This window comes from Caretta caretta, chromosome 1, assembly GCF_965140235.1.
Source record: "Caretta caretta isolate rCarCar2 chromosome 1, rCarCar1.hap1, whole genome shotgun sequence".
Classification (NCBI taxonomy): Eukaryota; Metazoa; Chordata; order Testudines; family Cheloniidae; genus Caretta; species Caretta caretta.
This window is the reverse complement of record NC_134206.1, coordinates 14352766-14496229: the sequence shown is the minus strand read 5'-3', so window position 1 is coordinate 14496229 and position 143464 is coordinate 14352766. Positions and strand designations below refer to the sequence as shown.

General features: G+C 47.2%; 2 protein-coding genes and 2 long non-coding RNA genes across 8 annotated transcripts in view; 2 read left to right on the top strand and 2 right to left on the bottom strand.

The window, feature by feature from the left end:
* The window catches only part of MOGAT2 (monoacylglycerol O-acyltransferase 2), a 47234-nt gene extending 6339 nt beyond the window's left edge, over positions 1–40895 (bottom strand). Inside the window, exons 1-3 of one of the 2 annotated variants that reach the window (XM_048840032.2) lie at positions 40613–40895; positions 30762–30940; positions 5003–5207 (exon numbers count right to left, since the gene is read on the bottom strand). In XM_048840032.2, the coding sequence (XP_048695989.2) occupies positions 5003–5207; positions 30762–30940; positions 40613–40706 (478 nt within the window). In that variant the 5' untranslated portion in view covers positions 40707–40895. Of the gene's footprint in view, positions 1–5002; positions 5208–30761; positions 30941–31009; positions 31204–40612 lie in introns of those variants that run through there. The other variant, XM_075126144.1, reaches the window with a different exon arrangement.
* An 18092-nt stretch (positions 40896–58987) lies between these two features.
* Positions 58988–138367, top strand: MAP6 (microtubule associated protein 6). Of its 4 annotated transcripts, XR_007355222.2 has the most exons (6): positions 58988–59147; positions 59646–60463; positions 120037–120250; positions 122193–122352; positions 134094–134254; positions 138159–138367. XR_007355222.2 is itself a non-coding variant. In XM_048839980.2 (5 exons), exons 2-5 carry the CDS (start codon positions 59700–59702, stop codon positions 138226–138228), a joined length of 1245 nt encoding a protein of 414 aa, XP_048695937.1. In that variant the 5' UTR covers positions 58988–59147; positions 59646–59699; the 3' UTR covers positions 138229–138367. The 4 variants fall into 4 exon arrangements, 3 of the variants coding, with proteins under 3 accessions (XP_048695937.1, XP_048695946.1, XP_048695944.1); XM_048839980.2 differs by lacking the exon at positions 134094–134254 and having other exon boundaries at positions 122193–122389; XM_048839989.2 differs by lacking the exon at positions 134094–134254 and having other exon boundaries at positions 58989–59147.
* LOC125632241 (uncharacterized) lies at positions 111939–142754 on the bottom strand. Its single transcript, XR_012667333.1, has 3 exons — positions 142669–142754; positions 116244–116395; positions 111939–112074 (listed from the first exon to the last, which is right to left on the bottom strand). It is a non-coding gene; the product is annotated as an uncharacterized LOC125632241 (long non-coding RNA).
* LOC142071242 (uncharacterized) lies at positions 126500–129688 on the top strand. The gene is made up of 2 exons (XR_012667332.1): positions 126500–129207; positions 129407–129688. It is a non-coding gene; the product is annotated as an uncharacterized LOC142071242 (long non-coding RNA).
* Positions 142755–143464: the final 710 nt, after the last annotated feature.

Below are 143464 nucleotides of genomic sequence, written 5' to 3'. Positions count from 1 at the left end.
TCCACTGAATCTTACTGGGATTTGAGTATCTAACTCTCATTGGCTCAGGTGGAAATCGTACCTATTAGCTCCCTGACTCAGTTTCCCCATCTATTCAATAACACTTAACCTTCTTCGAAAAGTGCTGGGGGTGCTCAGATGGAAAGTGCGATGTATTATTTTCATCGGCTTATTTTTTCTCACTGCCTGTTTCTTCTCCAGTCTCCAGGATTCTATCTCTGTCTGTGGGTACGTCTACACTGCCAAACAAGCCAGTGAGTCTCAGAGCCCAGTTTAACTGATGGGCTTGCAAGGGTCATGCTGCAAGGCTAAAAACAGACACTCCCCCCCCCCCAGGTTTCAGAGCCATGCTCCAGCCCAAGTGGGAACATCTACACTGCTATTTTTTTGCCCTGTAGTGAGCACCGGAGTCAGATGAGACTTGCTGTTGCAGGGTGTTTTTTGCAGGGTAGATGTACCCTGTGTGACCTGTGGACTGGCAGCTCCATCTGTAGCACAATGGTTTGTTATTTGCATCGTGTTTCCCTGCAACAGCAGCAGGGTCTAAGTCCAGAGGACATTTTTTCTCCCTCTTCCATAGTAAGAGCAAGTTCTCGCCTGGATGCGATTTGAACATGAAATAATTGAATTCTCCACCCAGCATGTGGGGGATTTAGCTCTGCCAGTGAGCAGCACTCGCCCTTTGAAATCAGCGGCGGCGGTGAAGCTATGTCCTCAGCTTTGAGCGTGTTTGGGGTTGCATCAGGGCGTGTTGGCTTTTCTTTAACCATTTCATGTAACGAGCAATGCATGAACAGAGGCAGGGTGGTCTCGTAGCTGAGACACTAGGCCAGGACCCAACAGATGGGGGTTCAAATCCTTGTTCTGCCACAGATTCCCTGTGTGACCGTGGGCGAGTCACTTAGCCTGGCTGTTCTTCTGCTCCCCATCTGCAAAATGAGGGTCTTTTTGTCTTGTCTGTTTAGACCAATGGTCTCCAAACTTTTTTGATCACGCACCCCATCAGTAAAAAATTTTTGAGCATGCACCCCCAATATATGTATACTTATTTATGTATAAATTATATACATGTACTACTGTACTAATATACTGTGTAAATTATAAAACATACACAAAAATAGAAATTAAAAAATGATGAGATAAAGATGAAATAAACAATATTTTTAAAATATTTTTTTATTTTATTTATTAACAGTACAAAAACTTTTTTTGCTCTCACTAAAATCTTATTAATAATAATTTTTGTTTTAGTGAGAGCAATGTGATGGAATATGCTTTATTATTTTTGAAAATCTTGGTTTAACACTTTGTGATACAGCGGGTGCTCAGGGTGGGGTGGGGGGTCTAGGAGGGAGTTAGGGTGCGGGAGGCCGCTCAGGGTGGGGGTGCGGGAGGAGGCTCAGGGCTGGGGCAGGCAGGAGGTGCAGAGCACTGACCTGGGGCAGCTCCTGTTTGGTGCAGGGGGTGTGCAGGTGGCTCTGGTAAGGGCAGCACCACCCCCATGGCCACGATTCTGGGAGCTGCCCCCCCAGCAGGCAGGGCCACCCGGAACGCAGGGGCTTTAGGGGCTTAAGGCCCTGGGCTAAGGGGGCCCCGGGGCCCTGGCCTGCAGCTCTAAAGCCCTTTTTGGAATGCGGCCCTGAGAGCACAGGCCGGAGGACTCAGGAGGAGCAGGGGCAGCCGCGCAGCCAGTGGCTGGAGAGAAGCAGAGAGTAGCACTGTATGTAAGGGAGCAGTATGACTGCTCAGAGCTCCGGTACGAAACTGCAGAAAAACCTGAGTGTCTCTGGATTAAGTTTGGAAGTGTGAGCAACAAGAGTGATGTAGTGGTGGGAGTCTGCTATAGACCACTGGACCAGGGGGATGAGGTGGATGAGGCTTTCTTCCGGCAACTCGCAGAAGCTACTAGATCGCACGCCCTGGTTCTCATGGGTGACTTTAATTTTCCTGATATCTGCTGGGAGAGCAATACAGCGGTGCATAGACAATCCAGGAAAGCGTAGGGGCCAATTTGGAAAGCATAGGGGACAATTTCCTGGTGCAAGTGCTAGACGAGCCAACTAGGGGGAGAGCTTTTCTTGACCTGCTGCTCACAAACCGGGAAGAATTAGTCGGGGAAGCAAAAGTGGATGGGAATCTGGGAGGCAGTGACCATGAGTTGGTTGAGTTCAGGATCCTGACACAGGGAAGAAAGGTAAGCAGCAGGATACGGACCCTGGACTTCAGGAAAGCAGACTTCGACTCCCTCAGGGAACGGATGGGTAGGATCCCCTGGGGGACTAACATGAAGGGGAAAGGAGTCCAGGAGAGCTGGCTGTATTTCAAGGAATCCCTGTTGAGGTTACAGGGACAAACCATCCCGATGTGTCGAAAGAATAGTAAATATGGCAGGCGACGAGCTTGGCTTAACGGTGAAATCCTAGCGGATCTTAAACATAAAAAAGAAGCTTACAAGAAGTGGAAGGTTGGACATATGACCAGGGAAGAGTATAAAAATATTGCTCGGGCATGTAGGAATGAAATCAGGAGGACCAAATCACACCTGGAGCTGCAGCTAGCGAGAGATGTCAAGAGTAACAAGAAGGGTTTCTTCAGGTATGTTGGCAACAAGAAGAAAGCCAAGGAAAGTGTGGGCCCCTTAATGAATGAGGGAGGCAACCTAGTGACAGAGGATGTAGAAAAAGCTAATTTACTCAATACTTTTTTTGCCTCTGTCTTCACGAACAAGGTCAGCTCCCAGACTGCTGCGCTGGGCATCACAACATGGGGAATAGATGGCCAGCCCTCTGTGGAGAAAGAGGTGGTTAGGCACTATTTAGAAAAGCTGGATGTGCACAAGTCCATGGGGCCGGACGAGTTGCATCCGAGAGTGCTAAAGGAATTGGCGGCTGTGATTGCAGAGCCATTGGCCATTATCTTTGAAAACTCGTGGCGAACGGGGGAAGTCCCGAATGACTGGAAAAAGGCTAATGTAGTGCCAATCTTTAAAAAAGGGAAGAAGGAGGATCCTGGGAACTACAGGCCAGTCAGCCTCACCTCAGTCCCTGGAAAAATAATGGAGCAAGTCCTCAAAGAATCAATCCTGAAGCACTTACATGAGAGGAAAGTGATTAGGAACAGTCAGCATGGATTCACCAAGGGAAGGTCATGCCTGACTAATCTAATCGCCTTCTATGATGAGATTACTGGTTCTGTGGATGAAGGGAAAGCAGTGGATGTATTGTTTCTTGACTTTAGCAAAGCTTTTGACACGGTCTCCCACAGTATTCTTGTCAGCAAGTTAAAGAAGTATGGGCTGGATGAATGCACTATAAGGTGGGTAGAAAGTTGGCTAGATTGTCGGGCTCAACGGGTAGTGATCAATGGCTCCATGTCTAGTTGGCAGCCGGTGTCAAGTGGAGTGCCCCAGGGGTCGGTCCTGGGGCCGGTTTTGTTCAATATCTTCATAAATGATCTGGAGGATGGTGTGGATTGCACTCTCAGCAAATTTGCGGATGATACTAAACTGGGAGGAGTGGTAGATATGCTGGAGGGCAGGGATAGGATACAGAGGGACCTAGACAAATTGGAGGATTGGGCCAAAAGAAATCTGATGAGGTTCAATAAGGATAAGTGCAAGGTCCTGCACTTAGGACGGAAGAACCCAATGCACAGCTACAGACTAGGGACCGAATGGCTAGGCAGCAGTTCTGCGGAAAAGGACCTAGGGGTGACAGTGGACGAGAAGCTGGATATGAGTCAGCAGTGTGCCCTTGTTGCCAAGAAGGCCAATGGCATTTTGGGATGTATAAGTAGGGGCATAGCGAGCAGATCGAGGGACGTGATCGTTCCCCTCTATTCGACATTGGTGAGGCCTCATCTGGAGTACTGTGTCCAGTTTTGGGCCCCACACTTCAAGAAGGATGTGGATAAATTGGAGAGAGTCCAGCGAAGAGCAACAAAAATGATTAGGGGTCTGGAACACATGAGTTATGAGGAGAGGCTGAGGGAACTGGGATTGTTTAGTCTGCAGAAGAGAAGAATGAGGGGGGATTTGATAGCTGCTTTCAACTACCTGAGAGGTGGTTCCAGAGAGGATGGTTCTAGACTATTCTCAGTGGTAGAAGAGGACAGGACAAGGAGTAATGGTCTCAAGTTGCAGTGGGAGAGGTTTAGGTTGGATATTAGGAAAAACTTTTTCACTAGGAGGGTGGTGAAACACTGGAATGCGTTACCTAGGGAGGTGGTAGAATCTCCTTCCTTAGAAGTTTTTAAGGTCAGGCTTGACAAAGCCCTGGCTGGAATGATTTAATTGGGGATTGGTCCTGCTTTGAGCAGGGGGTTGGACTAGATGACCTCCTGAGGTCCCTTCCAACCCTGATATTCTATGATTCTATGATTTCCCCTTCAAAGTGCCGCTTCTTTCCGGTCGCTGGCTGTGCAGCTGCCCCTACTCCTCCACGGGCCGGAGGACTCAGGGCCGCCCCCCCTTTTTTCCCCTCGGGCGGTGCTCCTCCTGCCACGCCGCCCTTTTGCTCCAGTGGCGCTCCTCCTGCTGCGCCCCGCCATCGATCATCTTGTGCACCCTCTGGGGTGCGTGCACCCCACTTTGGAGACCACTGGTTTAGACTGTAAGCTCCGCAGAGCAGGGACCGTCTTGCATGATGTGGTTGTACAGCACCCAACACAATGGGGCCCTGATCTTGACTGAGGCCTCTCAGTGCTTCTACAACCGCGGTAATACATAAGGATGAAAATTTAAACTGAGAAAATAGGGAGAGGAGAGAAGGAAGGACAGAGCATTTAAAGGGCGGATTGTACCTGTTCAAAGCTTTTCTTCTGGGTCCCCTCCACTCCTTGACTGCGTCCATGCTTATGGCAAAGAACATATGAACCCAAACAACTAATAGGCTCCCCAGTGTGACTCTTTCAAAATCTCCAGCTTTTCACATGGTCCCAGAGGGCCGAGGTCCTACCTGTGATTACCACTGCCACTCATACTCTGCCCCATGCTACTGCTTACCTCCACTCAGCAGGATGTCCCTGAAGAAGGGGACTCTGAACCAGAGTGTCAGCATCATCATGTGAGGGGTCATCCCTGGGAACAGCTGCGAAAACCCCGTTGCCTCGGTGCAGAAATTGAGGAAGGCACCAGCCACCAGGACCCCGTGAGGATGGAAGCCAACCACGTAGTTCTCACTTGGATCCAGCTCTGCCGTCTTCACCAGCTGGAGACACAATCACCAATGAGGAGATATAACACAGACGGAGCTGGGAGTTTGTAATGCATCCTAGAGCTGCCGCCAAAGCATGGCTGGGCATTCGCCTGAGAGAAAAGTCATGATTTTTCTGTGTGTGCAGCTGTCTCCCTCCCTCTTGGGGGCGCTACTAGTGAGCAGCCCTTACCCTCCGACACTCACAGAGACTAAAGATGTTCAAAAATATCGTGTGTCCCCCAGTTTATTTTTTTTTTTTAACTTTTCATGGCAAATGCCCTTTGAACCAAAATGGGAGATTTCCACCCACCGTTTTCATTTTGGTCACTATTTTTCAATTTCTGACAAAAATGTCAAGCCAAAACCTTTTGAAGTTTTTGGAAACATTTCATTTGGCTGTATGTGGCCCGGTGTGTGTGTGTGTGTGGGGGGGGAACCCTCTCTCCTGTCTCTCTCTCTCTCTTTTTAAACATCCCCTTCCTTTTCTAGTGGGAAAGTTTAAAAATTGAGAGACTGTTTCTCCCTCCCCCCACTCATTTTTTCACCCAGCACTAACAGGGACTGCAGCTGTGCCTAGCTCCCGTGGTGCAAACAAAGCATGCAGGGAAGGCTCCTTGGCCCAGATCCTCAAAGGGAATTTGTGCACAATAGGCCTATAGCCTCAGAAGTATGTCAGCACTCACTCCCATTGAAATCAGTGGGTGCTAGGCACCTAAATACCTTTGAGGAGCTGGGTCCTCGTGTCCTACCCCAGCGGTGTGACGCTCCTGCTCTGCTTTAAGGCAAAGGCCCTCTGGGGTAAGGCGATGAGAGGACAAAGGCTTGTGGGTACAATTTGAATTCCTAGCAACACAGCCTGCCTGACTTTGAGGGTGGGGGAGCGCTCACATTTGAGGAGGAGGAAAATGGTGGCAGAAGGCTGGAAAAGAGCCACTGCCACCAGCAGGTGGCGCTCAGCGGCGTCTGGGCTAAAAGCACATTCCCTGGAGCCTCATCTGCAGTGAGAAGGGGAAGGAATTCTCCCGCTGGTGGTATAGCACCAGCCCAAGCCACTTTTCGAGGGGGAGTGACTGTGGGAGAAGCGGGGCAGACCAGGTGCAAGGGTAACCCCTGTCTCCTTGGTGGGGCGCTCTGCCCCCCTCTAGGAGTGGCTACACCATCAGAGATTGGTGAGCCTGCTACGGGCTTGGCTAAGAGTCACGTGTCTTGTGGCTCATGCATTAAGCTCCAGAGGTCCCAGGTTTGATCCCAGCTGATAACAACCAGGGTCCCTTGGTGTTACACAGGCGTAGCTTATCATCGTATTCTTTGCAGACTCTGGAAAGTGCTTCCCCCTTTGCTGGGCTGGCTTAGGGGTAAATGTCACACACAGCTCCCTTGAGTGTCTGACTTTAGGAGGCAGATCCGGAGTCCCCCCGTCCTTTCACCTGCTGGGACAGTTTCAGGGACAGGGGCATCTGCCCCTTTAAGGGGCATCCCTGTCCCACTTCATTGATGTGATCATCAGCAGGTGTGGACAGGAGCCACTGGACTAGTTTGGTTACAGCCCAACTCAGATATTCAGTCCCTACCAGCTGGGACAGCTTTTGGGGACTGCGGGTCTGCCCCTTTAACGACATTCTCCCCCACCCTCCCTATCATTGCTAGAGCCCCCAACTATCTGGAGCTGGCCTGGATTTCATAGCCATTTGGATGTGCTGCAAGGGCTGCTTTTCTCCCAGGCTTTACAGGAGGAGGGTGTGTCAGGGAACAATGGCTGCTACTCTGAAACCTGTGTTTATCTGGAGAATTGTGGGTGGGGGTATGTTTTTATCTGGATACTGCAGGAGAAGCAGATTCATTTGATAGGACATGAGACACGATAGTGCAGTTCAGGGTGCCTGGACTGTGCCTGGGACCCTAGACTGACTTGCCTGACCCATTTGAGAACGTGGACACTTCCAGCCTGAGTTAGACTTGACCAAGGGTCTGTCTACACTGCAATTAGACACAGCGGCTGACCCATGCCAACTGACTCGGATTTGTGGAGTTTAGGGGCAGTTTAACTGCAGTGTATATATACAGGATCCTAGAGCCTGGGCTCCAGCACGAGCCCAAATGTCTACACCACAGTTAAACAGTCCCTTAGTCTGTGCCCGCAATCCCGGGTCAGCCGCCACGTGGGTTTTTAATTGCAGTGTAGACAAACCCTCAGTGACCTGGAAACAAAAGTTCCTGCCGACCTGCTCCCAGTTCCCTGAGTCATCCAGTCCCACCGCCACTGGCTATACAGTTAGCTTTACTTACTGTCCAGCTTCATGAGTGAAGAAGCGTGTTGAGAGCAGTCTGTGCGTGTCTGGCTGCAGCACTATTAGGAGGGGAATAAAATCTACCAGGGAAAGCCCCCAGGGAAAGAAACTCCTCAAGAACATACACACGCCCTGCTGGCAGCGCAGCAGGCAGAGTGAGGCTGTAATCGGCACTCAAGGCAGGGTGGAGGCCTTGTCAATGAGCTCAGGGAGACTGGGAGCAGGGTTGGTGCACAGCAGCTCTGCACCAGCTGGGCAAGCTCACTGCACAGGGGTCCATTCAGGGGTCCATTTCCACTCAGCATAAAGCCCTTTTCACCTCCAGAGCAGCTTAAAGGGCCCTTTGCCTAAGAGAGAATCAGGCCCCACAAGCATTATCCACTCTGCTGCCTCCAAGTACATCAATCCGCTCCGTGGAGCTATTCTAATGGCAGGGCAGCTAATTAATTCCCCTGGAGAAAGCCAGAAACAGCAGCGACAGCAGGTAGGTCATAAGAGGTATTTTTTATGCTGTGGCTAATTTTCCATCTGTCCCGGAGCATTATTGACAATGCACATGTACCCAGTCATGCGCCATCTCCTAATGAGGTGAGGTTGTGAACAAAAAGCCCCTTTGCTACCGGGCCCAGGCGCTGAGCAAGCAAAGGGGTCCGACTGCTGATTTTACTCCGTAGCCAGGGACCTTTCCATGAGTCTCTCAGCCTCAGGCAGCCTAGTTTTGTTTGCTAGTTTTGTTCCTCCTCCCCAAGTAGTTCATAAACGGGAAGGCAAACTAGATCTAAGGGTTTGGGGCATCACTGAAATGTCATTGCCCCTGGGGCAGAGGGATTCTCAGGAGCTGTTTAATGGGCCACAGCAACACTCAAGAACAGCTTAGGAGAGGAAGTGAAGACCAGTTCCACTGGCCCGAAGGGGAAGTAGGTAAGTTGTAGCCAAGGGAGGTAGTTTGGTCTAGTAGTTAGAACAGAGGACTGGGAGATCTGGTTTGTAATCCTAGCTTTACCACATACTTTCAGAAGACTTCAGCATGGGGATGGCCATAGGCATCACAATAAGAGCTGAGTTTTTGAAAATTTGTCCTTTTATCTAGGTGCTAAGGCGGATGCTGAGCTCTTAAAAACCTGACCCTTTGTGGGTGCTGAGCACTTGCAAATCTGGTCCTGTGTGACCTTGGTCTGCCCCTCTAAAAATGAGAGATGACTCCAAATCAAAATCTCAACGCCACACACTCCTGGAATGGACTTCAGCTGCTCACAATCTGAATATTGCAACCTACATCCAACACTAATAACACTGGCCGAGCTCACAGGGGTGAGACATGGGTCCAGACCTCCTTGACAACCAGGAACAAGTGTCTCAAATTATGCACCCAAAAATGGAGGCATACCAAGTTAGGGAGCATATCTGAAAAGTTGGCTGGAAGCAATTTGTCCATGGCCACGCAGAGCGTCCATAGCCTAGCTAGGATTTGAACCCAGCTCTCCTGAGGTGAGTCCAGTCCCTTAACTAACACCCTATTCTTACAAGCACTACTGCCTCTGTTTGCATGGGCTCCTCATTAACCTGTATGCTACAAAATGAACATTTTTGAAAATGTCATGCAGGGAGAACTGATTTTTATCACAGACCATAAGGGAAGGAAGGACAGTGAGACACAGGGCACAGTTCCTGGAAGGAGATCCAATTTAGACAAGCCGAGGATGGGGAATGCAAATCTCAAAGAGAACTATTCAATAGGAAGCAGACACCTGGGAAGCAGGAATGCTGAAAAATAAACCTAGATGTGACAGTGGAAATCATAATTTTGGATGCTGTTAGGCTTTAGGAGACCACGTTTGATTCCCAGCTCTGCCAAAGGCTCCCTGTGTGTCCATGGGCAAGTCATTTAACCTCTCTGTGCCTCAGTTCCCCATCTGTAAAATGGGCAGACAACCCCCCCACACTTTGTCTCTCTTGTCTATTTAGAGAGTAAACTCTTCAGAGCAAGGGCTGTGCGTGCGTGCGTGCGTGCGTGTGTGCAAAGAGGCCCTGACCTGCTTGGGGCCTTGAGGTGCTATTGATACACAAATCATAATATAGACATGTTACAGCTGAAGGAAAGTCCTGCTCCTGTCATCCTTGGGGAAACCATGCCTTGGACAGTACATTCAGTACTAGGTACCACCACAGCAAAAGGACACTGGCAAATAAAGATATAATTAGGGGGCTGGAGGGATTAATAAGGAAAGATGTGGTTGATGGGTAAGGGGCTGGAGGAGGCAGCGAGGACCGGGGCTGATGCATGAGGGGCTGGGGGCCAGAGCCCACCACCGCATGGTTGGAGCCTGCCACTCCAGGGCTATACTTGGAAGCCTGAGCCCCACCACCCCAGGGAAGGTGCACACCAGCTGTCTGCTCCTCTGGCGTTTGTGGCTCCAGGGGAGGGCCACTGGTTCGCCTGCCCCCAGTCACCACCCAGAAGGCTGTGTCCGCAAGAAAAGCCCCTGATGGCCACATTTGAGAAACGCTGCATTAGACTGGAACAGTCGAGTGGTTCTCAACCTTTTCCATTCTGGGATACCCTCCTGTCATAAACCTACAGCTAAGGATAGCATAAAATCCCTCCTTTACCTGTAAAGGGTTAAGAAACTCAGATAACCTGGTTGGCACGTGACCACAAGGACCAATAAGGGGAGAAGATACTTTCAAATCTGTGAGGGAAGGTTTTTGTTTTGGGCTTGGGTGTTCTATCCGGAGACAAAGAGAGAGACCAAGCAAGTAATCTAGCTCCTACTGAATGATACATCTAAACTTACAGAAATAGTAAGTAATAGCAAGGAAATGTGTTAGAGTATCTTTTGTTTTAGCTTGTGAATTTTCCCTGTGCTAAGAGGGAGGTTTATCCCATTTTTGTAACTTTGAAGTTTTGCCTAGAGGGGAATCCTCTATGTGTCAAATCTTATTACCCTGTAAAATTTCCTTCCATCCTGATTTTACAGAGGCGTTTCTTTTACTTTTTTTTTCTTTATAATAAAGTTCTGTTTTTTAAGAATCTGACTGGTTTTTAGTATCCTAAAAACCCAAGGGGCTGGTCTGTGCTCACCTGGTTTACCTATTTAGTTGGTAGATTATTCTCAAGCCTCCCCAGGAAGGGGAGTGAAGGGGCTTGGGGGGATATTTTAGGGAAGCAGGAACTCCAAGTGGTCCTTTTCCTGAATCTTTGTCTAACTCACTTGGTGGTGGTGGCATAACCCATCCAAGGACAAGGAAGGATTTGTGCCTTGGGGAAGTTTTATCCTAAACTGGTAGAAATAAGCTCAGGGGGTCTTTCATGCGGATCCCCACTTCTATACCCCAGAGTTCAGAGTGGGGAGGGAACCCTGACACCTCCCCTGCAATAAGAGCAATCAGAACCCCAAGAATAGTCCATCTGTGCCTCCTAAGACTGGACACAACACAAATAGACACTAGAGGGAACAAACCTGCAGCAGCCTCAAAGGCATGGACTACATAAAACCGAACAGTCCTTTTCCATCCCTGATTTCCATGAATCCTGATTCCTGTGCAGTTAATTTATCACTGGTTGCACAGTGTTCTCATTATTGCTGGCTGCTTATTGCTCTCCTGCAATGCTTTCCTTTTAGGTTTCCCCGTGATTTATTATACTTTTATAGCATGCCTGTGTTTAGCCACCGCATTTAGAATTGCGCTATCTGTTGCCGTATCATTTGTTTTCTTTGCAGGTTCCTTCTGGCAGGAGCTGAGCCAGAATGAAAATCCTGGTGTTTTATAATCCTATCAGCTGGAACATCTGTTCCCAATATAGGTTGGGCCAGATCCAAAGGCCACTGAAGTCAGTGGAAAGGCGCCCATTATCCTCAGTGGGCTGTGGATTGGGCCCATACAGATGATGTTTCCCTAAGATAAATATGTACCCTCACATGTTCAGCTGTCCCATGAGTGGCAGCAAGACTAAAGTTACCCTTCCGTCATTCAGGGTTATAAACAGGGCCCAGTCAAAGTTCCCCTCTTCTTGGGGTACACTGTCAACCCAGCATCCACTCATTGTGGGTGCCTTCCATGCTGGTTGTCCAATCTGAGGGACACAGGGCCATGTTGCTCAGAAGCACTGAGCACCTACAACTCCAGCTGAGGCTAGTGGCAGATGCAGGTGCTCAGCACCCTTTGAAAATCAGGCATCTCTAGTGGGTGATCCAAAAGCAGTGGACATGTTAGGAACTGTAGGCCAAAATCCCTGCTCAAGCTGGGTCCACTTCTTCCCGCCATACTCTTGGCTTCTCCTTTCCTCTCTCTCTGCCCACCAGCTCACCCGGCAGCATCATGAGTCCCATCGGCATCCACTCCCCAGTGCGTTAGCCTCTCCCGATCTGGTTCCATAATTCCGCAGACCCACCAGGTAACGCAGACGTGCAGATCTTGGTTCTGCCAGGGCAGTCCGGGCCAGGCTGCCTCAGCATGTCCAGGGCCCTGAGTAAGCAGCACACCCTGACCTGTGTACACAGTACCAACTTTAGGCCGCTGTGGTGGCAAAAGGACCATGCTTCCACAGAGCTGATATTGCATGTCCTGACCCACAGCTGCACATTCACTAGTGCCTGGGTAAACCTTCCTCCCCTCTGCCCCATCTACTACTCTGCCAGCCCAGAGAATTCCAGATCAGCCTCCCTGTTATGGTTGCACATAGATTTGTATGTCCCAGCAGCCTCAGCAGCGGCTAATGGGTATGAGTGCAAAGGCTGCTAGGACATAAATGTTGGCAACTGGCTGACCCACCAGAAGGATGGTAACGTGGAGTCAGCTGACCAGAGAAGCCAAGAGGACCCCACATTCTGCATGGGTCAGTTCTGCAGTCCCACGAAAATTGTTTCATGGGCTGTTCCCTTGTTCATGTGTTGTTTGCAAGCATAGTGAAACAGGCATTTCAGCACGGAGCAGCGGTTCTCAACCTGCAGGCCACATGCGGCCCAATTAGTACACAGCTGTGGTCCAGCTCAGCAGTGTGCTAAAGGCCGGCCCGCGTGCTGGGGTCTGCCAGGTTCCCAGCTGCCCAGCATGGAGGTGTCCAGGTTGCCCTGCTGCCAAGGGCAGTGGGGTTGGGACTGCTGGCCTGCCCTATGGGGTCAGGGGCCTGGGGCCTGGGGCAGCCGCATGGCAGGGGTCTGGGGTCGGGACAGCCAGCCCCCACCACAGGGTCTGGGGTCGGGGCTGCCGGCTGACCCCATGAGCTTCAGGGTCTGGGGCGGATAGCCGGCCGGCCCCGCGTGGCAGGGGGCAGGGGCAGCTACTGCCCTGCCACCCAGCCCCTACGGCCCAGGTAACACATTGTGGGCAGCATATGCGGCCCACAATGTGTAATAAGTTGAGAGCCACTGGCATAGAGATTGGGGAGGGAGGGTGCTTTGGTGTTAGGTCACTGGCCTGAGACTCAGGAGATGTGTGTTCAATTCCTCACTCTGTCATGGACTAATTGTGTCACCTTGGTCACATCAGTGCCTCTGTTCCCAAACTTCCATTGATATGTTGTGGGTGAAAGGGAAATTCCTGTCTTGCCTATTTAGATTATAAGCACTGGGGGCAGGGATGTTCCTTACTATGTGTGTGTACAGCACCTAGCACACTGGGGTGCTGACGTTGGTTCAGCGTCTGGGCATTGCTGTAATAACAACAAGCAATTCTGCACACAGTGGACGTGTGAGCAACTTTTTCATGGGCAGCTCAAGTATCCACAGCTGGAACTTGCACCTAGATCAATGAATAAGACGGCTGCTCACATTCACAGCACCTCTGCCCCTTTCAGGCTGGACTGAATAGTGATGTGCATATAGCAAGCTCGGGTAAGGGCAACCATGCTTTCTCAATATCTTAGGTACATATTTGACCCCTATTACCACAGTATCTAAGCATCTCACTGTCTTTAACAGAATTAGCTTCACAACACCCCTGTGAGGTAGGGCAGTACATTATCCCCATTGTACAGATGGGGAATTGAGGCACAGAGACTTGCCTGAGGTAACACAGGATGTCTGTGGCAGAACATGGACTTGAACTGAGGTCTCCCAGGTGCTATGCTTACCACTGGACAATCCTTCTACTCTAGCCTTCCTCTCATTAAGGGAACTCCTAGACACAATAACTAGCTCCTTGGTGCCTGAATGTTTTCTTTCTAACATTTAGACATTCCCATTTTCCCTCTTTGTCAAAGTTCAATCTCTTACCGGACTAGTGGTCAAATTTGGGTCATGGTCACAATATTCACATACTGGGAAGGGAGCTAATCTCTTACATTGTGCGGCCTAATTGTTATGCAATACAGACTTGTCCTATAGGCCCTTTGGGATAGGAGAAAGGTGTGGACCTCTTCTCTTGCTGATTGGCTGGCTTGTTTGTTTGCTTTTAAAGTGGGGTGGGATTTGCTCTTGATCTGTTCTTTTTGGATGAGTTGTGCCTTTAATAATTGTCAGAGCACCCAGAGTCTGGGGCAGGTGTATCCATGTAGATAAATCTAAATAAAGTGAGCTCCTGTCCTGCAGTGCATCCCAAGGTATTTCCCATTCCAGAAAAACAACAACCTGCAAAAGAAAATGGTAAACAAGAAACAATCCTGTGTGGATGTGCCTTCCTCTTGCATCCAACAGATCTGAGGGATGCCGAGCCAATGGCAGGAGATCCAGATGCCTAAGAACCCACCTCGGCTGTGATTGTGTTAGATTTTCCAAGCTGAGCAGAGTTGGGTCTCAGATTAACATTGCTGCCAGCTATATTTGCAGAACTGTAGGAATTCAAGGTCAAAGGACAGGCTAGTTCATCTTCTGACAACGAGAGATTGTTCCCTACAAAAGTATTCCCCGGTGCTTTTTTCAGTGCAATTTTAAATTACTCTGTTTACTGGGCTTTATCCTCTTTCCTCGGAAGACTATTCCACAGCCCAGTGGACCTTGCTGTTAAATTATGAGTTAATCTTACACTTTCCTGGGCTAAATTTCATCCTATTACATTACTCCATTTTAGATCCACTCCCTTTTGCTTTTTCCCAAATATTACTATAAGCCAGTGGGTAGAGCAGTGGTTCTCAACCCATGGCCTGCGGGCTGCTTGCAGCCCACACAGCCATGGCCCATGTGACGCCCTCAGGGCCATACAGGTAGTATATATATTGTGAAGTGGACCAGACCTCTATTACCCAGTGTTGTGTGTCCCACATAACACATGGGGAGCTGCATATGTGGCCCACAGTGGTAAATAGGTTGAGAACCACTGGGGGAAAGTCATCTGTCACAGTAGTCAAAATAAAGCCCAAACCCTCCAGTTCAAGTCCATGTCTCTTTCTTCAGGGCTGGTTTTCTTAATAAACAGAAGATGCAAAATCCTTTACATGACACACAACACTGGGTAACAGAGGCCTGGTCCACTTCCACAAGCTGGGAAGGGACAGGATACAGCTCATCCAAGTCACATTGGCTTGTCCACTCTGCTAATCTGCTGTCTTCTCCTTAGCCGATACATAAGTATTGAGATAGAATCCCCCTCCCCTCCATGCAGGGGCACAGGCCAGCGAGGTAAGAGCACTGACCCTGGTATTGTCCGCACCAGCCGGCAGAGTGCAGTGGGATACACACACTGTGCCCTATCAAAAGGCACAGCAAGGGTTTCCTGAGTGCACGCATGCCCAGAAACCTTGCACTGGCCTTGTTACAATGCTCTTAGGAGTGGCCACGCTGTTGTAGTAGCCAGGCAAGTTACAAGCAACATCTAAACACCACACATGCCTCACCCTTTGTGGTTCTCAAATACAAGCTCATTAGCTCTTGTTTTGTTCTCCTGAGCCTGAGATGGAGGAGCTGGTGTTTGCCAGGCAATCATTGCCCTTTACACCACTACACCTTTTAATCTTCAGTCCTAGGCAGAAAGGCCCTGGAGCCTAAGCTAAAGCCATGTTTTCTCTCTGGCTAGCACATCCACAGGGAGAAGGAGGACTGTTAATATTTCATGCAGTCCAAGCAGCGTTTGTGTTATGTTTCCATTATTCAAATGGAGATCAGGCTGTGGGCCACAGTCCTTCTTCCTGCTCTGCTCCAGTAAACAACTAGACAACAGCAAACCTTCTCTCCTCCCCATCCCCTTCCTCCCACCCTGGGCCACTGCTTTCTGCTGCTTTGTGATCCCGTGTGGAGTCCCCTCAGGCCCACACACCCCTCATTCCAGGGCAGCTCTAGAACACAACTGGAGCTGCAAAGTTCCCCTTCCCCTGAGGCCGGGGCAGCCTGTCTTGTGATCAGAGCAAGGCACCAGGAGTCAGGAGTCTGTTCCCCAATCGGAGGCTGATTGATCCGGGATAAATCTTTTAGGCCAAAGTGTTCCTACTTGTGTGTCTTGAGCTGGTCTCCTAAATCCACATTGAGGCTCCTAAGCAGAGCTGGCCTGATGTTCCCAGGTGCCGAGCACACGCACCTCCCAGCGACTTCCTGGCTTCCTTGCTTAGCCTACCTGGGAGTCCAGTTTGGTGTGGAATGCAGGCCTTGCTCTCGGGATATTAACCCCTATGTGCAAGTGGGTGGGCAAGGGGAGGAGCTGTGTCTCTCTCCCGCCCATGCACTGGCCAGGTTATTTGCCAGGTAAACATGGAGAAGTGTTATTATTTGTTTTGTGGTAGCACCTCAGAGCCTGAGTTATGGACCTGGAGGACTCCACTGTGCCAGGCATGGTACAAACACAAAACAAAAAACCCCTGCCTCAAAGATTTCAAGCAGCACCCTTTCAAAGGCTGTAGTAACTTGCTTCCAACCCACCTGAGCAAGAGGGAGATGGGAGGAATTGTGACTTGTCATAATGGCTTCCTGGGGCTGAGCGATTACACACTGCCCCTTACTCAGGGCAGAGCTTAAAGGCTCAAGCTAGCCCTTCGCTTATATCTCACAGATGTGTCATTGACTTGCCAAGACTGCTCCCATGTTGTTGCATCTGACACTTATGCTCCTATGGTGTATGTATCCATACGCACAGGAAGCTCAAAGAAGGACAGAGTTGCTGACCAGGGTGAGATAAATCTGATGTGCTTCCATCCAGTCGGAACAATGCTGGGCTTTTCAAGATCATGGTTTGGAGGTTTCACTGCCATTGGGACTTCCTGGCATTTGAGTGAACTAGCAGGGGCAGCTGCAGTATCAGACAATAATGAAGCAAGATTGAATTCCAGATTGGTTTGTCTCATTTCAATCTCCCTGAGTTATCTCGTAGGTTATTGAAGGAAATGTGGGGTGGGCGGGGGAGAACATATGACCTATGTGTAAGCAGTGTCAGGATGAGCTCCACCCTGACATCTGGTGGTGAGGTGTGGCAAGTTGTGGAAAAGAACTTCAGGGGCCGATCTCATTTGCATAGGCACACCCACCCCGCCTAGAATGAGACCATAGCTGCCCAAATGGTCACTTTGGCTGCTGTGGGATCCCCAGTGTCTCTGTTATTGGGGCAGGAAGAATAAATTGTTATTACCCTGATTATGGGAACTGTGCTTGGAACTGTATGTGGCCTTTTGTTATGATGGAGGGATTCACCATCAACTAAGTAGCACTCGCTAGGCAAGGGTCATGGGTTCCAAAAGTGTGTGAATGGAGAGAGGCTGGGGACAAGTATTAATACTTGGTGGCATGGGCCCCTTGGTGAGGGTCTTACATGCTAATTGCACTGCCTCCTCTCTCCACTGTGGAATATCAGAGCTAATTTTGATTTCATTAGAAGTCTAGTTATAGGCTGCTGAGCTCACTTTGGGCTGACAGTGTACCAGCACTGGGGCTTCCCTACTACAAGCTGAATTCACCTAAGAGCTGAAATCACTGAGTGTTGTGTTAAGTAGTGGGGGAGCCTGAAGATATATTGTGGAGCAGTTTGCGGGACGGCTGGTGAAGCAGTTCGACGCGGAGCAGTGTGTGGATGGCAGGAGCGGCTTGTGGGCCGTGGAGCTGAGCAAAGGAGTTCGTGGGGCAGCTGGCGGAGCAGAGCGCAGCTGAGTGAAGGAGTTCGTGGGGCGGCTGGCGGAGTGGAGCGGAGCGAAGGAGTTCGTGGGGCGGCTGGCGGAGCGGAGTGCAGCTGAGCGAAGGAGTTTGTGGGGCGGCTGGCGGAGCGGAGTGCCGCTATGGAGCTATGGGGCAGTCAGCTTCAGATCACGTAAGGTGCCTCTTACCCCCGTCCCATTTCCACCCAGGTTGGGAGGTAAAGCTCCGCAGATAAACTTTCGAACTCTGGGGCTGCCCTGACCAGGGACAGAGACTTTTGGGGCATTGGACTTTTGGGACTTTGGGTGATTTGGGGTTGCTGGACTCAAGAACCAAAGGGAAAAGGGCATGCCCCAATTTGCCTGGGGTGGGTTCTTTTTTTTTGCTCATGGGTTGTGTTATGAATCCTGTTGGTGGTGTTTCCCCAACATAATGCCACATTGTTTCTCTCTGTTATTAAAAGGCTTTTGCTACACTCAGACTATGTGCTTGCAAGAGGGGAAGTATTGCCTCTTGGAGGCGCCCAGCGGGGGTGGTATATATTTGTCCCAGGTCACTGGGTGGGGGCTCGAGCCGGTTTGCATTGTGTTATTGGAATGGAACCCCTAGATATTGAACCCGGCCCTTGTTGCTGCCAACTCTGACGGGCAGAAGGGTTACATATGTACAGCATGAAAAGTTACATAAAAGGTGGTTTCAAAACAAGCAGGAATCACTTAGCAGTATCAGCATCAGCGTTCTTGCTGCACCATCAGGTGCATAAAGCTTAAGTCAGTAGCCAACAAATAAATGCAAGAACCGTGTGCCACATACAGTACGGTATGATAAATGGGCATATAAATCAATACACATCAAGTCACACGCCTTCGAATCCGGGCACAGGATTGAAGTTGCCGTACAATGAGGCTCATCTTGATATTTCACTTCTCTATTCTATTCTGGTAGTACCGAGATGCCTTGGTCCTGGACCGATGATTACAGTCAAATGATCACAACATGGGAAACCAGGCTGATCAGACATGTGCAGGGAAGCAAAAGCTACATTTTGCAGTGAAAAAACAGAGCTGGTTGAAATACTGAATTTCTGTTCCATGGCAAATGCCGACCCTAAAAAAACATTTTTGGTTTGAGATTGGAACAAAAAGTTGACAATTCAAAATGTCCCCAAACGTGTAATTTCAGAATAAAAAATTTGTTTCAGGTCAGCTGTAACATTTCACTTCCATAGAATTGAATATTGACTTTGACTCTTTTTGTCCATTATAGTTTTATTTTATATAAATTTTTACTTTATTTTTCTTTTTTTATATAATTTGAAATGAGGGTTTAATTATTTTAAAATTATAATATGAACATAAAATAATAATTTGTGTTTGGTAATCCAACTGGTAATTAGCTTAGTAACTGATACTGTAATTTGCATAACATAAAATGGTATAATAAAATAATATAAATATGAAATAAAAATATAAAATAAAACACATTTCTAAATGAGAAGTCAATTTCAAAATGAAAAATTGAAATGCTCTGATAAGGTTGAAATGGACCGTCTCAACCACATTGAACTGTTTCATTATTTATTTTTTTTCAAAACGAAATGTTATTGAAATTGACATGTTCCCATGGAACCTTTAGGTTTTTTTAATTGGACTTTTTGATTGAAAAATGTTCCATTAGCAATGTTTGATCATCTCTGTGTCAAAGTGAGCTTTGTTTGGTATTTTAATGGCAAGGCACGTCAGTGATATGGTAACCGGGGGAGCTAGCTGAATTAGAAAGACTGGGCAGGCAGGGCGCTAAACTGTAACTGGGAGAAGACCTGGGTTCAAGACCCTGCTTTACCACAGACTACCTGGGTGATCTTGGGCAAGTCACTTAGTCTTACTCTGCCTTAGTTTCCCTCTTTATACAATGGGGATAATAGCTGTGCCCTACCTCACAGGGGTGCTATGGGGATAACTATGTTAAAAGAGCAGGGGCCACCTTGGTACTATAGCAAGGGGGGCCGTAGACACATTTATTAACAATAGGCAGTTTATAGGCTGAGGTCAGTGAATTATCTGCAAACAGGCTTCAGTGTCAATACATTCTGCTCATTATTCGTGCATATAGGGGGCTAATTGAGGGGGTCAGGAGGGAAGTTCCTCTCTGGGCTGTTTATTCCACAGTTGTACATTCCTCTGAGGCAGCTTGTGCTGGCTGCTGTTGGAGCTAGGATCCTGGCCTGGAAAAGGCACTGATCTGAGCCAGTGTAGGCAGGAAGGAATGGTTTGCATGAACACGTCTCCGTTTGTGGGCTATTCAAGATCCATTCTCCCAGACTACTGCTTCAAGTATTTGTGTAGTCTCCCAGATTGGATGGCTCCCAAAGAGGCTTCAAGCTGGCCACATAACTCCTACCAGTAAATATGAGTTTACGTAGGGTGACCAGATAGCAACTGTGAAAAAATGGGACATGGGGTGGGGGGTAATAGGCGACTATATAAGAAAAAGTCCAAAAAAACAGGACTGTCCCTATAAAAATTTGGTCACCCTAAGTTTACATGAGTATTCAGTCAGGATCAGGCTTCCTGCACCCTCCTCCCTGCGCAGGAGAGGAATGGTGACTCTGAGCTGTCTGTAGTTCTGTGGTCTCCTTCTGGAGTGATATGGCGATGCACTGCCCCTAAATTAGGGCAGATTTCAAATGGCCTAGAGAGATTGGGGCCTATGCCAGTGACACAGAAAGAGCTAAGAGAGAGATGACTTTGCGCCACTTGACTTTGTGTAACCCCATACTCCCTTCTTTCTTCTCCTACCAATAAATGAAAAACGAAGTGACTGGCCAAGGCTGTTAGAAATTTAAAAGTTCATGGTTAATTTCACGGGCAGCTGTATAAATTGCCTCAATTACGAATAATGCCGCCCTTTTATACAGCTCATGACGAAGGGTCCTCACTGACGTAAAGAATTCCTGGGTGCGTTTGTTTTCAATCAAAGTAGTTTGTGCATGGGTCAGAGCCTGAAAAATCCAGCAGTGCCTCAGGACCACAGTTCTGTTAAGTTAAGTCATGGTTTCTGCATAACCAATGGAATGAGCAAGATGCAGGCCGGAAAGTCCTGAATGGCAGCTTTACAGCATTACACTGTGCTATCTGAAGACACATGGGCCAGATTTTGCTCACAGTTACACCAGTGACAATCCAGCGTGACGCCACTTACAGTGGTGGCCTTTCAAAGTTTGCCAGTTGCCTTAGATAAGTAGATTCCATTAGATAACCTCAGTATTTGCAGTACTTGAGATATTTCCTCTTGTAAGCAGCGGGAAAGAGAAAGGGATGCTGTATATACTGAGGTAAACTTTTCTACCTGTCCCGAGTACTAGAGTGGTACTCTAGTACCTGATACCAGAACCGGAAGACAAGAATTTAAGGGTGGATTTGCTCTTCATACAGTAGATGATTACAAAAGAGCCCATGCTTCCTGTGATTTGCATCAGTTCTGCTCTGGTTCTGACAGGGTTTCCATTTTCTCCCCTTGCTTTCTGGGCTTAACGACTGGTTCTTGTCAAATTGCGTCAGGATGAAACCAGGTAACAGTCAATTTGGAGGTGGGTTGTGTTTGTTTGTTTACAAGAAATTGCTGTATGAGGGCAAGGTTCAGGCTGGTAGGCTTCAAGTTAAATCTCACCGGGCTTGACTGAGCCCTGGGACGTTCTGGCTTCTGCAGTTTGACAGGGCCTTTCCCCATAAGATCTCAAAGCATTAATTTTGCAAGACAGGTAAGCATTATCACCCCTGCATTTACAGAGGGGCTGCAGAACAAGAGGTGAAGTGACGTGGCTTCCCAGCAAGCCAGTGCCAGAGCTGGGTATAGAACCCAGGGCTCCTGACATCTAGTCTCTCACTGAAACCCCCAGACAACAGCGCTTTCTGATAGATGGCCCGCAGCGTGAGTGGGGCAGGTGCATGGGGGATGCAAGTGGATGTGTGTGGAAGGGAAGGGACTGTGTGAAGGGACAGGAGAGGAACACTGAGTGGGGGATGGCCAGTGGTAGTTAGCAAGTGCCCATTAAACCCACTGGTTCATTAGCAAAGAGTGAAGCCGAATGCAGGTTAAGCTGAACAAGTGCAACTTTATTAAACCCTGTGCCCTGCTCTAGTCTGTCCATCTGGCTGAGGTGCTTCCAGACCTGTTCCCCTGGTCCTAACAGCCCTTCTGGGGAACGCGTGCCCTCTGACTCCAGTTCCCCTGGCCCTGATCATGATACACGCATCAGGGCCTCGCCCAGTTCCTCAGTGGCCCATTGCTGCAACCTCCCTCATTCAAAACCTGCCAGCCCCACCCCCTACAGACTGCTGCAACTGCACATAAGGGGTCTGGGTTGCCGTGCAAGAGTTTTCTGTGCACCCTGCTGAATTTCAGGTTTATTTTTCTCTGCTTCCTTCTCTCCCCACTCTAAGAAGTTCTCCTAAACTCACCAGGACGGGCATCCGGCCTGCTGGCCTGTTCACAGGGGCCTGGCAGCCCTCGCTTACAGAATTGTCCCTGTTTTTAAAAAAAAGTCACACCATGGTAACTCTGCTAGCATGATACCAGCAGCGGGGAGCTCTGACAGTGATAGATCTGCGACAAGCCCACGTTCACATGCCTGAAGCTTGCAATGGCAAAACTGCACAGCCAGTTAGTTACCTGCAGGCAAGTAGCTGCATATGATGAGTTAATTTCACTCAGACTCCAAGAAAATGGATGCACGAACCAGCCCTCTCCTCCTTTCTCCTGCAGCAATGGTGCTCCGAGATCAGAGCTCAGCTGTAGGGGACATTTAAAATAGCTTCCTAAAATAACAGAGGTCAGAGCAAATCGGCAGCTCTTTTTCACCTTCTTACCCACAGAAACGGAAGGTTTGCCATGTCAGGTTTGCTGCTGGGATAGGGGAGGATTAGAAGCCATGTTTAATCCTCCAGGAGCAACTGATCCTTTTGTGTTAAATGAACTGATCGTACACAAACACTGCAGCCTGAGCTGCTTTTCTGGGGCTCGACTGAGGAGCAAAGACCAGATCCATTTGTTTTAGTAAATTAGATTGGTAATGCTCAAGCTTGCTAGCTATTTGGGTATCCATCACCTAGCCAACCGCACGGCAATAATACTCAGCCCTTATGCCGTATGGTGCGGGCCCTCCAGAGATTGCAGAGCTCTTTGCAGAGCAAAGGAAGGCTCAGTCTCCCTGCACCGTATCGATGGAGGGACAGAGAGACCTGCGAAGGCTAGGCAGCAAGTCAATGGCAGGTGCGGAAATAGCAGCCAGCTCTCCTGAAGTCAAGGCCCAGACCCTCTCTTGATCTGCCTTGCCCCTACTAGATGTTGCAAGTAAAGAAGCCCGTTGTACCGTGGTGTAACGTTACTGCTCTACAATACCGTGAAGCACCGGAACGCTTTCCTTCCAAGCCCTGCCCGGCGGAATGGTTCCGGCTGCCTTCGCTCCCAGAGCCCAGTGGTTCTCTTTCGATATTTGTGTGCTGTTCAGGTTGTCTTCTCTTTGACACGCAACACCTTGTGTTTCTAAAGAGACCCCTCCCTGGGCCCAGGCCAACATTTTCAGCAGTGCCTAGTGATCGATTTCAGATGCCTTAAACAGGAGCCTGATTTCCAAATGCTCCATGCTTTGCGAAACCTTTACACAGAGAAACCACGTGTCACTCCTGATAATCTTGGCCTCAGGCTCTGCAAAAACCTGCCTGTATCACTTGGAGTCTGTGCTCCCCTCCCTTTGCTTGTCTCGCCTGCCTGCTGTCAGACTGTGAGCTCTTTGGGGCAGGGGACTCTCGCTTAATATTTTCATGCCCATTGCCCAGCAAAATGAGGCCCCAGTCAGGGGCTCCCATCGTATAAATAATAAAAGCCTCTCATTCCAGTTCTGAGTCTTCCTGTGACCTGGGCGAGTCTCCGGGCCTTTAGGCCTTGGTTATCTCCATCAGGATAATAACACTGCCCTGCTTCAAGCGGGAGTCATGATCCATGTTTCCAAAGGGCTTTCAAGCCATAAGGCCTTAATTGTTGTTTTTCCTATTGACAGCAGAGTGCTAAGCGTCTGTGTGACTGAGGAGCATGGTCCTGAAGCAAGGTTGTGTGGAGCAGGAAGGTTTTGGGGGAGTCCACTGTTTTCCCAGCTCTTCCTCTGCTCAGCAGAGTGAGCTGTATTGCATGGGCTTTGTTGCTTTGCAGCACCACCCAGTGGCGGTCTAGAGAACAGCAGCATTGCCTTGGAGGAGACTCTCGGGTCCTGATTCTGATCTCTCATTCACTGGTGTAAATCAGTGACTGATCTCCTCAGTCCAGGGCAGTTACACCTGTGTGAATGTAACTGCGGTGCGTGGCCTTCTGGCCTTGCAGTTACTACTGCAATGGAGTGACGTCTGGAGGTGAGCAGGGGCTTAAGGTGGAAAATGGTGGCTCAGACAACGTGGAAATCCCATTGGGCCCATGGGGTAAGCACTAGCTCAGAGTCCGTGCTTGCATGCAGAAGAGGGAAGGGCTCCTTTGTCATACTCCCTGATTTGGTGCAGGTACAAGGGCTGCCTGAACTTTGACATTGGGGTCCTCATGAAGCAATACAAGGACGTGTGGGAGCTGGCTGTCTTCAGGCGCCTGTGGGTTGATCTGCTGGAAGGCACCATTGGGGAGGTATCAGGAAGGCTTCCAGCAGAGGGGAAGTGAGATCTCCTTGTGGGAGGTCAGGATTCTTCCTCGGGGTGTGTCCTACTCTGGCCTGCTGCTGCTGGAATTCCTCCCTGGCATCCCCCTGGTACACTCCACATACCAGACAGCCAGTCTCTCCACACCGCTGGTTTCTGACCCGACCCTCCTGTTTGGGGTGGGACACAGTGTGCCCCATTTCAGCCAATCTCCAGCCCCCTCTCCCAGCAGGAAATCTGGATCCAGGAGAGGCCCCGGAAGGTGAGAGTTGGGTGGGGGGCTGATGCCATGAAGTGGCTGAGTCCCTCATCCACATGTGAGTGGGGAGTTCCAGATCTCACGGGGACGATCCAGGCCTCATTGCTGGCACAGATAGAAAACAGTGCCCCAAATGATTGTGGAAACAGAAGCTTGCACCCAGTTTGCCCTGGTGTAAATGCAGTGTTGCCAACTCTCCTGGGGTATGTGGTGCTTTTATTAAAGCCCCAGGGATCCTGTCATTAGGTGACAGGTTTCAGAGCGGTAGCCGTGTTAGTCTGTATCAGCAAAAAGAATGAGAAGTACTTGTGGTGCCTTAGAGACTAACAAATTTATTTGGGCATAAGCTTTTGTGGGCTACAGCCCACTTCATCAGATGCATGCAGAGGAAAGTACAGTAGGAAGATAGATATATGTACACAGAGAACATGAAACAATGGGTGTTGCCATGCACACTACAAGGAGAGTGATCAATTAAGGTTTAGTGTGCATGGTAACACCCATTGTTTCATGTTCTCTGTGTATATATATCTCTCTTCCTAATGTATTTTCCACTGCATGGATCCGATGAAGTGGGTTTTAGCCCACGAAAGCTTATGCTCAAATAAATTTGTTAGTCTCTGAGGTGCCAAAGGTACTTCTGTCTGATGCTTGCTGACTGTGTGTCAACAGGTGAAGCAGAAATCAAATGCAGCAAGCCTAACCCATCTTAGCACAGTGTGTGTCCCACTCTCTACTCGTTGCTGGCTCACTAGAGGATAACAGCCTATTGCTGCTACCAGCTAATGGAGTTAGCCCCTTAGCTCAAGTGGTAGAGGCCTGTGCAGAAGGTCTTGGGTTCAGATTCAGCTGATGACCTGTACAGCAAGTCATGATGCTTTGGAATTATATGGCATCTTCCAGATTAGTTAATTTAATCATTACAAGTCCTTAGTGTGGGAAGTAGTTATCTCCATGTAGAGATGGGTAACTTGTGCCACAGTGCCTTACAGAAAAATCCTGTAGAACTTAATAGGCTTTTTTAAGCCATGTAATAGGATTTAATATAACTGTGTTTCTCTGCTGTAGGATTCTATAGGATAGTGTCACAGAGTGAGCTGGCCCTTAAAGAGGGGTTCAAGGTCAAGCACTGTTCCTGTTCCTGATTCTGCTCAGAGCCAAGGCATTCTGGGACTTGTAGTTCAGAAGGACTATGGGAGTTTTAGTCTGGGCAGTGATGCATCCTTGGAAAAGGGGGCAGGGATATATAAGAGCTGTCTTTAAATTGGGGCGAGACATTAGTCAAAGAAGAGACAAGATTTATTTTGGGATCTCCTACCTGAAGGGAGTGGGACTGACTGCTGAATTTCTCTATGCAAGGAGCCTGGGAAGAGGCCTAAGTAGACAGTCAAAGGGGCTCTGGAAGATGAGTGGTGTCTTGCTCTAGAAAACTAGAGAGACCTGGAGTGAATGGGAGCTCCTTGTGGTTCTCCACCAAAAGGCTGTGGACCAAAGTCCAGTGTCAAAGCACTCCTAAAATGGGAGTGGTGCGCCTCTGCACTGGGCTTGGATTCTTACTTATTTTGGAAGAGGAATTGTTGGGCTTGGCTGGAGCGCTAACCTTCCCAGCCTCGAAAGGGAAACTGAAGTAGCAACTGTGTTATAGTGAAGAAAAGGTAAGTTGCTGCTACAGCGCTGTCTTAAAAACACTTTATAGACAAGTTAGCATGTCCTGTTGTCTGTAAGGATTGAGAGATCCAATTTCTGTGGAACTCCATTGGTAATCCCTGTTAAACTCTGGCCGTATGTACACTAACCATACTTACAGGATGGTGGCCTCCTTCCTAGAAGCAATAACTCCGAAAAAAAGATTTGGGGAGGGAAGAGGGGGGAGAGAAAGGGGTTATGGTAGATGATAAGGTGAACATGAGCTCCCAGTGCGATGCTGTGGCCAAAAGGGCTAATGTGATCCTTGGCGGTATACATAGGGAATCTCATGTAGGAATAGGGAGGTTATATTACTTCTGTGTTGGCACTGATGAGACCCGCTACTGGAATGCCGTGCTCCATTCTGGTGTCTGTACAACAGCATTTATGTAGCCGTGCTCAAGTATTATTGTTGACAATATTAATCCTTCCCAGTCCAGAGCTCTGCAGCAGTGACTGTTCCTTGTCCACAGCATAAATATCTCTCTTGCAGCCTCTGCTCCTTCCTTATCACAGAGGGATCCCTAACGTCTACAGTGCCACTGGGCACTCAGATTCAAAGGCATTGTTAGTTTTGATAACTGCACCCAGGAGAAATGTAAAGTACAATGGGCATGAGGAGAGCAATTTCAGAAAGGCTTAAAATGTTATGTCTTAAAGATTAGTATGGCTGCTGTAGTCCAGCAGCATGCAGGGGAGATCCAGTAGCCCTTTGCAATGGGGACTCTTAAAAACTCTCTGGTCTAGTGTTTAGAGCCAGATGCGGCTCTGCTGGAATGGGGCTCAAGGAGACTGGCTGCTCTCCAAAGCAGAGATTGTCTTTTTATTCTTGTTTATACCAGGCCTAGCACAATGGGGCCCTGATCCCTGGCTAGGGCCCCTAGATATTACTGAAGTGCAAATAATAAGTAATTCTCTTACCACTTTAGTCATGTTGATAGGACTTAACGAGGAGTGGAGGTTGGTCTGTTAAAGAATTGTTGGGAAAAATGATACAAGCTCACAGGAAAGTGTCCAGTAGTTAGAGCAGGGGACTGTAAATTGAGACTTGAAGAACTTATTTTTGGATCTACTTCTGGCTCGCTGATGACTACAGGTTAGTCCCGCTGTACTTCATTATCCCCATTTCACAGATAAGCAAGAACTGCAGATTTCCTATCGCATTGTGCTCTGAAGGCTTCATACAGCCTTGTAAAATTGTCACTTTTTTGAAGCAGCCCAGGCAACCCATCCCCCTCCCTTGTTGCTGTCATCATGATGATAATGAAAAAACAAATGAGATTTCACTTGCCTACAAAATATTACTCAACCCTGACACATGGGCAAATAACACTCTGCAAAGCTGGCTGGCTTAATTAACTAATGTACACGAATGACAAGTGCCGGCACCTAGCCGAGCAACAGTGGGGCATCTGGAAGGAAGCAACCATTAAAATAAGGGGTGGTGGAGTAGGGGGAGGGGGCAATTGGGGGACTTCATCCCCTGGAAAATGCTGGAATGCCAGATGGTGTCCTGCATTCTGGAATATTTTAAAAACACTGAAAAAAACCAAATGTGCCTACAAACCCATAAAGTGCCTCTCTGGCACTCACGTGCAAGTCTGGACGAGGGGCAGCTTGGTAGGGTAGCCGGCTGTATTCTGTTGCTGTAGGAATAGCAAGGCCCCCGAACCCCAAACACCTGCACGTATTTGCCATCAGCTGCCTACAGACTCATTCTAAGGCTGCTCGGAGGAAAATGAGCGGTACTGGCTGGGATCTGTCGTCTCCATGGGCTGCACCTCCTTAAGGATGCACTGACTCGGGAAAGTATGGACTGTGCTCTAAACCCTGTGCTAAAGTGCTTTGCTGAGTTGAGGCCTAAAAGATGAGGATGGCCACAGGCTGCATCTTGTAACTCCAGGACTGCACGGATTATTTAAAAGCAGACGTCCCAAATGAAGCAGGTGTAACACAAGCATCCACCTTTTCCCCCCACTGGCTCCAAATCAAAACCCATCAGTGAGTTCTGGCCAAACAGAGACTCTGGGTTGTCTTCTGCCCACCCCTAATCTCTGCACCGATTTATTCTTATTACTTGCAGCGCTGCACTTCCCTTTCACTTCCCTCACAGGAAGCAGCAGTGTGCATGTCCTTGGCACTTCAGAAGTGCACTAAATACATGCTCTTGCAGAGAAATATTCCTTGTAGACCCAAAGCAGGGCTGCTCACCATTGCTGTCAGAGGGGTGCGGTATCTGAATGCCAGTAACCAAGGTCCATGTATGACAGGCTCATGTATAGCAGAACACACTTCCACCATTGTTGCCCTAGGGTATCCCCAGTTCTTTTAATAACTCAGGGTATCTTTCATTCAAAGACACTGGAGATCAAGTTTCACTTCCCCCATGAAGCCTTAGAAGGATGGCAGCCCCACTACACCCATTCTGTACCTTCCCTATATCCCTGCCCTGAAGACTTCTCTGTTGGTCCCTTTGTCCCTTCTCTGCTGACCATCTCTCCCTGCGCCCCCTTCATCCACTCCCAACTCTGTGCTGCCTTTCATGCCACCCTATTCACAACAACCACAAAATGCTAGGTATCTAACCAGCTGAACATGAGCTCCCAGTGTGACTCTGTGGCCAACAGGCCAATGCAATCCTTGGATATATAACCAGGGGAATCGCAAGTTAGGGAGGTCATAAGGGCACTGGGAATCCTGTGTCCAGTTCTGGTGTCCACAGTTCAAGAAGGATGTTGATAAATGGGAGAGGGTTCAGAGAAGGGCCACAAGAACGATTAAAGGATTGCAAACCGTATCTTTATAGTGATTCATTTATCAAAGAGAAGGTTAAGGGGTGACTTGATCAGCCTGTAAGTACCTAAAGGGGGAACAAAAACTTGGCAGTAGAGGGCTCTTCAGTCTAGCAGACAATGGTGTAACGAGAACCAGTGGCTGGAAGCTGATGCTAGACAACCTCCGACTAGAAATAAGGGGCAGTTTTTGAACAGTGAAGGTCGTTAACCACTGGAACAGCTTGCCAAGGGTTGTGGTGGATTCTCCGTCACTGGCAACGTTTTTTAAAATTCAATATTGGATGTCTTTCTAAAAGGTAGATTCTAATTCAGGGAAGTCCTTTGGCCAGGAGATCCGATTCGATGATCACACTGGTCCCTTTTGGCTTTGGAATCTATGGAAAACGCCTTCCTGGTTAACGTTTGCCCCATGGCCCTCCCTCTCTGAGCTCCTGACAGCCCACCTGTTTGAAGTGTTCTGCCTGTAGGATCCTCACCGGGTCAATCTTCTCTATTGTACTTAGCAGTAGTATCTGTCTGCCTCTCAGGCTAACAGGCTGGCATGGCGAGGCCTGTAGTAGTGGACTTCTGGAGGCTCTGGCTTTGGTTCTTGAGAGCATTGATTGGGGGTTTTGTCAGCTTCTCCCCCGCACCCAAGCAGCTCTTGAAGAGGCAAGTCTTGTGACCTGACCTAAAGATTCTCAGACTCCAGCCTAGTTTGGTCTCACTCCATGGCAGGATCCCTGACTCTCCATAATATGTTGCTTTGTACACAGGCGCCAACTTTCCTTGGCGCCAGTGGGTGCTCACCCCTCCCCTGGCCCAGCCCCTGGCCCAGCCCTGACTCCGCCCCCTCCCTGCCCCTATTGGATCCCTCCCCAAATCCCCGTCTCGGCCCTGCCTCTTCCCCGAGCGCGCTGCATTCCTCCTCCTCCTCCCACCTCCCTCCCAGCGCTTGCTGCGCGAAACAGCTGTTTCGCAGCACAAGCGCTGGGAGGGAGCAGGGAGAAGCAGGACTCGGCGGCACACTCGGGGGGAGGCGGAGGTGAGCTGGGGCGGGGCAGGGAGCTGCCGGTGGGTGCAGAGCACCCACTAATTTTTCCCCATGGGTGCTCCAGCCCCGGATCACCCACAGAGTCAGCGCCTATGGCTTTGTACTGCACAGCTTATGCCTGGAAACTGCAAGCACTTTGAAGCCAGCCCTCTCATGGGTTCTGCACATGCGCGTTGTGTCATGTGCACTCAGGGTGCTGTATAGCCAACAGTAAAACAAAGCCCCAGTTAGAATTTAAAATGTACACCCGGCCCTGCAGCTGGGGGCTACAGTCTCGACTTCAAGCCAGTTAATTTCCAGCCAGCTACTTGTCTGTAAATTGCTCTAAGAACAGGACCTAGGAGCCGGGAACTCTTGAGTTCAAGTCCAATCTCAGCTCCTGACTGGCTGTGTAACTTCACTTAGCGTCCCTGGTTCTTCAGCTTCCTTAAAAGTGCTCAGATACCACAGAGGGTGCAGGACAAGAATCTAAACACACATGGATGGAAAATGGGGAGACTATTTCCCTACCTCCCAAGGTGTAGTGAAACTGAAGAGGTAGGCATCTAAAGCCAGATTTATTTAGGTCTGTGGGTCTGAAAATGCTGGCTAAACAACTATTACAAGGTCAAGCACCAGGTCTCCTACCCTCTGCCCTAATCTCTAGCCACCCTTCCCTCCAGGCGGTGAAAGACAAAGCAGTAAAATCTAGTGCTGACTTATTAGGTCCAGTGCTAGGATCCCTTGGCCCCTCTTCAGGGCTGTAAGAGCCTGATCTAATGCCCATGGAACAAAATGGGAGTTCCTTCCCATAAACTTCAATGGGAACTGGATTAGACCCTACCTTTGGTTGCACTTACAGTGGCGGGAAAATAGTCCCTCATGTATCTCCAGATGACGCTGTTCCTGATGCAGTGAATTCGTCGCCCACCTTTGCTTGGCTTGTCCCAGTCCAGAAGCCACCATGTTGCATACAGGACGCTGACCAGCCACAAACGAGTGAAGAAGAGGCCGATGAAGAGAACTATGCAGCACTGTGCTGAGATAAAAACAGGGCAGTCAATGGGCAAACCAGGCTTGGCTGGGGTCAAGAGGTGAAAGAACTTACTCAGAAATATCATGGCTTCCAAGGCGCCTCTGACCGCCATTGTTGCCTTCTTGAGGACACCTCAGTCAGATCTCCGGCCTCTACCCATCACATTTTGCAGGGCAGAGTTCTGGGATTCCTTCCCTGTAGACTAGGGATTTAGCTGCTATCCACTGTGATCCCATTAGAAGGCCTGACTTTATGGCAGCACCTGCAATTCTGGTAGGGCCAATGACAGAGTTCACCAGTGACTTGCTAGCATTTGTAAGGTAAGATACTACTTATTCAGATCAAAAGCATTACAGAAAGAACATACCTTAAAAACAAAAAACCGCCTGTCTGCATGCTCACTAGACAATACCCATCTGCCACATGGAGCCCCTGGTAGGTTTCAATGTCCTCACTTCTCAGGTCGTTGCTTGCTAGGCTTCGCCAACCAGGTCAAACCAGTCTATGCAATTTCCCCCAGGCAGGGAGGGTTCTCCAGCCTGGTTTCCAGACTAAGGATCTGTATGAATTTCTCTGTCCCCCAAGTGACTTTTAGTTCATGCAGGAATCTCTTACAGCTCCCCCATGGAGCTAGAATACAACCCCTAGCCCACAGATATACGTACATTTATGAAGTTGATATAATAGCCTTTGAATATTCCATGTGTCCCTAACAGCTGCCACTCCCCTACAGTCTTAATAAAGCTGACTTAATAATGCCCTTAATAAAGCTGACTGCCACCTCCCTCATGACACTGAACATGAAGCCAGGCCCACAGGCCACATGGCTGCCAACCATCTGGGGGGTGGGCGGGACACAGGGACTGTGAGGATCAGGGGAGATGCTCTGAAAGGTGCATAGAGAGAGTGAGGGGGATCAGGAGGCAGATTTAAGGGGTGCAGGGGCATACTGGGGGCAGGAGGGAGGGGACTGGAAGGGGGGTTGCAGAGGACTGGGAGGGAGGGGCAGCAAGGGGAGTGGAAGGGAGAGTTGGGGGGGGAGGGGAGTGGAAGTGGTGGTGGTGAGGGGACTGGGAAGGGGGGGTTGGAGAGGGAGGGTGCTGAGGTGAGTGGGAAGGGGGGTTGAGAGGAGTGGGAAGGGGAGTGGAAGGGTGGGCTCCAAAGGAGGGGGAGGGAGGCGCGGGGAGTGGAAGGGGGCTCAGAGGAGGAGTGGGCAAGGGGAGTGGATGGGGGGGTTCGAGAGGAGGGAGAGGGAGGGGTGGGGAAGGGAGTGGCAGGGCGGTTCGAGGGGGGGAGGGAGGTGAGGGGAGTGGAAGGGGGGTTCGAGAGGAGGGAGAGGGAGTGGTGGGGAGGGGGGTGGATGGAGGTTCAAGAGGAGGGGGAGAGAGGAGTGGGTGAGGGGAGTGGAAGGGGGGGTTCGAGAGGAGGGGGAGTGAGGAGAGGGTGAGGGGAGTGGAAGGGGAGGTTCGAGAGGAGGGGGAGTGAGGAGAGGGTGAGGGGAGTGGAAGGGGGGTTCAAGAGGAGGGGGAGAGAGGAATGGGTGAGGGGAGTGGAAGGGGGGGTTCGAGAGGAGGGGGAGTGAGGAGAGGGTGAGGGGAGTGGAAGGGGGGTTCGAGAGGAGGGGGAGTGAGGAGAGGGTGAGGGGAGTGGAAGGGGAGGTTCGAGAGGAGGGGGGAGTGAGGAGAGGGTGAGGGGAGTGGAAGGGGGGGTTCGAGAGGAGGGGGAGTGAGGAGTGGGTGAGGGAAGTGGATGGGGGTTCGAGAGGAGTGGGTGAGGGGAGTGGATGGGGGTTCGAGAGGAGGGGGAGAGAGGAGTGGGTGAGGGGAGTGGAAGGGGGGGTTCGAGAGGAGGGGGAGTGAGGAGAGGGTGAGGGGAGTGGAAGGGGGGTTCGAGAGGACAAGGAGGGAGTACAGTTGTAATGAAACCCTAAACTGTGTTATACTTTTCACCCACTAGGTGGTGCTGAGTGTAAAATACCTTATTTAAGCTCACCTCAGCCAACAGCCGTACCTGGCTGCGCATTAAGGGATCTTATGAGGAACACATCTGGTGCGTATAAGCAAGCTCTGTAGCTAGTCTGTATCTGGTACAGAATATGTGACAGCATACCCGGGGGGGAGGGAGCAGGGGGTGGCAGGCTGGAGCGGGGGGTGTTCAGGGGGAGTCAGGGAGGGGGGTTCTGGACTCAGGGAGGCAGGGTGAAGGCTGGGGTCGGGGGGGAGGGTCTTGGGCAAAAGAGTCGGGGGATTGCCCACTTCTGGGAGGGCAATGCAGGGGTTTAAGTGGTGCAGAAGGTCTTGGGCCAATCAAGTTTTGCGGAAGCAAAATAAAGACTAAATTTTGGGCCTAGCCCATCTGATAATGGTGGTAGATTACTTAGGGTCAGCGTCCAATAGCTACAGAGCATTACTTGTGACAGTAATTATCAGCATTGCCAACCTCAAGAGATCAAAAGACATGAGACTGGCATCAAATTGTGGGGTTTGTGTGTATGTCTTTTGACTTTTTAACTCCCCCTCTATTCCTCTGCCGGTGCGTGTGTGATAATTGCAGGTTGAAAAAAAAAATCAACCTTTAATGCACACAAAAGTGCCACCTCTCCCTGGCTGCTTGGATGGAGACTCTGCTTAGTCTTGTCTCACCCCTAAAATCCCTTTCCTCTTACTGTCTGACTTGCCCCCCTCCTGGTGTATTTCCTTTGGTCAGAAAAGGGATGGATGGTCAATCGGTTTAGAACCACTGACCTAAATTAATGCATCATTATTCACAGATAAATGTGTTACTTTTTAGGGCTGATGAGTTAGACATTAATTTAAAGTTCTTTTAATATGAGTATCATTCATGGAGTATCACAGCAAAGACAATATGGGACTGGCTTAGCCTTTTACACTTCCCAGGCCGCCCCACCCCTATTTCCTGGGCAGTCACCCCTTATGCTGGCTTCCACTGGGCCAGCATGGAGGGGGCTCTTGGGTGGGGAGGGCCTCTGAATCCACATGTGCTGATCAAGTGGCCTTACCCCGCCCACAGCTGCTACAGAGAGTTCAATGGCTATTCTGAGTCATAGGCTGGAGTACCGGTTGTAGCCCACAGGTTGCTTGCTACCTTCGATCCCCTACATGACTGTATCTGGGGCAGGGGTGGGGAAGGAGGGTTGTATGAGAGTGGAATTTGGGTGTGACTGGGAGGGGGAGTCAATGTGTAAAACCTTTCTAGGATTTTTTTTTAAATCTGAAAACACTTTTTTTTAAAAAAAACAACCAACATTGTTCTACACTGTGCAGCCCAAACACAACACTCGCTTTTCCTGCTCTCCTGCAGGAGGACAAACTACCGAGCTGTCGAGCTTCAGAGCAAAGCTCAAGAAGTCAACAGACAATAAAAATAATGTGCTATCATCAGCATATATAAAGTTCTGCCAGAAAATCCAAATTGTGGTCCTGTGCATATCTAGTCATGCGACCAGTCACTGGGCCCAGGCACATAGGTAAGGACCCAGTAAGGGTGTGATTGATAACATAAGAACTTCTTCAAAGTTTATGCTGCTGCAGGCTCCTGTGTACTGTATAACAGGCTTCCACTGAAATTATGGTGTATGTGGATGGATCTTATGCCCTGAATACTAGATTTTCACCCTTATAGCAGTTGGCTGGCAGTAATTGCCATCTTGAGTTCATTTCAGATGCATCTTGCTAGAAGAGACACATACAGTGCTCTCTTGACATCACTGCAGCTCATTCTTGTTTGGTTTTTCTTAACCAGGAGACGTCTGCACTGCTCTGCGGTTCTCTTTTTTTGTGTGCACAAAATGCAGTCGTATCTTCAGGCAAAATGACTGCAAAGCCTTGTAGACACTGACAAACAGCTCTGCAGTTGTAAGCACAGGTGCTACCAATTAAATAAGCTCTAGTGTAGACCTAGCATAAGCATTTTAGCAGCCCCATGTTATCTAACTCTGCATAGAGCTGAAATAGGACTATGCAATTTCCTAGAGCAGATGCTGCAGGCTGGAGTGTGTCCATCTAAACTGAATACAGTGGCCTCCAGCAGACAAGATGCCTAGGCACACAGAAATGCAGTACACAAAAAAATAAATAGACCAGACCATTGCAGAGCTACAGATGCTCCACAGAATTCAATGGGAATCTCATGTAATAATCCAGGGTAGAATGAGCCAGGACCTTTCAACCTGACAATCATGTTGAAATTAAATATTACAAATGACCTTTCACAACTCAAGTGCATGGACTGCTTATAACACGTTGTGAAAACAGCACCCAAAGCTAAATTAGGCGCTGGGGACAAGATGATGTACAAAAGCCCCATATCGACATTAAATTGGCCATGCTCTTAATACACCTCTGAGCCATGCAAACAAGCTGGCTGCAAAATTGCATAATATCTAATTACCTTTTTATCTTATTGCGCACAGCCCAAAGTACGTATTACAAGGAGGCAGTGGTCTTCCTGGCCAGAAGCAGTTGCTGGTCAGTAAAGTTAGATTTATTCTTGCAGTTATGTCTCATGATGATTAATGCCTGTTATTTAGACTCAGGTGGTTGTCTTTTTTGTTAATAGATTATTTGTGCAGAACAGGTGCTGTACCCCACCAGACTCCACCCTAGCTTACTAGTGCATGTGCTTGTAAAACATGCCGCAGTGAACTCCCGTTTCCCGTACAGCAGTTCTGTCCGAGTCTAGAGCCTAGCCCTTAAAGGTGCCCAGGCTGTAGTGCCTGTAACTCTTTTGGGTTAGATCATGCTGCCCATAACAGGGCACTGCTCCAGATGGGGAAGCGGGGAGCACAGAGGCATAATTCCTCCTGGGGCTCTATTTTTTGCTTGTGTGTGTACACATCATGGAGCCATGACTCTGCTCACTCTGCCCCCCTGAGCATTTAGGTGACCACGCAAAAGGGATCCATATTCTTCCCTTGCCTGTGGGACCAGGTTAGGGTTAGACACAATCTAGCCCTTGGCATTTACTGTTGTGCAGAATTCAAGAGGCCAGGGCTTTCATTCCTGCCCTAGAATCTAAGATCCTGTCGTTAGACATTAGGCTGCCAAGTTATAAGTGTTCTGGCCTCAGCCCTGATGCCTAGTGGTTACTGTGTAACACTGCTGTATTGGATTCCTAGGTGTAATTTCCCTGGTGCTGTCTAGGATGCTGTCCTCCTGGGTCTCACTGCTGAGTGTGTTATCTTAGTGGTTACTGCTCTGCTCTGCCATGTAGGAGACATGATTATGGTCTTTAGGGCTGGGGTGAGCATCTGCTCCTGCTGCCTAGTGGTTATTCTTTGTAGTGGATTCCCTCAGAATTCAGCTGGTTCCTTTTGAACCTCTTGAAACATCAACAATGGCTTTTTATGGCTTTAAATAACCTATTGGAGGAGTGAAAGCAACAAAGGTGAGAGACTCTTATGTCTATGTCAAAGGAGGGCTCATGTCCCAGAAAAACTAGCTGCCCAGATGCCAACGGATCCTGAAATTTTAGTATCTGTCCATTTAGTCTTTAACTTGGAAGAACGGTGGCTTATGAATGGAGGCTCTTCAGATTCTGAAAGTGACATCGGTGTCCACTGGGGCTGACTCTCTGGCACTACTGCGTGAACTAAAGGAAGGTCTCTCAGCAGCATAGGGCCTAAGACAACATTTAGTAGCTCTAATCCCATCCAGTAGGGGGTGATGCACCAACACACCAGATGGCACATCACACACTAATTATCATAAGCATTTATAAGGTGCCAGATTGAAAAGCCCATTATGAAATATTTGTTCTCCTGGTTGGTACTTATAGGGTGTACTCAAGTAACCTCCTAACCTTTTCTTTGTTAAACAAAATACATAGGCTTAAGGAGATCCATCACTACAAGGCACATTTTCTAAGTCTTTAAGCATCTCGTGATTCTTCTCTACACCCTCTCCAATTTGTCAACATCCTTCTTGAATTGTGGGCACCAGAATTGACACAGTGTTCCAGCAGCAGTCACACCAGTGCCAAATACAAATACAGTGCCTCTCTATACCTACTCAAGGTTCCCCTGTTTCTGGATCCCAGGATCGCATTAGCTCTTTTGGTTACAGCATCATGGGGGACTCATGTTCAGCTGATTATCCACCAGGGCCCCCAAAACTTTTTCAGAGTCACTGCTTCCCGGATAAAGTCCCCTATTGTGTAAGTATGGCCTACAGTCTTTGTATCCACTCACATTTAGCTGTATTAAAATGAATGTCTTTTGCTTGTGGCAGTTTACCAAGCGATGCAGATCGCTCTGCATCAGTGCCCTGTCCTCTTCATCATTTACCACTTCCCCCAAGTTTTGCGTCACAGAATAAGTGCCAGGACGCATTGGGGGGATCCACATGATGCAGATGCCCCTGTGTCCAGGCGCAGAACTGCCACTGCCATGGCACTGGAGCAGAGGCAGGCTGAAAGGGGCAGAGGGGTAAATGAGAATGGAGCTGGGTTCTGCTGATTCTGGAGCCCTGCAAAACTCCAGGCAGATGAGGCACATGCTAGGGCAGCCCTTGAGGCTGTAAGCGTCCGATGGGAGAGGTGCACACTGTTTTTTCACACGCTCCCCCCACAAGTTTTGTGCCTCCCAAGCTTTTTCTGCTTCTGAAGCAAGCAGGACCTCAATGTTCATCACACACACTCTCTCTCTCTCTCACGTGCCTCTCTTTCTCTTTTTCCAGGACCCAATCTCGGCCTCGTGGAGATGCAGATCATGTCTGCCTGTTGAAAAAGAAACTGCAGCAGACTCTACCCCCAGAGCTGGCCCAGCCCCTGGGATCTGGCTGTGCCATTCATGTGCTGAGCTATCCAGCACCCCTCTTGAGAAAGAATGGTTCCTCTTACTTCCCAGCTGCCCCATTCTCCTTGCATTGGTTCATTTGCATAACCATAGCAACAGCTACCAGAGGAGGTAAAGCTGAATGGCTGATTTCTGGCTCTCCAGCTAAAGGTCTGTGCAAATGCCTGGCACAGATTGACTGTACCTTGGAGAGTCCTTATCTCAGGGCCGAACCTTGAACCTTTCTAGGCCAGAGATTAGCAGCCAGGGACCAAACTCTGCTCATTTAGAGCCTGATCTTGTGAGTTTGGGTGGTACCCTGTAAGGCACACAGCACCTTACAGGGTAATGTCCTTGTATAGAACTCATCAAAAAATTTCTGGCTGAATATTTTTCCATCAGAAAATGCTGGCTTGTCAAAACTGATGTGTTCCTGCGGAAAGTTCTGATGTCAACAACGTTCTGTTTGGGGGGAATGGGAGGGTGTGAAACTGTCGGCATTTCAGCCATGTTGAACGGTTCCCTTCTGACACTTTTTTGGAACACCTTGGTTTTTGTATGGGATGCTTGTGTGCGTGTATGAGCATGCACATTTATATATAGAATATGAGCTATGAAGTGACAATCTAAAGAAAACATTTTTGTTTGAGCCCCAAACCAACTTTTTTTTCAACTATTTGATTCCCCGCCCTCTTGCCCCCCAGAAATTTCAGTTTGGAACAATAACAAACTTCAGCATTTCTCTCAGAATTGAAACTCTGAGTTTTGACCAGGTCGATCCTTACAACCGTGTGATCCAGAAGTAACCCCTTGGAAGTCAAGGGAGCTCATTCTGTTCACTTGTCGGGTCTAAACCACCATAACTCTATTGATTTCAGCAGGGTTGCTCTTGATTTACATCAGCGTGAAATAAGAGCAAAACTTGTTCCTGTCACTGATTAGAGAACTCCACTTGTACTTAAAGTGCAACTTGGCTACCAATGTGCTGTTAAAACCCTCAAATATACCACCTCTTACAGGGGGAACTTCAAGTGCTTTACAATCATTGAGCTATTTAGCTCAGTTGGAGGAAGGTTGCCCATCATTTTATAAATGGGGGAGAGGAACTTTCCTGAACAGAACCTAGACATACTGGGTCCAGTGGAGCTGTATTCTGTGCAGAACCTGGAGGGGGAAAGGGAACTGTACACCTCCCTTGCATTCCTGGGATCCCCAAGGCTACAACAGACATTAAAGCAGCACTTGGCAAATTAGAGCAGGTGCAAGGCAATAGAGCGATTGCCCAGCAGTGCTCTGACATTGCACTGAAACACCACACATGCTGGGATGGTGTAGGGCTGGCCATGTCAGCTCTGCACCACCTAAGCATTCCTCAGAGATGCAGGGGAAAGGGGAAGGATTAATTGTCCAGTTAGGGCGGCTTTAGGGGCTGTTGGTGCGCCTGGTACAATATAAAGGGGCCGATGCTATGGATCACACAGCATTGAGTTCAAACGTAGCCATGCCAGAGGGTTAACAACAAAACGAAACCTCAGCCTTTGCTTTCCTTGCAGGTCTGGATTCCCTGCAAGACCCCAGTTCTCTGCCCAAAGAACCTCTGCTGTGCCTCTTTGTATCCAGGGCACAGTTACATTGCATCTGCCACAATAAGTTAGCCACTTCCTGTAGTCACTGAGATATAGAGAGGTTAAATGGCTTGGCCAGTGGGACAGTGGTCCAGTTTATTCCTATTCTTGTGGCTGAACCTAGGGGCCAGATCTTGAACTGCTATAAAGCAACAGAACTACCTTACACCAGCTGAGAATCTGGCCCCACATCTCCTGACTCCCACACCCACGTTCTGTCCATTGAACAATACTGCCTTAATAGAACGGCAAGTCTCTCCCTCTCATTTTCATTATTATTTAATTTAATCTGTTAGCTGCACGATAATAGGTTTTCTGAGCTTCTGAACTTTTGAATGAGTTCCTTGCCCAAGCTGGGTTTCCTCGGAAACTGCCTTTTTTTTTTTTTATCTAAACAAAGAACTCTGCTGCTCAGTGCAGGCAGACCAGCTTCTACATCCTTCGGCCATAATGCATTTTTGTAGACGCTCCTATGACTAACTTGAATCCAGGCATTGTGATCATCAGGGTTGCATTTTTATGAGTAACACCGAGCACGTGTGTAATTAGACAAGCAAAAAGGCAAGCCTAAGGAGGTGAAAGGATAACTAATTTAGAGGCCAGCTCTGAATAAGAAGTGGGAGTGGGGCTGGGCAGAGTGGCTCAGAGATGCAGACTACACCAAGTCTCTGTTCTTAGCTTGCAGGGTTTTTTTTAAAGAAATCCCTAAATAAGGCAAAGCCACAGAAAGGGAGCGCTCAGTAGATCCTGGGACTATGCTGTTTGGGTGGTGATAACAGAAACAAGGCAGAGTGCAGCGGCAAATGCAATTTACAGGCTGCAGGACAGACTTTTCCTAACACACTAATATCTGGGCACAGTATCGAAATTAAGAGCAACGTCATTTGTGTCCAAAGAAAGGACTTAACTTTCCACTCCTCTTCGTTATTATTAAACATATTCTGAGATGTGCTATCCTGCTTTCCTAACCTACAGAATGTTTAGAGTCTGGTAAGGGAGAGATGTGAGGGCGTCCGCAGCTTCTCTGTGCACAAATGTATTGCTGCTCGCGCTGTAAGGAGGCAGCATCGTGCAGTGGCTACCTGATAGGCGTTGGTGGGCTTGGGCTCTGTTCCCAGCTCTGCCATTGTATTGGTGTGAGAGGTTAATTTCTGTGCCTCAGTTTCCTCATCTGTAATGTGGGTCACAGGCTCTTTCTTCCTCTGTAAGATGCTGGGATAGCACTTTTCTCTAGAGAGACATTAAAATAAATCTTACCTAGTCCCAGGAAACTGAAGACCCACTGAACTACTGAAGCAGTCTGAAGCCTTCTCTTTAAAGGAATAGAGAGAGGAGCAAATTCAACCTTCATCTTGGACCAAGTGTGTGATTCAAAAGGCACAGGACTTTCTTCAAGTGGGAAAAGCAGAGAGCAAAGTCTTTTGCATGCATTTACACCGTCTTACAGTACAGCAAGTTGTGCAACATACAGTGAGTACAGAGGTTGGTAATCTTGTGATCAGCAAGCCCAGCCCATTTCAGGAAGCGTGAGTAGAAGAATGTTCTCTGGGAGTAGACAGGAACTGTAAATCAAAGCCCTCAACAAATAAACAAACAAAAACCAGACAGTCACTTAGGGTTTCACAATCTTACCTCCTACTCACCATCCTTGAAATAGGCTCTCTTTAGGACCCCGATCTGACCTTTTATTCATGTGTGTCCCTATTTCCGGGGGGGGGGGGGGGGGAAGGAGTTTCTTGTTTCTTTCCTCCAGCTGCTTGAAGTACTCAGTTGTGCATCTGCTTCTAGGAAGGGACTTGGTCTCTGGAGCATTCACACACACACATGCGCACACAATTGAGACATGGCCATGGAGAGACACTTTTCTTTCTCCCCATACAACGCTCCATGACAACTGTAAATGAGAATTGTTTTTGGTTTTCTTTTCTCTTATTATAGAAGGGACAAGCACAGGCAGGTCCATTGTTCGCACTGTCAAGGGCTCTTGTATTTGCAGACTGTATGTAGCTGAAGGACCCGTGCAAAATTCTCCCTCAGCAGTGCAGCTTTGGAAGCTGGAAATCCAGCTATTTCTTCTTTTAGAGCAAGGCAAATGCAGGGAGACAATATTACAAAATGAGGAAGACACAACAGCTGAGGGTGTTGGTGTCTGCTGGGCAGAGGCGAGAAGCTCTGTTGCTTTGGGGGTGATGAATCTGATTTTAAAAGGTTTACCTTGTAGATAAGGGACTGGATCTTTCATGGCTACTGCAGCTGGAGGGGGAGATTGGTAAGCAGGTTAGCGGAACTACAAAAGACTGCCAGTAGCAAAAATCCCCAACGGCCGGTGCTGGGACACTAGATGGGGAGGGCTCTGAGTTACTACAAAGAATTCTTTCCCAGGTATCTGGGTCCTGGGTCTTGCCCACATGCTCTGAGTCTAACTGATCACCATATTTGGGGTCAGGAAGGAATGTTCCCCAGGGTCAGATTGGCAGAGACCCTGGGGTTTTTTTGCCTTCCTCTGCAGAATGGGGCACGGGCCACATGCAGGTTTAAACTAGGGTAAATGGTGGATTCCTCTGTAACTTGAAGTCTTTAAATCATGATTTGCGGATTTCAGTAACTCAGCCAGAGGTTGTGGGTCTATTACAGGAGTGGGTGGGGGAGGTTCTATGCCCTGCAACCTGCAGAAGGTCAGCCTAGACGATCACAATGGTCCCTTCTGACCTTAAAGTCTCTGAGTCTAAGAACTCCACGAATATTGAAGATTTGGGCGTACCATGGATTTATATAAATTCATTATGATATTTTCTGTCTTATCCATCCCTTTCCTAATGGTTCCTAACATTCTGTTAGCTGTTTTGATTGCTGCTGTACATTGAGTGGATGTTTTCAGAGAACTATCCACAATGACTGCAAGATCTCTTTCTTGAGTGGTAACAGCTAATTTAAACCCCATCATTTTGTAGGTATAGTTGGGATTATGTTTTCCAGTGTGCATTACTTTGCATTTATCTACATTGAATTTCATCTGCCATTTTGGTGCCCAGTCTCCCAATTTTGTGGGATCCCTTTGCAACCCTTCTCAGTTTGCATCAGACTTAACTATCTTAAGGAATTTTGTCTCAACTGCAACCTTTGCCAACTCACTATTTATTCCTTTTTTCCAGATCATTTATGAACATGTTGAATTGGACTGGTTCCAGTCCAGATTCTTAGGGAACAACACTATTTACCTCTCTCCATTCTGAAAACCGACTATTTAATCCTACCCTTTGTTTCCTGTCTTTTAACCACACACTGATCCATGAGAGGACCTTCCTTCTTATCGCATGACTTCTTACTTTGCTTAAGAGCCTTTGTTGAGGGACCTTGTCAAAAGCTTTCTGAAAATCTAAGTACACTATATCCACTGGATTGCCCTTGTCCACATGTTTGTTGACCCCCTCAAAGAATTCTAACAGATTGGTGAGGCATGATTTCCCTTTACAAAAGCCACATTGACTCTTCCCCAATAAATTGTGTTCAGCTACGTGTGGATCACCAGCTGTGGTCCTGGTATAACGTCCCATCAGTAGATGACTCTCTGCACTCTCCATTAGCTTCAGTTTCCAGAATAGCCCCAAGAGAGAGCTCACTTGAATTGTCTGCTTTTGTGGTGACAAAAGCCTGGGGTTTTCAGCTGATTGATTTTAATGATTAAATTTGTAGTGAGAGAGAGAGAGAGAAAAGAGAAGATTCTGCCATCAGGTCTAAGAGCAAGGTGTGTGGTTAGAGGTGGGCAGCAAGAGGTTCTCTGATTGCACAGCTCACTTGGATCATGATCTCCATGATATTTGCTTGAATTATAAATGGGGCATGTGGCATATGATTGAGATAAATGAGGTGGTGAACTCAACACTTACCAGAAGGGATTCATTTCTTCTAACAACCTTGAAGCGTACAGTAAACTTATACCTTCTACTGTAAGGAGGAAAAATAGATTTGACAACTGGGAAACTAGACAACTCTTGTTCTGATTTATGTACTGCTTTCAAAGGTGGCAACAAGGACACCACCCTGGGAGTTGAAGATCTGAGTTCAGTTCCCTGCTCCGCCACTCACCAGCTGTGTGACTGTGGGCAAGTTTAGTTTCACTGTGCCTCGGTTTCCTCTTTATCAGGCGTTAAAGGTACACTTTCTATGGGAGATGCTTTGGAAATCTCTGGATAAAAATGGATACTGAAAAATTAGTGAGCTCGGAGGAGAGCTACCTTACTTTACTAAAGGAGCTCAATCTGCTTATCTTATTAAAGAGAATATCTGGTGCTAGATGGCTCTTTCACCCAGCAGACCAAAGGGTCACAAGATCCAGTTGCTGGGAGTTGAATGTGAAACAAGATGAAAATTTCTAAAGGAGGGTCTCTAACCAGCTTGCTAATAGGGGGTGATAAATTCTCCATTGCGTGGAGTTTTTACATCAACACTGTATGACTTTCTACTAGTACAACCACAAGTTTTTGAGCTAGATACAGGCTATAGATTTCCTGTATTAGACGAGACTAGATGATCAGAACGGACCTTTCTGGTCTTAAAGTATCTAAATCTAAAGTGCTTTTATCAGAGCTAAATAGTGTTTAGGCTTGTGATGGCTGAGAACATCCTGATGACTAACTTATGTCTGCTACAAACTTGTCCTTCCACCTGTTTCTTCACCGTGTCTTGTCTAAATCTTAGCTTGTGAACTCTCTGGGGCAGGGGCTGTCTCTGTGACTTGTTTGTTGTCTGTTATAATGGGATCCTGATCCCCCTGTGGGACCTTAGATGCTATTGCAATAGAAATAATTATTATTAAGTCTTCATTGTATAGATGGAGAATGGAGGTCCGGAGAGGCTAAGTGACTTTGCCAAAATCTCACAGGAAGTCTGTGGCAGGCAGGGCTGAGTACTGGTGTGCTCTAATCACTAGATTATCCTTTCTCTGTAGCTTTGTCATCTAAACCACATGATATTTCTGCTCCCTGACCAGACGATTGAGCCTCCTTAACCAGAAGAATAATGGATAACAAACTCCAGGTACAAATTTTCAGATCTGTACTGAAGTTCACAAACTTTTTGGTGGATCACCAGCAGCAGTCTGAATAATATTATCCCCCCAAATCACTGAGAAACATTAATAAATTCCTTCCCTCTCCCCCACTAATGTATGGCCAGCTCTGATAATTAAGAAATTACTCAATTGCCAATCCCGTGTTGTGGTGTAAAGCCTAGAAGATAAAGGCTTTGCATCATAAAAGGACAATAAAGTAATAAACATTGGCAGAGAGACATTTGCTAACACTGGCAACTTTCTGATAACCAGAAGATTGCAAAGCTTGAAGGTTCAGAATTTACAAGTTGAAATCTCAGTTAAACCAGGGTCTGTGTATGTAAATGCCTTGGCGGGAGAGAAGCTGGGAAAGTGTTGGGTGCCTGTTAGAATGTGCAGGGCTGTCACAACGATTAAATGACTCCCTTGTACTGTGTACAGTCCCCTGGGGAAAGATCTCCTTGAATTGCTTGACTCTGTCAATTAGGCTATTAATGCAGATGATCAAATTCTAAAGGCAGCCAAATTCTGCTAGCCTCCCTGACTGTCCCTGCCCCCACCTAATCAAGACAGTCTGGCCCTCCATCTGCCTGATATGTCTGGTCTGGAGCAGGTCAGGAATATCCTGACTGAAGTCTTTCAGTGGAAAATAACAATTTGTTGAAACCGAAATGTTTTGTGGAAGCACATTGGTTTTGATGAACTTCCAGTGAAACGCAAGCAGGCTTCAGAAACAAGGGTGCTCAGGCTTCTGGGGTCTGTGGCAATGGGGCTGCCCCACCACATGGACTGTCCTAGAGCTTCCAGTGACTGCAGCTCTGGGGAAGTCCTGCCGGATGGACTGCCTCAGAGACAGGACTCCAGAGCTCTTTAGCTCCGTGTCCATAAACCAAGAGTGATGTGGAGTCGGGGAGCCTTGGACTTTGGGCTCCCAGACTCAACTTCTTTAAGCAAAACATTATTTGGAAACAAAGTGTTTGGGGTGGGCAGGGGTTTGGATTCCCCTTTAGTGGGAAACTGAGAAATTTCCGTTTCGTTCCAAAAAGGGAGCAATCTTTTTTCAGAATTTTGGAATTTCCCACAGAACGGAAATTCCGACTTTCCGTCAGCTCTAGGCTGGTCCTTCCCTCTGTGCACAAGAGGTAGGAACATTTCTTCTCACCTCATCCCATATGCCCCAAGGCTGGGCCCAACTGCAGTTGCAGTCGCTGCATTCCCCTTTATGGAAGTGTCGTTCCTGCTGCGGGGGAATGTGGGCGGGATGGAGGTGAGGCCATGACACACACCTTGCACTTGGTGCCCTGCGCGGAGTAGCATAGGGTGAACTGTGCTATCCTGAGGCAGAGTGCAACCCAGAGCTCCTACTATGGGCTTTACAGGCTTATGTTATGGGCTTGACGTCATAGACGCCGACTCCGTGGGTGCTCTGGGGCTGGAGCACCCATGGGGAAAAATTAGTGGGTGGTCTGCACCCACCGGCAGCCAAGCTCCCCTTCCCGCTCCCCCCACCCCACCTCACTTCCTCCTCCCCTGAGTGCGCCACATCTCCTCTCCTCCACCTACCTCCCAGCGCTTGCCACCGCCAAACAGCTGTAGCATACTCCGGGAGGAAGAGGGGAGGAGTGGGAACTTGGCACGCTCAGAGGAGGAGGCGGGGAAGAGGCAGGGCCTGGGCGGGGATTTGGGGAAGGAGTAGGAATAGGGGCAGGGAGGGGGCAGAGTTGGGGCGGGGACTTTGGGGAAGGGGTTGGAATGGGGGCTGGAGGAGGCGGGGCAGGGGTGGAGTTGGGGCAGGGCCGGGGACAGACAGGGGTTGAGCACTCACCAGCGCCAGTAGAAGTTGGCACCTATGCTTGACATGGGTGAAATTCTATGGCCTTAGTTCTGCAGGTTAGACTAGATGATCATAATGGTTCCTTCTGGCCTTAAAATCTATGCATGGGGCAGCTCTGCACCGCTTCCAATGCAAGGCAGTAACAAAGCTTTTGGTGAGCATGATACAGTACAAGCTGTGTTATCTGGCACTTTACCAACTGGGAAGCTCTAGAAACTGGCATTTAGGGAGGGGGTACAGCACCTGGGCTCTGGGAGAGAGTTTGGGTGCGGGAGGGGGCTTAGGACAGGTGGTTGAGGTGCTGGATCTGGGTGGCACTCACTCCCCGCAAGAGGCAACATGTCCCTGCTGCTCCTAGGCGGAGGCATGGCCAGGCCGCTCTGTGCGCTGCCTCTGCCTGCAGGTACCGCCCCTGGAGCTCCCATTGGCTGCGGTCCCCAGCCAATGGGAGCTGTGGGGGCAGTGCATGGAGCCCCCGTGGCCATTCCTCCACCTAGGAGCAGTGGGGACATGTTGCCACTTGTAGGGAGCTGCCCGAGGTGAGTGCTGCCCGGATCCAGCACCCAAAAACCCTCCCACGCCGCAACCCGCTGCCCCAAGCCCCCTCCCCACCCAAACTCCCTCTCTCTTAGTTAACGAGAATTTTTGACTTACTGGCACGCCCCATTCCCCCAACATGCCAGATAACAAAGCTATTACTGTATATGGAGTCCACTGGCACAGCTTGAAGATCTGCACTGCTGGGGAGAGGAGGGCAGAAGGCTACGGTGTGAGTCATGCAGGGCTTGTGGCCCAGAACTTGGCCTCAGTGTGCCATTAATTCCTCATCGATTTCAGTGGTGAGTTCATGGTAAAAACTAATGTCATGATACAGCCCTTGGAAAGCAGGAATTATGACCATACTCAATGCATGGCCATATGGAGGGGTCTGTCTGTCTGCACTGAGCCCAGAAGAATGATTATTAAATAGCTTGAGATCAAATAGCTCTTTAAAGTGCATAGCTGAAATGCTACATGGTAAGTTAAAAGGTAACCCAGGGGTCATTTCTGCCAGGCAAATGAAAATGTCCTGTCATGAGAGCAGATGCAAATCCCACGTTATTTATGGCTACTTGAAAACTTCAAATGTAATTCCCTTGTAATGGACAAGAATGAAATTAGAAAGCTACTCACCGGATACATGCCATGTAGTCACAGAGTAATTACACGAATACTTGAATGCTGCTATAGCTCCTTAAATATGTTGCCAAACAGCAGTGACAGTGTTCCCATTAAAACACTCCTAAAGATCGCAGAACACATTCATTTTAACTGGGATGCAGTTAAACTGCTATTTGCATTACAGTAGGGCCTGAGGCCCCAGCTGAGACACAGATCCCCTTGTGCTGGGTGCTGTACTAATGCATAATAACAGGTGCTACATGTAACACTTTGCAGAGAACAGTTTGTTCCATTAATTTCGCCCCTTTCTTTGTTTGCAAATTACCAGCACTTTCAATTTGTACATCAGTAAAAACTGTTCAGTGACTGGTCTATGTTGACTTATTTCAGCCTAGATTTTTGCTTGTAAGTCAGTTGCTGCAGCAGTTGCACTGGGTATTCCTTAGAGGCCTGATTCGGAGAGGTGAGGAGCACCTCCCCAGAGCTGTAGAGAGCCCTCTTTTCCTTTCAGGAGGTGCTTAGCACCTCACAGATACCGCCCTTTGTGGTTCTGAGCTGCTGGTCTCCTCAGTAATGCGGTATTGTTAATTGGACAACTTCTTAACTCCCTCAACTGTCAAGATAGGCACACACACACATTTCTGATGCAAATACGCTCTGGATGTTTATTGCCGAGTCTCTTTAACACATAGTGGACAATTGTGGAAGGTGCCACAAGTACTCCTTTTCTTTTTGCGAATACAGACTAACACGGCTGTTACTCTGAAATCTCTCAGGGAAGTTTGCTTCCTTACCCTCATCAGTGAGTAGGTAGTTCCTGCCCTGAAGCATGCATTTACTGATGTATCCCTTCCCCCTTGACCCAGTACAGCTATGGATGTTCTCATTGCTATAAAGATCTAATTCCTGTGTGGGTCCTGCTAAACTCTTGACCTTAATTATATCTTGTGGCTATGAGTTCCATTGGTTAGCAAAGTGCTGTGTGGCTTTAAATCTCGATCAGTTTTAACCTTTTTGCCTTTCATTATCATTGACCATTTGCTGCAGTGAAGTGTACTCGCATATTACGGCTGCAGAGGGGAGTCTCTGGGGCCACGCCTGGGTTTTGCTGCAAAGACCCAGGCAGGCAGCCGCTGCGTGAGAGGAAGGTGGTTGGTGTTCTGAGAAGACCCTGGGCTGCTCCTTCCTTCTGTAGTCCTAGACTGGAGTTTTGCAGTGTGGGTGGGGCTTCCCCCTCCCATAGCCAAGCAGAAAGAGTTCTGAGAAAGCAGACAGGATACGAACCAACCTCCTTCTCTCAGAACATGGGAGAGGCGGAGCTAGGGAGGGAGGTGCCAGTGGCGGTCCCTCCCAGACAGAGGGAATGTTCAACCTGCTCCTCTTGCCTTAGCCCAACAGGAACACCTGGGGGAAAGAAACTGCTGGGGGTGATGCTGTCTGGTTGGGGGCACAGCACATTCCACAGTATCCTTAATGTTACTCGAAAAAGGAGCAGTAATGAAAAATTGAAATACTCTGTTGCAATAGGGTTGAAAGAGAAATGGAGTCCTTTAACCTCATTGAAACAGCCGTATGTAACCACACTCTGAATGTGTCACTAAAGCTAAGTGTAATGTGGTGTGCATTAATTAAACAGTTCTTTTTTAAATAGAAAATGCCTTAAACTGGGACTAATTAGTTTCTTACAGGGTGATAAAAAACATTATTTTACTTGGTAAAAAACACTTCGGGTGAATACAAGGCATCTCTGCTTTCCAGAGTACCAGCTGTATTCATCAAGTGCTTGGCAGCTGCGGCAGCAGTTTGGAGGAGACAAGGGATCATGGTCTGGGGAAGATCAACCACAGCAGATGAACAATTCAATGCACATGATCCTAGAGATTTTTGACACATTGGAACTCAAAATTAACAGAAGAAAAAAACCCCCACAGCCTAGCAGGGTGTTAATTTGAGATCAGGAAGAGCTTATTTGTCATAGACTGGAAATAAGGCATTCGTACCAGAAATAAGGTGTACATTTTTGACAGTGAGAGTAATTAACTATTAGAACAGTTTATCAAGGTTCATGGTGGATTCTCCATCACTGACCATTTTAAAATCAAGATGGGATGTTTTTCTAAAAGCTCTGCTCTAGGAATTATTTTGGGGAAGTTCTATGGCTTATGCTATACAGGAGGTTAGATGATCACAACAGTCCCTTCTGGCCTTGGAATCTATGAAATGAGTGCAGTATAATATCAGAGCATCTTTACCAATGTGCAGTAAATTAATAGACAGAGGTGGAAGGATGGGCTTGTTTGGGAGTCAGAAGATTTGGGTTCAGTTTCTGGCTTTGACACTGGTTTCCTATGTGACCTTGGGCAAGTCACTTATAATATCTGTGCTTCCATTTCCCTACCTGTAAAAGGGATGGCAATACATTTCCTCAGAGAGGTGGTGGGAGGCTAAACCACTAATGTCTGAAGCTCCAAGATACCACGGTGACGAAAGTCAGAAAAAGCTCTATAAATAAAGACTCCAACTGACTTTCAAAAGAGCCTCAGGGAAACTCCTACTGAAATTCCAGCTCTTAGCCCGGTCCAATTTCTTTCCTGCGCCCCCAGGACAGTTCTGGTTGCAATATCTTTCCTCTTTGTTTTCCTTCTCCTCTTCTCTGCTAGGTTGAGAATGCTTCTCTTTAGAGGAGGAGATGGTTTGATGGGATAACATGATTTTGGCAATTAATTGATCTTTAACTATTCATGGTAAATAGGCCCAATGGCCTGTGATGGGATGTTAGATGGGGTGGGATCCGAGTTACTACAGAGAATTCTTTCCTGGGTATCTGGCTGGTGAATCTTGCCCACATGCTCAGGGGTCAGCTGATCGCCGTATTTGGGGTCGGGAAGGAATTTTCCTCCAGGGCAGATTGGAAGAGGCCCTGGGGGTTTTTCGCCTTCCTCTGCAGCATGGGGCATGGGTCACTGGCTGAAGGATTCTTTGCACCTTGAAGTCTTTAAACCATAATTTGAGGAGTTCAGTAGCTCAGACATAGGTAAGAGGTTTATTGCAGGAGTGGGTAGGTGAGATTCGGTGGCCTGCATTGTGCAGGAGGTCAGACTAGATGATCATAATGGTCCCTTCTGACCTTAATATCTATGAGTCTATAAGAGCACAAAGGAGGGATCTGAGAAGTAAACTTCCCAGAATAATGATTCTGGGCATGGGGAGGACACCCTGGATCAGCTTGCGCTGGATTGCCCACTGTACTGACCTCTCAGTATTTTATTTAGTGTACTGTCAACACCCCAGGGCTGGTGCCTCAGTAACAGCTCCTGGCAAAGTACTGCAAATACACCCTGGTATTTAAATTCCTCCTATTCTAGCGAATGCCCAGCTATTTGACATGCATGGCCACACACCCCACTCACCTTTAAATAAGGCTGCGAGTTTGTCATGGAGGTCGCAGAAGTCACGGATTCTGTCACTTTCCGCGACATCTGTGAAATTCCGCAGCTGCAGCGGCCAGTGTTGCTGACGTCAGTGTTGCTGACGTACAGTAGCTGGTGCGGCTGGCCCCAGGGACTGCCTGAGCAGCGGTCCCAGGTTGGCTTGACTAACAGCTGGAGCGTGGCCCCAGGAACCACCTGAGCAGAAGCTGGTGCAGCTGGACTTGGGGGGTCCCCTGGGAAGCTAAGATTTAGTCAGGGGTGTTTTTAGTAAAAGTCATGGACAGTCAAGGGCCATGAGTTTTTGTTTATTGCCCGTGACCTGTCCATGACTTTTACTAAAATACCTGTGACTAAATGTTAGCCTTACTGTGACACTGCATCCCGTATTCGTCATAGTGATATTATTATGATATGAGTATGGCATAATTATGATGTATTTTATGCAAGATAGGTCATGTGAGATATCATTGGAAAGGTTATAATGTACTGAATATGATTATCCTATTTGTATGCATGTATCATTTTTATATGTTGAATAGGACTGGTCCCCTCCCCTGCCAGCTAGGCATGAGCAGCTCTGTGACATGAAGACTTGGCTTTGGTAGTGAGGAACGGCCAGAGTTGAGCTATGCAACATTTAGCTGTTCCTGGGATTTCTTGAGAATTAATACACAGTACATCAACCAATCAGATGTCACCAGTCCTCCTTCAGTCTTCCATTCAGTGACTACATGCATCTGTTTGCTATTAAATAATACCTTCATGGATATGCTCTCTTTCATCTGAAGAGCTCCAAGTGCATGACAAGTAGGCATATGTTTATTATGTCCATTTTAAGGATGGGGAAACTGAGGCACAGGCAAAGTCACCTTGATATTATGACAGTGGGTGTACCCTAGAAATGCCCTAGAAAAATAGTGAAGTACCCGAGGTCACACAAAAAATCAGTGACAGTCTTGAATAAAACTCAGGTCCTCCCAGTCCTCTGCTTTATCCACTAGACCATGCTGTGTTCTACATGTGTTGTAAAAACCTAACCCTATCTATCTTGGGTACTTATATTGCCTCTATTACCCTAGTATCTGAGCAGCTCATGATCTGTTAATGTATTTATCACAGAACCCACGTGAGGTAGGAAAACGCTATTATATCCCTATTTTACAGATGGGGAACTGGGGCACACAGAGACTAAATGACTAAAGTCATACAAAAAGTCTGTGTCAGAGCCAGGAATTAAACCGAAGTCTCCCTAGTCTAGGACTTGGGTTCAAGTCTCTGCTTCACAAACCACTGGACCATCGTTCCTCTCTGCACCATCCAAATCCATAGCAACTTTCCCATTGGCTTCAGTTGGTGCAGCACTAGGTCCTAAGTAGGTAGGAGACAGAGCTAAAGGTAAAGAGTGAAATCCTGGCCTCTTTGAAGTTAGTTGGGATCAGATGATTTACATAGCACAATTGTTTCCGCTGTTGGTATTTTCCCATCATTACACAACCATCTGCATGAGATAAAAGCTCTTCCTGTACACTGCTGCTGCTATTTAAACATAAGGCATTTTATTTATTTAACCTTCTGTCCTTTATGAGTGAGATTTAAAGCCAGCAAATCAATTCAACTGATTGGTGCTAATGTGCTTTACTTGCAGAAAGAGATTACATTATTTTCTGTAGCTTATTTCTGAAAATGAATCAGCAGCTAGGTTTCAGGGCGGTTTTTTTAACTGCAAAAACAAACAGCCTTTACCAAAGGCATTTTGATATTGTCTCATTATGGAGCTTATTACAGCCTCTTGCTCTAACTGGTGTCTGCAAAGCAGTGAATTTATACCATCCTCTGTCTGCAAATACTGTACCGTATGTGCTGGTGCCATATCTCATGTAGAATAAGGCTAGCTGTATATGACAAAGCATTTTATTTCTCCTTTTTTTAAAAAGACCTATTAAGAAGTAGAGTGAAATGATGTTAGTTGTACACATGCAAGATGTAAGTATCAACAGATATTTTAAAGCTTCTTTCAAATATTGTAGCAAAATTATTTGTATTAAAGTAACGTCTGGAGTCTCCAAATGAGGTCAAAGCCCCATTGTGTGAGGTGCTGGACAAATACATAGTGAGACATAGTCCCTGACCTGAAGACTTTGCAGTCTAAATAGATGAAGGATGGGAGGGATGAGAAGATATATGATTTGATCAAGATCAGTGTCAGGAGTGGAGGTAGAACAAAGGGTTCCTAACTCCCAGTCTAGTAACCTATCTGCTGGACCGCACTATCTCTGTTATACTTACGACAACTAATCACACCAATAGCTTTTAAGGCAACAAATATGAAACAACAGAGCAATAATATCACTGCGCAATACAAGAGCAGTCGAGGATCATCTAGCCCTCTGACTACTACTCAATGCTACTCCTCCAGATGGGCATTAAAGATACTGTGAGGTGTGACTCTGAGCAGATCAGAAGTGACTACCAGGATCTGGGAGTAAGGGGGAAGGAGTTGGGAGCACAGGTCGTGTTCTCTTTGATCCTTCCAGTCAAGGTAGGGGCCTAGCCAGAGACAGATGCATCCTGGAGGCGAATGGCTGGCTGCGGGGATGGTGTCATCAGGAGGGCTTTGGCTTCCTTGACCATGGGATGCTGTTCTGGGAAGAAGGAATGCTGAGCAGAGATGGGTCCACCTCATGAAGAGGGCTTCAAATTAGGTTCAGTGGGGGCAGGAAACAAAAGCCCACAGGTAAATCAAAAACATGGAGACTTGGGAGAAGGGTTGGAATCTGTGGGGAGCATGGGCTGTGATAGCAGGGATAAAGGAGAGACAAGAGAGAACATGGGGTGGGGGGGAAATCAAATCAGTATCTTAGATGCATATTAACGCAAGAAGTATGGGGAATAAATGGGAAGAACTAGAAATACTAGTGAATAATCACACGTATGACACAGTTGGCATCACAGAGACTTGGTGGGCTAATACCCATGACTAGAATATTGGTAGAGAAGGGTACAGCTTGCTCAGGAAGGACAGGCTGGGAAAAAAGAGAGCATGTGTTGCCTTGTATATCAAAGATGGATATACTTGGATTGAGTCTGAGATGGAAATAAGAAACAGGCTTGTTGAAAGTCTCTGAGTAAGTAAAAAAGGGATAAAAAACAAAGGGTGATATCATGGTAGGGGTTTACCACAGACCTGCCTTACTAGGATCAGGCTTTTTTTAAAACATCTAACAAAATCACCCAAAGCACAGGGCTTGGTGGTGATGGCCGACTTCAACTACCCAGACATCTGCTGGGAAAATACAACAGGCCCAGATTATCCAACAAGTTCTTGGAATGCGCATTGGAGACAATTTTTTATTTCAGAAGGTGGAGACAGCTACCAGGGGAGAGGCTGTTCTAGATCTGATTTTGACAAATAGGGAGGAACTGGTTGAGAATTTGAAAGTGGAAGGCAGCTTGGGTGAAAGTGATCATGAGATGTTTCAGAGTAGCAGCCGTGTTAATCTGTATTCGCAAAAAGAAAAGGAGTACTTGTGGCACCTTAGAGACTAACCAATTTATATGAGCATAAGCTTTCGTGAGTTACAGCTCACTTCATCGGATGAAATGATAGAGTTCATGATTCTAAGGAATGTTGGGAGGGAAAACAGCAGAATAAAGACAGTAGATTTCAAGAAGGCAGATGTTAGCAAACTCAGGGAGTTGGTAGGTAAGATCCCATGGGAAGCAAGTCTTAAGGGGAAAAACAGTTTGAGACAGTTGGCAGTTTTTCAAAGAGACATTATTAAGGGCACAAGAGCAAACTATCCCACTGTGTAGGAAAGATAGGAAGTATGGCAAGGGACCATGCTGGCTTAACCAGGAGATCTTCAATAATCTGTAAATCAAAAAAGAGTCCTACATAATGTGGAAACTAGGTCAAATTGCAAAGGATTAATATAAACAAACAACACAAGCATGCTAGGAGAAAATTAGACAGGCCAGGCTACAAAATGAGATTAAAGTAGTTAGAGACATGAAGGGTAACAAGACAACATTTTATAAATGCATTAGAAGAAAGAGGAAGACCAAGGACAGGGTGGGCCTGTTACTCAATGCGGGGGGGAAACAATAACAGAAAATGTGGAAATGGCAGAAATGTGAAATGACTTTTTTGTTTCAGTTTTCACCAGAAAGGTTAGTAGTGCTTGGACGTCTAACATAGTGAATGCAAGTGAAAATGAGGTAAGATCAGAGGCTAAAATAGGGAAAGAACAAGTTAAAAATTACTTAGAGAAGTTAGATGTCTTCAAGTCACCAGGGCCTGATGAAATACATCCTAGAACACTCAAGGAGCTGGCTGAGGAGATATCCGAGCCATTAGTGATTATCTTTGAAAAGTCATGGAAGATGGGAGAGATTCCAGAAGACTGGAAAAGGGCAAATATAGTGTCAAGCTATAAAAAGGGAAATAAGGACAACCCAGGGCAATTACAGACCAGTCATCTTAACTTCAGTACCTGGAAAGATAATGGAGCCAATAATCAAGCAATCATTTTACAAACACCTACAAGAGAATAAAGTGATAAGTAACAGTCAACATGGATTTGTCAAGAACAAATTGCGTCAAACCGACCCAATAGCTTTCTCTGACAGGGTAATAAGCCTTGTGGATGCGGGGAAGCAGTAGATGTGGTATATCTTGACTTTAGTAAGGCTTTTGATTCTGTCTTGCATGACCTTCTCATAAACAATCTAGGGAAATACAGCCCAGATGGAGCTATTATAAGGTGGGTGCATAACTGGTTGGAAAACGGTTCCCAGAGGGTTGGTGCCAGTGGTTTACAGTCGAGCTGGAAGGGAATATCAAGTGGGGTCCTGCAGGAATCGGTTCTGGGTCTGGTTCTGTTCAGTGTCTTCATCAATGATTTAGATAATGGCATAGAGAGTACACTTCCGAAGTTTGTGGACAATACCGAACTGGGAGGGGTTGGAAGTTCTTTGGAGGATAGGATTAAAATTAAAAATGGTCTGGACAAACTAAAGAAATGGTCTGAAGTAAATAGGACAAAATTCAATCAGGACAAATGTAAAGTACTCCACTTAGGAAGGAACAATCAGTTGCACACGTACAAAATGGGAAATGACTGCCTAGTAAGGAGTACTGTGGAAAGGGATCTGGGGGTCATAATGGATCACAAGCTAAATATGAGTCAACCGTGTAACACTGTTGCAAAAGAAGCGAACATCCTTCTGCGATGTATTAGCAGGAGTGTTGTAAGGAAGATACGAGAAGATATTCTTCCACTCTACTCCACGCTGATTAGGCCTCAACTGGAGTATTGTCTCCAGTTCTGGGCACCACATTTCAGGAAAGATGTGAACAAATTGGAGAAAGTCCAGAGAAGAGCAATAAAAATGATTAAAGGTCTAGAAAACATGACCTCTGAGGAAGATTTAAAAAAAATTAGTATGTTTAGTCTGGACAAGAGAAGACTGAGGGGGCACACAACAGTTTTCAAGTACATAAAAAGTTTTTACAAGGAGGAGAATGAAAATTTGTTCTGAGGATAAGACAAGAAGCAATGGACTTAAATTGCAGCAAGGGTGGTTTAGGTAGGACATTTGGAAAAACTTCCTAACTGTCAGGGTAGTTAAGCACTGGAATGAATTGCCTAAGGAGGTTGTAGAATCTCTGTCACTGGAAGTTTTTAAGAGCAGGTTAGACAAACACAAGTCAGGGATGGCCGAGCCATTATTTAGTCCTGCCATGAGTGCAGAGGACTGGAATAGATGACCTCTCAAGGTCCCTTCCATTCCTCCACTTACTTCTATGATTTTATGTGTGTGCACATGCATGTGGGATCTCCAAGAATAGCAGATCTCAGACCAGTATTGGTTTTATGTTGTAGTACTTGATTGTAGCAGGGCTCAGATAAATAGAATTATTTGTCTGCCTATAAGTATTTTTTAAAAAGCATCCTAGAAGTTCAAACAGCAGGATTTTTTTTTCCAGAAAACCTTGTGACTTTACTGTTTGCTCTGAGATATTAAGTAGCATTTTCTTGACTTGTGATCATTGGTGGTACCATCAGAACTAATATTATCTAGTACCTACTATCGTACCTTTGCAGAAAGCAAAGCTCACTAGAGATTAGAGTGGGAGATTGGGTAGCAGGGGCTTTGGGTTCTGGTTCTTGCTCTGCCACTATGTTTACTGTGTGATCTCACACACATCAACTTCTGTCTCTGTGCCCCTGTTTCTACATCTATAAAACAGGAGTAACACAGTCACCTCTATAAAATGTGGTGGGAGTTGGGTACAAAGTGCTATGCTTGTGCAGAGTATATCCAAATATCAGGATTTACCTCCTGCTCTCCCCATGAATACTCTTCCCAGACGACCTCACCTTCCATGGTCTGTTGTCTTTCTGATGTATTTCCCATCTAATTTCAAATTAAAAGGTACTGTCTGCCCTGGGGCTCTTGTCTTTACAATCCCTGCTTCAAGTGCAAAACTTAGCTCAGCCTTAACTACAGCACTGCTTTTATCTGGCTGTAATGGGCCAGGCAATATGTCTCTAGCTGTTATTTTTAAAAGCCATAATAAAAGAGATACACATATCAGAGCCAGGTAGTGGAGACCTGTGGCTTGTTTGCAATTATCTTGATTGCAGTATGAGAGAGGGTGAAAAACCTCCTATTTCATTCATAGCAAAGAGGAAACTCTTTTCTCGCCCCCTTTTAAACTGTGCTTTATGTAAAAGTAGAAACAGGGCAGTCACTATAGATAAAGGGACAGCTGTTGGATTTATAAACACACATCTGTTTAAACCAGTCATGTAAATTTACATAGGGGTGAGGATTAAGGCCCAGATCTTTAAAGGTATTTATGTGCCTATCCCCCTTTGAAATAAATGGTAGTTAGGTACCTAAATACCTCGGAGTATCTGGGGCTATATTGCGAATGTCTGTACATTACTTTGAGATTGTAGGATTGAAAGTACTATAGTAGTGCAAAGTATTGTTAGCATTACTGTTAATAATACAACCAAATAGCAGCTGAAGCTACTCTTTGCTGCAGCCCCACAAATTTCAGACACTTACCTTAGCTGGGGAAAATCATTTTCTTATCATATTTTGCTCATTAATGGCAAGAAATTCGGATGAACCCAGCTCTTTTTCTCCCCCATTGTATATTTCTTGGAATTATTTACCCAGCAGGGACTAAAATGATGGGACAGTATTACAGACCAAGGCCCCCAACCTGCCAAGTTTACCCCACTTGTGTGTACGCTTATTTGTGTGTTTAGCTCGGGACCTAAATACCCACAGGCTCAAAATTGTGGCATAACAAGATTTGGTCTGATAGAAGCAGCCCAGAGAGAGAGGTGCCTGTAAAAGCAGGGAGGAGACTGAATGAGGGTGAGGTGGACGAAGAGGCAGCAGAGAGGCAGACTCCCTAAGGGAAACAGAACTTGAGCCATCAAGGGAAGGAGCAGTGAGTCAGCACCAATTGGAGGGGAGGGAAGAACCTTTTCCCTCTTGATTCATCTCCCATTCTCAGTCCCCTACAAAGGATCTGAGTTGTCTGTGGTGGGGCTTTGGGTGTTTTTTTTTTTTTTTTTACTCTTGTCTAGACAGTGTTTGCTTTAAGGTGGCGCTGTGAGCTGGGTAGGTTTGTTGTGATTTTTTTTTCCTCCCCCATGAGGGGAACCATTTTGATCGCTGAAATCCACACCCAGAAATAGGCCACTGGAACAATCGCCCCAACAAGCAAGTGGCTTTAGCCCTTTGGATTTCCTTAAAGACCCTAAGGCTTTAATAGCCGGTGATCCTCATTCTCTCTCTCCCTCCCCGCCCCGCAGCCTGGTTCTTGAACTGGGCATGCCAGGGTGGATTAAAGTGGATTAATTTATTGTTTGCGGCTTCATTCTCTGCACGGCACGGCTGTATGGAGGCGGGCCTCTGTCCAAAGCTTTTTAGTCCTGAAAATGGGTGGGACCAGAGCATCTCCCTGCTGCTGTCCAGCCACACAACACACTCTTCCCAGCTAGGCTCCCCTCCCTTCCGCCCCAGGGGTCTGGGAGGGAAGAGTTAACAGGGCTCCCCCCACTCCGCAGGCGCTAAGGGAGGCAGGTGATCTCTCTGCATCCCCCCCCCCCCCTTCTTCAGCATCCTTCGCTGAGCGGCGCTGCTGACAGCGGGGCTGGGTGGGGCCTTTTTCTCTGCAGCCGCCGCGGCGGCGATGCTCCGCTCTCCGCGCAGATGATGGCTAGGGGGCGGCTGCTCCTCCAGCCGCGGCCGTGAGATCCGCAGCGGCGCCAGCCGGGGAGAGACGCGGTGCGGGGGGAAGGCAGGAGCCTGCAGCCGGGCTCTTCTCCGCGATGCACCGGGGCTGAAACCCGACCGGGCTGCCGCGCGCCTGCAGGGTGGGGTGCGGGGGGGGGGGGGGGGGAGGTTGCACTTGCCTAAGGTCGCCAAGGACTTGGGGGGAATCCGCAGCTTTGACCGACCATTGCTTGCGGGGAGGCATTTCCTTTGCCTTGCGTTTGCCAGAGTCCTCGCCCTTTGCAATTCGTACAGAGCCTTCTGCTTGCAGCTAGGGACTGTGACTCTCAGGCTTGGCACCGGTTTGCCCCCCCCCCTCGGCACCCTCGAAGTGCTGCGTGCACCGCCGCAGCTCGAATTGCCCCCGCCCCCCGCCCTTTGCAATTCGTAGAGATCCCCCCTCGATCTCGAACTGGCACCGAATTTCCTTTTCCTGCCCCCCTCGGCCGGGGGCTGTTTCAGGAGGAGGAGTGACGGAGCGAGTGGATTACTTTGCTGTGTTCTTTGCAGGGTGTGCGGGGAGAGGCCAGGCTGTCTGGGAGGGGAAGAGGTTGAGGCGTCGCCATGGCTTGGCCCTGCATCACCCGGGCGTGCTGCATCGCCCGCTTCTGGAACCAGCTGGACAAGGCGGACATCGCGGTCCCTTTGGTCTTCACCAAATACTCCGAGGCCACTGAGAACCCCACGGCCCAGGTGGGTTTGCAGCAGCAGCAGCCACGCCCTTCCTCTGCCATCGAGACCCAGCCCTCCATTCTTGGCAGCGACCTGGATGCAGTTGCCAAGGCGACTGCGGCAGGGGGGGACCACAAGGCAGGGCCGGGGCAGCAGCCTCTGGCCGACTCGGTGATGCGCCAGGACTACAAGCACTGGAAGGCGCAGCGGCCGGAGCCCAGCTGCAAACCCAAGAGCGAGTACCAGCCCTCGGAAACCCCCTTTGAGAAGGAGAGTCAGTACCAGAAGGATTTCCGAGCTTGGCCCATCCCCAAGAGAGGGGACCACCCCTGGATCCCCAAGCCAGCCCCGTCCCCTGGGCCAGCCCTGGACAAGGGCCCCCAGGAGAAACCTCCCAGCCAGGAGAAGAGGAGGAAGCTGCAGCCAGGGCAGGAGAAGAAGGAGGAGGAGGCAGAGCAAAGGGCAAAGGAGGAGCAGCCCAAGGTGGCCAGGGCTGAGGAAGGGCGGAAGAAGAGGGTCCAGGTGGTCGAGGATGGGGGGCAGCAGCAGCCCGGGCTCTCGGCGTCCCAGGAGGCGGCCAAAGGGCGAGCAGCGGTGGATGCCCTCAACAGGCAGATCAGGGAGGAATCAGCAGCCGGGGTGAGCAGCTCCTACAGGTGAGAGGCGGATACATCACCCCCCTACCCAGCACCCCCATCTTCTGTGTGCCTTTGCCCAGTAGCTAGTGTCTCTGGGCTACCCCCAACCCACCTTCACCTGCCCAACACCCCTTCTCCATCCTCTTTGTGTCCACCCAGTGCCCTGCCCCAGCCCCATCCACCTGCCCAACGCCCCTCCTCCATCTTCTCTGTGTCTGCCCAGTACCCTCCCCCAACCCCTGTACACCTGCCCAACACCCCTCCTCCATCCTCTGTGTCCTCTCTGTTGAGGGGAAGCCAGGGAAATCTCTTGCCATCCTCCCCTAACCTCACCCCAGATATACTGTATCTCCCTGTGGTGTGCGTGACCATTTCCTACTAGCTAAACACAATAAAAAATCACTGGGTCTGCAGTCTCAAGAACTTTCTGGGGGCTCCTCCCACCAGTGCAGTCTCAACAATAAATCACCCTTCCATTTCCACCTCCCCTTTGTTTGTAACTGTATGTGTTCACATGCTGGGCTAATAAACCTGCTGGCCACTTTTGCACTATGTCTGCAAGCCGTTATGAACACAGTGGGGCTTTGGGCTGGAGGCTTCATAGGAGCCCAGGATAAAATCAACTGGGCTGAAGCATGGACTGTGAGCTGAAGGCAACTTGTGGAGTTTAAAGCCTGCAGTGTGCCTTTAATCCAAAGGTGCCTCCTGCAGAGGCTACAGGTGGGAGCATGCATTGGTCCAGATTTATAAGAGCAGGAGGTGGCTGGGATGAAAACAGACCTCCACAATGGGCTTCATTTATGCAGATTAGGTGTGTCCTCCAGGATCCTGCAGTAGGTGGGTGGGACAAAGTTTTGTCACTGTCGTGTTAAATGCATTTGATTGAAGTAGCTTGCTGGCTGCTGGGGGAATCACACATTCCAGTATATATAAGCCACAGATTTTCCCCAGCACTGATGAAGTAACCTCTCTCCTTGATTTTATCTCTCTTTTGATTCTCAGAAGGCAGTTGATGCCTGATTTCACATGAAAATGGTCCTCCCTGTGGTTCAGAATGAAATGTAGCTGCTGTAAGGTGTTTGTTTCTGGTTGAAGAAGTATGTATTATAAATGAAAAACAAACTGTAACAAAGAGGTGACAGGCTGGAAGTATACACACATTGTCTAGGCCCAACTGGAGTTTTGATTTCCTTTTGAAATCAGAGATTTTCCTTGATGCTGCTTTCTAGATCTTTCCTTGCCAGAGGAAACTAGGGTTCTATAGTCCTGAAAGCAGAACTGCTGGTTTTTTGCTGATAAAATAAATTTTGCAATTTCTCTGTCTCCTCAACCCCCATTAGGGGGTGTTTCCAGCAAAGCGAATGTGACTAATTAGCCCATCTCATGGGTTCTGCAGATGATACCTGTCACATAGCAACATGAGAAACAATTCATATGAATCTAAAATGTATACATAATTTAGCTCCTCCATTTTTCTGCTTGCAGTGGGGAAAGGCACAGTTGGCATTCAGCTTGAAAATCATGGACGTGGTAGAATTTTCCTTCTTATGAACTAAGGCTAAAAATTCTGGGCCTGATTCTTCATTGCCCTGCATGTTGGCAGCCATGTACCCATGTGCAAAGTTTACTCCTGTGGGAATTCTGCGCCAAAAAATTAAAAATTCTGCATATTTTATTTGTCAAAATAACACCGTGTAATCACACCCATTTCAATTATTTCGGTAATTTATTTCAAAGTACCTGTCAGCAAGTATACCTGTAACAATACAGACAACTAAAAAAGATTCAGGAAATGTTTTTGACAAATAGATTCTTTACTAGGCATATTAATACAGAACTTTAAGTTATAATTCATTTCAACTACAATACAGAATGCTATTTCCAGCACCCCTTACAAGCAGTGCAAAGGCTTGGGGAAGTCAGGGATAATGAAGGAGGTGAAGGAGAGGGAAGTAATTGCTGGGAAGGAGACTGGGAGTGAACTTGAACAGTTGTTGGGTGTGGGTGGAAGAAGTATGCAACAGTTTTTTTGGAAGGGGAGGGATTGTTAGGGAATTGGGGAGCCTGCCCCATGGAGACCCTGGCTGACCCCTAGTCTCCTGGTGTCCTTGCACCCCCACTCAGCCGCCCCCCCATCCCCATGTGGTCCTGCACTCCCACTCCCATTCAGCCCCCACCCCAGTCTGTCCCCCCCATAGCCATTCTGAACCCCAGTCTGTGTCACCCCCCCAGCATTCCCATATGCCCAGCCCTGTCTGTCCCCCCCACCCAAAAAAAACCTGGGCCTCTTCACCTGGCCCCAGGGGCAGGGCACTGTGAGGAAAGCAGGCTCTCCTCCTCCCTCTCCACATTTGGCTGCTCTGGCCTGTGAGCCAGCTGCACTCTGTTCTGGTGCCACAACACTCTCTGGGGGTGAAAGGTGTATCTGCAGCGCCTCTCCAGCAGCATGTATTTTCTGCGGAGAAAAATAATCTGCCCGGGACATGAACTCCGCACATGCAAAGTGGCACAGAATTCCCCCAGGAGCAAAAGTAGTGTCAAACAGTGCCACTCTTAGCTGACAGTGTTTTCACCCTCACTTTGCACTAGTGTAAACGATACACCGCAATGAAGATCCCTAGTGTATATACGAGCCTCACTCTGATTTCACATTCGTATAAAGCAGCAGTGACACCTTTCGAAGTCAATGGAGCTGTATTAATGTGAGAGCAGAATGGGCCCTAAGATTCTGATATGAACATGCCACTTGCAAATTAGCTCACCCTTGTGAACAAAATTTTAACCTAAAAAGTTTAAATAGAAAAAACGATATCTGAAATGTCTGTTTATGGCTAGTATTTGCAAAAGTCAGAAATTAATGTGTATCTGTCACATCCCTGTAGGAAATGTCTGAGAATTAAGCAGTTTTTTTTGGTGGTGAGGAGGGGGTTAGTAAGAGCCTTCTGATTTGTTTTGGAGTTGAGACTGATATTGGATTGAATCAGGGCTCCTGTGGTTATCGGCTGTTGTCAAAGCTCTGCATGTGACACTAGGGACCTTTATATTGTGAAATATCTAGTAGGAAGTTTGAAGGACAAAGGAACTACGGTATTTGGCCAAGATTTGCCAAAATGACTAGTGGTTTGGGGTGGCTCGATATTTAAGGGGGCTCATCTGGAGGTGCCCTAAAGGGGTTTGATTTTTCAGAAAGTGCTGAGCACCTGCCCTCTAAAAATAAGGCTTCTTTAAGATCACTAGTCCCTTTTAATTATGGATTTTCTTGACACTTTTTTTTAGTAACAGAAATAGCTTTTGCCTTTAACATTCCTTGCTTGTTTTTTAATGGCAGGAATAAAAGGTAGACGGTGCCCTTGAATCATGTGATAGCTGACATGATAAAGTGTCATACTCTATTCTACCACATCGAGTAAGTGGATATTTAGATTATTTACATACACAGAATCACAGCCCTGGTGCACTGGTAATGCAACTGATTGTAGCATCTTTAAATCGGATTAGTCAGTATTTTGATGCCATGACTAATTCTGAGGATGCAGTGGATATAATGTAATAGGTCTGATCAGGTCAATTCTGTTTGGTATGCTTAATAAAGGGCAGGTTTATGCCTATTCTCTGAGGCTGCTGAAAGGGTAGGATGGATGACCCCCTTCTCCCCCCTCCCTCCATGCACCCATGCAGGGAGCAGTCGTAATTTAGCTGATTGTGCTCCCTTTGGCACTGGGGTTGCCCAGTGCTAACACGAGTGATCACCACTGCAAATGGGGCTAGTCATGGCCCCATCTTCACACTAGCTAGCGCCAGGAGGCATCACTGGGATAGCACAAGCTATACCTTTCCTACAGGTGAAGTAACTTCTGCAAGTGATTGTACTTTCCCCTCATTCTTCTAAAGGCATCATGCCTGCTCCTGCCTTGTGCAGGGATAATGCCTCTAGCTGCTACCCTGCAGGTGGTGCATCCTCTTGAACGCAGGTCCAGATCCTTGAGCCAAAGTAGAGTCCTACCTTTGGAAATAAGTTATTTACCATCAAAATGCTGAAAGCTTCTTCTGAACTTGTTTGTTGTCATCTGTCATATGAGCCTGTAGCAGGGCACTCACTCTGCTCCTGGGGGAAAAGGTAGGCTGATTGGGGAAGTGGCCACAGTTGTGGCCAAACCCAGCCAGGCCACAGCTGGCCCTGATGTAAGGGCTAAGGGAGGAGCTGGGTTAGTCTCACTCCAGCCTTGGGGATAGGCAGAGGCAGCTTGTCCAACCCCCTCGCCAGTGATGAGTGGCCATTACAGACTGCAGTTTGCCCAGAGAAAGGGGACTAGATGATGACTGGCAGTAGCCACTGAGGGAAGGTGGGCTTAGAGGGTTGCGGGTTCCCCTGAGAGCAGAGACCCAGAGTGGGGGGGTACTGCTGTGGGCAGAACCCCAAGGGAAAGGAGCACCAGCATCCAGGAGGGACACAGGGCCTGAGGCAGGAATGACACCAGCCAGCAGGAGGTGCTCTGAGTGCTGGAATCAAGCTAATTCCCGGATGACTAGCAGGAGGCGCTGTGAGTCTGCGATCTGCTACAAAGCCCATTGTTTGGTGTTTTGCAAAGTGAATCTTGAGCAGTAGACTCCTCATTCCTTTGTCAGTCTGGGTGTCTAGCATATGCTATATAGGCTCTATCTTTAGGAGGTGTTGGAATCAATGCTGACTGAAGGGCCTCAGCGCCTGGCAGGATTGAGCCTTAAATCTGCAGTGTATTATCCCTTTTTGGTATCTCTTCTTCCCCCTCAGTATTCCTTTTCTTTGTGCTCTCATTTTAATCCTGTTAGTCCTTGGAGTGTGTCACAGGAGGGGAGTGGGCTATAAAATGGTATCTCTCTTTGCACTTGCCTCTTCATTTATAACAAAGTGATGTTTGTGCTAGTTGCCAGATGATTTCTAGTTCTGTGTTTAATATGGAAATATTTAAGAGTTATTCATTGTTTAGAAAATGCCAAATTCTAGAAATCCTTTTAATTCGTGAAAAGCGTTCTGCTCATAAGCAGCACTCTATGCGTGTAGTCTCTCGGACATTTACGTTTCCTCCTCCCCGCCAAGACCTCAAATAAGAAAGAGAGTGTGCCAGAGCCTAAGGGCATAGTTTGAAAACTTGAATGCCAGAAGTTTAGGCAGCTCATATTCGGTTAGGCACATACTGTAAATATCTGTTTTAGGCACTTAGGACTTCATGGCATGTGAATTTCACCTGTCCATGATGCAACCAGCTGGATAAGTACACAAAATCCGGATTTAGGTGCCTACCCTCTGGTGCCTACATTTGAAAATTTGACTCCATGTGCTCTTTAAACATCATGTTGTGTCTGATGTGAAAGCCACTTTTCACTTGCACAAGTGTAGAAATTAATGGAATTTCTGAGCTATTCTGTTTTATGTTTAACTTTATTCCAAAAAAAAATCAGGGAAATCACTGTGTCTGAAAAGCGTTTTTAAAATGAGCTGCTGGGCCTTCAGGAGGCATTAAGGAAATATTGATGGCCGAATTCCAATCACCTGAATTTAAGGAGTTAGTCTCTAATCCTGCCAGGTGCAGGGCTCTCTTGGCCCCCCAGTGACATCAGCACAGAACTTTGCTCAGCATCTTTCAGTATCGGGCCCAAAAAAGCAAACTGTAGACAGAGAAGGGAGGGGCTGGGTGGATACAGATCTGTGGCAGCTGAGCAGAGGTGCTTGGGGCATTGTGCTGGCACAGGGCAGATAAAGGTGAAATGGCACCTTCCTTGTACCACTGGATAGCCAATGGCACAAGGACTGACCACACCTTCAAACCAGTTGACTATGCCTCCTTTGGATCTTCTCCATCAATGCCTAAAGAGTGCTGGGGTCACCGTTATGCCTGGAGACTGCATGGGTGTAATGGGGAGGGAAGTGGCTTCCTGTATTTTCTTTCCATCCTCCCCCAGCAAAGCCAAGTAAGGGCAGCCAGAGGCCAGACCCTAAACTCAATGTAATACTATTAACCTATTGCTTCAGGGCAGCAAGGACATTTCATATTGGTGCCTGTCCTCTTTGCCCTTAGCTGCACTGATGCACAGGTGGGGGCTGGCAGCCAATATTCAGAGAACAGATGACCTGGGAGATTTCCTTACAGTCCTTGTTGCTGCTGAAGATCAGCGTAATGTGATGCTTTAAGGCCATAAAACTGGTCTCCAGCCAAAAGCAAATGACAAATTCAGTAGCAGATGATATTCTGGTTGTAGGGATGCAGTGGGAATAGGGCCTGATTCTGCACTGCTTTCTCGAACAAAACTCCCACAGCACTCATTGGGGATTTCACCAGGATCAAGCTTATGAAGGTGACTCACTATTCAGGGGTCTGCTAGAGGGGGTTCATGAGAGCTGGTCATGAAAATTCTGACACCTAATTAAAGCGAGGTTTGGGGCCTGATTTCCCAGCCCGTGTTGGAATTGCTCCCCACTCCCTCCCCCCAGGATACGGCTAGATAATAATTTCTGCCAGCTTTGACTTACTCACAAAAATAGCTCCGAACTTGCAAATGGACAAGACTGAATCAACGTGTAGATATACAAGACAAATCAATGTAAAGGATGCTCCCCATTAGCCCTACAACATCTTAATTCAGGGGCATGTGCAGTAATTTAACTGACCCCTTTTGGGGGGGCACGTTCTGTGCTCCCCTCTCCTGGCTCCGGCAGGAGCTCGCTCTCCTCTCCCTCTCTCTCCACCCCCTCTCTGGCTCTGGCTGGAGCTCACTCTCTTCCCTGCAGCTCTGGGGAGGACTGGAGAGTTCTGTGCCCCTGATGAAACTGGGCAGCCCGTGCCCCTGCTTGCCCCCCCCCCCCGTGCACATCCCTTCACCCCATTCTTCCCTTACAGAAAGGGGGCTCTCTACAGTTGTGTTAGCTGAGTTGATGTAGCTCACCACTGAAAAGCTCTCAATACCCCCACGCTCTTTTGCTGTATAGACAAGCTCATAATTACTCATGCAAACACTGAGATTGAGAGCTCTTTGGAGCCAGGACTGGCTTTTTGTTCTGTGTTTGTAAAGCACCTTGCACAATGGACTGGGGCTCCCAGAGGCTATGGAAATACAGACAATAAATAATAACACATGTCGGCACAATACATTAATATTAATCTGTTACGGTAGCACCAAGGAGCCCTAGCTCTGGACTAGGGCCCCGTAGTGCTGGGTGCTGTACAAACCACACATGGCAGCACATCACAAAAGGGGAAATTTTGCTTATCTCACTCCCATGTGCTGCTCCACTGGCTTCAAGGGGACTGCACACATTGGCAGAGGGAGCTGCGATTTGACTCAGAGACGTTGTCTGCACTAGATGGATACCAGTAATCTGTTGTACATGTGTATATCTGAGATTGTCTCTTCTGTCTACGGGCTCCTCTGTAGTGGCGGAGCATCTCACCCTCATGCATAGATTTTATTCTCACAATGCCCTTGTGAAGCAGGAAAGTACTTTTTTTTTTTTTTTTAAATACATATGGGGAAGTGAGGCACAGTGTAGGATAAGACACCTGTCCAAGGGAGTCTGCCCACACAGGGAGTCTGTGGCTTGGCAAGGAGTTCCCCCCATCCCAGCCCCTTTGTACCCCCAAACAGCCCTAATGGGGCAGCTGGGGATTTCAGAGGCATAGAGAATACTCAGGCAGTGTAACCAGCTCTGTGCTGTTCACTCCCAGCTCCCCACCACGCATAAGGTCCATCTTGCACTCTGATGATCCCCAGCTCTATAATGGCCAGGAAGGCCACTGATTCATTAGGATAACTGCAATCACATCATCTGACTACTGGCCACCAAAAATCCAGCCAAACTCAATAGCCTCAAACTGGTGGAGAACACACAAGGACCACTTGATAAACACACAAGAAGAGAAGTGTATCAACAACTCTACTGAACACTTGCATCGATCCCCCCAGGAGAACCTTCCACTGTCAGCATTGAGGAAGTAAAAGAAGGATTTGCCGCGATTAAAAAAAGGGAAGGCTGCAGGCCCTGATGGTATTCCACCAGAATTCCTCCACCATCTGGTCCCCAAAGGACTCCAATGGCTAGCAACATTGTACTCCGCTACCTTAAGGACAGTATGGATCCCTGAAATATGGCATGAGGCAACGGTAATTGCCATTCCAAAGCCTGGAAAGCCCGCTGATGAAGCAGGAAACTATAGGCCATTTTCTATACTATGTATGACCTATAAACTTCTTGAATGTATCACCCTCAAAAGAATATGCCCTTTTACTGAGTCAATTATCCCTGTCAAATAGGCAGGCTTCTGGCCAAAACATAGTTGTTGTGACCAAATTCTGGTGCTCGCAACTCACATTGAGGCTGGCGATCAAAAAAACCTAAAGATCGGCGCAGTATTTGTTGACCTGTCATCTGTGCATGATACTGTCTGGATTAAGAGCCTGATGCTGAAACTTGCTATAATTATACCTTGCTACCAAACACTTCACCTGCTGTGGCCCATGCTGAGTAACAGACGCCAACGGGTGTACCTGGCTAATAAGACCAGCTCATCCTGTATCAGAAACAATGGGTTACCACAAGGCTCTGTACTTGTAAAAATCCTTTTTAGTATGTACATAAGTGACATCTCTCCAACTAAATCATGAAAATTTGGATATGCAGATGATCCTGCCAAGCATCAAACCTCCATGACTCTGAGAGAGCATTATCTGAGGACTTCCAAAATACGGAACAATATTTCTGGAAATGGAGGCTCAAACCAAACCCTGCAAAAACAATAGTAAGCGCATTTCATCTTGATAATAGGAGTGCCAACAACACACTGAAAGTAATATTCAGTGATTAAAAATGTGCCACACAATTACATTCCAACATATCTCAGAGTGAAACTCGAGCGCGCCCTCTCCTTCCATGGTCATGTTGAAAAGGTAGCTGCAAAGATAAAAACGAGAGCCAAAATAGTCCAGAAACTAGCAGGTACAACCTGGGGTGCACCAGCATCAATGCTGTGAACATCTGCAATAGCACTTGTATATTCAAGTATCAGAGGGGTAGCTGTGTTAGTCGGTATCCACAAAAACAACAAGGAGCCCGGTGGCACCTTAAAGACTAACTGATTTATTTGGGCATAAGCTTTCGTGGGTAAAAAACGCACTTCGATCTGAAAAAGTGGGCTTTTTACCCACAAAAGCTTATACCCAAATATATCTGTTAGTCTCTAAGGTGCCACCGGACTCCTCGTTGTTACTTGTATATTGTGCACTGGTATGGAGCCAATGCAGCCACACGTGACTGGTGGATACATCGCATCAGTGTATTCAGCTGGGTATCACGGGAACCCTTAAGTCAACTCCAACCCCGTGGCTGTCTGTCCTGTCCAACAGCAAGCGAATAGGGCATTTGACTAACTGAATGAAGAAAGGCCCCGCAGTGGCAAAAGGTAGCCAAATAAAAGCAACTGAGCTGGGTTGGCCAGCAAGGGACAGGTATGTGACTGGCAGGGTCCGACCCCAGTGATCCAGTTTAAAGGGGGATTAGCTTTGTTTTAAAACCAGTTGTGATCATCAGCCATGGCTGAATGGAGGGGGAAGTACTCGTGTGTGCTACTCGGTGATTGAACCCATTTTTGGCTTTCTGCTCTGCAGCCTGACAGGAAAAAAACAGGCCTATGTGACTCGTCAATTATCGGATGAATGGTCTGGGTGGAAGAAAACAAATTTGTGGTTTTCAGCCGCATGGAAAGCTCTTGCTGGTGAACGGAGCCCTTTTGTATTCAGTTATCTGGTGTCCTGCAAGAGGATCCAGTGACATTCATACTCTGCTTAATCTCTCTATTTTACAGACGTGTATAGCCCCTGTTACGCTAGAAATTGAGCATCTCTCAATGCATTTATCCTCACATATTTGAGGTAGGGCAGTGCAGTTATCCGCATTGTACAGATGGGCAACTGAGCCCAGAGAGCCCAAGTGACTTACCCAAGGAGGGTTGTGGCAGAGTAGTCAATGTAATATGCATACAGTTTGGCAGTGGCATCGAGTCATGGAATCATAGCGTTTAAGGTCAGAAGGGACCATTTGATCATCTAATAAGACCTCCTGTGTATCAACCAAGAGCTGAAATGACACCAAAGAATTACAGCCCACAGGACCTATTGATTAAAGTAGGTGAGAAAGTGGGGAATGTGTTGGGTAAAAAATTTCAAGAAAGAAAGAACATTTTGGTTTTATCAATGAAAAATGTTGAAGCAATTTTTTTTTAATTTTAATGAAAAAATTCCCTATATTTTGGTGGGCAAAAGCTTGCACTCACTTCATCCCTGTGGGGAAAAAATAGAGTGGGAATTTTCCATCTTTTTTTCAGTAAGGAAAAAATAAGAGTGATTTATCCCCTCTCATCCCAATGAAATTAACATTTTGGAAAAAATTAACTCGTTTCAAATTTTCACTGAAAAATGAAAAATTTTGAGCAAAATGAAAGGGTGGGGGGGGTGTGTGTGTGAGAGTGAAAATTCTCATTTTGGTTGATAAGGTGTTTTCCCTCAGAAAAAGGTTTTGTTGGAAAACTTTTGACCAGCATTGTCATGGTGTTGCTCTCAAAAGGTAGATATAATTTGCTAGCATAAAAAAAAAAACCTGTTTGGGTTGTTGTTGTTTTGTTTCTGGGGAGCAGGGGTTTGGGTTGGAAATCATTGTTAAAAACAAGCTGAACAAGTGAAAGTTCATAAAAGCCACAGAGTAGATGTCAGTGCCTGGCCTCCTCCAGTACACAAGCAACAAATAGAGGGACCTCTTAGGAAATGCTGGATTAGGCCCTGATAGAGTAGCAAGTTCATATTCAGAACTACACTTTATGTTCAGAATTGGGTCTAGAATTTCTGTCTCTGACTCTGGAGATAAGATTGAGTTAGTAATACATGCCTGATAGATCTTACTGTGACTGGATTATAGGTACTTATTGAAACCATTGGACAGTAGGAGTGTCACCTGTTCTGTAAATTAACATTTATGGGACCTATTTCTTTCTACTCTGTTACTATTGGGTGAATCCAGAGTAAAGAAGTCAGCAGTTACTCCTGATATCCACCAGTGGTGTCGGACCTGTTAAACTTAATGGGAATTTCTCCATGGACTTCTATAAGCTTTGGATCAGACCCATAAGGAGCCAGACTGGGCCCATGATATTATTAAAGCAGGGTATATAACAGTATGGGCCAAATTCTGCTCTTGGTTACATCTGTGAAATCCCTTGAAAGCTCTGTGTCATTGAGAGTAGGATTTGGCAGTATTTAAGGAAAGACCAAGCAAAGTTTCCTTCAAGCCATTATGGGCCACGTTGAAAAAACATGTTTGATAGTCAGGGCGCGGGACAGTGATAGAGGAGACAGTTGCAAGGCAGTCATGGGGTTCACCATCACTAGGTAAAGGAAGGAGGGTAGCAGGGTTTAACCGGGAGCAGTGCTTAATAGTGATATGTGAGGCTGAAAGCAGCAAAAGTTCATACCTAGTGAGGCGAGCAGAGGAGAGGTGAGCAGTGTTGCGTTGCAGAAGGAGAGTTTTCACAGAATGGGGAACCGTGAGAGGAGAGCGGAGGACAAGGGACTCAGACATCTTGACCAGGCACGCTGCAGCAGCTACAGCGCGTAGGCAGGGGGTAAACCCTGGGCTACAGGGTCCAAGGTTGCAGAAAAATAAGCCACCGGGCGATTTCTGTCACCGTGCTCCTGAGTAAGAACCACGAGGGCACAAGCAGATTGTTCGTGACAGAAAAGGGTAAAAGGCTTGTCATAGTTAGGTAACCCTAAGGCAGGGGCAGAGGCTAAATTCTGCTTAAGGGAGATGAAAGCAGCATTTGCTTCAAGTGGCCATGGCATGGGGTTAGGTACAGAGGATCGAGTGAGTTCTTGGAGTGGTTTAGCCAGAGAAGCATATTGGGGAATCCATTGCCTACAGAACCCTGTCATGCCTAAGAATTTTCTGACCTGGTGTGGAGAGCAAGGCTGGGGAAAGCTAAGGATGGCTTGTACCCGGGCTGGATAGAGTGTACGGGAGCCCTGGGAGAGAAGGAAGCCTAGGTATGTAACAGAGGTTTGGCAGAGCTGCAATTTTGTGCGAGAAGCCTTATGACCCTTGTTTGCTAAAGCTGTGAGAAGTGTTAGTGAATCAGTTTCTGAGACAGACAGAGAGGGGGAGCACAGGAGTAAGTCGTCCACATATTGGATCAGTGTGGATCCTGATGGGAAAACCAGATCAGCAAGATCCCTGCCTAGGGCTTGAGAAAAATAGGATGGACTCTCTGTATACCCCTGGGGAAGGGTAGTCCATGTATATTGCTGACCCTTGTAGGAGAAGGCAAAGAGATACTGGGATTCAGAGTGAACTGGGACAGAGAAGAAAGCGGAGCACAAATCTACAACAGTAAAGTGGGTTGCATTTGGAGGAATAGACGCTGGTATTGTAGCAGGGTTAGGAACCACTGGAAAAGAAGGTATGACAATACGGTTAATAGCTCGAAGGTCTTGAACAAATCGCCACGATTTGCCATCAGCCTTTCGAACTGGGAGGATAGGGGTGTTACAGGGGCTGGAACAAGGGACAATAATTCCTTGTTCTTTTAATGCAGATATAACTGGAGCAATCCCAGCCTCTGCCTCAGGATTCAAAGGATACTGAAACAGGCTAGGCAGAGGTTTGGAATTGTCTACAGTAATCCGAACTGGGTCAGTATTTAATCGGCCCACTTCAGATGGGTGTGATGGCCATAGGGAGGAAGGAACCTGAGAGATTAGGTGCTCTAGGGACAGAGTTAAGGGACAGCAAGGGACCGGAGTGGAGAGGGAAGTTTCAGACTGCAGGGAGGCTACAGAATCACATAAGGAAGACTGAGGGATTTGCAGATAGACACCATCTGGGGAGCAGTAAATAGAACAGCCAAGTTTGCATAGCAAGTCCCGTCCCAGAAGGTTTGCAGGGGTGGAATCAGAGAGGAGGAATGCATGCTCCTCAGAGAGGGGACCGACCTGAACAGAAAAAGGTTTTGAGAGGGGAAAAGAGGTAGGGATCCCTGTAATGCCAACAGCAGACACAGATTTTCCAGATCGGGGAACCTCAGGCAAGTCAGTGGTGCGGATTGTAGAAAGAGAAGCTCCAGTATAACAAGGAAAGGGAGAGAGAGATCATTTACAGTCAGGACACATTCTCCGGTAGGGGACAGAGGTAATAAGGGAGCTAAAACTTTGTGAGGTTCCCCAGCATCCCGTCATTGTTGGGGTGAAAAATAGGGTTGGGGATCAGCTGGAGGAACCAGCGGGGGGTTCACTTGATTTCCCATACAATTATTAGGTCGTCTTGGACACTCTTTTTTCCAGTGTCCAGGCTGTTTACAGTAGTTACAAACCCCAGTTAATCCAGCCCCCCGCCCCCTTCCGCAACCCCGTCCCTGTCCCCGGTGTGGTCTGCTTAGTCCTGAATAATGCTGTATCTGCAGAGCCATTAACTTTTGGGAGGACTGTTCCTCCTTTCCGTTTAAAGTGCGGTGGCAATGCTCTGTTACTGCCAGCAATTTGTCCATGGTTTCAGTTTCCCATTCCACACTTATTCGTTTTAACATGCTGCCTGTGGCAGGGAGAAGACCATCAACAAATGCATGTGCCAAGGCCCCCTACCCATTTACATTGGGCTCTTGTATTCCTGAATGTTGTAGGAAAATATCAGTTAGCCGGGACCTATAGTCGCCTGGGCTTTCTCCTTGCCCTTGCTTACAGCAACATATTGCTGTCCAGTTTGTTTTAGGAGACCACACTTTGGGAATGGCTTGATGCAGGCGCTTCCAAAGAGCCATACACCGGTCTCTGTATGCCGAATCTGGGCCAGTACTTTTTATGGTTGAGTGGCGTGCCTCAGCTGGCCAGTCTGCGGCAGCCAACCATTTTTCATAATAACTGGCAGGAGCTAACAATTTACACAGTTGGAGGAGATCTGTCTCAGAGGGTTCATAGGTTTCACAGATTAACAGAAACTCCCTCAGCAAATTTGACAGAGTTTTCCTGTGGTTTGGGAAAACTTTTAACTATAGATAAAAGTTCCGTACGAGTCCAGGGCTTATAATCCCATATGGACTCACTTTCTCCCATCTTAAGGACTCGTAAGGGTGCCACAACAGTTTGATCAGAGTCTCTCATTAACCTCCCATCAGGTTCTCTTTTACAAGAAGAGATGTCAAGAGAATCTTTGCAGTCTGCTTTGGATTTCTTCTTCATAATATTTTGCAGAGCTGCGAGGCCAATGAGGGTATCTTCTTCACTTTCATTATCTGTAGTCACTGAAGATTTTTCCTTTTCTGATTTCTTATTTGCGCAGGAGTATGGTGGGGGTCGGGTTTGATCCAGATCATTGCACAGGACTGGGCAAAGGGGAGCGCTCGGACTAGTGGTGGGAGAGACTGCATCCAATCGAACTGTTAGTTTTTTGATAGAATTTTTAAGAGAGGTGAGTTTTGACTCAGTCCATCTACGATTTGCCTCTTCCCACCACTGCACGAAGCAGTCTACTTCTCGTCTCTCCAATTTGGTTTTTGGGAGGACGAGTTTGCTTTTTAAAGCGTCCACTCGATCCTTGTCCCAAGAACCTAACAGTGGCCACTGTAATTTGGGGTTCTCTAGAGCTAATTTGGACCATTTTTCAAGAAACCTACAAGAGTCCGGACCCCTCCTAAAATACATAAAATAAGCTGGAGTTCCCTTAGGGAACTGTTCTACCTTAGACTTCTGATTACCCATCCAGGAGGACTTCACACAGCACTCACACAAGAAGGAAATTCGGGCTCAGCAGAGCGGTGCCCAGTGCAACACACAGAAAGGAGCCCACAGGCTACTGCCTCAACTGCCCTTGCTTTCACACCAGGGGTTATACCCAAGGCGTGGTGCGGCTGCAGCTGTGCAGATTCCACTTATTCAGACCGTGGGGACGGGGACCCCTTGGTCAGCCAGTCTCTGGACAGAGATGGCTCCCAGATTCACACACACACCACGGGGAAGACGGATAGACATAAAGACAAGACAGTCCTCAAACCGGTTAAAGCACAAAAATAATAATTACCTGAGACGTCTGATTCCAGAAGCTGGATCCAAAGACCCCTACCCAAACAGAGTGGGAACCAACAAGTTCAATGGCATAGACTGCGCTGCTGCTGTGTACCTTTCTGTCTTGTGGAGGATCGCTTGGACTAAGCGTCCAGGTGCCGGCTGCCACGATCGTCCTGCAAGGCAGTCAGGGATCACACAGCCTCAGTGAAGCCGCTTGCCATCTCGGTGGAACCTCCAAATTGTCAAAGTTTGACTCAGACTCACAATTTATCAGACCACTCTGTTTTATTAGCAAAGCTGCTCTGCTAATACATTTAGAAGTGAGCCACCCCGAGTGGGGCTTGTGTCTTTTAATTTATACAGTTTTTTGGAGAACAAGTTACAGAGAAGTTACAGACAAAAGAAGAAAAAGATTTTAGTCACCACCCTTTGAGATCCCTGAAACCAGTCACGTATCTTCAATTACCTGCCACCCTTAACAATCTCCTTTAACAGCTTCCAGTTAACTTAACTAATTGCCCTTCACACCTTCCATTCTGATGCCTGCTTCTTAGACGTGCTGGCTCTATCTTAATTGCTTCTCCATTCAAAAGCTAACTGTCCCTACGTGTGCTCCCTCAGATACTTTGTAACATGTTTTGGCATGCCCTCTCATATACAATGTATTCAGCATGTCCCCTTATACAACGTTATACTTATACAGTGTTATACTTCCACAATAGCTTTGGTACTCAGTGGTTATTTAATATGTAATTGAGTGGTAGCATGGATGTTATGGCTCTGCCGAAGCCATGGAGAACAGCCAAGTTAAATGGATGAATAATTGTGCATAACCTTCCAGAGACGAACAAAGTGAAAACTGATGCTGAGCCACTGCAGAGAGAGGCTGAAAATGTGGTTGTCGGGGAGGTGAATTCTGCACCCTGGAGTCCAGTTCACTCCTGCCTGTTCTCCCCCTGTTCAGGTAATAGGCAGCACTGTAGTCTGGCTTGTACAGTCTGTGCTGGGGGCTCCCATCTCAGCTAGGTTCACTTACACCTATCACTGCAGTGACTAGATCAGCCTGGGCTGAACGCTGGTGCCATGGCAGAGAACAGTCAATGGGCGTGTGGTATAATCCCAGATGCTGAACAGGAACTCTGCCTCCATCAGTCATGCACAGTCTCAGTGGTCCCTCCAGCTTGGGCTCCATAGAGCTGGATTTACGGCCAGCTCTCTAACCAGCCAGGGATGGGGGGGATGGAGAGGCCAGCTTCTCATCTGCCCATCTCCAGCCAATCAGGGCTCTGTGGATTGCGGGCACCCAACCTATATAACTGGGGGACAGAATGATTTAGTGCTCCAGTCTTTGTATAGCCCCTTATTCACTGTGCAACCTTGGACTAAGTCACTCAGCATCTCCCATACTGAAGATGCAGAGAACATCTGGTTCTTCTGCTGCTTGGTACTTTTCAGCCTGCAAACCCAGTAAGTTATGTGAGGTGTATGGCCTGTTAGGGGGCTTATTCCTTCACCCACTTACTTCCCTGGTCCTTCTCGCATGAACAGAGAGCAACAATACCCGAAGTCCAAAGGTGCAAACAATTCGATGTTTATTGGGGTGAACTTCCAGCAAGCATGATTCCAGTTTCCTTCCTTAGTATCCTCCTTCCCAGCTCTGACACCACAAAGCCTTACACCTGTGTCCCTGTTCCCATTCCTGCCCTTAGCCAAACATGATTCCAACTTCCTTACTCCCATTCCCTGTTCCCATTTCCCCCTTTAGCAAAACATGATTCCAACTTCCTTACTCCCATTCCCTGTTCCCATTTCCCCCTTTAGCAAAACATGATTCCAATTTTCTTACCCCCATTCCCATCTCACACACCCACATGCCCACCCCCACCCACACCCACTCACTTCCTCATTGACTACAGATTATATAGTAAAACTTGAGTTCTGCTTAGCTATACCTTAACCAATCATTTTCCTGAAATTTAACTAACCAATCCTAACATATTGTAACATGATTATGTAACCAATTATATCCCACCACCTCAATTAGTTTACACCCAGCAAAATTAATTATACAGCAGACAGGAACAATCACAGAACCAGACAGAGATTATACAGACAAACAACAGCAAAGTGGGAACTATAATGACAAAACAATACAGAAGTGAGGATTTCACGTCCCAGCTATTGATAAGTAAGTTCTTGCCAGACAGGATGCTATCAAACTAAGTTTCCTTTTACATTTTCTAGGCACTTCCCTTTCTCTGGAGGTGATAGGAATACAATCCTGTCCTGATAGTGCCTAACAGCCCAATAGCACCTTATTTCAATGTGACTAGTTTGGAATGTGAGGATGTGACCGGTTGCTTCCCAGCTTATGGCTGCCTCTGCTGCTTAGCCAAAGGCCTGAGCCTAAGCACAGGGCCACAAACTGTCACAGTAAGAGAAGGCCCTTACACTGGCAGACAGTGGTTTTGATTCTTTCTTTTATACCTCTATCACTAGCCAAGTGATAAGAATACACCTAAATTCTTAGAGTATAGGCCTTTACAGACAGGCCTGAATATCTATATCCTAACATGGCCATCTTTTCTTAAACCCATCTATTCCACCTGTTCCAATCACCTGTCTGTCTAGTCCGTTACCCGTACTGATCAACTTCACGCAGAAGAACCTACCACCCCCCTTAATATCAGCAGTGACTTGTTTGTGAAGATTCCCAGACGTGATGGTCTTTGATCCTGTGAGCCACTGCATATTTGAATATTTCTTTGTTATTTGTTCAGGGCCTTGGTGCTTTGCAGAACAAAAGTCACAAGGGGCTTACAATCTAATTTTAGGCCTAATGCAATAAGAGAGCAATAAACAAAGAAGAGGAACAGGGGAAAGGGAGGACAAGAGTAATAATCAGATATGGTGGCTCAGGTCTGTGTGTGTGTGTGTGTGTGTGTGTGTGTGTTAAGTGGCTTTGCTATGTGATTGTATTTTAATGGATTTATTTATTTAAAATTGGTGTCTATAGACTGGGGCCCTGATTCTTCAGTGGCACAATTTTCAGGTTGTCTTTTCCCGCTTTACTCCTTCTCCCTGACTACTTTGCTTTCCTCCCTCTTTTATTCCTGGGATAAAGAAGGCAGCTGACTGAGGTGAGTTCATGGCTGTAGGCCTTGCAGAAGATGTCATTTCATTAATCACCTTGGCACAAAAAGTGGGAGAGTGCTAATAAAATTTGCAGATGACACAAAGGTGGGAGATATTTCCAATACAGAGGAGGATCAGAATATCATACAAGAAGATCTGGATGACCTTGAAAACTGGCATAAGAGAAATGGGATGAAATTTAATAGTGCAAAGTGCAAGGTTATGCACTTAGGGACTAACAATAAGTCCTGAGCTTATAGCAAAAATTCGTATCTGTTGGAAGTGACAGAGGAGGAGAGAGACCTGGGTGTACTGGATGACTATGAGCCAACAGTGTGATGCGGTCGTGAAAAAGGCTAATGCAGTCTCAGGGTGCATCAGGTGAGGTATTATTGTTAGTACCATTATACAAGGCACTGGCGAGACCTCATCTGGACTACTGTGTGCAGTTCTTGTCTCCCATGTTTAAGGAAGATGAATTCAAACTGGAACAGGTGCAGGGTACGGCTACTAGGATGATCCGAGGAATGGAAAACCTACCTTATGAGAGGAGACTCAAAGAGCTTGGCTTGTTTAGCGTATCCACACAAAAGCTGAGGGGAGATATGATTGCTCTTCATAAATACATCAGAGTGATAAATATCAGGAAGAGGAATTATTTAAGTTAAGCACCAATGTGGACACAAGAACAAATGGATATAAACTGGCCATCAGCAGGTTTAGGCTTGAAATTAGACAAAGGTTTCTAACCATCAGAGGAGTGAAGTTATGGAACAGCCTTCCAAGGTGGGGAATAGTGGCAAAAAACCTAACTGGCTTCAAGTCTAAGCTTGATAAGTTTATAGAGGGGATGGTGTGATGGGACTGCCTATAATGGCATGTAGCCAATCTGCAACTGCTATCAGCAAAAATCCCCAACAGCCAGAGATGGGACACTAGGTGGGGAGGGCTGTGAGTTACTATAGAAAAATCTTTCTCAGGTGTCTGCCTAGTGGGTCTTGCCCATATGCTCAGGGTCTAACTGATCACCATATTTGGGGTCAGGAAGGAGTTTTCCTCCTGGTCAGATTGGCAGAAACCCTGGATTGTTTTCTTTTTTGTCTTCCTCTGCAGCATGGGGCACTGGTCACTTGCAGGTTTAAACTAGGGTAAATTATGGATTCTCTGTAACTTGAAGTCTTTAAATCATGATTTGAGGACTTCAGTAACTCAGCCAGAGATTATGGGTCTATTGCAGCAGTGGGTGAGTGGGGTTCTGTGGCCTGCAATGTGGCAGGTCAGCCTAGATGATCACAATGGTCCCTTCTGGCCTTAAAGTCTTTGAGTCTTCCATCTGTCTAGGTGCTTATGTGACAGCTGCCGTTTTGGCTGACGCACCAAAGATACACTGATAGGGCCCCCATGTCTGTAGGATCCAAGACCTCACAAACACTAAGAGAATTTAGTCTCACCACGCCCCTCTGAAGCAGGGAAGGGACGTTAGCTCCATTTTTTGAGCGATTAAGCGACTTGTCCAGGGTCACACAGTGCATCTGTAAGAGAAACGGAAACTGAACCCAGATGCCCTGAGTCCCTGTCCAGTGCATTAACCCCAAGACTGGCCACCCTCTTCTTGAAAAGGATTTGAATGAGGGCCTGTGTGACAGCATGGAGAAGTGCATAGGGCTGCCATGGCAGAAGGCATGAAAACAGAAGTGGGAGAAGGACACAAGATTCATGATGTTCATCTAGTCTGCCCTCTTGCACACGACAGACCAAAGGTTTTAACCACACATTCCTGCACTGAGCCCAACAGCTTGTGTTTGAACCTGCAGAGGGCTCTTCGGAAGGCATGAAGCGGATACTGGACTGGGCCTCAGGAGATCTGGGTTCTAGTCTCAGCTCTAATGTGTTGTCCAGTCACTTCACTTCTCTGTTTCCCCTTCTACCCTTTGTCTGTCTTGTCTAGTTAGACTGTAAGATTTCTCCGTGTAGATGCCTAGGACTCTGACCTCAGTTGGGTCCTCAAAGTGCTGCTGTGATAACAATAATAAAGAATGGTAATAGCGGCAAGGAGCAGCTAATTTAGAGAGCTGGACTTTCCCTCGCCTTATGCTTACATTTAGAATGGGTGTTCTATGATTTGTTTGTATCTTCTAACATCTTCTGGTTTTCCTATCTCCCTGCCATCAGGACAGGTCTTTGTCTATAAATACTTATACTCTAATCAAGCACCACGTCTTGCTTTATTTTATCCCTAGCTGAAGGTATTCATTATGCTGACTGTCTGATCTCCAGATACACCTGTTAGCCCTCTTTGTACCATTTCAGGAACTCAAATACCCCTCCTTGAGCCTGACAGCCCAATTGGGAGACAGTGAGTGTGGTTTTAGGAGAGTTTTATCTAATGGAACAATTATCTTTCGATTTATAACTTCCTGCGCTTGGTTCACCTTTTACCCACTTCAGTATACTGGGCTCCTAATTTCAGTCCCCAAGCATTTCTCCTGTCCTCAAGTAGAACATTATCTGAGGTATATTGCTTTCTAATGATAGCTACATATATTTATATGGGGCCATTCACCCAGCAGAGTCCCAAAACACTTTGCAAACAGTATATACAGTAGGAATAACTTGGCCACCAGTGGAAAACTGCTACCTCCGTGGTGAAACACAGCCTGTGCGACGACATAGCCAGGGTGTTTTCTAGTGGGAAAGGGTGGGGAGACTTGTTGCAGGGGAAGTGACCCAGTCCTGGGGAGGATTCTAGGTGGCACGTGTAATTACTGGGGTTGCCATTTGAACAGGACACTGTAGTTCACATCCCTACCTCTTGCCAAAAATGCCATCTGATCACTTAGGACTATAGATGGTCAAAGCATCTCCAACTGTCAAGTGCCTGCTGACATCATAGTGGGCCATAAGGGCCCAATCCTACAACCATTCACTCACAGGAGTGGCTGTCCTACCGAACACAAGGAGCCAGATCCTCAGCTGGCATAAATCAATGTCACTCCATTGGCTTTGATGGGGCTACACTGATTTACACTCGCGAAGGATCTGGCCTAAGGACTGCAGTCCCATAGGACTGGGTGTCCTAGCCACCCCATAAAGGGCAGTGAGGGGAGGCAGTGGCCCCAAGATCCTCAGCGTTGGCTGGAAGAATTGAATGGTCCCAGAGGGGAGCACATAATGTATCCCTGAGTGTGGCAGGGTTTATAGGAGCTGTTCACCAGGCCTCCTGGACCTTCCTTGGGGACAAGACAGATGTGTTCCACCCCAGCGAGGGCCAGAGCCTAACACTCAGGACCAAGCCCTTAGCTTGGCAAAGCACTGAGTCAGCACAATAAACTGTCTTTGCATCAGTTGTTGAGATGATAAAATGTGGCAAGTTTCAGACAATACCTAATTAGCCCTCACAATGCCGCTGTGAAGCAGAGTCACTAGTGTCCCCATGTCTAGGGTGCTTTGAGAGTCTCAGATGGAAGACGCTGTGGTGAGGCAAAATATAATTATTGCTATAGGTGGGGAAACTGAGGCAGGGCTTTCAAATAACTTACCTCAGGTCATGCATGGGAGTTGGTGATAGAGATTAGCACTCAGATGTTCCAGGCTCCCAGTTTTTAAATTAAGACCCTTTGAGCCCACTGCTCCTCTTTATTGTATTATAAGAATAAAAGCTTGTCATTGCAGTTTAACACTGCATAGAACTGTCTGTCCGTCGCTGCCAGAAAATTTGTGATTTCTTGTGCTAAACGATTGCCAATCAGTCAAATCACAAGCCTTTATCATTTATCTCTTAACTCTAAAAATATCAGCACAGAGACATGGTGGAGCTGCAAGTTAGATGATCCATTTCAGCATCGGTTACTATGCCACTATCGATAGCAAGGAAAGCTGTGTTGTCTCTTCTGCGTGGACCGTACACATGTAGGGCTGAACTGCACTGGGACTTTGCATGCATGGCCCTGCAGGATCACTCCCCTCCATGCAAATGAAAACTAACATGTTGTTTCTCCATCCAGTCTTGCGGGTGTGTTTGCTGGAGAATGGCTGGCTGGGTATTCTGTTATCAATGACCTTGCAAAGTATTTTGGCTTGCAAATATTGTTTTGCTGCTGCTTTTCATTCGCTTTAAAGGTGGCTATCGGAAGTTGACCTGTTGTTTGATTCTTGCTGCTGGTCTATCTTATAAGATATATAGGGTGAAGAACGTTCTTTCCTCACCAGAGGCACTTTTTGGGGAGCGGAGCAGTTCTGGAGCCGTCCTGACTGCAGAGGGCGAGAGATGCTGTGATGCAATTTCCTGCTGCTCCAGGAGGCAGTAGCATGAATGCCCCTCCTGCCAATCACAGCATCTACGCAAAGGAGCTAGATCCTCAGCTGGTGTAATTTGATGGAGCTAAATAAATGGAGCTATTCTGACTCACACCAGCTGGGGATCTGGCCAAGAGAGGCAGCCTCCATGGGGCTGTGGAGTGCTAGCAGGTCCACTGAGCCCTGCTCTCATGCTGGTGCACTGGGTCACAGCAGGGGAGGAAGGTTATTTAGAAATAAAAACATGGTTGATTGCCATTTGCTTCTAATGCCATGGAAAGCAGCTTTGTGTCTGAAGAGAGTCTGCTCCCAGTCTGACACCTAAGGAGGGGTGCTGTGCAGAAACATCACAATAACATTAGTATACACCAGTTTCCTTGTTCTGCCTTCTCCCTGCTTGTAGAGGGAGTCACCCATGCTGGCCCTGATCCTGTAACTCAGGGGTGGCCAATCTTCAGTTGTTAATATGCGGCTCCTTATATAGGCACCGACTCCGGGGCTGGAGCTACAGGTGCCAACTTTCCAATGTGCCAGGGGGTGCTCACTGCTCAACCCCTGGCTCTGCCACAGGCCCTGCCCCCACTCCACCCCTTTCCGCCCCCTCCCCTGAGCCTGCAGGGCCCTCGCTCCTCCCTCTCCCCCACAGAGCCTCCTGCATACCACAAAACTACTGATTGGGAGGGAGGGGGAGGTGCTGATCGGTGGGGCTGCAGGTGGGTGAGAGGTGCTGCGAGCGGGGGTGGGGGCTGGTGGGGGGGCTGCTGACATATTACTGTGGCTCTTTGGCAATGTACATTGGTAAATTCTGTCTCCTTCTCAGGCTCAGGTTGGCCACCCCTGCTGTAACCCGTTGCAGATGGGGTAGGTAGTTAAGCCCATTATGGGAATGCTGGTCATGATGGTTAATAGAGAGAGAGTGTGGTTGAATATGAGGAATTCTCTGTGATTAATTATTCAGGGAGTGAGTTAGTGCTTTCTTCCTCCCTGTCCATTTTCTTCTCATTCTTTCCCATTAACCAGGCAACAGAGCATAGATGCCTGCCAGAAAAACTGCACTCAGAAACTCACAGGCCTCAGCAGGTCCTTCAAATACAATCTTCAAGGGGAGAAGACAGTGCCCCACACCAGAAATCCCTTGCCCCAGCCATGGCCCTTATGCATATTCTTAACATATGAAACCCCTAATGTTGATGCACATAAACCAGTTTATGCTTCATTTAAATTGGTTTAGCTTAATTAGGAAATTTGGTCTGAACTCTCCTTTGTTCAGAAATCCAGGGTTTTTTTCCTAGCTTGCTGAAGGTCTCTTGGGTATGGCAAACACCACAAATTGCACAGACAGAATGAGACTGCTTGTAGATGTGATGTCACATTTCAGTGAACCAGGAATTCTTCATAGGACAGAGAACAGAATGTACAAATTCAGACTATTATGGTTCTTTTACCACGCCCCTCACCGTGCTGTCTAAACCATACTAAAATCCCTATGGACCCATTCTGAACCAGTGCCTGCAAGCTGCTTAGTGAAGGGACTGAATTCAGAAACCTGATCTTAAGTTCATATCCACTTTTGATTTGCGTCCCCTGCCCTTGGATACAGTAATACGATAGTCAAGTGCAAATGGGACTTTTCAAAGAAATCTGTGTAGCAGCTCTCTTTGGAAGCATAGGGAGAACTGAAAACACAGCTAGCCCTTCCTTGGTCAGACTTGGGTAGCTCAGGGAAAATAGATGGGGCTGGTGATTTATTTGTGAAAGCCCTGGAACGGGGAGCCACACAACCTTAAAACTCATACACTGTACTGTAGATAATGACCCCTCTTCTCATGCCAGCTGTGAGGGTGGTGCCCCACTGATCTGATTCGCCCTGGTGTCAGACCAGAATTGGGTCCAGCATGTCCTGAACTCTCCTGCAGGCCTGATTTCCCCTCTCACTGATGCTGGTGTAAAGCAGGAGTGACTCTCTTGTAATCAGGTTTCAGAGTAGCATCCGTGTTAGTCTGTATTCGCAAAAAGTAAAGGAGTACTAGTGGCACCTTAGAGACTAACCAATTTATTTGAGCATGAGCTTTCGTGAGCTACAGCTCACTTCATCGGATGCATTCAGTGGAGTTACACTGGGGTAAAACTAGTATAACAGAAGAATCAGGCCAGAGATTGAGGGGCTGATTTCCCGCTGCCTTGGGGACTCATTTACACCTGGGTAACACCTGACCATTCTGCTCTCAGCACTTCACCCACTTTTTGCCCAGGTGCGAATGGCTTCCTAAGGGATGTAAGATGATAATGAGTGAGCAGGGTCATCTGAACTCCCATTCATGCAGTCTGGGAACCCATGTCCACCCTAGAGAGACTGACAAGTCAGCTGGTGTATTCGGGGTGCCGGGAAGCTTAGAGACTTTTGAATCAGGATGATAAAGCACCTGGCACAAGTGCCAAGGAAATATCCCTGAAATCCCTATGAACCAATCCTTACGCCGCAAGAGATCTGAGCAGGTTGCATGCAGGGGGGAGCGCCCCTGTCATTATAAAGGACTTGGCTATGGTTGCATGAGGCTGCATAGTCAATTGCTGTGAGGCAGCGGAGCAAGCCAGGGATGCCGTGTGTCCAGTGGATAAATGAGCCCGTCTGAGCGAAGCAGCGGAGCTTGTCACAGAGTCTGCAAGTATCTGTGGTAACCGGCCCTGAAGTTTCCAAGTGGGTTTGCTGGCAGGCAGCCAAAGGGGCGAGGTGGAACAGTGTAGTGGCCGGAAGGGGAACCACGTGCCCTGTTTGTGCGGCGTGGCTGCAAGGTGGTAATGTGGAGAGCCGATCATCCATACGAAAAACCTGCCTGGCCAGCTGCCCAACTCCCAGCCGTGGACGAGGTCAGGGAGATCAGTGGAACGGTTTGTTACACTAAGGACAGGCAGTGCCCTCTCCCTAACCACTGGCATAAATATACAGAGCACTGAGTAATAAAATACGAGCCACTCCTAATGCACTGTACTGAAGGCAGCGTCAAAACGTGTCTACTGCGGGCCATGCTTACACGCAGCACCTCTGTAGCGCTTTTCATGGAACTGGGCTGGTCTTTTCTAAAAGTCGCTTTCATTCTCCACGAGTTGCGGAGGTTGGGGACTTGTTTTATTTGGAGGCTGCTTTCTTTTGGGCTTTAAGGCAGGCTGGGCTTCCCTTCCTCGAACAAATGCCTGAAGCTTTGCTTATGCGCTATGCAGGGCCCCAGGCTGCTCGGGAGGAGGTGGTAGCTGCTGCTACTCGGTAATCTCTGTGTGTGGCTCTGTGGCCGTCACACGAAAGAGCTGGTGTGGCTGGTCGGTCTGTGACTGGAGCAGGCGTGGAGGTGTGGGTTGCAGTCCCAGCCCAGGGATTTGACATTTAACAGGGGAGGAAACGTGAGGCACAGAGGGGGGTGGGACTTCTGGGGGACTTCTTAAGATTTAAGGGGTCTGTGTTTCCTGGATAGGCAGGGGTTGTCTGCTCTCATAGCCTGACTCTTTGTATAGGCTCAATAGTATCCTGTTAGCAGCAAGGGAGAGCTGTCAGCAGCAGGTTACTGTGATTTTAGATGCAGGCTAGTTACTTTGTTCAAAGCCCCCCAAATGCAGCCAGACGCATTGCATCCATTCGTGCCTCACCTTCAATTAATTTCACTGCAGCCCTGGCTACGATTTGCAGAAGTCGCTATGTTCTGGCCCAGTTCTTGCCCATATAAGTGCTGGCTAGTTAGATTCTCTCTCTCTCTCTCTCTCTCTCTCTCTCTCTCTGTAATCTGGAAATTGCTTGGCACATAGACTCAGTCCCAATTTGGTGATGTATCCTTGGTCCCCATTGCTGGTAATGAGACAAGGGGAATGTGAAAAGTCTCATTGCCAAAAATGCTGTCGGGAGTATGTTTTCAGAGCCATTACAGCAATAAGTGTATAGATCCAGAGGTAGGGGAGAGCAGAAGAAGTGCCAGAATGCTGTATTTGCAAGTCTGCAAATATGCCAGGATAGCCAACCTGCCTGTGGCTATCGAGTGATCGCCTTTAGCCTACCACTAGGGTCAGTTCTAGGTGCTAAAGCCAAGTGCCCAGGGCTTGATCCATTGCCCAATGAAATCAATGAAAAGATTGTAATTGACTTGGAGCCTTGCATCTGTCACTAGGCGAGTTAGTTGCTGGTGCCCAGTCATCCTACTCACTGAGCAAATCCCCCCCACTGTCTAGTCTTCACGCACACTTTGGCAAGGACATTTCTCTGTATGAGAAGAGGTCAACACAGCTTCTCATTCTCACAGCTCTCTGGAGAAGGAAAAGTGGTTCCTTCCCTTCCATACAGGAAATAATCTACTCAGGAGCCCCCAAAAGGGGCTGACTTCACAGCACTATGTCTGGTGAAGGTTCTGTGCTACTATCCTGACCTGGAACCTATTGCAATTCATAGATTTGAAGGTTAGAATGAACCATCAGATGATCTAGTCTGACTGCCTGCATAGTACAGGATTTCAGGGTTACTCCTGTACGGAGCCCAGTAACTTCTGTACGGAGCCCAGTAACTTGTGTTCGGCTAAAGCATATCCTCCAGAAAGGCACCTAGTCTTGGTTTGAAGACTTCAAGGGAGGGAGAATCCATCACTTCCCCTAGTAATTTGTGACATTGCTTAATCCCCCCCTCATGGTTAATAATTTGTGTTTATGTCTAATTTGGATTAGAAATGTCAGATCTCAATATTTGACTCATTGAGCTACAGCCCACAAATTACTTTGCAAACCCAGATTTAAAGTCTCTCTAGGCCCTTGATCCAGCGAAACACTTAAGCGCATGTTATTGTTAAACACATGAATAATGCTGTTGACGACACCCCCAGGGAGGTCAGTGGGGTCACTCACATACACAAAGTGAAGCACGTGCTGATGGGTTTTGCTGCATCAGGGCATAGGTCCAAAGTACATTGTGTGCCAGCTGGAGGCTATAGCTTCCCCCACTATATCCCCATTGTTTTGGTCACCTCCTCCATGGCCCCACACACACACACACAATCATTCTCTCCATTGATTTCCAGTCAGCGATACCCTTGGTTTTCCTTGCCTTCCTCCATGCTCCACGGGGAGAGCGCTGGATCAAGCAATGGCAGTTGTAATAAAAAGTACTTTGATATAAGTAAGGTCACTTGTGAGTCAAATGACCTTTATGGCTTTGTTGGTCCTTAATCATTACTCCTATAAGGTGGGTAGAAAGCTGGCTAGATTGTCGGGCTCAACGGGTAGTGATCAATGACTCCGTGTCTAGTTGGCAGCCGGTATCAAGTGGAGTGCCCCAAGGGTCAGTCCTGGGGCCGGTTTTGTTCAATATCTTCATAAATGATCTGGAGGATGGTGTGGATTGCACTCTCAGCAAATTTGCGGATGATACTAAACTGGGAGGAGTGGTAGATACGCTGGAGGGGAGGGATAGGATACAGAAGGACCTAGACAAATTGGAGGATTGGGCCAAAAGAAATCTGATGAGGTTCAATAAGGATAAGTGCAGGGTCCTGCACTTAGGACGGAAGAATCCAATGCACCGCTACAGACTAGGGACCGAATGGCTAGGCAGCAGTTCTGCGGAAAAGGACCTAGGGGTGACAGTGGACGAGAAGCTGGATATGAGTCAGCAGTGTGCCCTTGTTGCCAAGAAGGCCAATGGCATTTTGGGATGTATAAGTAGGGGCATAGCGAGCAGATCGAGGGACGTGATCGTTCCCCTCTATTCGACATTGGTGAGGCCTCATCTGGAGTACTGTGTCCAGTTTTGGGCCCCACACTACAAGAAGGATGTGGATAAATTGGAGAGAGTCCAGCGAAGGGCAACAAAAATGATTAGGGGTCTAGAACACATGACTTATGAGGAGAGGCTGAGCGAGCTGGGATTGTTTAGCCTGCAGAAGAGAAGAATGAGGGGGGATTTGATAGCTGCTTTCAACTACCTGAAAGGGGGTTCCAAAGAGGATGGCTCTAGACTGTTCTCAATGGTAGCAGATGACAGAACGAGGAGTAATGGTCTCAAGTTGCAGTGGGGGAGGTTTAGATTGGATATTAGGAAAAACTTTTTCACTAAGAGGGTGGTGAAACACTGGAATGCGTTACCTAGGGAGGTGGTAGAATCTCCTTCCTTAGAGGTTTTTAAGGTCAGGCTTGACAAAGCCCTGGCTGGGATGATTTAACTGGGAATTGGTCCTGCTTCGAGCAGGGGGTTGGACTAGATGACCTTCAGGGGTCCCTTCCAACCCTGATATTCTATGATTCTATGATTCCTCCCCTGACACACATTACACACACCCACACACATTCCTCTAGCCCAGCAGGTGCTCTGAGGTGGTTATCATTTGACTGGACATCTAGATGCACTCCATAGCGCTTGTTTAACATACATGTTAATTTGTCGGAGCCATCATGTCTACCACCCCTATGCTCATGGGAGATTTATTGGCCATAAGTGATGAGGGCCTTGACTGATGGCCCAAATTTTCAGACATGACGAGTGATTTGTGGTCCCTCCATTTTGGGGTGCCCAGCTTTAAAAAGGCTTGCTTTTCATCAGGCAGGTGCTCAGCTGTTTCTAAGAATCAGGGTGCTTTAAGTGGTCTCAAGTTGAGCACCCAGAAAAGGAGGCACCCAAAGTCACTGGACGCTTCCAAGCATTTAGGCCAGCCCCTCCAGTAACACAGTACCTCCCACCCCCAGGCTGCGACATAAGCGCAGTCTGGGACCACCTACTGAACCTCAGGCACCAAAGTGCACAAACAGGCTGCACAGGTTGGGTGTGCAAATGCCAGGTAAGGGCTGCACATTACCAGGTGCGCATAAACTTGCAGACCATGCCCCCAGCGCCCTGCACGACATCCTTGTTGCCCTCTACAGCTAGCAGCAGGGGGCCTATGGAGAGGCCTCAGTGGGATTTTGAGCTGTCAGAAACTTCTGCCCCGACCCTCTGTCAGTGAGTGCTACAGGCCCAGACCTGTCAGTATGGGCTAGTGAATGTGGCACTAAGCTCTAGTACAACATGCAGCTGGAAATACATGCGAATGTGCATTGAAAAACACAAAGGGAAGAGCGTGCACAGCAGATGCATGGAGTTGCTGTATGCAGGAACGTCCACCCTCCCACCTAGAAAGCACAGATGAGACTATGCTGCACCCCAGAAAAGGAAGCAAGCCTACAAAACCCCCAGGTCCATGAGGATCTCTGGGAATCCACTGGAGTCATCCATGTGGCAAGGGCCAGGGGGCATTGCATTAGCAGTGTGGCCTTGCCCTGCCTCTGTAGCAGCTGCTGCCTCTGGATCTCCCCTAAGGGGCAGTCCATATTTTGGGGGGGTTGGGGGGAAGCTGGATGAGTTAACATTGATGAAAAGACGCTCGATCCAAATGCCAAGGAGATCAGTGGAACAACTCCCACTGGTGTAGAGAGGAGAAGGATTTGATCCTATGCAGTAGAGGGAAGGACTAGCTCTCTGATTCCTGCTGAGCAAAATAGTCTCTCTTTCGACTGCTTTTGCTGTGGGTTGGGGTGTGCCAGCGACTAAGGAAAGACCCAACACTGTCATTTAAGGACCTTCACTTTCACCACCCTCAGTGCTGTTGATTTCTCTCTGACTTGATTGCATTCTTTTAAGTTACTTTTCTTTTTTTTAAAATATAAACATTTATGAAATGTTACAAACTGTAAATTATTTATGGGAGAGGAAGGCACAGCTTTCTCCAAGCTTTCTGCTCCGTTGGTTGAAATAAATATCAATTTAGGAATGTGTTTAAACCATGCACGGTTTGCCGGAAAGGAGTTGTCTTCCTTGCTGTGGTCTCTCAGTTAAGTACCCTTTGTTCCTAGCAGGTTTTAGTTTGTCAATTAAACTTGGAACAGCTCCAAAGAAATAAGTGTTTACTGACCTTGTTTCCAAATGCAGATTATTTACCCCATGGACCCCGGTGGCTCGGAGGGAGTGTAAATGTATGCGGTATTTACTCACATAATAATATATTTATGAAATATCTTTGCAGATAAGTTATAGGTGTTTAATATCTTGGCCATTTTATTATTTTTTTAATTCAATTGTCTAAAAGTTAAGGGCACTGCCATCCAAGCCACATCTCAAAGCCTTTGTGGGTAGCTGTATGATGGCAAAACATCTTTGGAGAACCTGCAACGAGTAGAGTTTACAGAGGGAGCAGAGCAGAGGTAGGTGAAATGCTGACAAATGCAGGGTGGTGCACACTGCAAGGAGTAACTGGAAGTATTTTTACACAGCGCTAAATTAACTGTAACCCCTCAGGAACAGGAGAGGAACCTCATTTGTAGATTTTAAGGCCATATGGAACAGCTGTGATCATCTCAGGGAACATTTTCAGAAGTGATTTAGGCACTTAAGAGCCTAAATGTCATTGAAAGTCAATGGGACTTCGGTGTGTACAACCCAGATCATCCAATGTACTTAAGTGCCTACCTTCCCTTGATTTCAATGGGAGTTAGGCACCTAGTGGTATTTTCAAATGCGCCATAGCAAGATAGGTACCTGTCTGCATCTTTAGGTGCCCAAATACTTCTGAAAATCTGGCCCTTAGGCACTTCCTGACTTTCAGTGAGACATAGCTGCCTCAAGAAGAAAAGGAATACTTGTGGCACCTTAGAGACTAACCAATTTATTTGAGCATGAGCTTTCGTGAGCTACAGCTCACTTCATCGGATGCATACCGTGGAAACTGCAGCAGACTTTATATACACACAGAGAATATGAAACAATACCTCCTCCCACCCCACTGTCCTGCTGGTAATAGCTTATCTAAAGTGATCATCAGGTTGGGCCATTTCCAGCACAAATCCAGGTTTTCTCACCCTCCACCCCCCCCCCCCACAAATTCACTCTCCTGCTGGTGATAGCCCATCCAAAGTGACAACTCTTTACACAATGTGCATGTGCGTTTCCAGGAAATGGCCCAACTTGATTATCATGCACATTGTGTAAAGAGTTGTCACTTTGGATGGGCTATCACCAGCAGGAGAGTGAATTTGTGTGTGTGGGGGGGTGGAGGGTGAGAAAACCTGGATTTGTGCTGGAAATGGCCCAACCTGATGATCACTTTAGATAAGCTATTACCAGCAGGACAGTGGGGTGGGAGGAGGTATTGTTTCATATTCTCTGTGTGTATATAAAGTCTGCTGCAGTTTCCACGGTATGCATCCGATGAAGTGAGCTGTAGCTCACGAAAGCTCATGCTCAAATAAATTGGTTAGTCTCTAAGGTGCCACAAGTACTCCTTTTCTTTTTGCGAATACAGACTAACACGGCTGTTACTCTGATAGCTGCCTCAGTCACTTCTGAACATGGGACTTAGGCTCCTAAAACACATAGGTGTTTCTGAAATTTTTACCCCTAATCTGTGCAATTATTATGTCTTTGTTTTCTGTGTACTGCACTTTTAAATCTCTGGCAATGTGGTTTACAGAGACCGGTGGCCATTTTATGTTTAGTTCAGTGCATGCAGTTACAGAGGAGACACACACACACTGTACTCTCTCATGGAGACTTTACTTTTGTTTGAAATGAAAGCCATTCTTATTCACCGTATCCAATTTGCTCTGTTTGGCTGGAAAAACACATATCACCTCTGAATTTACTTGTTTGCCAAGTGTGAGATGAAAGAGGAAGGATGGTCTTGTGGTTAAGGCACTAGAGAATCAGGATATCTGGGTCCAATTTCTTGGTCTAGTGCAGATTCTCTGTGGCATCTTGCAGAATTCACTTAATCTCTGTGCTTCAGTTCCCTCTCTGTAAGATGAGGACAATAATTCTTCCTTTGTTTGTCTTGTGTATTTAGGCTGTAAACTCTTCAGGGCAAGTATTGTCTCTTACTATGTATTTGTACAGCACCTTGCACAATGAGACCTCAGTCTTGCTGCTGTAATGCAAATAATAATAACACTATTTCTGTGGTCATTGTGATATACATATTCCTAGATCAGGTGTTTAGAACGAAACCTTCAGGGGAATGTATAAAGTCGCCCATGTTACTGTAAACTCCTTTGGTGTCCAAAGGTGCAACCAGTTTTGCCCGTTGTTCAACATAAAGGCTTGGAATCCGTGTAACCTTTGAAGAAAACCTCGAAGCGAATTCATTATAAAATAACATTCTTCTGAAGCCTGGCTTCACATAACCTACCAAGCAAGACTTTTCAGCATTTCTGGTTTTCGACGGCAGTCGTCATATAAACAGTGTCTGTGACATCAGTACCAGCTCTGACCAATAATTGCTTCATCCACTTCTATCGTTCTTTATTTCACCTAATTAGCAAGAGTTCTTACAATGTGGCCATCTGCTGCAGTGTCTCGAGCTGTCTCTTCCCCAGACTCCCCTGAGATGCCGCTGATGGCCCTGGCGCTTGCTGATCCAATAGCGTGGGGCTAAGACAGTTGTTTGGGAACCAGATTCAATTGTTCTTCCCTGTAAAATAATGATTGACATGCAAATGGTGTTTACATTTCCAAAAGCTTTCAGCCTGTTTTTCTGGGGGGGGGAGAGAAAGGGGTATCTTACTGTGTCGCCTTCTACCATTGGTCCAAAATCTTGTGCCTTCCACAGGCCTGAATAACTACAAACGAAGGAAGAGTCAGCTGAAAAAGGAGTGGGCCAAGTATTACTCTATTGTGTTGTGTGCTATGCACTCCATGGGCCTGACTCTGCACTCAGTGAACCCCGTGCAGCCCCACTGTAGTTTTGTGGGGTCTTTTGTGGCTTCCTAGAGAACTATACAGATTATAGACACAGTGTGAGACTTTGTACCATAGTCACATGCTGACTGTCCCTAGTTACAAGGGACATCCCCATTTTTTCACTCTGTCCCTCCAAAATATCTGTCTGTCCAGCCCAGTCTAGTCTATTTGTCTATTTTACTTTTAATTCACACAATACCATGTGGTCTAGGCACTAGCCCAGTGTATTTCTGTGGACTTAAAATCTATGTCCCTACATTTCTTCCCAAAGTCCCTACCTAAAATTTGAGGTATGGGCTCCAGGATCATGCAGACAGTCACCTCACTTTCAGCTTGATGCACTATACTGTGAAGAGTGACATGCTAGAGATGCATTGTTCAAATCTGGAGGCAGGTTTTGCTCACCCAAAAGTTAAAGGTTGCTCAGATTTGGGGCAAAGGTTGGCCCGTTTATAGAGATAATGAACTGTGAACATTTAAGATTAGGATCCTGGTTCAGACTCCCACCCACCCACCAAAACTTCAGTGGTATTTGGATCTCGGATTTTGGTTCTGATCCATCTTTATTACTGACTTTAATTATTCCCAGTTAAAAATAAATACAACCTTCATTTATTTCAGTACAAGAAACCTTCATGAATACATTGCATGGGAGTAATGGAGGGCAGAATTCAGCCTACTACATCAAAGCCAGCAGCAGTAATTTGCTAGCTAAAAATTACCTTAATTTCACTATAAATAGCCATGTAAAAAGACACAGACCTACACCAATTCCAGCAGTGGAGCGGCTCTGCTCTGGGTTAATCTTGGCTGCCTACATGTTCCGTGTTACATTATTCATATTTCTGTTGTTGTCGTAATGCATGCATGATGGAGTTCTAATGAAGATACACATGTTGCATATTGCATGTTTCTATGCCTGATTTCACTCACTGGCGTTACACTCTCAGGGCATAGTGGAAATGTGGCTCGTTGAATTGCAGAAATGTGTCCTATGAAATATTCATAGTGGGTCAATACAGAATTCTGTGCTGCCAGCTGGTGAGCACATTATAGTAAGTCTCAAGAAAATGTTGTCATAGGACATCAGGAAACCCAGACAAGGCTGCAGAACCACATGCAGTAATATTGCAAACAGCACCGGAGCTAGCCAGCACTTTTTGGTTGATGGTAGTGTGGACGGCATTCAGTTGTGCTGTTGAAGTTTAAGTAACATGGCCAGCATGTTGGTCATACTCAGGACTCTCATGTCTGAAGCCCCATATGGTCAATGAGTCTTCATCAAATTTTGTTAAGGGTACAGGTTTGGATTCTGATTTCATTCAAGTGGAATAAGCCCTGCTAAGAACAGCATCTGGCCTTGTAGGAGTGGCACTTGGTGGTCCCTCCACCATATTAAAACATGGACATATTCTATGGTATGATGAAGTGTACAATGTCATTGTTTTAAATCATCTGTACAATTCTGAATATGTCATCACATAATACAAAGCATTTGAGGAATGATATAGAAAATAATGCATATGTATTATATGTCTTATTATATTTATTATATACATATAAATAATAATATAGGGTAAAATTCTCAAAAGTGTCTAGGTGATTAACTAGCTCAAGTCCATTGAAAATCAACAAGCTTCTCTAAGAGCAGAAGTTTCACTAGTTTAACTAAAGGTGCCATGTTGCTCCTGGATTAATGTCTGCTTCTTAGAGCAGCTAGTCCAAGAACCCATAAGAGGAGAGGCAATTCTTCATTTAATCCTCAATGGTGCACAGTGCCTGGTCCAAGACGTGAATATAGCTGGACCACTTGGTAAGCAACCATAATGTAATTAAATTTAACACCCTTGTAGGAGGGAAAATACCAAAGAAACCCACCACAGTAGCGTTTAACTTCAAAAATGGAAACTACATAAAATATTAAAGGGAAGTTAAAAAGGACAGTCACAAGAGTAAAATGCCTGCAAGTTTTATTGGGGGGGGTGTATTTATATATATTCTTATATATATATATATTTATATACACCCCAAATAAAAAAAACAGTAAGAGGACAACAAAAAATCCCACCATAGCTAAACAACACAGTAAAAGAGGCTGTTACAATCAAAAAGACATCTTTTAAAAAATTGGAAGTCAAATCCTACTGAGGAAAATAGAAAGTAGCCTAAACTCTGGCAAGTCAAGTGTGAAAGTAGAATTAGACAGGCCATAAAAAAGAATTCAAAGAGTAACTATCAAGAGACACAAAAGCTAATAGCAGTTTTTTTAAAGAACATCAGGAGCAGGAAGCCGGCCAAACAGACAGTGGGTCCCTGGATGATCGAGGTGCTAAGACAAGGCCATTACGAAGAAGTTAAATGAATTGTTTGTATTGGTCTTCACTGCAGAAGATGTGAGGCAGATTCCCACACCTGAGCCATTCTTTCTGGGTGACAAATCTGGTCGCCCCATTTCAAAAAAGATATATCAGAATTGGAAAAAGTACAGAGGTGAGCAAAAAAATAATGATGAGGGGTTTGGAACAGCTTCCATATGCTAAAAGATTAATAAGGCTGGGACTGTTCAGCTTGGAATAGAGATGACCGAGGGGGGATGTGGTAGAGGTCTATGAAATCATGACTGGTGTGGAGACAGTGAAATAAGGAAGTGTTCTGTACCACTTTACATAACACAAGAAGCAGGGGCCACCCAATGAAATTAATAGGCAGCAGGTTTACAAATTTAAAACAACCATAAGGAAGTAGGTTTCAGAGGGGTAGCCATGTTAGTCTGTAACAGCAAAAATAACGAGGAGTCCTTAGAGACTAACAAATGCAACCTGATGAAGTGGGTTATAGCCCAGGAAAGCTTATGCCCAAATAAATGTGTTAGTCTCTAAGGTGCCACAAGGACTCCTCGTTTTTTCATAAGGAAGTACTTCTTCACAAAATGCACAGTCAACCTGTGGAACTCGTTGCCAGGGGACATTGTGAAGGCCAAAAGTATAACTGGGTTAACAAAAGAATTAGATAAGTTCCTGGAGGATAGCCTGGTGGACCTATTAGCCAAGATGGTCGAGGACACAAACCCATGCTTTATGTGTTCGTAAACGTTAGACCCCTGCTAGATGCTGGGTCTGGACGACAGGGGATGGGTCACTCAATAAAGTACCTTGTTCTGTTCACTCCCCATGAAGCATCTGACATCGGCCACTGTCAGAAGACAGGATATTGGGCTAGATGGACCATTTGTTTTACCCATTATGGCCATTCTTATGTTTTTATGTTCTCTAATTTAGTTAAACCAGTGCAACATTGTGTATAGATCTAGCCAGTGTTGTCTAATGTATAAGTGCACTGGACAAGGAACCAGGAGACCTGGATTCTAGTCTCTGCTGGGTGACCTTGTGCCTCAGTTTCCTTCTCTATAAAATGGGGATAATGATACTGATCTCCTTGCACAGTGCTTTGATGAAAAGTGCTATGTCTGGAATCTGCTGATGAAAAGTGCTATGTAAGAGCTAGGTATTATAGGCTATTTAGGCACTTCTGAAAATGTTATCCATAGACATTGGAGGCAATTTAGGGCATAATCTTGCATCAACGCTCCCAGTGAATTTGATGGGCCCTTGAAGTCGAAGAAAACATTGTCAGTTTAAGGATTTCTGGATCAGACTCTCTACCTTTGGTAGTAATTAGCAATATGTGCAGAAGGCATGTTCAGTGCTCCGTGGGCTGCCAGAGCTGGGTTTTCTTTGCACTGGCCTGTTAACAGCACAAAATGTTTGGTATTCATTAGAATTTGAAAATGCTGAAATGGCTGCAGTGCTGCCCAAGGGAAGGCTGCCTGGATATCCCTGCAGATGCAGAATACTAAGTGGACTGATCTGACCAAATATAGGCCTGAAATGCCTATCTCGTCAATAATTAAGGACATGATCCAGCTCCTACTGAGATCAATGGGAGTTTTTTTCATTGATTTCAGCAGGAGTTGGAACAGGCCCTAGTTGCATTTGCAAAGCATCATGGTCCTAGTTCCCCTCTCACACTATTGTAAACCAAGAGTGACTTTGCTGAAGTCACCTGTGTTACACAAGTGTAAGGAAGAGGAGGATCATGCTTCAGGACTCTGAACTGCAAGTGGTATCCAGCACAGAGCTCAGTTGAACGTTGTTATAAAATGTACTTCAGTTGTATAGGTCTTTATTTTTGTAAATGTCTTGGGATGACGTTTATTGCTTTTGGAGGGGCTCCCAGATAGATTCCAGACAAACTTTTACAAAGTGGGTTGGGGTGCGGGGGGAGGGGCCCTGATTCCACCTGCTTATGTCGAGCAGGCTGGCACAGAGGTGTAAAATTTGAGTTCTCCCAAACAGTAGCAGCCTCTCCCCTCCTCCAGCACCCCTTGCGAAAAGCCACATCTGAGCAGAAGGCTGGGGAGCATGGCCACACCCTCCTAGTGCTACACAGCACCATTCAGCTTGTTAGCGCACAGGCGGAGTCCCTGTTCTCTGATTGCTCCTGCATGAGTGTACAAGGAGACTTAGGGTATGTCTACACTACCTGCCGCATTGGCGGGCAGCGATCGATCCAGCGGGGATCGATTTATCGCACCTAGTCTAGACACGATAAATCAACCCCTGAGCACTCTCCCATCAACTCCTGTACTCCAGCTCCGCGAGAGGCGCAGGCGGAGTCAACGGGGGAGCGGCAGCAGTCGACTCACCGCAGTGAAGACACCACGGTAAGTCGATCTAAGTACATTGACTTCAGCTATGTTATTCACTTAGCTGACGTTGCGTAACTAGATCGATCCCCCCCCCACTAGAGTAGACCAGGGCTCAGATCCCTGTGCTCCCTTTCCCAATAGTGGAAGCTTGGATCATTACTTTTGCCTTTTTAGTGTCTTGAACTTGAAAAGCACTAGAAGCTGGGTACCTGTGTCTCACAGTAACGCCTGCATCATTATCACATCCTCATATTAACGTGACATGGGATGTGTTTTCCGACTTGAATAACCAGTAACTTTCCATGTCTGAGAACGGTCTTTTATTTAAGTCTTGCAGTACATTGTGTCTTGTGTACATTGTAAGTGATACTCCAGATATATTCGTATAAAGGATGCTATGGTGATGAGCGCAGTATGAATACCCAGCTGGATCCACAGAACAGCAAAACAATAGCTGCTATTTAAGTAGGACCTAGACAGCAACAGTGTTTCTCATCCTGTGTCTCCTTTGTTGCCTGGTCAAAGGCAGTCGGTTCAGTTCTATTCCCACAGCTGAATTGACATGGTTGATGATGCTGATGCACAGATAAGAAAGGATATCAGAAAGCCATACTGATTTCAAGCTCCATTAGAAACACTGGGGACGGGGGGCGGGGGGGAAGGTGGACCAGAGATTTCCAAATGGGACTGGAAAGAATATTTTGGCCAATAATATTAAATGGCGGGGAAACAGAGACATCTATCCCCTGCCAAAGACCGTTCTGACCTTCCCTGGGTCAGAGCAGGTTGGTCAACTCCAACGCTTCCCTCCACACGGAATGGAGAAAAGGGAGCCATGAGAGAGAGAGTTGACTGTTGTGGTTTTGAGGATTCATCTAGGCCATCGTTTAGAAAGATTTTGGTAAAATTAAGTCCAAACCTTAGGGCAAAACCTAGCCCTGGTCTACGACTAAAAATTAGCTGCGTGGCTCCGAGCTGTGTCAAGTGTGATGCCCTCCGCAACATAGTTAGGGCGACCTAACCCCCACTATCGACAAAGCTAGACTGACAGAAGAAGCCTTCTGTTGACCTAACTACTGCCTCTCAGAGTGGTGGATTAACTGCGTAGGTGGAAAACCCCCTTCCGTCAACGTAGGACGCGTTTGCACTGTGGCGCTTCAGTGGCACAGCGGCTGCTCCGTAGCTGTGCTGCTGTTACCCCTGCCGTGAAGACATTCTCCGAGATGCATAGACTTTTTTTTTTTTTAAGGCCATGGTGATTGTCTCGTCTGACCTCCTGTTTAACACGGGTGAGAGAATTTCACCCCGTAATTCCTGCATCCAGCCCAATAACCTCCTGCGAGGATCTGAGCAACAGCTGCCCTGCTCCATCAGCGCCATCCCCACAGGTGTCCAGACTTTGCTTTGAGCTCTTGGGCCTGCACTGGAGTTGGAATCGAGTCCCCTTGCTGGAGCAGGGAAAGAGTCTAGATAACGGGAGCAGGCAGGTGTGTTGAAATTGCTTCACACCCTAGCTTCCATGAAGGCCAAAACAGCAGGGGTTCTTCCACAGTGGAACTCCTCCCCTGCAAGAGCAAATATCTGTTCCATGGTGACATGAATCACTCCCTTGAGCATTGGCCTGCTAAACCCAGGGTTGTGAGTTCAATCCTTGAGGGGGCCATTTAGGGATCTGGGGCAAAAATTGGGGATTGGTCCTGCTTTGAGCAGGGGGTTGGACTAGATGATCTCCTGAGGTCCCTTCCAACCCTGATATTCTATGAAACAAAGAGTTCAGAACAAAAGACCCTTTCTCTCCCCAACTCCTGCCAGGGCCAGCTCTAGGATTTTTGCTGTCCCAAGAAAAATTTTTTTGGCTGCCCCCACTTTTTTTTCCCATGCCCGGCTCCGCCTCAACTCCACCCCTTTCCAACCCCTTCCCCAAATCCCCAGCCCTGCCTCCTCCTCACCTGGGCATGCCCCTTTCTCCCCCCCCAACAGCTCCCCCCGCAACCCCTGCCCTAGCTCACCTCCACTCCGCCTGCTCCCGTGAGCACACTGCTGCTCCGCTTCTCCCCCGTCCCTCTCAGGCGAGGGAGAGGCAGTGCGTTCAGGGGAGCAGGCAGAGCGGAGGGGAGCGAGGGCCGGGGGGGGCAGAGGAACCACTCCCCGCCCCAGCTCACCTCCACTCCACCACCGCTGCCTACCCCGAGCGCGCCACCTCTCGGCTTCTCCTCCCTCCTTCCCTCCCAGGCTTGCAGCGCAAAACAGCTGTTCGGCGCGCAGCAAGCCTGGGCGGGAGGGGGGGAAGTGGAGCGGCGGCAGCGCGCTCAGGGGAGCAGGCTGGGGCGGCAGGGGCACAGTTCTAGGGAGGGCATGGCCAGCGCTGGGATGCCGCCTCTAGAAATGTGCCACCCCAAACACCTGCTTGTTTTGCAGGTGCCTAGAGCCCGCCCTGGCTCCTGCTACAGTAGGTCAGATCAGACGGTTGCATTATTACCAGTCTGATTGGGCAGTTTTCATGCCATATTTTTTGAACATTCAGACCATTCTTTCTTGAAAAGCATTGCATCCAGTTCCTTTCCGTGTTCTACCAAGGACCTGGTTTAAGAACTATTAGGTGGTCCAACAGAACCCTGATTCTACACATTTGATCCAGAACACCTTTGTCTTTCCCAGCCTCCACCAAATCACCTAGCTGTGCCAGATTTCCATTTTAAATTAAAATGTAGGTTGAATTTAGGTTCTTAACTGCAGTAACATGGGTTCTGATTCAGCAAAGCATTTAAGTACATTTAAATGTATGTGCTTATGTACTGTTAAGCATGTGCTTAAGTGCTTTCGTGAATAGGGATGGACATAAGCACATACTTAAAATTAAGCATGTGCTTAAGTACCTCACTGAGTACTGGGGAGTAATATTTTGAATATCTATCTACAGGCACTTAAGACCAAATTCTGATAACTTTAGTCAAGGGAATAGTACTTCACTCCACAAATAGTCCCACTGAAGTCATAGAACCATAGGACTGGAAGGGACCTCAAGAAGTCATCTTGTCCAGTCCCCTGCACACAAGGCAGGACTACGTAATAACTAGACCATTCCTGACAGGAGTTTGTAAAACCTGTTCTTAAAAACCTCCCATGACAGATCCACAACCTCCCTATGCAATTTCTTCCAGTGCTCAACTACCTGGACAGGAAGTTTTCCTTAATGCCCCCCCTTAAACTTCCTTTGCTGCAAGTTAAGCCCATTGAGGATAGGACAAGAAGCAGAGCTTAAGGAGAATAATTTTTCTCCCTCCTGCTTGTAACAACCTTTTATGTACTTGAAAACTGTTATCATGTCCCCTCTCAGTCTTCTCTTCTCCAGACTAAACAAACCCAATTTTTTCAATCTTCCTTCATAGGTCATGTTTCCTAGACCTTTAATCATTTTTATTGCTCTTCTCTGGGCTTTTTCCAATTTGTCCACATCTTTCTTGAAATGTGGCACCCAGAACTGGACACAGTCCTCCAGCTGAGGCCTAATCAGCATGGAGTAGAGCAGAAGTATTACTGGTCGTGTCTTGCTTACAGCACTCCTGCTAATACATCCCAGAAGGATGTTTGCTTTTTTTGCAACAGTGTTACACTTTTGACTCATATTTAACTTGTGATCAGGTATGATCCCCAGATCCCTTTCCGCAGTGAATGTGTGCATACTTCCCATTTTGTATGTGTGCAACTGATTGTTCCCTCTTAAGTGGAATACTTTGCATTTGTCCTGATTAAATTTCATCCTATTTACTTCAGACCATTTCTCCAATTTGTCCAGATGATTTTGAATTTTAATCCTGTCCTCCAAAGCACTTGCAGCCCCTCCCAGTTTGGTATTATCAATAGAATTACTTGTGGGGAAAGGCACCATCCAACATATATAAATCTGGCTCACAAATACATAAAGTGATGGGCACTGTCAAGGTTCCTTCTCCACTCTGAACTCTAGGGTACAGATGTGGGGACCTGCAGGAAAAACCCCTAAGCTTATTTTTACCAGCTTAGGTTAAAACTTCCCCAAGGTACAAACTATTTTACCTTTTGTCCCTGGACTTTATTGCTGCCACCACCAAGCGTCTAACAAAATATAACCGGGAAAGAGCCCACTTGGAATCGTCTTTCCCCCCAAAATCCTCCCAAACTCTACACCCCCTTTCCTGGGGAAGGCTTGATAAAAATCATCACCAATTGGCATAGGTGAACACAGACCCAAACCCTTGGATCTTAAGAACAAGATAAAAGCAATCAGGTTCTTAAAAGAAGAATTTTAATTGAAGAAAAAGTAAAAGAATCAGCTCTGTAAAATCAGGATGGTAAATACCTTACAGGGTAATCAGGTTCAAAACATAGAGAATCCCTCTAGGCAAAACCTTAAGTTACAAAAAGACACAAAAACAGGAGTATACATTCCATTCAGCACAACTTATTTTATCAGCCATTTAAACAAAACAGAATCTAACGCATATCTAACTAGATTGCTTATTAACCCTTTACAGGACTTCTGACTTGCATTCCTGCTCTGGTCCCAGCAAAAGACACGCACAGAGAGAACCCTTTGTTTCCTACCCCCCCTCCAGCTTTGAAAGTCTCTTGTCTCCTCATTGGTCATTTTGGTCAGGTGCCAGCGAGGTTATCTTTTTTCTTCTTAAGCCTTTACAGGTGAAAGGGTTTTTCCTCTGGCCAGGAGAGATTTAAAGGTGGTTAGCCTTCCCTTTATATTTATGACACGCCCCCCAAATCACAGATAGGGTGAAACACTGGCTGTGATTTCTTCCTGGAGCTCTAGGAGAAAACAGAGTTAATAAGATACATGTACCTCTAAATATACTACCAAGTACATAAAGACTAACAATATTTTCCACATCTCAAGGACGATTTTAACCAGTTGATTCTGGGAAACTTTCACTGGAGAGTGCATCAGCCACTTTGTTAGAAGCTCCTGAGATGTGTTGTATGTCAAAATCAAAATCTTGGAGAGCTAAACTCCACGGAATAAGTTTTTTGTTATTTCCCGTGGCGGTATGAAGCTACTGTAGCGCAGCATGGTCGGTTTGCAGGTGGAAACGCTGTCCCCAAACGTATGGGCATAGCTTTTCCAGAGTGTAGACAATGGCATAACATTCTTTTTCACTGACTGACCAGTTGCTTTCCCTCTCAGACAGCTTCTTGCTGAGAAACACTACAGGGTGGAATTCTTGATCCAGTCCTTCCTGCATTAAAACTGCTCCCACACCACGCTCAGACGCATCTGTGGTTACTAGGAACGGTTTGTCAAAGTCTGGGGCCCTTAGCACAGGGTCAGATATGAGTGTCGCTTTAAGCTGGTTAAAGGCCTTCTGACACTCTTCGGTCCACTGAACGGCATTTGGCTGTTTCTTTTTGGTTAGGTCTGTCAGTGGGGCAGCAATTTGGCTGTATTGCAGTACAAATCGCCTGTAATATCTGGCCAAGCCTAAGAAGGATTGGACTTGTTTCTTTGACTTTGGGACAGGCCACTTTTGGATAGCATCCACTTTGGCCTGTAGGGGTTGATAGTTCCTTGACCCACCTGATGTCCAAGGTAAGTCACTCTGTTTAGGCCTATTTGACACTTCTTAGCCTTAACAGTTAGTCCTGCCTCCCTTATGCACTCGAAGACTTTTTGTAGATATTCCAGGTGTTCTGCCCAGGAATCCGAAAATATGGCCACATCGTCAAGGTAGGTGACTGCATATTCTCCTAATCCCGCTAGGAGACCATCTACAAGTCTTTGGAAGGTGGTGGGTGCATTCCGCAGCCTGAAAGGGAGTACATTAAATTCATACAGCCCGATATGTGTGGTGAAGGCTGACCTTTCCTTGGCGGATTCATCTAGCGGTACCTGCCAGTACCCCTTGGTTAAGTCCAAGGTAGAGATGAACTGGGCCCATCGCAGTTTCTCTAATAATTCATCTGTGCGTGGCATTGGATAGTTCTCTGGGCGAGTTACAGCATTTAGCTTACGGTAGTCCACGCAGAAATGTATCTCCCCATCTGGTTTGGGAACTAGAACCACTAGAGATGCCCATGCACTGCCAGAGGGGCGGATTACCCCCATCTGTAGCATATCCTGGATCTCCCGTTCTATAGAGGTTTTAGCTTGAGGAGACACCCAGTAAGGTTGGACCTTAATTGGGTGAGCATTACCTGTGTCAATGGAATGGTATGCCCGTTCAGTCAGTCCTGGGGTGGCTGTGAACGTCGGCACGTAGCTAGTGCACAGTTCCTTGATCTGCTGTCGCTGCATACGCCCAAGGTTCATGGACAGTTTCACCTCTTCCATGCCACCAGCACTTTTCCCTTCGTAGAAGACACCTTCAGGCCACTCAGCGTTATCTCCTCCCTGGGCTGTAAACTGACAAACCTTTAATTCTCTGGAATAAAAGGGCTTTAGAGAATTAATATGGTACACCTTCGGCTTTCGGTTGGAGGTGGGGAATGCTATGAGATAATTAACAGCTCCCAGGCACTTCTGGACTGTGAATGGCCCTTCCCACGACGCTTCCATTTTATGGTCCTGGAGCGCCTTTAAGACCATGACCTGGTCCCCTACTTCGAAGGAATGCTCTCTGGCATGTTTATCATACCAGGCTTTTTGCTCTTTTTGAGCATCCTGTAGGTTTTCTTTAGCAAGGGCTAAAGAAGTTCGGAGGGTGTTTTGTAGGTTGGTTACAAAGTCCAGAATGTTAGTTCCTGGAGAAGGTGTAAACCCCTCCCATTGCTGCTTCACCAACTGTAATGGCCCCTTAACCTTGTGGCCATATACAAGTTCAAATAGTGAAAACCCTAAACTGGGATGTGGTACAGCTCTGTAGGCAAAGAGCAACTGCTGCAACACTAGGTCCCAATCATTGGAGTGCTCATTTATGAATTTACATATCATGGCCCCCAAAGTCCCATTAAATTTCTCCCCCGGGCCATTTGTTTGATGATGGTAAGGGATGGCAACCAAGTGATTCACCCTATGAGCTTCCCAAAGGCTTTCCATAGTTCCTGCCAGGAAATTAGTTCCTGCATCTGTGAGGATGTCGGAGGGCCAACCTACTCTGGCAAAAATGTCTGCTAGTGCCTGGCACACACTTTTAGCCCTGGTGTTGCTTAGAGCTACTGCTTCCGGCCATCGGGTGGCAAAATCCATGAAAGTCATTATGTACTGCTTTCCTCTGGGTGTCTTTTTCAGAAAAGGATCCAGAATATCCACAGCTACTTGCTGAAATGGAACTTCAATGATAGGGAGTGACTGGAGAGGGGCTTTGACCTGATCTTGGGGTTTTCCCACTCTTTGGCATACCTCACAAGACCGGACATAGGTAGAAACATCCTTGCCCATTCCCTCCCAGTGGAATGACCTCCCCAAATGGTCTTTGGTCCTGTTCACCCCAGCATTGCCACTAGGATGACTGTGGGCCAAGCTCAAGAGCTTTACCCGGTACTTAGTTGGAACTACCAACTGTCTCTGAGGATGCCAGTCTTCCTGGTGTCCACCAGAAAGAGTTTCCTTGTATAAAAGTCCTCTTTCTACAACAATCCTGGATCGATTAGAAGAGATGAGAGGCAGTGTGTTGCTCCGTGCCACGGTCCAAGCTCTCTGGAGGTGTTCATCTGCTTCCTGTTCGGTCTGGAACTGTTCCATTGATGCTGGAGACATCAGTTCCTCATTGGATTGTGGACCTAGGCTTGGTCCCTCTGGAAGCGATGTAGGGGATGGGGCTGTTTCCGTTGACTGTGAACCGCTCTCCACTGGTGCACTATGTTGGGTTTCAGGCTCCGGCTGAGCCTCTTGTGTAGGGTTATTGGCTGCTGCCGGTTCCGGTCTCTGGGACTGGGTCCACTACTGCTGTTGCAGATGTTGGCATGGGGTCCGGGTCCATCACCTCTGACCGGGCCCTGGTAGAAGTTTCTGGAACAGATCTAGGTGTGACAGCTTGCTTAGCCTGACTGCAGGTGACCATTCCCACCCTCTTGGCTAGTTTCACATGATTGGCCAAGTCTTCCCCCAACAGCATGGGGATGGGATAATCATCATATACTGCAAAAGTCCACGTTCCTGACCAGCCCTTGTACTGGACAGGCAACTTGGCTGTAGGCAAATTGAAAGAGTTGGACTTGAAGGGTTGAATTGTCACTTGGATCTCTGGGTCGATTAAATTGGGGTCCACTAAGGAAGCATGGATAGCTGACACTTGTGTTCCGGTGTCCCTCCACCCGGTGACCTTCATCCCGCCCACTCTCACAGTTTCCCTCCGCTCCAAGGGTATCTGGGAGGTATCTGGGCCTGAGGACCTCTGGTGTGATTCCGGTGCAATGAACTGTAATCTGTTGGGGTTCTTGGGGCAGTTGGCCTTCACATGCCCCGGCTCGTTACATTTAAAACATCGTCCAGCTGACGGATCACTGGGGCAAGGTGGGTTGCTGGAGAATGGTGTGGCAGGACGATAAGGTGTCTGGAATATTCCTTGGTGTGTAGTTGGGGTCTTGGGCTGCCCCCAGTAGTAGGGTGTGGTCTGAGGGTGTCCCTTCTGGTATCTGCTCCAACTGTGACCAGGGTTATTCCTCTCTCCTCCCTCCACCCATTTTGTTCTGGCTTGCCCCGCCTCTCTGGCGGTCCAGGACTGCTCGTATCGATCAGCATAAGAAGCAAGACTTTCTGCTGAGTCCATTTCCTTATCCCATAAACACTGTTTTATTTCCTCCTTTGGGCATATTCAGGAATTGCTCCTGAGCTATCAAATCACACATTCCGTCAAAGCTAGTGACACCCCTTCCTTGGACCCATTTATCTAACAGATCCTTCATCTGGTTTAGATAAGCCACATTACTTAGTCCAGGCCCTCTCTTAAGGGTTCGAAATTTTACTCTGTACGTTTCAGGTGTAATTTGAAATTGCTTTAAAACCAAATCCTTGAACTTCTTATAGTAAGAAGCCTCATCAATAGACTTCTTATTGAATATGTCCAGAGCTCTTCCAGTCAATTTTGTGACCAATGTGGTCATCTTGTGAGCTTCAGGAATTTTATGGAGAGTGCACAGTCTCTCAAAGGTTAGAAAATATTCAGCAATATCACTGGATTCATCACACTGTGGACATAGTCGCTCCCATTTGTTGATTGTTAGGGTTAACCAGTAGATTCCGCTCAGCTCTTACCTTCTCCATCTCCAGTGCATGCTTCCTCTCTTTTTCCTTGTCCTCCAGTTCTTTTTCCCTTGCCTCCGTAGCTTTCCTGTGGGCAGCCTCTAGGGCTTTTTCTGCCTCTTTCGCTGCCTCCATTTCTTTGTCCTTTGCTTCCATAGCTCTCCTGTGGGCAGCCTCTAGGGCTTTTTCTGCCTCTTTCGCTGCCTCCAGTCTGGTTAACTCCAATTTGTGTTGTGCCTTGGTTTCTGTCATGGTAGCCTCTCTGTTTTTAACTAACTTTACACCCGAGAGTTAGAAATCAAACAAACAAACAAACAAAAAACTTGGCTTGTAAAAAAAAAATAGGTTGTGCTGTAACCAGATACCGATGTTCTTTGATAATGATTGTCAGCCTACAGAAAAATCCTTAAAAAAAAACAACAAACCAACTAACACCTTTGTCTCCAGGCAAATAGACAGAAAACCCCTCTAGTTGCTCTTAGGGAAAAAAAAAACAACCCACCTCTTCAGGTCTGTGAAGACTTGTGAATTTCCCTGCAGGAGGTTAACTACCCTGCCTTTAGGTAGAGAAAACTCCAGCTCAGAAAAGACAATTCCCTTTTGTCTCTGCTCTGGCCCCCAAGCAGAGACAAAAAAAACCCCCTCTAACTGCTTTCCAGCTGCCCAAAGGAAAAAAATTTCCTTTTTAAAATCTGTGCTTCTGGTTCAAAAAATCTCAAATTGATCTCAAAATGATTTCAAGTTAATCCCACCGCTCTGCCACCATGTCAAGGTTTCTTCCCCACTCTGAACTCTAGGGTACAGATGTGGGGACCTGCATGAAAAAACCCCTAAGCTTATTTTTACCAGCTTAGGTTAAAACTTCCCCACAGTACAAACTATTTTACCTTTTGCCCGTGGACTTTATTGCTGCCACCACCAAGCGTCTAACAAATATGTAACAGGGAAAGAGCCCGCTTGGAAACATCTTTCCCCCCCAAATCCTCCCAAACCCTACACCCCCTTTCCTGGGGAAGGTTTGATAAAAATCATCACCAATTTGCATAGGTGAACACAGACCTGAAACCTTGGATCTTAAGAACAAGGAAAAAGCAATCAGGTTCTTAAAAGAAGAATTTTAATTGAAGAAAAAGTAAAAGAATCAGCTCTGTAAAATCAGGATGGTAAATACCTTACAGGGTAATCAGGTTCAAAACATAGAGAATCCCTCTAGGCAAAACCTTAAGTTACAAAAAGACACAAAAACAGGAATATATATTCCATTCAGCACAACTTATTTTATCAGCCATTTAAACAAAACAGAATCTAACGCATATCTAACTAGATTGCTTATTAACCCTTTACAGGACTTCTGACCTGCATTCCTGCTCTGGCCCCAGCAAAAGACACACACAGACAGAGAGAACCCCTTGTCCCCCCCCCCCCCCAGCTTTGAAAGTCTCTTGTCTCCTCATTGGTCATTTTGGTCAGGTGCCAGTGAGCTTATCTTTTTTCTTCTTAAGCCTTTACAGGTGAAAGGGTTTTTCCTCTGGCCAGGAGGGATTTAAAGGTGGTTAGCCTTCCCTTTATATTTATGACAGGCACCATAGAAGAACTTAGGCTGGAGAAGGAGAGAGCACATGCAGTCACCATGGTATCCTGGAGCCAGTCTACCAGTACCCTGATATGTGAATGAATTGCACTTGATATTAATTGCACAAAAGTATATTTGCATCTTCCGAGAAAAGCAGAATTTACAGGACTGTGCTAAGTACTGTTGTCTTTGCAGGTTATGTCAGTACCCCTCCTCCCTGAACTTTCCTCCCTGAATTTAGGAAGATATAGAGCGTATTGCTTTGTTAGTCTCAGTATTTTGTATGCCTGTATCCTCCCACTGCAAAAGTGTAGCACTGCACGTGTTCTTGGGATAAATCAGACCCACAGAACTCCGTGGTCCAAGAAATGTTTACAGCAGCACTTTCACTCTTCTAGCTCTGTTTAAATACCAAGGCTTGCCCAGATCTGCCTCTGACAACTTCTGAACTGGATTCTAATCCTGCTGTACTTAGCTGTCAACAATAAAGATTTTCACGTCTCAGAACATCTGTGTAATTAGTTGTTTTGTTCATTTGATCTTTTAACGTGTTGCAGGGTGATTAGCTCACCCGCATTTGAAGAGAGAGGTTTGCAAATTCTCCCACTCGCCCTCTGCAGCCCCCTCCCCACCGCTTTTGGAGGGCGCGGACAAGACAATCCGTGCTGTGGCTTCCATTCTGACACCACTGGGAGGGAATTGGGGGGCTCGCAGGGCACCTAAATGCTGCCTAAGCCTCTTACTGGCTCTCTGCGCAGGGCTGACCAGTACTGTTGTTTTAGCATTTACAACAAGCTGCATTTACACTAGGAAGTTTGACTGTGTCAGTGGGCTTTTTGGGTCAGACCTATGAACAGTTCCATGAGGATGGGCGGCACGTATCATGGGCTGGGGGAGGCTGTGCCCCCAAAACAGCCCCGCAGGGCCCCACCCTCGCTCCTTCCAGATACCCCCCCTCCTGCTTGCCCTTCCCCCTTGCTCCAGCCTAGGCAGGCTGGCTGCTCCTCTTTAGGGAAGCATGCTGGGGCTAGTGCTTGCAGCTAGGTTTAAGGCTAGGGCTCTCGCAGTCGGTTTGTGGCTGGGGCTGCCCAGTGCTGGGGAGAGGCTGTTGGCACTGGGGCTGCCCCCTCTGTGTTTGGGGGGGCTGGAGGCTCTGGGCTTAGAAGCCGCACGTTGCCTTCCTGCCTGCCTGGTGCTTGGGTTGGGAGGGCTGCATGCTGCCTGCCTGGTGCACTGGGGGGGGGCTCTGGGCTCCAGCGCGGGAAGGAGAGCAGAAAGGGTGGGGCTGGCCAGGGGCTAGCCTCCTTGAGCCAGAAGGTCACCCGCCACGCATGTCCATGAGGGTTTCAGTCACCTAACTTCAGAAGCCCAAGATATAAAACTGGTCTGTGTTGCTTTAATAGAGTCTGGACAATGATAGATGGGTCCAGACTGGACTACTGCAGCATGCTTCATGGTCCATGGAGCTACTTCTGAAGACCGCTCTGAGGCTACAACCAGTGCAGAAGGGCTCAGCCCACTTGTTCGCTGGGGATGGTCGTAGGGAGCATATTACACCCATGGGCTAAAGACTGCATTGCTTTCCTACTTGCTTTCAGCATCACTCAGTGTGTTGGTATCAACATTTAAAGCCCCACATTGTTTGGGTTCTGCATACCTTGTAGACCGACTCTCCTCCCAAGGCACCATTGCAGAAATTGAGATCAACTGGGTCTGAACATGATGTGTGGCCGTTCTCAGTGGAAGGCCCTCAGTTCTGGAACTACTCCCCATGTTGGTCCTGCAGATCCTGAAGCATGGGCGCATGGCAAATCTGTTAATCAAGTAGGGCTAGACTGTGGTTAGATTTGCCCTCAAGGGTGCATTGCTATCTTACTGTGCTGGTTTTCTGAGATTCTCCAGAGTATTTCTGATGTCACTCTTCTGCACCGTGTTGTTTGCAGTGGAGCCGGGATAAAAGCAGGTGCAACTTCTGTGTGGCGCTGCATGGGGGCCACGATGCATGGCTGGCACATTAACTTGGGGTCCTCATTCTAGTGCTGTCTTGAGCTACTGACTATAGCATCCTTCATAACCAGGTGGAAGGATTGACTCCTCCTAGCTGAATTGACCACATCCTGTGGAGGATATGGTACATGGATAGCATGTTAGCCTGGTCCCTCTTACAGCCTTTTTGAACTCATGCCTCTTGCGCAGTGAGAGAGGATCCCTACAGATTCTTTCCCCCTCTTGTGTTTGAGTTCAGCGCAGGGTAAGACCTAGCGAGGCATATCCATAGGTTTTATTTCCCCTTGATGATTGCTCCTCTGTTTGATTTTTGTTTCCCACTCACACATTAATACATCAAACTGATTCAGGATATTTGTACATAACTGATACATTCATACCATGATACTGCAGATATTTTGTGCAGTTCAAATTCTGCTCTCAGCCCTGCTGGCAGATGGACCTGAGCCAAATCTCAGTGAAGCCAAGGGGAAAGACTCCCATTCACTTCCGATGAGGTTGGAGCAGGCCTTCAGTCTGCAGTTTCTCCATGAACTTGAACAGAGCTACTGAGCTTTTTACATAGGTGTAACTGTAAGCAGGGGTTGCACCAGTGACTGTGGCAAAGTTGATAACAGTGTCCCTTTCCCTTGACGGATCAGCTGTTACTGGGTATTTCAGCTTCCCTCTCACGCTCATATGGGATCTTCCCAGTCACTGGGAATAGCACCTCCTCTTGGGGTTTAATCCATTGTTATGCTTGGAGGGCTAGGTGTGTTGAACAGTAGGCCCCAATATCTTTATGCCATTGGTCCTTAAGGCCATTGATACAAGTGGATAGATAGTTGGAACTCCATAGTTCATTTGCAACTAGGCCTTTCTGCTGAGCTGGCCAACATTGGTGTCAATTAGTACTGGCTCTTCTGGTGGTTTTGTGGTCTGGGCTCTTGTCCATTAGGAGCTGGATTGAGACAAAGCACTTTAGAAAATGCCCAGTAGGGATCAGTTCTCCCTGGGGCAGGGATATGAACTGGCCTAGCTAATGATCCCATACTATCTAACTTCTGTCTAGGCCACCAGCCCCATTTCACACAGATGACCAAGAATTTAATAATTTTATTAAGATAATGTTGAAATAAAAAGAAAACGGTACAGAGTTCAAGCATAGAAGTTTCTGGTTATCAGGGAATAAGGTACAGATTATCAAGGGGTGTGAAATTCGGTTTAGGAACGGGTGGCGTAAGGAATACATAATCTGCAATCTCCCCGATTGGGGGTAAAAGTTTAACCGGTCAAAGTACAGACATAGAGATATGGGGGTATGTTGTCCATATAAGGGAACCATTTTGGGTCAAAAGAAAAGGAGTACTTGTGGCACCTTAGAGACTAACAAATTTATTTGAGCATAAGCTTTCGTGAGCTACTGCTCACTTCATCAGATCATCCGATGAAGTGAGCTGTAGCTCACGAAAGCTTATGCTCAAATAAATTTGTTAGTCTCTAAGGTGCCACAAGTACTCCTTTTCTTTTTGCGGATACAGAGTAACACGGCTGCTACTCTGAAACCTGTCATTTTGGGTCAGTAAATTATAGATCTGAGCAAATAATTGATTTTTAGGTTCATGGGCCAAACCGCAACATCTGAAAAATAATTGAGCTCCATTCGAACCAAAACTGAAATCTTGTTTTTCTCACCAAAAGGAAAAAAAAAAAAGGAAAAAAAAATCATTACAGGTCAAACAAAACATTTTGTTCAACCCAAAACTAATTTGGGGGGGTTTCTTCATTTTGTTTTGGGTCATTTTGGGGTGTTTTTCCACTTTTTAAATTAGCTAATTTTTTTAAATGAAATGCCATTTTGAAATGAAAAATCAAAACATTTTGTTTCTAAGTGGCTGAAAGGAACAGTGTCAACTTTTCTGAAATTTTTTTCCAATTTTTGGGGAGCCAAAACTTGTTCCAAATTCACAAATAGTGGTTTTTGGTGAATACACTATTCACTGAAAAAAATTGCCCAACTCTAGTCAGTACTGACCTGGACTGCACTCCCATCAATGACTGAAGGGCGAAAGGCTCCATAATTCATTACGAACTCCCTGAGCCAACTGCTACTCCAAGTAATACGAATAACAATAGTACAATTAAAAAAATTATCTGTGACGTTTGTATGGCTGCATGTAGAAATTTGATCTTGTAATAACCCACAGTTCAGGGGGTCTTTATTTTTAACATAAACAGATCACGTACTGGCTTGCAGGCATGCGCGGGGGCCTGTTTTTTTGCCATTAATGTCCATGGGATGTTTGCCACTAGAGTTGAGCTTAACCACATTTTGGTCCTAAAGCTCTTATCTGACCCACCTGAGCAGTCCTACTGGATTTGTGTGAGTAGGATCACCCGATTGGATCAGACCTGTGGTCCATCCTATCCAGTCTCTGACAGTGGCGGCCACCAGATGACCAGAGGAAGGTGCAAGAACCCGACAGTGGGGAGTTGTGGGGTAATCTGCCTCCTACACATAGCTCTCATCCTGGTCTCTAGTTAGAGATTAGCTAAGACCCAAAGCACACAATGCAGCATGAAGTTTATTATCCCTTCCAAAATTATTGTTGTCATTAATTATAACAACTCTGGACATTCTTGATGTCCATATAAATGTTCAGTCCCTTTCTGTTAAGTCCTTGGCCTCGGTGACTTCTTGTGGCAGAAAGTTCCAGAGGTTCAATCACATGTTGAGTGAAAACGTATTTCTTATCATGGGTTTTGAATTTCCCACCACTGAATTTAATTGAATGTCTGCTTGCCATGTGTTATGGGAGAACAGAAGTTCCCAATCTACCTTCTCTACATTCATTATTTTAAATGCTTTCATTATGTCCCCTCGTTTTAAGATGAGTGTGGTATTGTCCTCTGTAATTTATCTGATGTGTAAAATCAGGAGTCTAGGGCCAGATTCTGCCACCCTTACTCACATAGAGTAGTACTTTGCTTCTCAACTAGTTGCACTGAGCTGAATGGGGCTACTCAAATAGTAAGGAGCTACTCCCCATGAGTACGAGCAGCAGGATGTAGCCCTTAATTTGTGCCGGCCAGACTTTTCTGAAGAAACATTTATCACGCCTAGTTCGTGCTAAGTGGATTTTGCAAAGGGTTCTTAAATTTGCACTAATGGAGTTGTCAAACATGCTGCACTCGTGCAGTCTGCAGCCATCAGAGTTTGTCTCTGACTGACAGGAAATGTACTTCAGTTTCCATGTTAAAAGGAGATAATTGAAGGTGCTTTCTTTTTAACCTGGAGCCAAGGCAGAAGTGGATGTGATGGAAGCAAAGGGAATGCACATTTTATCAGCGCATGCTCATATTTGGGTTTAATTTCTGCTTTGATTTATTATGTCCCCTGCTGCACACCTTTCCTCTAATTTTATCAGTAGCATTTAACCTATGAGAAGCAGTTTCTTTTTAGTAACAGACGAGTGCCACTTAATATTATCCTAACCAAAATGTTTTTCTTAATAAGTGATTTATCAATCTCTCTCTTTGTGTACAGCTCCCATCATCTTATTTGAGCATCTGGGCTCCTAAATAGGTTCCACCACTTTGGTACCTTAGCAGCCCAAACACCGCTGTCCAAGTAAATTCAGTGTTAGAATCTGGTTGCCCTACAGTGCCTGATCACAATAAGGAAGGAATCTGGACGATGTATTTTTGGGTGGATAGAATAGGAGACAGGGATTCTATCCTGTTCACTGTTTTCTAAGCCGAGGTGATAAGTAATAGTGCTTCATTGTGTCATAGCCTTCCTTCATCAGTCTGGAACTTAAAAACACAGTAACAGTTTACTGGTAGGTAGAACGCAGGAGTGGGTAGCAAATACAACCAGCGTATTCCAGGTTCTAAATCTTTGCTAAAAATAATTTTGTGCATTGTTGTGTAGTCATGAAAATATTTTTCTAACTCCCCAACACAAAGGGGATCACGTGACATCCAGTTTCTATTGCTCAAACTCTGGTGGAGTGAGTATACTTACAGATCGGCTGAGTCTGCTCAAAGCTGACATTTTTGGGGCAAAGGTTTGTAACAGGGTCACAGTTTCTAGGCCCTTGCATATGAATTCAGGGCTCCTCTCTTAAGGCAGGCTAAGATCAAGGGTGGAACCCCGTGTAAAGACCTTTTTACCACCCTGCATAAAGATGCAGAATAAACACTGTTGATTCATGCTGGCAGATGGATCTTGTTAGCGTCAACCAGAGTATAAGGGAAATTGAAGTGTGCCTCGAGAGCAGAGAGAACCATGGGCTGGCATAGAGGAGATGCTGTTGGGAAGCCCTAGAAAGTGGATAGATTGGAACTATGCACAGGGTGTACAATGACAGTAATCTCCAGGGACCGAAAATGGGCAGGGGCATTTAGCACTGAGCCTGAAGGGGTATGTCTCCCCAGCGACTGGGAGGTGTGAGCCCCAGCTCAGGTAGAAATACATATCCTAGATGGCAGCTCGGGCTAGGCCTCCCGAGGACGCACCCAGCGATTTGGATGGCCTTGTACTTGGGCGGCGCACCCAAGCCGCCACCCAACATGCCAGGGCTATGCTGCTACTCTTAGGGGCTAGCTCAAGCAGAGCTAGCCCATGTGTGTCTGCTCAAGCTGGGAATCCCACTCCCAGCTGCTGTTTAGACGTACCCAAGGAGGAACTCCTTTCACTGCTAGCTGTAGCAGACTCCTATCTCCTGTGGACCAGCCACTGGGAGGAAACCCGTAACATTCGATGAACCAGGGGTTACATGTGCAGGCTCCATTTGTAGCATCTGCTTCCAGGTACGTTTGAAGTGATCAAAGCCAAGGAACACCAGGTTCTCATCTCAGTTACACTGATGTAAATCTAGGAGATGCTGACTCCATGCATGTCAGTGGAGTCACTCCAGATTAACACTAGCGTAACTGATAGTAAGATCTCTCCCTTTGGGTGCAGAATTAATTGGACATCCTAAGCTCATTGTGAGCAAACATAAACCTGTCTGAAAGCCGTGTGGGTTGTAGCTTGAAATGGTATCACTCTCTGAACCAGTTAAACCTGACCCCTGTAGGCGCTGGCTTCAAAACCTGACAGAGATGGGAGAAATCAATGCCTACCTGACTTTCAGTGAGCATCTCCTCAGGTGGCTGCCAGCCACAGAGCTAAGCTCCGGTTCAGCCAGTATCTCACAGGTGTGTGCGTGTGGGTTATTTGCTTCATCTTCACCTGCAGTCTCCATTAACCCTCCTGGACCGAGGGGGAATCAAATCTGACATATGAATGAAAAGAACCACTATGAATCCAGCTGGCCAACAGTAGAGTCTCCCTGCAGAATGAAAAGGAGTACTTGTGGCACCTTAGAGACTAACCAATTTATTTGAGCATAAGCTTTCGTGAGCTACAGCTCACTTCATCGGATGCAGAATGGGGGCCTCACCCAAAGCTCATTGAAGACAGTAAAAAAAGACTGCCATTGACTCTCATGGATGTTGACTATAGGATACGCCGGGCCTGAGTCAAGTCAGATAGCTCACTAACCACTCTGTGGAATATTACCCAGGGTCAGAGGTACTGTATGATTTCATACAATGACATGCTAATCGTTGTCCTCAGTTGCATATTTTGGGTCAGTCCTTACTTGGTCAAACGCCTGTTAACGGCAGTGGGAGTTTTGCTGGAGGCTGGAGTGTGGGATTTGACCCGTTAGTAGTCACTGAATTCCACAGGCACGGCTTTTATACTGGGGAGTTCAGTGATTTTCAGTTAGTTCTTTTCAGATCTTCCTCACCTGTGCCTGGGGCTGGATGGCGAATCAGGAGCGGGCTCCTTGGCAGCCTCCTGCCTGCCTTTCACCGAAAGAAATACCTCCTTAAAAACAAACTCAGCAAAATTAAAGGAGGGAAAAAATCTGAAACAAAACCTGGTGGGCTAACCGAGGCTGTGCTTACCGTGCCCATTCTCTCTTGCACATACTCACTGCTGCAGTCCACGCCCAGCCTTTCTTTCATATTGCCTGTTTGGGGCTAGGAGGTGGCTTTGCCACAAGCCCTGTATAAGGGGCCATGTGTGATGATTAGCCTGCTTCCTCTCTCCCATGTGGTCCAAGGGGCAAGTCCTCTGCACCAGCACTTTACCATACTGCCGGTTCATCTGTGCCGGTTGTGGGAGAGGGGGTGGAGTCAAGGATCCGACAACTTCCCAGACCTGCTTGCCCAGTTTCCAGCCCCCTGTACTGGGGGTGGAGTAGCAGCTTTGTGGAGGCCGTTTTCTCACTCCAGCCATACATGCAGCTGGTGCTGGGAAGCGAGGAGACATCTTATGCCTTTGTCTCCTCTGTGTGGAAGCATAACACAGGTTCCATCATGCTGTTGGACTGTCAGTTCCTGAGGACAGGAATCTTGTGCTCCTACCTGTTTGCAAGGTGCCTCACAGCCTTCTGGGGCAATGCAAATATTAAATAGTAATGGAGGAGCATTCAGCGTCACAACCACTTGCTGCCAGGCTGAATCTGTTTCATTGTTCCAGGATCAGCTGACACAGCACAACAAAGATGCCATGCATCCAGAGTATACCACAAGGGGGCGTATTGTTCTGAACAAAGCCTCCATTTTTGTTTGAAAGCAGCATCTCTTGGCCATACAAACGCTATTGAATAAGAGCTTCATTTTAATTTGTTCAGTGCTGGCCACAAATAGGCTTTCACCTTGTTACACTTTATGTTTTGACACTGCTAGCTAGTTTGCAGAGTTGTTAGAGCCATGTTGGTCCCAGGAGACAAAGTAGGTGAGGTCACATCTTTTGGTGGGAGGGACAAGCTTTTGAGCTACACAGAGCACTGCATCGGGTGTGGAGAAGATAAATACAAAGTAGGACAGGTTGTTAAGCATAAGGGGTTCACACATGCTGTAGGAGACCACTTAAAATGAAGTGGGTAATTAACACCTCTGCAGAGGGTTATCAGGAAGACACTCTAAGCCGATGGGAGAGAGCTTCTCCAGTCGGCATAGTTAATCCACCAGACAATGAAAGGATTAAATAATTACAGAGCAGGAGAGAAAGGAAGAAGTAGAGGCAAAGGAAATAAATGTTTTTAGCTGAGATCTGCCATAAAATAGGGAGTTGAGGTGGTGTAGAGATACAAGGAGGCTGTTCCAACTGGTAGGAGTTGCAGAGGAGAAGGCTCTTTCACCAACAGTGACTAAGTAAAGGTAAAAAGTTCAAAGGCTAGATGGGCAGAGAGAAGAGGCAAGAAAGCAGAGAGAGGAACATTCTGTGAGGAAGCAGAAGCAAGAGGCTTGTAAATACAAGACCAAATGGGTCCTCAAGTGAAAGGTATTGTTAAAATTTAAATGACTAATAACTGGGAGCTTTTACCAGAGTCAAAGATGGGTCATAGCACCCACAGAGACGTTGCAACCACAGCAGGAGGGATAGAAATGCACGCATGCAGCGCTTAATTTCCTTCAAGCGTTGTAAAAACAGACAAGTGCTGTGCTATATGGATGAAATTCACCCCGTGCAGAGGGTTAACGCATCACCTACTTGAACCCTTAGGACATAACTGATGCACAGATCTTGTGCTGGCTCCCTGAGCACAAGTGAATTTCATCTGTAGGTAAGGAAATGTCGTAGCATGGGATTCCGATTTTGTGTTTCATGCAGCTGGTCAGGAAATGCTTCTCCTTTTTCCCTGAATACAATTTTGGTGAAAAAAAAATTTTTGTCAACAGTTTGTTTGAAATTTTTCCAGGTTGTGGATTTTTTTTTTTAGTGGAAAAAGTTGGGTTGTTTTGGTTGGTGAAAACAAAACAATTTTTGTTTGCTTTTTTTCTCCCAAAATCCGTGAAAATTTTAAACAGAAATGGAGTCTTTAAAAAATTTCTGATGGACCAAAAAGCCATTTCCCCACCAGTAAAAGTTTTGATTGGAAATTTTCCACTAGCTCTAGTGTTTGCCTTCGGGGGCTAATGAAGAGGAGAAGCAGAGATGTAGCTACCAGTGCTGGTACACATTGCAATCTGGGAGTACTTGTGGCACCTTAGAGACTAACAAACGATGAAGTGAGCTGTAGCTCACGAAAGCTTACGCTCAAATAAATTGGTTAGTCTCTAAGGTGCCACAAGTCCTCCCGTTCTTATTGCAATGTGGGTGAATCCTAAAAAACCCTTACATAATTGATAGATGTGCAATCAAAGGGATGTGCTAAACCAGGGCTTTAATGTATACGTTGTGGTGCAAAATAGTACAAATGGCTCAATACAATCCCTAGATGAGTGGTGATTGTAGAAAACACTGGATTCTTTACATTTGACACTCACCTAGCTGGTTCTCTTACAGGTAAACTCGCTGATAACAAAGCTCGTGTGCTGAGATGGGAAACCAAACGTTTACTGTGACATCCAGTAACCCTGCACATTCCTCTCTCTTTACATATAAATTTTCATCATAAGAATAAATGCATACAAGAGTCTGGAATCTCTCCTTGGGCTTTCCAGAGCATAGGTGAAGCAATATAGGTTTAAGAGGCACTGAGGCCAGGCCAGACTTTCAAAAGGGCTCAGCACCCACATCTGGGACCAGATTTTTAAAGGCCCAGCTATTTACACACCTAAATTAAGTGGTGAGATTTTCAGCCTCCCAGCAACGGCTTTTGTTTCAATAGGCCAGATCCGAGTAGGAGTTTTGGCAATGGGCAATGGATCAAGCCCAACAGGAGCTGTTGGATGCTGAGTTCTGTCAAATCTGGCCCCATATGTCTATGGCATAGGGTTTTCAGAATGCAAAATATACAGAAGGGGAAGGGCCATCTAATGAGATGTCTGCTAAGAAAGGTTGGTTTAGTTTTCACAAGCCACCCATGTTCCCGTTGTTTTAATTTCTGCCTCCTGTTTGTGTTTTTTTGAACCCTAGAAATGAATTCAGACCTTGGGTAGATGTCAACAGAGTCAAGCTTATAAAAGCTAAGCCCCAGTACAAGCCCCCGGACGAGAAAGTGAGCCACGAAACCAGTTACAGCTCTCAATTCAAGGGGGAGCCCAGCAAGCCTGTACAAGCTGATAACAAATTCATCGATCGCAGGAGGATACGCAGCCTGTACAGTGAGCCCTTCCAAGAATCTTCAAAGGTGAGAAATACAGTGTAAGGGGACAAGGGCCAGCACGTGTCTGCAGCAGGGCATAGCTATGAAGACTTCACAGCACTGCTTAGTTTCATTCCACTTCCCATGGCTTATTCATTTCTTATTCAATAGGGGACCCTATTAGAACTCGTTCTCTGACACCCCAGTAAGAGGCGTGGGGCTGAATCCTTAGCTGGTGTAGATCAATATAACTGCACTGAAGTCAGAGGTGGGATGCTGGATTACAACAGGTGCAAGATCTGGCCCCAGGACAATCTCTTTGTGTTTGCATTTCCCTGATCTCTAATGTAGACTATTATTACTTGGTAAACACAAAGCTACAAATGCGTTACCTTCTTGTCTTTCACCCCAGTAACATGCTAAGGGCCAGATCCTCTGTTGGTGTAAATGGAGGTAGCTCCATTGACTTCAGTGGAGTTACACTGATTTACAGCAACCACGGATGGGTCTTTAAATGGATCCGATCTGTACAATTTTGGGTCTGGATTTTTTCCTTCATCCCAGAGTTGTGCATCCTTCATCCCAGAGTTGGGGTTGTGCAGTTCTTCGAGGTGTTGTTTGGTCCCGATATAAAGAGAGAGGGGGTCAGATGGGAAATTCTGCTTCCAGTGGGATTCTGAACCCCACCCCACCCCCCCAAGTCTGGGAGAGAGAATGGGCTGGATCCAGGGTTTTGCTTCGCACCTTCCCCTGATATCATTCCAAGTCCACGCTTGGTGCTGCTGTTTCTTTTGGCAGTAGATGAGCCCCAGGCATCCCATTGTGTTTTTCCTCCATTGTATCAACCTGAGAAAGGAGCGGAACAAGGAGCATGCCCACCCCGCCACCCCGCGTCGGCAGCCCCCCAAACAATGGAACTTATAAAGCATCCAACAGAGGATCCTGTGACTCTTCCCCTCCCCTTTGTTCTGGGCCATCGTTTCCCTTGTCTGATCCCAAAGAAAGGCCACGCCTAATGAGATTGCAAAGGCCACTCCCCAAATCGGCCAGTCAAGGGGGTGACAAAATGTGCCCCCTGCCTCCAGTGACTGACCAGTATCCCTGCATCCTTCTGTGTTTACTCAAAACCTGGGGAGTCCAACATATCACATCAAAAAGCCCCTTTTGCTAAGCTGACCCTAGCAGCCATTGTTCACAAGGTTGCTGAACGCTGACAGCTGTTTTCCTCAGTGGTGTCCCGACAGCCACATGCATTATGGAGACGTTAGAATGAGACCTTGGACGGCATCCTTAAACAAATACAATAAGGCCCTGAATGACGTCTCCTAATGAGTAGAACTCCTTAGAGAGCTCAGAGTCAGGCCACACATTCAGCTGGCTTTAATCAGCGTAGCTTCATTTACTTCAGTGCCAATATGTCAATATACCTTGTGCAGGACGGTCTGGCGCTTTGTACTTAAATAGCATTAGCCCCAACACTTGACTTAGGGCTTGCCTACACAGAGACTTAGGGCTTGTCTACATTACCCGCTGGATCGACGGGCAGCGATCGATCCAGCGGGGGGTCGATTTATCGCGTCGAGTCTAGACGCGATAAATTGACCACTGAGCACTCTCCCATCAACTCCGGTACTCCACCGAGGCAAGAGGCACAGGCGGAGTCCACAGGAGAGTGTCAGCAGTCAACTTACCGCAGTGAAGACACCACGGTAAGTAGATCTAAGTAGGTTGACTTCAGCTACGTTAGTCACGTAGCTGAAGTTGTGTAACTTAGATCGATTCTCCCCCTCTCCCCGCAGTGTAGACTAGGCTTAGTGCGTGGCAAACTGGGGTGTAAATCAAAGTCTCTGTGTAGACAAGCTCTTAAATGCAAAACATAAATAAATACAAATTGCCATCTCTTTGATGATGTCTCTCTCTAAATCCTGTTTTTCTACCTTTTCCTGTGTGTTTCTGTGTTGGCGGTTTGTATGTTACGTCCATCCAGGTGGAGAAGCGTAGTGTTCAGCCTTCCAAACCAAAAAAGACAACGACGAGCCATAAACTACTGAAAAAGGCCAAAGACAAGCAGATTGCATCTGGCCGGGCTGCCAAGAAAAAGAGTGCTGAGAGCTCCAGTGGGACAAAGCCAGAGGACAAGGAGAAAAGTAAAGAGATGAACAATAAATTGGCTGAGGCTAAAGAGTAAATTTCACTGCACTTTTCTCTCTCTTTTTTTTTCTTTTATTAAATAAAGGCCACAAAATTAATTAGAGGCTTCTAATCTGCTTTTGTTCTGATTGTATTAGAAGCTTTTATGTTTTATTTCCAAGGAGGATTAGGAATCCTCATTTCAGAGGTCAGGTTTTTGGCTTTGCCTGTACGACACAGATCTACACAGAATGATGGGGAGAGGATGAGGAGGGTGGAATGCACAGAGGATTGTAGGATTACAAAGGTTTTCAATTAATTGTGTGCTGCGAATGTATTAAAAGGCTTGTCTCTTTCCTTGGGCCTGATCCTCCAGTGCTTTGATGGTGTAAAGCTGCCATTTGTTCCACTGGTGCAGGGAATGGGCTCAGTTCTTTTCCCAGGAGCTGATCCCATGAGGCTGAGTGTCCTTTGGAGGTGCTGAGCTTTGTCTTCTCCCATTGGCATCAACAGTATAGGAGAGGTGCTCAATATCTTGCAGGATCAGGCCCTGAAAACCTGGCATAACTCAGTGGAGTCACTCCAGACTCACACTACTAGGGACTAAGAGCAGAATTGTTCTCAGAGACATCAATGGGCATTTGGCCCAAGGAAGTGATGAAGGCTCAGATCCCTTGTAAGGAAAGATTTTGGGCTAGATCTTCAGCTGGTATAGATGGGCCATGCCCATTTACACCAGCTCAGGATCTGGCCCTGTGTTGCAGCAGAATGGAAAGTGAAGTAAGGCACAGAGAGAGTCCAGCTGGTTGCAAAGATTTCCTGAATGGGCTTCAGGTCAGACTCTGCAGGTTGTTCCTCCCTGTCATTTTCCAGGATCTGCTTCTTTTTTATGATTTCCGATTTGTTTTGGATCTTGGTCTGATTCCTTTGTTTTTCAGATGCAGATGGATATTGTGTGCAACAGGAGTAGGAGAAGGTTTCAGAAATGGATTCAATTTGCAGACATGGCTTCTTTATGGGTAGCATGGAGCAAGTCACCATTGTTAGCTCTGATTGCATTTTCATACACAGTGCTAGGAAATTGTCACAAGCACAATAGTTTTAAATATACCTGCACGTTAAATCATGGTTGCTCATAATTGTGCGATTGGAGCCATGACTCAGTTATTGGGAGCCCTAACCTCCAACTTGGCCAAATCCTCAAGCTCTCAACTCAGTGTATATTGTGTCCTTACTCTGGTAAATTCCCACCAATGTCAGTCTGACTCAGTAAACAAAGGCCTGTTTCCCAGCTGGTATCAATTGCATTGCTCTGTTGAAATCGATGGAACTATATTGATTTACACCAGCTGCGAGTCTGGCCCAGAGTGCTGATCTCAGCATTCGGTTCACAGATTCAGCAGGAGCTAAGAGAGCTAAGTACCTTGCAGGATTGCTTTAGCTTAACAAAACGGAGACGTTGAACCACCTGGGTAATAAACCCCCAGAGCAGCTGTAGGAATCATTCCTGTTTGGCCTTGGTTAATCCTTTTTGTTATAGCTCAATCCAAGTTGCAAATTTCACTAGGCAAAAGCAACTTGGGATGACGTTAGGTGAGAGCTCCAGGATCATATTGCTGTAGTGGTATTGGAAAAAGGACTATCTTGCTTCTAGATTATATTAGATTTCAGTTAAATACTTGCAAGGGTTTGTTTGTTTTTCCGGAGGTGGCGATTTCAGTTTTCAGAATCTAAATGTTTATCATTTGGTATGTCTGAAAAATTAAAAGGGGTGCCACAATGGAAGGGTAAGAGAAGGTTTCTAAAGATTAAGGAAGTTCTATTCTATGGGAATAGCAAACTTTGTTGGCCCGAGTAATGAATACATGCAAAGTTTAGTGTGTTGTGTAATGTGTCCTGTTTGCCTTGTGCTAACAGCCTAAAGCTTTTGAGTATAAATAAGTGTAATGTTCTGAATTCAGTGGTGTATTTCCAAGTTTAGCTGTGTTAGAACTGTGTAGTATGAACTAACCAGGATGTTTATGTGGAAAAAAAATATATATATACATACATATACCTCCAATATTTAGGAGGAAACCAGGGAAATCCTCCAGGAAGTAAAACTGTGGAACTGTTTGCGAATGTAATGCATTTTTGACATGCATGCTTCATGGAGAACCTCACTGAACTGTCTATAATGGTCATCACTATTCCGAGTGCTCAGAAATTGAATGGATGTTGCGCATCTGCAAACCTCAGTTCTGTCTGCGAGTGCAGAGTAGCTCAGCAAAGGGTTTCATTGAACTCATGAAAGATAACGCATGTTCCTTGCATCAAAACGGATGTTTGTTAACTTTTCGGAGAGAGCTGAGCCTCAAAGACTCTGTGACGCTTGACCTGTTGACGGATGCCTCCCTTCACCGTTACACTTCTCTGGCCGTGCCTACGCTGACAAGCTGACAGGGCCACCGCTGTACCCATGCAGCCGTGCTGCTGTCACAGCGCTTGTGTAGCTGCAGGATGCCAATAGGAAAGAGCTCTCCTGTCGCCACAATAAAACCAGCTCAACGAGTGGCAGTAGTCATGTCGGTGGGAGAATGTCTTGCCACTTATGCCAGCAAAACTTATGTCACTCCAGGAGGTGTTTTTTTCATGCCCCTGAGCGACAAGACTTTGCTGATGTACGTGCTAATGTAGACATGGCCTCCATAACATACCTCCTTATCTCAGGTAGAGGATAGCAACAGTTAAGATGATGAAGCGTTAGAGCAGTTAAAGCGTGAAAGTAGTTTACAATAGCCAGAAACACTGGCTCCCTCACACAGGAGAGAGACTGTATCCATTCATTGCAGAGGATCGTTCATTTTTGCCCATTAGCATCCATATTAATGCGTCACTAAGTGCCAAGTCCACTGGAAGTTAATGGGACTAAAATGAGGCCCTAAGAGATTTAGCAGTAAGTCCCTTGGATAGGCCCAATTTTGTCCCTATACGTGCACACTATTGAGGGCCCCAGGCATGCATTGAAGTGCATAGTTTGGCCCGGGGATTAATATTAGGAGATATAATAAAATCAGGTCTTAAGGTCAAACTCTTCGTTGAGTTGCACTCCATGCTAGCCCACTGATGTCAGCTGGGTTACGTGCGGCATGTCTCAGCACAGAATTTGGTCCTAGGGGCCTCATCTTGCCTTAGTTTGTGATGGAACTCCTACCAATGTCAGCTGTGTGCCTGGATTCAGGACAGTGTATAGCCCTCCACCTGCTTTCTCATTGCTCCGACATAATATCCACAGAGTGAATTTAACATTGATCAGAAAGGAGATGAAATCTTTGCTCATTCAAGTCCACTTTGGATGCTAAGCTTGTGGCTTTAATTTGGCAAGAATTTATTCTCTGATTTTGGGTTTCCAACTGCCACAAAGGCAGTTATACTTCATTACCAACTTATCATATGTTTTGCTCTCCTGGTTAAAAAGTGCTTGCTTTATCCTTGTGAGAATTGCTATGGTTTTGACCACCTGCTTTCTTATTTTCACTATGTCTTCTTATTGTGCTGTCACTCCCTTTTGCAAGATGGTGCTAAATGCCAACAGGCTTCTTTTTCTGACTGCTTTGCAAATCCATCATCCGCTTCCTCATCTGCAGTGTTTCTGGTGTAAATACATAACTCCCATATACTCTTGCCTTTTCGAGGCAGTTAGGAAGTGTCTAATTACTATTTTGTGGCCTGGCTTTGGTTGCATATCACAAATTGTCTCTGTAATGTGTTGAGCACACCACCTCTTGGTGCTACTTCATTCTTGCTGTTAGTATGAGAATGATGAAACAAAAAGATTAATGTATAGCCAATTGATTGTGACGTGCTTGTGATCTTTGCTTGCTCAAAGGGTTTTTTTCCCCCAATGATAAATAAATGCTGAAGACGAATACCACCTTCTTGATCTTGTTTTCTCGCTAAGAAGCACAACTGAGTAAGTGAAGGAAGCACCCTTTCCAATGTTTTACATTGGGAGAGCCATGCTGAGTTTCATATTGCAGAGATAACAGTGAGAGGCTGCAATCTGGCTCTCTTCAGATGGCTGCTAAAATCACATAAGCATGAACTGAGGGCTAAACATTGGCAGAGATGAAGATGGACAGTGAAGTCATGTGAACGAAGCAGGTAGTTTGGATTTTATTTCTAATCGGTGCCGTGTTGAACAGAGGTCTCCTGCTCCGTGCCCCTGCGTGCAGGAGGTTACTGGGCAAGATTCTCTGCGCCTTGCTGCTGTTCGGATCACAGTCAGCCAGGCCACAGAAACATGGCCCATGCGGAGGAGGAGAGGAGCTCCTGCCAAGAGCATGATGGCTGAGTTATTAGCACTCATACCTGGCATTCCGATAAAGCCACTTAAAGCCCATTGAAGTCAATTGGGAGTCTTTCCATTGCCCTCAATGGATTTTGGATCAGGCCTTGAGCGCAGAAACTTACTCTCAGGGTTCTCTGACATGATCATATAAAATGAAAGCTACCCAGCGGTGAACTAACAATGGCACATTCTCAACCACAAGCCGGGAAACTCAGAATCCTACTCTCAACACCAGCGCTTGCATCCTATCTTGCCAACAGTCATATCCAGGTGTTAGGAAGAGTTGGTGCCCATTCACAAGCTGGTCCATATGCATAGATGACCAGCAGCAGGGGGCTTACACAGGCAGTCTATATGAAGCCAAACAGTTTTTTGACCAGGGTCCATAAAATCCATGCTGGGAAAATAGTGCATTTGTTTTGCTTGACTTTTTTTTCAGTGGTAATTAGGCGACAAAGGGTTAAAAATACATGTTGGAACATGTACTATATTGGCTACATGAGGGAGGAAGAATGGTCTTATTTTGAGCAGTGGATTGGAATCCAGGACTCCTGAGTTCTGTTTCTGTGTGCCACTGATTGGGACAAGTCACAGATTAATTTATTTGTGCCTCAGTTTACCCATCTAAAGCTAATAATACCCAACCACCAAGATGTTCTTCAGGGGCTTAATTAACTGAGTATGAAGCACTTTGAGCACCTTGGATGAAAGTTTCTGTGTAAATGCAAAGTATTGGTGTAGATAGTAATGTAAATGTGATTCCTAGCTGGGAAAAAAGATGAAGGGTAGAGGGGGAAGGGGTGATATTTTGGCTTCAAGTTATGAACAGCCAGAGAACTTAATTCAGCTTTTTTCATCCAGATCTGCAAGCTTCTGCTTTGAATATTACCTCTATTCTCATTTAATGAATGCTACATTAACACACTGGGCCAGATCCTCAACTGGAGAAAATCTTCTGTCCTTGGGCCAGATTTGTGGCTGTTGTCTGTTGGCATAGCACTATTGACTTCAGTGGCACTATGCCCATTCAGTCCAGCTGAGAAACTGGCCCATGTAAAAAAAAAATGACATTATACCGTATGTCCTACCAGATTTCACACCCATGCCTAGTCTACAAACAATCTGCTAAATATATTCCATTTCCATCAAGTGCTGAAAACAACACCCTGTTCTAGCCTCAGCAACTTCTCAGAGACACACACGTACCAACCTGTGGTCAAGCATGACAACCATACAGCCGTAAAACATTTCAGCTGCTCTAAGGGTGTCTCAGCCACAGCTCTAATTTCCAGAGGTGTGTTTGCACTCAGCTCGATCGGGTAGATAGGGAAAATGTGTGTCATTAAGAGTACGCAATTTGGATGTGTGTGTTTGTAATTGTGGGAGCTCATCAGAATTGTTTTCATACATCCAGTATTTATGCACCCGGATCTGACCTACCATGGAATCACTGAGCACCTCTGCTTAGCATTCCAACAAGAACCTGCAGGAAACCCCCACGCGCAGTGCTGGAAAACGTGATTTAGAATTAGCTGTGAATTTCAAGCGCTACATATATGTGAATAATACATTTTGAAGAGACTGTGTGGCCTAATGAATGAAAGATAGGCTTAGACATCAGGAACTCTTGGGGGGCTAATCACAGGTCTGCCTCTGACTCACTGTGTAGCATGGAGCAAGTCACTTACTGACACAATTCATCTGTCTCAGAGGGGTGTTGTGGGACTATCAGTACAAAGCTTTGAGGACAAGCATTATTTAAAAAGGGATGTTATGCTTTGTAGATCACTTAAAATGTGGAGAGACACACCAGAATGAGCACAGTGTTGGATATGAATTTAGGGGAGAAAAGATTTAAAAGAATTGAAATGTATAAATTAAAACAACCAACGGTCAACTTTACTTCACTACACCCTCAGAAACCGAATGTTTGAGGTTGGCTTGAGCTACCAGTAGCTGGCCAGTCAAAAAATGGTTAAATCTGACAAAATACACTAGATTTCCCTTCACAATTGGCTATTTTTAGGTTGCCTGGCTGGCTAAGACGTGGCTTTGGATTGAGATATTCCAAGTTGTGTGTCTAAATCTCCAGATCATCTTCGAAAATCTCAAATTTTTAAACTAATCAGTCCCAATTCCTGACTGTTATAAGTCCAAGTAAGTCAAGAATATATCTCACTGGTTGATGCGCTACCCGCAGAGATGAGTCCTGTCTTTTGTGTCTCAATATTGTAGGCATTAGGATATACTGGGCCATCTGCCACTGCCAAAGAGAACAGGAATGTCAAGGCAGAAGTCTCTGTCATTGCTGGTGTTTCCCAATGTCTAGAAATAATTGTGTTCTTCTTTCAACAACTGCAGCATCAGAAACTAAAGAACTATACTGGAACAAGAAATGTTTCTCTAAGTGTGGACTTGAATATATGCTAGCATTGAGTGCTAAGAATATTATCCCCAGTGCTGTAGCAAAATACCCTGGTGCTTCCATCTTCCAAACCAGATCTTGGCCAGATCTTGGCCACCTATCTGCATTAGCTACTTGGTAAGTCTGATTTAACTGTGGGTTTAAGGGCCCAATCATACAGATCCTTACTCATGTGAGTAAATCTATTGAAATTACTAGGATTACTCACACGAGTAAAGGTTTGCAGGCAGGGGTAATAAACCCCTGATATTTGATGACTGGTGGCTCATGGTGAAGTGTGGAGATTCCTTGTAAACAACATGGATTTCTGTTTCAGGCTGCCTTTTGAAAAGCTACCTACCCAATGAATGTCAGAATGGAGGACATGTGAGGCTCATGACAAATCTGTGCATGGATTGAAAGGATCTTTGGGTGTCTCGAATGCCAGCTCGCTCTACGGAGAGGCTGCTGCATAAAGCGAGCTACAGGATGGAGATGTCCATACTCTCAGAAGACAGTGGCTAAGAAGGCAAAGTAAACGTAAGCAACAGCTGGAAGGAATGTTTGCCAGCAAAGAGAAAATTCATTTCCAATAAACATTTGTTGAGATTTGAAACTACTTTGTTGTCATCATGATACCCCATGATCTCCCACCCTCATCGGCTTTTAAAGCAAATTGTCTGCTGTAGTAGTGGCCTTTCTTCACATCTTCCTCGGCCAGCAAGACACTGTTGCATGGGATGCGTGGGTTGCCTTGCTCCATTCTATTAGGGTAGGCCCCTTGCCCATACACTGAAACTCACAGGGTTCCTTACTGAGCTGACAGGGCCATGTACGTCCTGGGAGCTGACGTCACCCCAAAAGGCCGGGCTTTGCCCTGGGCTTTTCCATCTCAGCAGCAGGTGTTGCGGGAAGGGCAGGGAGAGGCGGCTGCAGATCAGGACAGGGCTGTGCATGTGCTGTTTCGAAGCTGCTTTCAGTGCTGCCGTCTGCTGCGCGGCGAGATGCTGCTCACGCGGCACCTGAATCCCCAGTCCTGCTAGCCTCCTGTCTGTGGAAGCCTCCTCTCACTGGGACAAGCCTAGGTACCCCGGGACCCTCTTGGGGCAGACTGTGGCTCAGCCACCCTTCAGAGAGGAGAAAGGTCACCACCACCTCCTCTACCTTTGTCATTGCACGCTGCTTCCCCTTTTGCTCTCTGTGCGCCTCTCTCATTCCCCTCCGCGTTCTTCACTCTCCGTCGTTTTGGCAGGGTGTGGTCGTGCAGCCCCTCCCACACCCTTAAACCTCTCCCGCTTCCCGTCCACTAAGCGCCTTCTCCTTCCAAGCCCTCCTGAAAACCTGCCTCTGACAGGAATCCCTCCACCGTCCCCACGCCCTCCCCGAGTGCCTGTCTCGTGCCTTGTCTCCTCTCTTGTGCAGCTCGTCAGGGCTTCCCTGTGCTTAGACGTCTGTCGCTATGTAACTGGTGAGAATAAACAATGATACCTCACCCCTCCAGGGCCCCACTTCCCTCTCTGTCGGTTGTGCAGCTTCGGCACCCCCGTCTGCCAGAGCGCGGTCTGTCTGGCCTGGTTACCTGGCCTATCGTAGCAGCCTTTTGGGATTGCTGAGCTTGTGGTTCTGCTCCCTCCCACACCCCTGGCTGATGGCAGCGGGGAACCCCACTCGGCCCTGTGCCTTCTGCACAAGCGCACTCCCACCTCAGCGCTGTCACGTGACTTTCTGCCTTTGCGGCCCTGGTGCTGCTGGCAGAACGTGGTGGGGGGCTCCGCGTGGAGGAATTCGTTGCGGCTCCTGGATTTTCATGGGACGGGGCAGCCATGTGAGCTGTGGAGGCTGGGAAAGAGCTCGCATAGCCCAGAGAAAGCCGCAGAAGCCACAACAGCAGCAGATGCCCACGCATCAGCCTTTCCTAGCAGAACAGAGAAAGCAGCGGGAGCCACATCAAAAGCTGCATCCGTGGACATCAAAGCAGCCGTCTTTTCCAGAGGAAGCTGCAGCGGCTGGATCAGCAGCAGGAGACGTTTCAAGGGTGGATTTCAACAGGGCTGCTTGTAGCCTGAGTCTGGATGACAGCCTGATGGTTCTGCTTTGCACTGCTCATCTTTGGCCTGCCCTTGTGAGGGGCAGAGCAGGGACTGCATTGAGACCGACAGAGTCACAGCTCGATCCTTGCTTCTCAGTTCCTACAGCATCCCACCACAAAATATTCTATAAGGAGGGTAGGGGTAGCAATGTGTATATGCACTCACTGAACTGCTACCCATCACCACACTCTGCTCCTAATGACCTCCAGCGGGAGACCTGCCATTGTGTACAATGGGATCACTGGGTGCAGTTAGCCACAGAGAAAGAGCAGCATGTTAGTAAAAGACTGGATGAGGAACAATGGGAGCCAGCCAGTCACCACTGAAAAGGCTTCCTTCAGGAAATGTACTAGTGGTGTGACATCATAACACAGTGCCAGCTACAGGCACGCGAGCAAGCCAGAGACAATGTATGGCATGAGGCGCATGAGGGAGCTGGAAGGCTCGAAGGGGAGAGAAGGCAGAGATGTGTGGCGAGAGCCAGGCCACTATGAAGGACAGAGCTGTTCCCCTTAGTTCTGATCATAGCGCTCCTACAGGGCCAGTTTCTTGATGCCCTTCCTCTCACTGAGTACTAAATGACTCTGCATTGAAATCAATGGGATTGCTAGCAGGATAATGGACTATCCACTGTGAGTCAGGGTATCAGGATCTAACACCTCCCAACCCTCATGCTTTACCTGTCTGGTGCTGCGCTCAGTCCACCAGTGCAACGCAAAGGCGTGAGGCCCTGTATTTACAAAGCACTTGAAATATTACCTAGTTAATGCTCACACTTCTCAGAAGATGCAAGGGAAGCATAGTATTACTCTCCGCATTCTACATATGAGCCACAGAGAGGCTAAGGCCTAGATCCTCAAACCTATTTGAGTGCCTAGCTCCCACTGAAATTAACAGGAGGTAGGCGTCTAAATACCTTGGGGATCTAGGCCTAAGTGATGCGCTTGAGGCTTCACAGCCAGACATTTGGAGACCTGGGATTGCAATTTAACTTAATTAGAATTTAGCTCAACCAGAAGTTATGGGCTTGGGGCAGAGTTTACTGGGTGAAGTTCTTTGGTCTGTGACAGGTAGAAGCTCAGACGCGATGGCCATAATGGTCCCTTCTGGCTGAATCTAGGAACTTAACGAGTGCCCATCTTCATGCTCAGTCCACTAGACCACACTGCCTCTATCCATCAGTGTCTTAGAAAAGAGAACACACATGCGGGGAAGTGACTAACACGGCAGATGCCACAAAATTGGATCCTTCATTGAGAAGGAGGAAGGTGACCAAGGGCTAGATTCACAAAGGGACATGGGCACCTAACTGCCTCTTAAGGCACCTGAGGCCAACATTTAGGTGTCACTGACATTTACAAACCACCGCTCAGCTGACGCTGTAGGCCCTAGGTGCCTAAAGTTCTGCCGGTGGGCAAGCACAAAGCCGCCTAGGTCCTGCTGTCACCAAGCTACTGGGAGCCCTTGTTCGTACCTGAGCCCTGGAAAAATGATCAAACTAGGCATTCCCCCACTTATCTTGTCTGTGGGCCATGACCTGGTCGGGGTGCTCAGAACATACCTCACCTGCACACACAGCCAGGAGCAGGCACGTAGGGGGCTGGCTGGAGTATGTGTCTGTCCGGGTGAGGGCACTCATCTGGGGTGTGGGATATCCAGGTTTGAATCCCTGATTTAGTTCAGGGACTTAAACCCAAGTCTTCTGCCTCCCCAGTGAGTGACTAACCACAGGGCGGTGGCTATAATGGGCTGGCTTGCATGCGTGCTGCCTCCCACCTCCTCTTTGACATTTCCTACTGCCTAGCATTGGTGGCTCCCTACTCAGCATCCTGCCTTCTGTGAGTCCCTTTCTTCAGTGCCTCATTGTGCCCAGGGGGAGCCTGGGTGCATAACGTGGGGCTGAGGGATCCACTGGACAGCAGGATGCCTAGGCATTATGTGGCTAAGTCATTGTTATGAATCTAGCCCCGGGTTCATGATGACATGAGCAGAGCAGGCATCTAGGCAAATGAAAGACATGCAATTCAGGGGCAGATCTTCAGCTGGTGTAAGTGGAGTGGAGCTATGCCCACTGCCATCAGCTGAGGATCAGGCCCTTAGGATAAACCAATGTACAGAAATGAAGAAGCTAGGAACAAAAACTCCAGTGCCCAAATGGAACAAGAACATGCATGGTCCCTGGTTCTTCTTCTGGCAAGTGCTGGGTACCAGCACTTCTCCTTATTACGAATTCTTAGCAGCTCAGTCCTTGTTTACCAAAGATGAACCTTAGTTACAAATCATAGTAGTTTGCATCTAGCTCTTTTTCATCCAAAGCTCTCAAAGTACTTCACAAAGGTGGCGAAATCTCATATCCCTAATACACTGAGGCACCAAATGGTTAAGTGACTTTCCCTAAGTGAGTCAGCATCAGAGCTAGGATGAGAAGCTAGGTCCTTTGCCTCCTAGGTTCATGCCCAATGCATAGCGCTGGATCTGGCCCACTGTTTTTAATGGAGCTATGCCCATTCTAAACACATTTACACCAGTGCAAACCAGGATGAGGCATGCCACTGAGCTCACTGGTGTGACACCAGCGTAGTGGTGATGTAAGGGAGAAGAATCAGGAGGAGGTGGGCTCCCATCTCTGGGTTCCATAACTTGGAAGGAGGGGAGCCCAATGCCTATGGACAATGGAGTCAGTGGGCCCTTTAGGCCCAAAGCACCTCTCCATCAAGCCCAGTCAGTTTAGGGCGCTGCACTGAGTGCCTTGGGGCATGTCTACACTGCAGCTGGGAGCCAGCCTCCCTGCCTGGGGCCACAGCCTCCTGTTAGCGCACGAGGGGTTCTGTGCATGACATACAGTATCTCAGTCTGTTGTTTAAAGCTGTTAAATGCTGGCCGGTTGTTAAGACACCTGATAATTCACTACTAAACCCCTGCATTTCTTGCCAGATCTCTTTCCCAAGCTGCCTGCAACCAGAGTTATGAGCTGCTGCCTAGCATCCATCCCGTCCTTAGGGCACCGATCTGTCACCTTGTCATAGCACATCATTAATTTCTGCTGCAAACTTGGCGAGACCCCAGTTTTGTTGGATGATACGTTGTCACAGACGGTCCGTGAGAGTGCAAAGAACTTCAGATAAGTGCCTCGCTTGGCTGAGACAACAGGAATTTTTAACACACAGTCTATAAATTGAGACAGTTTTATTTCAGGAGCTGGCTTTTCTTTCAAACCACCCCTTGTTCTGAGGGTAGATAGTTCACCTTCCTGACTCACTTTGCCCCGGTCCACTGAACATGATCCAGTTGGTTGTTTTGCGTGTGCTGGACAATGTAGGGGTTGTGGGGGATGTTTTGTTTCTTGTGTCCTTCCTTGAGTAGGGATTTCGCAAGGAATTAATGCAGCCTCCCCCTCCCCCATTTTATTGCCTGTTGTGAATCAGCTTTATTTGAAATGACTATCACACCATTATTCTTATTTCAGTTTCTCATGAAGGATGCCAAAGAAGGGGGAGGTGGGGGCCTGGTGGACCTTTTCTCATCTAGGAGGCTGGTGCATAGCCTGCTGGGACATGCCCATCTCATGGCCATTCAGTGGCTTACATGAAAGAAGCTGGTGGTCTCAGCTCAGCTCGTAGGGGAGAACTGTTCACAGCACGAGTGCTGCATGGAGACTGAAAGGCCCTCTCAGCCCTAGTGTGGTTTGCTAGGGTGTCTGCTGACACATTCCCAGAATACTGAGCATTCTGGTACTGCTGGGAATGGCGGAGGCCTGCCCCGGCTGACCTGCCTTCACATCCACGGTGTGTACGAGGTCACGCCACACAGAGAGTACACCATTTTGAAGACTGTGCTCCTCCACTCCCGGCCAACATGGCCTCTTCAAAATGGCATCCCCATCCGATACTGGACAAAACCAGGTCCGGTTTTGTCTCAGTACCAGACAAGGGACAAACCACCCAAAAAGAGGACTGTCCAGATTAAATACAGATGAATAGCCTGCCCATGTGTTGCTGGATGAGGCATATTTGCACAGGGTGATGCAGGGGAACTTGCATTGCTGTTCCTGTTCTATGCCAAGAGGACTTTGGCCTCCAAGGTTATGTCTACACTGCATCTTGGAGAAAGCCTTAGAGCCTGGGTTCACAAACTCATGTGAGCACCTTCAAAATCGCTGTGTAGACATTGTTTTGATGGTGCACCTTGGGCTGGAGCTCAGGCTCTGAACCCCACCCTTGGCTTCAGAGCCCCAGCATAAGCCACTGTGTCTACACAGCTATTTTTAGCACATTAACAGGAGTCTGTGGACCCAGGCTGGGAGGCTGACTCCTAGATGCAGTGTAAATATGCCCCAAGGCACTCAGTGCAGCGCCCTAACCTGACTGGTCCAGGTGGGGCGCTGCCGTAGGCCTGACACTCCCACTGACTCCACTGTCCTTAAGTGTTGGGCTCACCTCCTTCTTGGGGTCCCCCCCTTCCAAGTTATGGCCAGCTCTCAGCTCTCTCACCGCGCACCCCTGGCCTCTGCAGAAAGCCAGTTGTGTTACCAGCTTACTCCCTGCTCCATGACTGCTCCGTGGGGTGGGGAAGTGCCCACAGGCCCCCTGCCAATATGTTCCGGCAGAAAAATCCACCCTGCTGCAAGTGTGGAGGTCAGGTAAACCCTGGACACATGAGCGAGATTGTCCCTAGCTGAGCAGCTCCCAGTCCAGGCTCTAGCCTGAACTGGCATATAGCCTCTTGCAGGGAAAGTTGTGCTCACAGGCTGCAAACCAGGATTGCACTGGATTCAATCAGATGGGCAGACACTACTGTACCTACACGCACATGGGCAGGGCGCTGGCCACAAAATCCACCCTGCCTTTTAATCCCCAACTATCATCGGTCTGTACATATGGCCAGAGCCTGCGTATGAATCTCATTGAAAAGGGCAACGCAATTCCCAGATATTTCAAATGGCCGCCAGCAGCCATTTAAAATCTGGCCTGGATTCCGCCCGCATCTCCGTTCTGCCTCTGTGACCTCAGAGAGCCCTTCCAACCCACTGCATCTCTCCCTTCCCATACTCCTCCCCAGCCCCAGAAATCCCCCTTCCATTTCCTTCCTGACCAACATGGATCCCATCCATTGCCCTTCCTGACCCCATAGATCCTCTCCTTCCAGCTCTCACCTGTTGCACGCCAAACCCGCAGACCTCCTTCTTTCCCCTCCAGGGGCCAATCTGCCTCCTGCCCTGATCTCCCTCAGCTTGTTCCCCCACCATCCTCCCTGATTCCAGGATCCTCTCCCCTCCTGCTTCCACTTGCTACCTGCGCTGACCTCAGGCATGTAGCACCTCCTACTATGGTCCCCATGGACTGTCCTCCTTAGCACAAGGGCCCAGCGCCTCAGCTGGTTACATCAGCATCGACTCCTATGCAACCCGCTCGCCCTGTGGAGCGCTAATCAATACCGATGCCCAACATCTGAGTGCCCCCCCCCAAAAAAAACAAAAACCAGGATCTGTCATCATGGGCCGTGGGTATAATAGGCCAGGGGAGGCTAAGCTTCCTCTGACCCACTGCCAGATGCTTGGCCCATAGTGGCCCTGCCTGCACTCTGCCTCTTCCCCTCCCTGCTCCACCCTGCCCCGAGGCCCCCACCGCCCACCACTGCTTTGTGAGTCTGTCTCTCCTCTCCTTCACTCCACCCACCCCCTCTCCAGAGGTTGCTGCTGCTCGCCACATCCCTCCTCTCCTCCACCCCATCCCCTGTGGGGACTGGGGGGTGAGGAGGTACACAGCGAGCGGGGAGTGTCTTGTGGGATAGAGGGTGAGGAGGGAAGAAGACAAGAGGTGGATGGTGGGGGTCTTGTGGGGCTGGAAGAGTGAGGAGGGACGTGGTGGGCAGGGAGGTCTTGCAGGGGTAGGGGGGTGAGGAGGGAGCATGATGACTGGTGGATGACGGGGGTGAGGAGGGAAGTGGCGGGTCGGGGGGGTCATGCAGGGGTGGGGAGGTGAGAAGGTATGCAGCGAGTGGTGGGCGGGGGGGCCTTGAGAGGAGTGGGGAGGTGAGGAGGGATGCAGTGAGCAGCAGTGGGGGGGGCTGAGTGGGGATGGGGAAGGGCCTGGGGCAGAGTGGGGGACAGAGAGCGAGCCCCCAGGGGAAGCTTCACCCACCATCCATGTCTGTCAGTTCCCTTGGATTGCTGAATTTACATATGAAAGGTGTTGGCAGAGTGGAATCCTGGTAGGGTGAGCAGAAGTCCCGATATTATTGGGACCGTTCCAATATTAGGGCCTTTGTCTTACATATGCAACTATACCCCCATTTCCCCACCCCCAAAAGAAAGTGTCCCGATTTTTCACATTTGCTATCTGCTTACCCTAAACCCTGGCCTGTATTATTCAGGCAGCTGCTGTTTGGTAAAGCCAATCATTTTAATGACCCGGCAGGATCCGAGCACTTCAGGAGTCCCTAAGACGCTCAGGGCAGACAAGTCACCCCTTAATTTATAGCACCCAGCTCCCTTATGTCACAGGGCAGTCACGGCTCGCTTTGAGGGAAAGACACTGCTTCTTTGTTGTAGAATTTTACAGTGAGACACCCTTTGACTGCCTATGCAGGTTATAATCAATTGGCAAACATTTTTCATCCCCGATTTGTGGCTTCCCATTGGGACTGATCCTGTTTGTGCCCAAACCCAGAGCAAGTCTGCTGAAGTCAATGAAGTGGCACAGGTGTAGTAAAACCAGTGCATGGGCCTGACCCAAAGCCCAGTGAAGTATATGGAAAGACACCCATTGACTTCAATGGGCTTTAGATCAGTCCCTAAATGAGAGCAGAATCAGGCCCATCGTCGATATGGTGATCGTAGGAACTATTTATTGGGTTTATAATAAATGAATGCACTCCATGCAGTGATTCACTGCGAGGCCAATACCAACTGGTGAGGGCGGGCGGGGGGGCATGTTCTGTGGTCTTTGATCACCGGTTCAGTCTAGCAGCTGTGGAATGACTCTCTTTTTCTGCTTGCAGGACCCTCGATAAAGCCACCGGTGCTACAGACCAGGAACCAAGTACCTTAGCCCAGGACCCACCTACATGAAGTGAAGCACTTCATTCTGAGCGGCGGCTGGGACAAACACAGCGCCTGCATGAAACATGTATCGTCCTATGGCGTACAATAAAAATGGTGAACTGCTTGGACTGGGATCTTCTGTTGCCCGTCAGGCACTGAAACGTTACTTCTATCTGCGTCATTTATTTTACTTGATCATGATAGAATTGATATGTGGTTGAGCAGGGGAAGCCAATGGGTCTGAGGCTCCCCTCCCTTACACTGGTGAAATGCCACTGATTTCAGCTGAGGTACTGTGGCTGATATTGGCTGATGGGAGCCAGACTCATGCAGGTATCACATTGGATTTTAGGGCTTATCCTAGGAGCCTAATGGCCAGTGTCAGCAGTTCTTTTTGTAATCCTCAAAGGATCAATGCCATATAATTTCTTAACTGATGTTTAAAAACCCGCATTTGATTAAGAAGGCTGTATACAATATTCAACAGGAAGATAGAATCCCTTGGACTTTATTTTGCAGTCAAGAGCATCTTATGCTTTTCAAGGCCAACACAAGTCCTAAACACTAGAGCAGGGTGAACTTTTTTGGTGGAAAAGTAAAAACCCAAAATTTTCACTTGAGAAATGCTGCCACGGTGCCTCAGGGGAGCGGTAGTGCAGGTGTTTCGTGCCCCCATTCTCCTCGATTGGCCAGGCACCCTGGTGGGACTACATCTTCCATAATGCACCACGGTGTCCCCTCTTGCTGAGATACTGCAGTACATCATGGGAGTCAAATAGCTTTGGGGGATCATGGGAGATGCATCCAGTTGGAAACCCCAACCCATAGCGATGAATGAGGGCATGAGGCATATGAACTACTGCTCTTCTGATACATTGCAGTGGACTTTTCTATTTAAAAAATAGGGTTTTGGCTGAAGTTTTCTGCTTTTAGGGGTCTTTTTTTTTTCTTTGCTGAAACATCACAACTTTTTGCAAAGATCAGATACTTTTCCTGTTTCAGAGGAACAGCCGTGTTAGTTTGTATTCGCAAAAAGAAAAGGAGGACTTGTGGCACCTTAGAGACTAACCAATTTATTTGAGCATGAGCTTTCGTGAGCTACAGCTCACTTCATCAGCTCACGAAAGCTCATGCTCAAATAAATTGGTTAGTCTCTAAGGTGCCACAAGTACTCCTTTTCTTTTTGCGTATACTTTTCCTGAAAACCTTTGTTCAGTCAAAAACCTAATTTTCGTTGTTTTAACGCAAAAATTTTGAGAGCTCTACTGTACTCCATTTAAGCCTTCAGGTCAGACTTAAGTGGTGTATATGCCTTAGGCTGACCCTGTGCATGGGGTGAATTTCACCTTTAGTGAGTCATCACTATAAGCACAAAGGACCAGATCCTCAGAAGCATTTAGGCATTTAATGAGCTTTGAGGATCTGGGCCAGGGTGGCCTGCTTTTCTTTTCTGATTCAATTAGCTGAGGAAGCTATTTTTTAGCAAGGTAGGAAGAGAGCTGGGCAGTCATTCCTGGAGCCCAAAAACAATGTACCCCCTACCTTGGGCTGGGAACAAAACCAGAAGGAACCTGATTCAAAAGTGGCCCAAGATGAAGCATTGAAGAACGTCCCAAATATTTCGATATGGATTTGGAAGGTTGTGGGCCTGATGCTCTGCCCTCTCACACCAATGTAAATCTGGAGTGACTCCAATGTAGTTAATAGTTTCACACCAGTATAAAACCAGTGTATGTGATAAGGGATTCAGACCTTTTGACCTTTAAAGAGGAAACCCTTAGTTATTGCTATTGTTTATTATTTGTGTTGCAGTAATATCTAGGAGCCCTATTCATGCACCAAGACCCCATGGTGCTCTGCGCTATACAGACACAGAACAGAAAGATGGTCTTTGCTCTACAGAGCTTGCTAAATATAAACCTTAAGCTTTTGGTATCTGCGTTATAGTGACTCTCGTCACTGGAAATGGAATGGATGTTAGTAAATTCCAACACAAGGGGATAAAACACAACACAGTATTTGTAGTGACAGGGTTTGTCAGGTAACAGCCAAGAAGAAATTAGACTAAATCCAGTCATCAAACCATTACAAAGTATCTCAGAGAAGCTGCTTATGGTAATTAAGGACATAGTCAGTACAAAAGGAGGTGGATTAGAAGCCTGTGAACAGCTGGAATGAGCATGTGCATAGCTTGCTAGCTGAAGGGTGCTCATTACACATGATTAAGAAATTATCTTTTTGTGTGTAATTACCATAATCATGCAATTACTAGAGATGGGCACACAGCAAAGCTCCAGTTGCAGACACCCTTGGAGCTTCAAGGAAGTCTCACTCGAGATCAAAGGTGGGCAAACTACGGCCTGTGGGCCACATCCGACCTGCAGGACCATCCTGCCCAGCCCCTAGCTCCCGGCGGGGGAGGCTAGTCCAGCCCCTCCCCTGCTGTTCCCTCTCCTCTGCAGCCATGCCGCCACACGGGCAGCATACTGGGCGGTGAGGTTGCGCGCTCATGCAGGGCAGCGCGGGGGCCAGACATGCTGCTCTGAGCAGCATGGTAACGGGGCTGGGGCCGGGGGGTGGATAAGGGGCAAGGGGTTCTCGGGGGCAGTCGGGGACAGGGAGCAGGGGGCAGTTGGATGGGGTGGAGGTTCTGGGGGGATGCAGGGACCAGGGAGGGTTAGATAGGGGGTATAGTCCCCCGGGGTAGTTAGGGGCGGGGGTCCCGGGAGGGGGCGGTCAGAGGACTAGGAGCAGGGGGCCGGAGGGTCTGAGGAGGGCAATCAGGGGGTGGAAAGTGGGACGGGGCAGGTAGGGGGCCAGGCTGTTTGGGGAGGTACAGCCTTCCCTATCTGGCCCTCCATACAGTTTTGCACCCCGATGTGGCCCTTGGGCCAAAAAGTTTGCCCACCCTGCTCTAGATCATTGCAGCTGTCTCTGGGCTAAGCCAAAACCCTGGATCTGAACCACACCGAGTTCTGGCACCATTCAGGTCTCACTCCCCATTTGTCACCTCAGGCCAGTCACGAGTCATTAAATACAAAGAAGGTGAAATGGGATCATTCTAGGAAAAGGAGCTGAGGATGCTTTTTGCTGTATTTAAAAACCACAATCCACGTATGGTGCCTGTGTCACTGAGGGCCAAGGCTGATTAGATGAGATACAGCCAGCTGATCATAGACTATCAGGGTTGGAAGGGACCTCAGGAGGTCATCTAGTCCAACCCCCTGCTCAAAGCAGGACCAATCCCCAATTTTTGCCCTGGATCCCTAAATGGCCCCCTCAAGGATTGAACTCACAACACTAGGGTTAGCAGGCCAATGCTCAAACCACTAAGCTATTCCTCCCCCCCAGCAAATGAGCCAGAATCATCCTCTCAGCAGCAATAACAATTCAATGGGACTTTATTTTGCACAGTGTTGTTCACACACAAAATACTTTCTGCGTGTTACAACACACCAGCAGTATTTATTTACACAAAACAGCAGTGTTGAAGGTATTTGAAGGCTGGGAAAAAATACAAAAAACCCCCATACACAGCCAAGCCCAGAACAGGAAGAGACAAATGGGAGATTAAAAAATGAAAAAGCTGGAGGAAAGAGAGAAAAGAAATCTTTCCAGATAAGAGCTGAAATTAGATGAAGAGCTACAGAGGCACATGGGCTGCAGAGGTCAAGATTCTTGGGCTCATGCTGGCTGGGTAATGGGAATGGACCAGAGAGGACAGCTGGCATAGATCAGTAAAGAGGAGCAATAGGCTGGAGCAAAGCTATGGCCAGACTGAAAACAAGGAAGGCCATTTCTGAACTTGGATTACCTCTGGTCTTATGGCAGGCCCAGGGCTACCGCAGTTCTAAGGCTTTTCAGTGAGTGGCACATACAGGGCATTGCCGAGAAGTGTAAATTCACTGCACCCCCAAAGGCACTAACTTCATTAAGAGGGATTAGTGTTGTAAAAAGCCTAATCTTCTGGGTTATTTCCATGTAATGTGTTAATGACTGAAAGAGCTTGGGGACTGGGGAGACAGTACAGACAAAGCCTTCAACCATCTACAAATCTTCCTCTTAGTCAGAGTCAAGGGGGATACACTTATGAATCCAGGGAGAAAGGCATCCCTGATGCAACTCCATTGAAATCAGTTGAATTTGCCCCGTTGTATTAATTTTGATGGAATAAATGGGCCCAAAGAGTCAAAGGTGTTAACACAACCCAGAAACTGCCATTAAGCAGTTTTTAACGGGGTTTGGGGTTTGGTATACAGAGACCTCAGCCTGCGTAGTACCATGGCAAACACATCATTTAAAACCATTTAAACCTTTTATTAAAGATACAGAAAAGAAAGGAAAAAAGCTAAAACCTATGAAATATAAAGTATTAAGTAAGGCCTTCATTTTAACAACATCCCTTGTTCCCCTGCAGAGAGAGTTTCAAACAAATAAACAAACAACCTCCCCACCCCCTGTTTTTACCTGTTTTAATACCTGAGGTGGCATTAAAGATGGTAATAACTGGCCTTTTCACGGGAAAGACAAGTTAGTTGAGATGGGCTGTTGTTGCAGTCTAATCCCATTTCCTAGAAGACAAAACATGCCAAACACACACAAAAGGGTAAAGAAAAGAACAACAAATATAGAAAATGCAACTTCTGTCTCTGCTGTTAAGTTTTACTTGCAAACTGACTACTGGAAAAACACAGGCACAGCACACAGTTTTTATCAGTCACCCTGAGATCTGGCAAACTTGTACCAGCAGCAGGCTGTTTAAGGCATTGCGCAGAGGTTTATACCAATGTTACATGATATACAGTCGTCAGATTCTTAAACAGAGGCAAGAGGAGAATAGGAAAGAGAAGAAAAAAGGTGGGGAAGGAAAAGGAGAGCTAGCATACGTGTGTGTGTGTGTGTGTGTGTGATGACATTCATCTGGGTCCTGCTCTTGGCCCAATCAGGTCAGGACATACCTCAAAATCAGGCTAATGAAGGCCCAAGGATGTCATGGTGGATCCCAGGGTCCCAGAAGATGGTGAGAATGGCAGCAAGCTCATGCCTTCCCCTTCTTTCAGTCAGTAATTGTTGCATTAGCTTCCCTCAAGATCTTTTTTTTTTTAAGGACCTAAAAAGGCAGTGACAGCTGGAATAGCCCATCTCCTTGCGTTTTGCCTACCAATTAAGCCTAATTTATGAGACAGCAATTTTGCTTCATTGATTACTAATCCCACACTTCTCTTGTTTACCAGTCATGACCTTAACACAGACCTTGAGTTAT

What these genes read in the sequence shown, in the direction of transcription:
- MAP6 (XM_048839980.2), top strand. Translation starts at nt 59,700, where the DNA reads ATGGCTTGGCCCTGCATCACCCGGGCGTGCTGCATCGCCCGCTTCTGG. An exon ending in GGGGTGAGCAGCTCCTACAG is followed by an intron (nt 60,464 to 120,036) that starts GTGAGAGGCGGA and finishes TTTGAACCCTAG; the next exon opens with AAATGAATTCAGACCTTGGG. An exon ending in CCTTCCAAGAATCTTCAAAG is followed by an intron (nt 120,251 to 122,192) that starts GTGAGAAATACA and finishes ACGTCCATCCAG; the next exon opens with GTGGAGAAGCGTAGTGTTCA.